This window comes from Peromyscus eremicus, chromosome 4 (assembly GCF_949786415.1).
Source record: "Peromyscus eremicus chromosome 4, PerEre_H2_v1, whole genome shotgun sequence".
Taxonomy (NCBI): Eukaryota; Metazoa; Chordata; class Mammalia; order Rodentia; family Cricetidae; genus Peromyscus; species Peromyscus eremicus.
In genome coordinates, this window is record NC_081419.1 from 60,619,932 (window position 1) to 60,764,110 (window position 144,179).

The 144,179-nt window shown below is 35.6% G+C and overlaps 1 protein-coding gene across 1 annotated transcript; it reads left to right on the plus strand.

The window, feature by feature from the left end:
- Positions 1-15,294: 15,294 nt before the first annotated feature.
- Positions 15,295-86,503, plus strand: Fsip2 (fibrous sheath interacting protein 2). Its single transcript, XM_059260797.1, has 23 exons — positions 15,295-15,594; positions 15,878-16,003; positions 18,438-18,599; positions 19,785-19,874; positions 20,969-21,108; positions 22,160-22,301; positions 22,890-23,000; positions 26,182-26,305; positions 29,004-29,090; positions 33,582-33,697; positions 34,531-34,572; positions 35,159-35,281; positions 37,123-37,186; positions 40,561-40,618; positions 43,970-44,003; positions 45,847-54,796; positions 55,584-64,891; positions 68,845-69,339; positions 78,433-78,524; positions 80,272-80,318; positions 83,516-83,559; positions 85,606-85,675; positions 86,307-86,503. Exons 1-23 carry the CDS (start codon positions 15,496-15,498, stop codon positions 86,441-86,443), a joined length of 20,661 nt encoding a protein of 6,886 aa, XP_059116780.1. The 5' UTR covers positions 15,295-15,495; the 3' UTR covers positions 86,444-86,503.
- The last annotated feature ends 57,676 nt before the right edge of the window (positions 86,504-144,179 follow it).

A 144,179-nucleotide genomic window follows, 5' to 3' on the forward strand; every position in this document is an offset into this window, starting at 1 on the left:
TTGGGTTTTTTGAGACTTTGGATTAAGAAAACAGTTGAACATTTTAAGTGGGGCTTAATGGTCAATATTAGTAGGAACTTAGAAGACAGTGGTGCTCAGAACAATGTAGATTACAACAGCCTGGCTCAAGAATTTTTAGAGGAGAAGAATATTAGTAAATGTCCTAGAGACTGTTCTTGTGATATTTTGGCTAAGAATGTGCCTGCCCTCTTTCCTTATCCAAAAAAATCTGCCTAAGGTTACAGTGAGACTTTTGGGTTAATGGCATTGGCATGAGGGATTTCAAGACAGCCTAGTATTGATGCTGTTGTGTGGTTATTAGTAGTCACTCTTATGCAGATCTAAAATAAAAAGGAGCAAGCTAAACATGGAGCACCAGGAAGTGCAATGAAGCTAAGTCCAATATGCAAGGATATAGAATATTTAAAGGAAAAAAGCCTGCTACTAAATAGAATAAAGAGAATGGTGTCCTCAGGGCAGCTAAGCTTCCAACTTCTGAAAAGGAATTAAAGAAAAGCTTAATAAGTGAATACAGCCATCAACAACAGAAAGCTGATGTGTTGTGATTGAATGAGGAGGGCCATGTTCCAACACCAAGAAGCAGCAAAATTTGGCAATGTCAGCCACATGATTCTGGCTTTAGAGTTAAGGATACAAGACAAAAGTTGTAGAATCTATCTCCTTGGCTAAGGAAAGCCACTAAGACCAAACATACACCAGTGATGTCCCTGCATGGATTCCCAGAGAAATCACTGCATGAAGCTATGAAGGTGAATTCTGGATTTCATTGGATACCCCAAGATTTTGGATGGGATAGAGTCATGGAATACATGCCAAGGAAAGCTGCAGACCTGGTGTGGAGACACCCCAAGTGACAGAAGTATGTTGCAGTCAAAAAAGCTGAAAGGTATTAGAGATCTGAAGAACTCTGATATCAGACACAGAGATACAGAATTTGGAATCTGCCCTGCTGGTTTTCAGTCTTACTTTGATCCAGTATTTCCTTGCTATTCAACCTTTCCTTCCTTTTGGAATGGCAATATATATCCCGTGCCATTGTATGTTGGAAGTATATGATCTGTTTTTTCATTTTGATTTTGTAGGGGGTTACAGTTATGAGATTGCTATGAATCTCAGAAGAGATTTTTGAACTTGGAAGTTTTAAACAGTGTTGAGACTGTAATAGAATATGGAGACTTTTGAGGTAGATGGAATGCATTTTTACATTATGATAATGTTTCAGACCTATGGGAGCCAGGCAGTAGAATGTGGTGGTTTAAATAAGAATGGCTCCCATAGGCTCATATATTTGAATGCTTAGTCATTGGCAAGTGGCACTACTTGAGAAGGATTAGGAGATATGGCCTTGTTGGAGGAAATGTGTCACTGCAGGTGGGCTAAGCTCTTATCTCAAAAGCTTGAGACATGCCCAGTATCTCACTCTCTTCCTGCTGGTTGCAGATCAGGATGTAGAAATCTCAGTTACCTCTCCAGTACCATGTCTGTCTGCATGCAGCCATGCTCTCCATCATGATGACAATGGGCTAATCTCCTCTGAAACTGTGAGAAAACTCCAAATGAATACTTTCTTTTATGAGAGTTGCCATGCATGGTCAAGGAGTCTCTTCACAGCAATAGAACACTAACTAAAAAAATAAACTGACAAAACTGTGTATAATCTTGTTAGTCTAAGTGTCCCAAGACTGTAGTCAGGTCCTGTAAACACTTTTTCTAGCTTGATCCCCCTGTGAAATATAAATTCATAAGTGTTGGCTATGTACCAGGGAAAATATGGCATGGTAGCCAGAAAGATCTTGGGCTGAAAGGGTATACACCACAGATGATACACTTGAGAAATAAACAAAAGTAGAAAGAAAATATAGAATTGAAGCAAAAGATAGAGAACATCTACAAAAAGGTCAAGTCGATGCTTTCATGTGTAGGCAGGCAAAGCTATTCTATTGATAGATACTACAGGTAATTGATGCAAATATTAATGTGAATTGGGTAAGGAAAGGGATAGTGAAGCCTGCTGGAAATAATTTATAGAGAAAAAACTCACAAAAGAAAACGGTTTTCCAAGGAAGGTGATAAATTTGAATCAGGGCTGTGAAATGACAGCTTGAGCTTCATAATTCTAGCTTTAGCAGTCCTCCCATTGAAACACTCTGCCATTCTTTATCATCATAATACTCTCTCTGCTACCAATGCACTGATGTTAAAGGTCATTCACAAAATGTAGGTTTTCAATGCTTGTCTAATTAGTCCATCAAATATAACTGTTTTGTAAAATTAAATTACTTAGTGTTTCAATAATATATGAAACAATTACATACAATTTTGTTGTATTTCCTATTGTCTTAAAAACATAGTAGTGAACTGTTCCCTGAGACAGAGTCCGCCAGCACCCAATTGAACTAAGAGGTGAGTCTTTATCCTCATACCTGAACACCCCAGCCCCTAGGCTTTGGGCCCAGGGGCACAAACCTGCACCCGAACACCACCACCCATTGCAGTTCCAGTTACAGGCCAGTTGGCAGGCAGTCCTCCTGCAGACAGGTCAGACTACCACCATCCCCCAAGAGACCTTGTAACCCACAAGCCTCACTTCCCCCAAATCCCACTGATCCTCTGAGACTGCAACTGTTCCCTAAGACAGAGCCTGCCAATGCCCGACTGGACTAAAAGACTGGACTAAAAGGTGAGTCTTTGTCTAGATGGGGCCGAAGGGCACAACCCTGAGCTCCCACACTCCACCCATTGCAGTCCCAGTCTCAAGCCAATAGGCAGGCCTCCTGCAGACAGGTCAAACTACCACCATCAGACCCTGTAACTCACAAGCCCCACCTCCCCCAAATCCCACCCACCCTCCAAGACTGCAAGTGTTCCTTGAGACAGAGCCTGCCAGTGCCAGAATGCACTAAGAGCTACTCCCTAAGACAGAGCCCATGAGTGCCAACTGGACTAAGAGCTGCTCCTTGAGACAGAGTCCACCAGCACCGATTAGACCAAGAGCTCCCACTGGACCAAGAGTATACATCAGAACAAGAGAGGCTCCCTCAGACACAGACACTGCTTCCACCAAGTGTAGAAAGAGATGGGTAGACGCCAGTGCAAAAGTACAGTCAACAACAAAAAAACCAGTATAGCTCCATCAGAACCTACTGCAGCAAGACCTGAACATCCTAACACTGAAAACAGAAGAAATCAACCTTTAAAATGACCTTAAGAAGATGATAGAGATCTTTAAAGAGGAAATGAAAAATTCCCTTAAAGAATTCGAGGAAAAGTCAAACAAAAAATGGGAAGAAATCAGTAAATCCCTTGAAAGCCAAGAGATAACCATTAAACAAGTGAGGAAAACAGTTCAAGATTTGAAAACTGAAATCAAGACAATAAAGAAGACACAAACTGAGGGAATGCTGGAAGTGGAAAATCTGAGTAAATGAACAGGAACTACAGATGCAAGCATAGCCAACAGAATGCAAGAGATAGAAGTGCAGATCTCTGGTGTTGAAGATACAATAGAGGAAGTAGATTCATCAGTCAAAGAAAACACTAAAGCCAACAAAGTCATGACCCAAAATGCCCAGGAAATATTGGACACCATGAAAAGATCAAACCAACAATTAATAGAGATAGAAGAAGGAGAAGAATACCAACTCAAAGGCACAGAAAATATACTCAACAAAATCATAGAAAACTTTCCCAACCTAAAGAAGGAAATGCCTATAAAGATATAAGAAGGTTACAGAACACCAAACAGACTGGATCCAAAAAAAGTCCCCTCGCCACATAATAATCAAACCACTAGACATACAGAATAAAGAAAAAATATTAAGAGACAGCCCGAACTGACCTACTCTGGTGATAGGATGGCCAAATACCCTAATTGACGTGCTAGAAACCCCATCCAATGACTGAGGGAATTGGATGCAGAGATCCACGGCTAGGCCCCGGGTGGAGCTCCGGGAGTCCAATTAGCGAGAAAGAGGAGGGTTTATATGAGCGAGAACTGTTGAGACCAAGGTTGGATAAAGCACAGGGACAAATAGCCAAATGAATGGAAACACATGAACTATGAACCAATGGCTGAGGGGCCCCCAACTGGATCAGGCCCTCTGAATAGGTGAGAGAGTTGATTGATTGGCTTGATCTGTTTGGGAGGCATCCAGGCAGTGGGACTGGGTCCTGTGCTCAGTGTATGAGTTGGCTGTTTGAAACCTGGGGCTTATCCAGGGACGTTTGGCTCAGCCTGGGAGGAGGGGACTGGACCTGCCTGGACTGAGTCTACCAGGTTGATCTCAATCCTTGGGGGAGTCTTTGCCCTGGAGGAGATGGGAATGGGGGGTAGCCTGGGGGGAAGGGGAGGGGGTGGGAGGGAGGAGAGCAAGAGAATCTGTGGCTGATATGTAGAATTAAATTATATTTTAAAATAAAAGAAAAAGAAAAAGAAAAAATATTAAGAGCTGCAAAGGAAAAAGGCCAAGTAACATATAAAGGCAGACCTAGAAAAATAACACCTGACTTCTCAATGGAGACTCTAAAAGCCAGAAGGTCCTGGACAGATGTTATGTAGACACTAAGAGAGCATGGATGCCAACCCAGACTATTATACCCAGCAAAACTTTCAATTAACATAGATGAAGTAAACAAAATATTCCATGATAAAGCAAGATTTAAACACTATCTTTCCACAAATCCAGCCCTACAGAAAGCACTAGAAGGAAAAACCCAACCTAAGGAAGTTAGATACACCCATGAAAACATAGGCAATATGTTCCACACCAACAAATATGAAAAAAGGGAAATATACAACACTACCACCAAAAAAATAACAGGAATTAACAATCACTAGTCATTAATACCCATTAATATCAATGGTCTCAATTCCCCTATAAAATGACACAGGCTAACAGAATGGATATGAAAACAAGATCCATCCTTCTGCTGCATACAAGAAACAAACCTCAACTTCAAAGCAGACACTACCTCAGATTAAAAGGCTTGGAAAAGACTTTTCAATCAAATGGATTTAAGAAGCAAGCTGGTGTAGCTATCTTAATACCTAATAAAATAGACTTCAAACTAAAATCAATCGAAAGAGATCAAGAAGGACATTACATATTTATCACAGGGAAAATCCGACAAGATGAAGTCTCAATTCTGAATATTTATGCCCCAAATACAAAGGCACTGACATTTGTAAAAGAAACATTACTAAAGCTTAAATCGCTCATCAAACCCCATACACTAGTAGTGGGAGACTGCAGCACCTCATTCTCACCAATGAACAGTTCTGCCAGACAGAAACTTAACAGAGAAATAAGGGAACTTACAGACATTATGACTCAAATGGACTTAATAGATATCTACAGAATATTCTACCCTAACACAAAAGAATATACCTTCTTTTCAGCATCCTATGGAACCTTCTCCAAAATCGACCACATGCTTGGTCACAAAACAAATGTCAACAGATACAAAACAATTGGAATAACCTCCCGTATATTATTGGACCACCATGGATTAAAGTTAGATTTCAACAACAAAAATTACAGAAAACCTACAATCTCATGGAAACTGAATAATGCCCAATTGAATCACCAATGGGTCAAGGAAGAAAGAAAGAAAGAAATTAAAGATCCCCTAGAATTCAATGAAAACAAATGCACAACATACCCAAACTTATGGGACACTATGAAAGCAGTGCCAAGAGGAAAACTCATAGCACTAAATGCCTACATAAAAAAGTTGGAGAAATCTCACACTAGTAACTTAACAGCAAACCTGAAAGCTCTAGAACAAGAAAAAGCAAACTCACCCAGGAGAAACAGATATCAGGAAATAATCACTTTGAGAGCTGAAATCAATCAAATAGAAACTGTAGCTAGAGTTTTCCTGCCTGGCCCACAGTCAGGACAAATCTCTCTCCCCCCACCAGTCCTGCAGCTGCTCAGACCCAACCAAGTAAACACAGAGACTTATACTGCTTACAAACTGTATGGCCGTGGCAGGCTTTTTTCTAACTGTTCTTATATCTTAAATTAATCCATTTCTATAAATCTATACCTTGCCACGTGGCTTGTGGCTTACCGGCATCTTCACATGCTGCTTGTCATGGTGGCGGCTGGCAGTGTCTCCTCCCACCTTCCTGTTATCTCCTTTCTTCTCTCTGTTAGTCTCGCCTATACTTCCTGCCTGGCCACTGGCCAATCAGTGTTTTATTTATTGACCAATCAGAGCAATTTGACATACAGACCATCCCACAGCAAGAAACAAAGAGAACAATACAAAGAATCAATGAAACAAGGAGTTTGTTCTTTGAGAAAATCAACAAGATAGACAAGCCCTTATCCAAACTAACCAAAAATCAGAGAGAGAGCATCCAAATTAACAAAATCAGAAATGAAAAGGGAGACATAACAATGAACAATGAGGAAATCCAGAGAATCATCAGGTCATATTTCAAAAACCTGTACTCCACAAAATTGGAAAATCTGAAAGAAATGGATGATTTTCTGGATAGGTAACCCATACCAAAGTTAAATCAAGACCAGATAAACTATTTAAATAGACCAATAACCCCTAAGGAAATAGAAATGGTCATTAAAACTCTCCCAACCAAAAAAAAAAAAAAACGAAAAACAAAAAAAGCGCAGGACCAGATGGTTTCAGCACAGAATTCTACCAGATTTTCAAAGAAGAGCTAATACCAATACTCTTCAAATTGATCCACACCACAGAAACAGAAGGAACATTACCAAATTATTTTTATGAGGCTACAGTTACCCTGATACCCAATTCACACAAAGATGCAACAAAGAAAGAGAATTACAGATCAGTCTCCCTCATAAACATTGATGCAAAAATGCTCAATAAAATACTAGCTAACTGAATCCAGGAACACATCAAAAAAAATTATCTACCATGACCAAGTAGGCTTCATCCCAGGGATGCAAGGATGGTTCAACATACAAAAGTATGTCAATGTAATACACCATATAAACAAACTGAAAGAAAAAAAAACACATGATCATCTCATTGAATGCTGAAAAAGCCTTTGACAAAATCCAACACCCCTTCATAATAAAGGTTCTAGAGAGATCAGGAATACAAGGAACATGCCTAAACATAATAAGGGAATTTACAGCAAGCTAACAGCCAACATCAAATTAAATGGAGAGAAACTCAAAACAATTCCACTAAAATCAGGAACAAGACAAGGCTGTCCACTCTCCCCATACTTATTCAATATAGTATTTGAAGTTCTAGCTAGAGCAATAAGACAACAAAAGGAGATCAAGGGGATACATATTGGAAAGGAAGAAGTCAAACTTTCATTATTTGCAGACAATATGATAGTATGCATAAGTGACCCCAAAAATTCTACCAGGGAACTCCTACAGCTGATAAACTCCTTCAGTAAGGTGGCAGAATACAAGATTATCTCAATATAAATATTGTTGTAATATTAATTTATTTTGTAATATTAGCATTTTTTCAATGTCAGAATGTTATCAGTTAGCAAAATTGTCCTTATTAATCATTGATTACATATAAAAAGTAGGAATTCAAACAGTTGTCTGGTGTCTGAATGTCGTCTCACAATCTATGATATTAAGTTTTCTCCAGAACAGTAACACAGCATTCCCAATAGAAATGAAAACATTCTCTTTCAAGTTATTTTGATAAAATTGGAGAAAACTCACAGGAAGTCTGATTTATATGAGTAGAGACTCAATAAAGAAAGTTAAGAGCATTCAGAAACTGAATATTCATTTGAATCTTTTGGTCAGAAAACATGTAATATATTCAATTTTACACCCTAAAGTTTGATTCCATAAGTAGAAGATAAAACACTAATGAGAGCGAGAAATAACATGTACTAAGGCACCTCTGTTAACAGTTGCACAGAACCTTCTCATATATTATTTCATTTTTAAATACTACAATGATTTTAAATAGATGTTGTAATTATTACCTTTCATAAATTGAGATTCTGGTGTTTACTGTCCATTCTGTTAAAAATTAACAGAGTCATAGGCTCTGAGGTTTGAATACTTGGTTCTTGGTTGTTGACCCTATTTTGTAGGTCTCCTTGTGAGAGAAACCCTGTGACTGGGGGAGTATTTTGAGAGTTTATAGACTGTAGCCTATTCTAGTTTGCTCTTTCTGCTTGCAGTTAAAGATGGGACCTCTAAGCTTGCTGCTCACTTGAAGCTTCCCTGTGATGGTGATGGACTCTCATCCCTCTAGAACTGTAAGATTAGATAAGTCAGCCCTTCCTTATATATGTGAGGTTCCTTGGATCGTTATCTTACACAAATGCACACTAGGTTTTGCTCTGTTTAAGTGCTTGTTTTTAGTGTATCAAGGAAAACTTGTACTTACCAAAATAACACACAAGAGCTCTAAAGCATGACAATTACTTTTTGAATCTGTAACATTGACCAACCTATTAAGTCTTGAGATAACTCAAAGGATTACATTTGCAAATAAGACATACATGATTCATGAAACTTATTTACTGTAAAAATTTACTATTAATTTCAAATATATACACAACTAATAAGATTTAGGGTTTATCCATGTCTACTTTAGTCCTTTAAGCTCAGATACTCACTAAAAAAATATTCAAGGTACCACAGAAATTAGAGAGTACTTACAGTATAAAAATCTTTTTGCCCAGGAAACTGTGTATATTGAGTGACATTGTCAAAGAATGCACAAAGTCCTAGGAAAAAATATTAAGTTGCATTTTTCTTTTGTTCTGTTAATTTTTTAAGCTTTATTTTCATTTTTATGTGTAGAGGTGTTTTGCCTGCATGTGTATCTGTGTGCCGTGTGGTGTAGTGCCCATGGTTGCCATGTGTACCATGCGGGTGTAGTGCCCATGATTGCCCTGTGTGTCCGTGTACCGTGTGGGTGCAGTGCCCATGGTTGTCATGTGTGTCTGTGTACCATGCGGGTATAGTGCCCATGGTTAGTTACCATGTGTGTCCGTGTACCATGCGGGTGTAGTGCTCATGGTTGCCTTAGAACTGGACTTGCAGATGGTGGTGAGCTGCCATGTAGATGTTGTCAATTGAACCCAAGCCCTCTGGAAGATCAGCCAGGATTCTTAATCACTGAGCCATCTTTCCCCAACACTAGGTTATTAGTGCACAATCCTAAACCAGATGTACCCTGTTCAAACATAAGAACTCATTCCAGGAAAATGCCATCAGTTTACCTGAAGGGAGGGCAATCATTTACTTTCATTTTATCTGGTAAGATTTTATGAATCACTTACCTTATTTTCCCTCAGAAACACTTACCACCTATCCTTTTAACTGGAAGAGAAATGGAAATAAACCTAGCTGCTTTATAAAGGCCCAATGAGATAATTCATGCAAAGAATTTTACCCAATACTTACCAAATTTAAAAATACAATTACGAATTTTGACCGTGCTAGTGTGATGCATGCCTGAAATTCCAGCCACTTGGGAAGCTGAGGTGTAAGGACTAATAAACACTACACAGTTTGCTTAGGTGGGAGTTAGTGAGCTCTGGGAAAGTATGTAAAATCAGTGAGATACTAGTTCAACATCAGAATTGCAGATAGCAATAATTATAACCATTATCAACCTTCCTATTTTCATTCATAGTTTACAAATGACTAGCCATAATGTACATAAAACTCGGTCATGTTTAATGTGGGAAAATATAAAATTGCTCTCATCTTTCAGTCACTTTTGGTTTAATCACTAAGCAGAAAATACCTTCTTAGCAAGCACGATTTTCTTTTAAAAAGATACTAACTGTAAATTATTGTCCCTAGTTCACAAAAAATGTTAAAAGGTTGAAATAGAGTAACAAGTGTATTACTTAATACTACTAACTTTAGGAAATGATAATTTATTATTAGGTCTCTGAAAAAGACCACCATAACACAAAGCAAAGTTTTCTGGCATATCTTTTGTAGCAGAGCCGATCATAGAATTGCTTTAAAATTTTTATAGAAAATTTAGTTTAAGTATCTGAGTCTTAAAAATCAAAGTTAGAAAAATCAGTTGCCTTATTATTTCTATTATAAAAGAAAGGAAAATACATTAAATCCAGTATTATAAATTGCCATAAGAAGTGCTTAATAAAGATATTGTTCCAAACAATGGTTTGGGGATTTGAAGGTTATCTAACCCATAACAAATTTGATTTTAAATAACTGCAAATCTAAAACAGGTGTAGAACATATCTGAAATGAAGCACCTATGTGTTCTGAACTTACAGGTATTTAGCCTTTAAATAACACATTTTCTCTGAGCTTTCTTTTCTTCTTTGCTTGAAGGAAGCATTTTACTTTTGTATCTATAAAATCACAGAAAAGAAAAACTTACAGATTGAATGGTCCTTTAATGGAAATCTCTGAATGATTTCTATCTTTAATAATATTTACTCCCTGGGCCAGGACAGAAAAGAATCATTAAGACCGATACAAAGATCATACCATGTGTGGCAGTGGGGCACATGCCTATAATCCCAATAGTCCAGAGGCTGCTGCAGGAGGATTGTGAATTCAAGACCAGCCTGGGCTACATAGTTAGATCCTTTCTTAAATGCACACACACATACAAAGCAGTATACCTATAGATGGATTTTTCTTGGATCACCAGCCCTCAAATCATGACACAGAAACATTATTAATTATGAAAGCTTGGCTTTAGCTTAGGCTTGGTTTTTTGTTTTTTGGTTTTTTTTGGTTTTTTTTTTTGGTTTGTTTGTTTGTTTTTCAAAACAAGGTTTCTCTGTGTACCTTTGGTGCCTGTCCTGGATCTTGCTCTGTAAACCAGGCTGGCCTCAAACTCACAAAGATCCAACTGGCTCTGCCTCCCAAGTGCTGGGATTAAAGGGATGTGCCACCACCACACGGCATAGTCTTGTTTCTAACCAGCCAAGTGGTTTGTGGCTTTTATTTCTGCTCCTACATGTCCTGCTTCCTCTGCATCTGGCTGGCAACTCCCCCTCAACTAGATTCATCTCTTCTTTTCTCTCTGCCCCGAAGTCCTGCCTAAGTTCTTCCTGCCTAGCTATTGGCCATTCAGCTCTTTATTAAACCAATCATAAGGTGGCTTGGAAAAGACACCTCTACACAGTGTACAAAAATATTATTCCACAACACATATCTTTATGAGTCAATACCTTAAAACTTTATTGTGGTATTTTTGTGTAAAACTTTCAAAAATGATAGCAGCATTAACTAAAATACTTTACGAGGAGAGTGAGAGAAAAAGAGATAAAGAACCAAAGATATAGTAAATACAGAGTGAAGCAACTTAAGGATGTATATAGTATCTTATTAAGTGAAAATGAGTGAATTTATAACATTTACAAAGATTCTTTCAAAGTGCATCATGAACCAAAATCCAACAATTCTCTGCCTGTAGGATGTCTTAGTTAGAATTTCCATAACTGTGATACACCATGACCTAAAGCAATTTAAAGAGGAAAGGTGTAATTTGTTTTACATATTCTGAGCCACAGTTCACTGAGGAAAGCCAAGACAGGAAGGCCAACAGGACAGGAACCTGGAGGCAGAAGCTGATGCAAAGACTGTGAGGAGTGCTGTTTACTGGCTTGCTCTCCAAGGCTTGCTCAGCCTAAATTTTTATACACCCAGGACCACTTGTGAAAGAGTGGCACCATCCACAGTGACATGTATCCTGTATTAATATCCATATTACATGTATGTAATATCCATATTAATTGCAAATTTTAAAAAATGTACCACAGGCTTGCCCATAGGCCAAAATAGTGGGTCATTTTCCCATTTGAAGGTTCCCTCTTCCCAAATAATTCTAGCCTGTGCCAAGCTGACATAAATCTAGTCAAAACCGAGGGACTATATCTAAAACAGCACAATTGAGAAAAAGTTTCAAGAAAGAGATTGGAAAGAGTGTGACAGATGTACACAAGTAGGAAGAGAACAGCGTGAGCAGCTGATACCTGACAAGGCATTTTCACATAGAGAAGCCTCAGCAAGGAAAAAGTGATAGAGAGGGGCTGTGTTATTTTATTTCTTACAGAATGTCTCCAAAGATGCACTTTATTCTCAACTTCATTATTTGTGAAGACACACTAAAGATAAAGCTTTTCTATGACTGTTCACTAATTAGGTGGAAATATTAGCAGCAACATAAAATCAAGCCCTAAGTGATAAGCAGCTACCTTAAATAGCACTGTGATCCCCTGCAATGTTAATATAAACAGCCAGCTGGCAGGAGATGATAAGGATGTAGTAATATTTTAATTGGTACTTGTTCTGCACACATACATTAGAATGGTTACAATACCAACTACATGAATCAGTGACAATTATTCCATGTTAACAAAAAAAACAAATTTCCTTTAACTCAGTATTATGAAGATTAAAAAGTAAGGAAATTACAAAACTGCAATTAGAGCCACTTTATTTAAATGCATTAAAATGAATGTTTATTCTCTGAAAATATTGAAAAGTACCACCTTATTTCTGTGGTAGTTGCATGTAATATGATGTGGTTTTGAAAAGACAAGAACAATAAAAACCCTGTGAACTCAATACTCAATTCAGTCTAATAAGAATAAATGTGAATTATTAGACAGTTTGCACGATAGTGTGCTCTGTGAAAATTTGATTTGGGTTACAACTTTAAACACTATTATAATTTTTTGTTTTTATTTTTTTCATATAATTTAAGTTGTTCAATATTCCTCTCTCCAGGTTCCTCTCAGGTTCTCCCCATCTTCCTATCCACCCAACTTTATGTTCTATCTCTAAAACTAATACAAAATACACAAAAACAAAAATCAAAACATTCAACAAACCAGTAAGAAAAAAAGAGCCAAAATAAAACAAACAAAAATCTTAAAAAGAAACTATAGAGTTCATTTTGAGTCGGTCATCTACTCCTGGGCATGAGGCCTCCCTGGAGTGTGGTTGATATACCCCTCTGTAGCTGGAGTTTTCTCCAGTCCTGCTCAGACCCAAGTAAACACACAGAGACTTATATTACTTATAAACTGTATGGCCATGGCAGGCTTTTTGCTAGCTAGAGCTTACATTTTAAATTAACCCTTTTCTATTAATCTATAAGTTGCCAAGTGACTTGTGGCTTACTGGTACTTTACATATTACTTCTCATGGCAGCAGTGGCGGCTGGCAGCATCTCCTGACTTAGCCTTCCACCTCCCAGAATTCTCCTCTCTCTTTGTCTTGTCTATACTTCCTGCCTGGCTACTGGCCAGTCAGCACTTTATTTATTAACCAATCAGAGCAATACATTTATAGCATACAGATATCCACAGCACCTCTCAGAGCCGAGACTCCATCTGGCTTAAACTTGTACAGGCCTTGTGCTTGCACAGTCTTTTTGAGTTCATATGTTTATCAGCTGTTGAGTATGGAAGACACTGTTTCTTGGGGTTATTCAAACCCTCTGGCTCTTACAAACTTTTCAACTCCTCTTCAGACAGATCCCTAAGCCTTTAGGGGAGAAGTTTGATGCACACATTCCATTTAGCACTGAGTGATCCAAAGTCTTTCACTCTCTGTACAGAGTCTACTTGTGGGTTTCTGTATTATCATCTACTGCAAGAATAAGCTTCTCTGATGAGTGTTAAGTAAGACACTGATCTGTGGGTTAGCAATATATCATTATGAATCATTTTACTGCTGTGTTCTTTTAGCAGAATAATAGCAGTAGGCTCTCTACTAAGGCCCATGACCTATCTAGCATCAGGTTTTGGGCCACTTTAGCAGTGTCAGGTATGGGTTCCATCACGTAGAGTAGGCCCTACAACCAATAAAAAAAAAAGTGGCTAATTACTCCTGTAACTTTCATGCCACTATTCCACCAGTATATTTGCAGTAATCTTGCAGACAGATTACTGTTATCGTAGCAGAGTGTGTAACTGAGTGTCATTTGTAATTATCTTTCCCCTCTAAGGGTGTGCAGAGTGCCTTCCAACGCCATAAAATCTGGTCAGAAGGATGAAGCTTATAGCTAGACACCAGATCTAGTTCTTCATGTTCAATGACATAAATGTTGTCAGCAGCAGTAGGGCCTTACGACCGGTTTGTAGAAAAAAAAAAAAAATAACCTTGACAACAGCCTGTGATGCTTTGGGATTTCCATGGGACCATTTTGTCCAACAATTCCACAAAATGTAATCCATTCCTGGCAGTAGAACTTTCACTTGTTGTCAGAAAATGTCTAGCTAGGGCATTGTCTCCCCCATTAGCTATTGTAATTCATAATTTTGAAAGTAATCCCATTTCACTCACTCTCTCTGCATCCTTATTTATAAAAATATTCAGTTAAATGATATCCAATAGTAATTTCTATACTCACATTTGGAGGGATGTCACTTTTCAGTTTATCACATCAATATTTGAAAATAAAAAGTAAGCTATTGACAAGATAGTTATAAATTTAAGGAGGTATTTAGTATACAGAGTTAATAGTTTTAAATGGTCCAGAAAGAGTGCCAATGGGTCAAGGAACCTTTGAAACAAAGTCCTAGTTATTGACCAGTCAGATGACCACCTAGCACCTACTTTGTCCATACAACTGCTCAAAGATAAGCACCATATTTTATACAGCTGTGTTCTACCCTGTCCAGTCATGACTGGCTCAAAGGAGCTGAGAATTTTACAAAATTCGGTTGGATGTTTGAGAACAAGAGAAAACAGGATAAAGTAGAGGACACAGAAAGAGCAGGAGAGATACTAAGAGAGAGAGAGAGAGAGAGAGAGAGAGAGAGAGAGAGAGAGAGAGAGAGAGAGAGAGAGAGAGAAAGGAAAGAAAGAAAGAAAGAAAAAAAGAAAGAAAGAAGGAAGGAAGGAAGGAAGGAAGGAAGAAAGAAAGAAAGAAAGAAAGAAAGAAAGAAAGAAAGAAAGAAAGAAAGAAAGAAAGAAAGAAAGAAAAAAAGAAAGAAAGAAAGAAGGAAAGAAAGAAAGAAGAAAAGAAAGAAAGAGAAAAAGAAAGAAAGAAAGGGAATACTAGAGGAGAATGAAGCAGGATCTTTTGTTGGATGTGGGTCTGATGTGGAAAGTTATGAGAGCTGGGTTACAATGTTTCCATTGCAGAAGATGGATACATAGCCAGGCCTTAGACACTAGGTGTGTGTGGAAGCGCTTGTAGTTTTTTTGGTGAAGAAACCAGCTGCCTGTTGGCTCTCTTCTCTCAGTCTCCCACCCAGCACAATTTTACGTTTTTTCGTTGGTTTGTTTGGATTGCCTGAGGGGTGATGGTTTCCAAGAGAACCAGACTTTCGATCGAGGTCGTCACAATCTGCTTCCCTGGGGCCGAATTTCCCAATCTGAGGCACTCGATCTCCTGCGTGGCTCCACAGTTCCACGTGGAACGTAAGCTCGTGGGGCCGCAGGGGGCTGGCACCGGTCATTCGGAACTGAGGGACCGCGGTGAAGGAAGCCAGGCAGCGTCAAGGGAGGACTTGAGGCTCAGGCTGTCATGGAGCAGTACCTCAGCGCCTGCTACAAGACCGCCAAACTGGCTGCCAACAAAGCAGCCTCCGGCAGCCTGACTGAGAGCAGTCAGCAATGCGGAGATGTAAGTGGAGTGGCCTCAGGCCAGTGTGGATGTCCTCTATCTCAGGCCTGGGAGTAGCCATTGTGGGCCTGGGCCTGGGAACGGAACGGGAATCGGCTCACCAGCTCCTGTCTGACTATAGCAGGGTGTCCTAGGCTGGCTAAAGAGAGGTACACTGTGAGGGTGTGCCCTTCAGACCTTACCCTTTGATTCTTGGATTTCTATCCTTGTTATGGGAGGAGATGGGCCAAAGCAAAAGACTGTTACCGAAAGAAAAGACCAATTATCTGATTCTATTTCACAGGGGGTACACAAAGCCCGAATTCCAGGGGTGGGAGCCGCTCAGCTACTAGATCTTCCTCTTGGAGTCAAGCTGCCCGTGATCCCAGGAACTGATACTGTATATTTTACGACGAATATCGGTGAAAAGGTAAGGCAACTTTCTATAATTACATGAATTGTCTTACATTACAATGCTGTACTCTCCTTGCTGTTAGACAATACAGAGTATATGAGGAGAACGTGTACTAACAGTCAGACATCGTACCACAGGCATTGTTTAGACTGTGAATAAAGCAATTTCATCTAACATGGCTTTATAGAATCATGATCAAAAGGATTTAGATCGTCAGCCCTATTTTAATTTATAGTACATAGCAACATACTAACATTTAATTATAAGCCCTTTATATGCCTATGTATTAGGTTTTTTCTTAGAAACATTTGATTTAAAGGCTATTATTATTTACTCTTAATTAGCACTAGGATTTTAATCAATACTAACTGATGCTAAACTCCCGATAAAAACATTTTTTTCTTTTGAATCAAACACTATCTCATGCAGTAAATTAAAAAATAGATTTGAAATTATTTTTCATGTTTGGTATTATAATTCTTGTAGATAGAAAAATGCCCTGCTTCTATGATGATGAAACCCCATGATCAGCTTGTCCCTGGTCCTTCCTTCATAGCTTCAGAATGAATTCTTTCAGGCAATATGTTTTAAGTCCATGCCAACAAACAACCATCACTCATTATTTTTATCCAATTTGTCTCCAAACTTACTCTCCTTTCTTCCTAATTTGTTACTTTGAGTCATTCTAGAGGATCACTAATATATTTTTGCTTAGAATTCACATTTCTTTAGGTTGAATAATTACACTTGTCATTTGTATTAAATTCTATGATACTGTCTACTTTCCTTAAAATGCTTAGATTTTTGTCCCATCCCTAACCGCCTCCAGTTCTTGACTAAATAACTCTGAAGAAGACTTATTATATTTTTGTTAAGTGGTTACTTTAATTAATATTGAAAAATGTGTTTGTCATTGCTAAAAGTCAACATCTAAAAGGAGCTGACAGTCAAATGTCATCTAAGAGAGACAACCAATTCCTTCCTTGACCTATATTTCCCGTAATGATGTGTACCTCTTATCTGGTCCAGTTCTCACTGAATTAAACTACAGGGGGACTCGTGTTCTCTGGGAAGCTTTGGTAGTCATTCAATCCACTTTTCTGATTAGATCTTTTGAAAGGTATTAAACTTGTGGCATTTTACGAAAAGGAAGAGCTACTCTGCTATCTTGTTCCCTTGGGCTTTCCTTTTTGCCTTCTGCCTTCTAGTTCTTTTTAGACCCCCTACTCTACCTGATTCTCCAGGATTCAAGAAATGAACAAAGATCACAAACTGGTACCTTCAGGACCCTCTTGATTGGTGCACAATATTATGTAGTATTGTAAATTGAATTAGAAGCCTACAAACAAAGGCACATGACCTCTGCTTTTCCAGCTCCCCCCACATACTTCAACATCATCACCTGTTTTCTGACTTGGCATTGTATTAGTAAGCATTAAAGCTGAAAGAATGCAAAGACAACATTAGCACATTTTTACACATTCTTTTTCAGTTACCTTTTCATCTTTAGAAGTCCTTGTACAAGCTATTATCATTATTCTCCCTTTGAAAAAGTAACTGAGAACTGACACCAAAACCTTACTCAGACAATGTTTTAGTTAATAAATGAGATTAAATAACTTAGGTGTTTCCTTCATAGTAAAAAATAATAGGGAATCACGAACATTAGTTGACTATCTTTCCATTCATTCTTTTACATGGGTAAGTTTATTATTCTATTTATATGATAATATTTATATTTATATGGTAAAATTATGTTTATATGTTAACATTTATTGTATGAGGTTGGGTTTGCTGTTAACACAGGACAAAAAACATTTTCTGTAAATATGCCTTAAAATTAATATTTCAATATGTGGAATTATATAACATAGATATTGATTTTCTTTATGACTATAATACTCAAAGTGCTTTGGGTTTGTTAAAAGTCCCAAGACACTATGATTCTTTATCCTTAGTATTTAGCATCTAAGTTCTACACTGTTTTCATGTATTATTTCCATTTAAACTTGGTAAAAGATTTTTCCATGATTTTTCTTCACTTTCAGATGATTGAAACAGAATAATTAATATTATCCTTTTTCTATTGTCTATAGTTTCTTGATATAAGGAGAGAAAGAAAAGACAGCGTCCAAGCATTAGCTTTATTTCTTAAGCAAATCATACACTATTCCCATTCTTTCCCTTCTCTCTGTTTCTCTTTCCCTTCTCTCGTGTTCATAAGGTGACACATCAATGAAAGAACTGATTGAGTGGGGCTGACTGTTTAAATTACTTCACATGGGTGAGGGGAAGAAGAGAAACTTACCTGAGTAAATCCTCCTGTTGCTTGCTTATTCCCAGTTCAAATTTAAACTGTATGTTTGATTTTTCAGTCATGTCAGCAGGTTAATTAATAGTGAAAATACATTAATTTATATTTGTAATATTTTAATATCTATGTATGCAGCTTTTTCGACCTTCCTATGATTTTAACCTGAGTGATCCTTACTGTCGACTTTTGGAAACCCAATATAAAAGTCTCCATGATCCACATTTAAGAACATACTATAAGCGCAAAGATATTCTGCGAAGGCTAAAGAAAGGTGGCTACATCACCAGCAATAACAAAGTGAGTTGAAGGTTGCTTTTTTTTTCTTAATCAATGAAAACTTAGACTATTTTGTGTTTGCTCCCCTACCCTAAGGGGAAGCCAGTCCCTTGATGAAAAAACATTGCTCTCACTTCTAACAGAATAAGAAATAATTTCTTCTAGAGTTGAAAATGAGTGACCATGGCTCTGGAACACAGATTTAGGTTACCCCAAATTCCATGATCTAATGTGGAAGTAACATCATAAAGTTTTATAAAACTAAACAAAGAAAATCATAAATCAAGAGACCTTTAAAATATGTTGGTGGAAACATCAGAGAAGTGGTTATAGCCAAGCAAAGCAGTCTCAGCTATGTGCGTTGGATGCTGTGTGAATAGCATTCTTAGCCCTTTGATGAGTAGAAAATAAGGTTTTGTTAATAGATTAAAAGGGGTTTTTAATCTGTTAGTTACAATTCAGGTGGGTAAAGAATGTCTCTCTACCTTAGGATCAATTATACTTAGGCTGTTGATCTGCAACACTCCATCCTCACCACATCCCTGACGTCCTAGTAGGTCAGCCTTGGCAGGTACAGCGTCTTTTCAGGAGTTGTCTTTCTGTCGTGGCACTATTAACATTATTGCAATAGGATACTTCTTGGTCAGTTTTATAGAATACTCAGAGATCAGAAATGAGTGCTTCCACGTGTGATTATTTCCATTACCCTTTATGTTTAACATAAAAAATATTGTCAACTATTTTGAATAGGCAAAGGTATATTAACGTTTCGAGCTGAATCATAGTTCTCTGTTTTCAGTCTGTAATGGTTCTGTTTTCTTGTATGATTTATATTTTAAAAACTTGAAATAGAAATGTAGGAAATGTAGTTTGTTAGCATCCTGAGATGATATTCTTATTGCATTTGAACATTATATTTACAATCATACTCTAATTATAATTAATTAGATTTATTATTTTAATAACTACAGCTATGCGTGAATAATTACTTCCTTATTATAATAAGAAGAAAATTTTATTTGTAGATGGAAATTCCTTGCTTACAAATATAGAGGTATCACCTATCAAATTGTTAATAATTTCTCACTCTTCACACCAACGTGTCATTAAAATTGTCATTGTTCTTTTTTTCCTTTAATAAATAACTGTTATGAATTTCAGTCTTCACACATTTAAAATATTTATACATTTTTGTTTCATTTTTAGATTGTATGTAGCTTGAGGGAACTGAATAAATACAGGCAATATCTTACAAGCTTAAAAATAGACTTTGAAAGAAACTATGTAAGAGAACAGGTAAGCTGTGCATTTAAAATCATTGGTTTAAATAGAATACAAAAGATTTTTTTCTCTCTGTGTGTGATATTGTCTTATATTTTGAAGTTTAGTTGCTGATACTCTATGTGAAATTTGGAGCAGAAATGAATAATATTTGGAAGTTGCAACATTTGCCCAATAAGAGAAAAGGGATTAGATTATATCATCAGTACACTAATATTTAGTATTATTATTTATATTTAGCTGTTAATTTAGTAAGCAATTCAGTAAACCAAAAATTTAGTAGTAAGTCAGATAAGCTACTTAGACCTTAGCTAGCACTAGAAGCTGTCTGTAGTACTAGACAAATTCCAAAGCTAAAACCCAAACAGTCTTAGGAACAGCTGATTTCCTTTGTTACATTTGTAATATCCTACATAATAAAGAAGAGCCAAATAGACTGTGTGTTTGTATCTATATACATAGTCTGTATTCATTCACAAAAATTCATAAAAATGAGATAGAATTCTTAGATTATGCTTGTTTCTTTTAGTCTTGAATCAAAGTTGTGTATACCATGCATCTCTTCTCTCTCTCTCTCTCTCTCTCTCTCTCTCTCACACACACACACACACACACACACACACACTCACATGTGTGTGATATGTATAACTGGATTCATATTTTTCTTAAGAGTCAACAAAGCTCAAAATGAGGCAAGTGTGCTCACAATTTTATATTACCAAGTGAGAATATTAGAGAAAAATTAAAATGACTAAGATCTGTACACACTTGAAATCCCAGCACTCTGCAAGCTGAAACAGAACTGTGAGTTAAAGACTAGCCTGGGTTATGTGTTGTGAGATCTTGTGTCATAAAAAACAAAAATAAATAGAAAAATAGGCAGACAGAAAATGTAGTATTGATGAAAAATTAAAACACTTATCTTTCATTTTTAGAGAGAGAAAGTCTTATTTTAGTTCTTTTTCTACATTTGAAATTGATTCAAAATAGAATTAAATGCAGTTAAACAATTTACCATCTTTAAAATATAGGAATTTTAATGATTGTGTTTCTGGGAAAAGTAAAAACATTATATATTTCTGGCATTCTTTTATAAAAAAAAAATATAGCAATTGATTACAAAACAGCTACATAAACTGCAAGAAACCAGCCAGTATCCTCACTGTTCTGACATCACACAGTTCCAGAACTGGTTGTTACAGGAAAACACACAGTCTATCAAGGACCAAGAACGTTTGTTAAGACACAGGTGAGCTTGAAGTTATAGCATAATGTGTGTGTGTGTGTGTGTGTGTGTGTGTGTGTGTGTGTGTGTGTGTGAAATGAATTATATTAAAAAGCATTGTAAGCAGGAATTTTATTTTCTTAAGTAGTAAATAATGTTTAACTCCCCTTCATTCCTGAGTGGAGAGAGAAAGGAAGGGAAATCAAAGAGGTAAAGAGATAAGGAATCTTGGTCCTACAGCTGTGAGTGGAAACTTCTTCCAGGGGAGTTGAGTTTTCTGGGAACCCAAGAGCTAATGAAGTGAGAGCTGGAGGAAGCACCACATCTCAGAGCCATTCTATAAGAGAAATTATTTTAGCAGTAGCTAAAAAGAAAAGCAACCTTTTATAATCACCCTTTAAAGACTGACAGCATTAAATTTGGAGAAATCAGTCCAAATAAAAACAAAGTTTTAGTATATCTGAAGAAAACAAACATTCTAAAATAACTGCAAATTTATTCAGCTATTTCTCATTCGTAATCATTAATTAGCATTACATTACCAATTTCATCTTCCTGAAAGCAAAACGATGTTCCACTCTTCCCTTTACTAAGAGTGAGCCTTTTATGTTACGTGACTCTGATATTGTGCAGTTTTGTTTCCCAGCAGTGCCATAAGACACACTGCTGTCCCCGCCTTCAGTGGGAGTTTGTGTTGCTACCAAGAGCCTAGTGCTCACTTCGTTCTGAAAACATTCTTTCAGTGAACGCATTTGAAGCCTTGCTTGTTTTCTGTTGTGTTTGTAAGTCCAGATTCTAAACCCACTGACTTACTGTTCACTGTGTAAAACACTGAATCAGTTTGTTCCCATTCTTTCTTTGACCTTGATAACAAATATGCATGGAAAAACGAAGAATTAAAAACGAGGCAGACATTGTGAGTACGTCTGATCTGAATGATGAATGGAACTGATAAAACAACATCAAAATACAAAACCTCTATGAAAATTCTCATGACAAGCCAGGCAGGGCTTGACTTGGAGTATGACGATAAAGCTCCCAGTTCATCTGCAATCATATGTTCGTTCTCACTCAGATATCTGGATATGATCAGTAGAGAATTAGAACAGCTTGACCGCACAGCAGAAGAGCAGCGCCTGCTCCGCATGGACAGAGAAGAGCGATGGCAACGGGAATACACAAGAAAAAAACTTAATCTTCGTAGAAAAATTGAAGAGGTAAGAGGTGAATTAAATGTTATGAGGAATAAAAATGTGTAGTTTTTCCATTTGTAAGTATTTTTTAACGGTAGAGGCATATATAACTGCATAATGAACAAATTTTTTGTTTTTAAAGATCATTGTAAAAAAGTTACAAAGCATGGCTTCACGTCTCATTAAACTTGAGTGTGCATGGGAAATAATTTTTTAAGTTTTCTTTAGTAAAATTTAACCATATCTAATTTTTATTTTTAACTAAAAATTATTAATTTATGTATGCACATCGCACAGTGCAGTGGGAGAAGTCCGGACAGCTTATGGGAGTCAGTTCTTTCCTCCGGCTACGAGGGTTCTGGCAATTGAACTCAAGTTGACTGGCTTGGCAGCATGCACCTCACCCCTGAAGCACCTCCCAGCCTCATGTCTGCTTTCTTAATACACGTGCCTGAAGAAAAGCCCATTCGAAATGCACTGATGACTTGCACATATCCGGCCCGTAACTGTTGGGCCCACGACTTGCTGGTTTTTTCTTGGTGGTGGAAACAAACGCATCTTCCGTGAAAACAAAACGCACTCTCACCTATATGGTACTTCTTTGGTCCCTAGGAATGGAAGACAAAGGAGATGCTGCTGCTCTCGAAGATTGGAGAAGATGTCAAGAGAGAGCAGAGAGTGGAGGAACAGAGGCGCAGAAGCCGGGAAGAGAGTGACAGAAAGGTAGTGGGAGCTCTAAGTTCTTTCTTGGGATGGTGGAAGAGAAGCTTGGTTTTTCAGAGTAAATATTTGAGTGACCAATTATTCAAAAAATATATATTCTGCAAAACTAAATGTTAAAAACTCAAGAAACAAAACCTGGCTATTGCTAAGTGCACGGCCTGTTTATGAACTCCTGGACAGGCTCCAAGAGACCTGAAGGCTTCAGCTTTCTGAGAGCAGACGGGCCTTGCACCCACTGCCAAAGCCACTATACCCAGATACGCACACTTTTACATCTCCTGTCTAATGCATTTTTATAATGTTAAAAAGCACTGCTCCATTATTTGATGTATAAATCCAAACCCCTTTTGGATTTATCTTCACAATACAACAGTAGCTTTAATTCCCATAAAAATCTTACTCATAAAAATGTTCTTTCAGAGAACGCTAAGTTTTTGGTAAATTCTTTTTTTCCTTCATTTTTTTAAAAGTTTTATTCCCTTTAAGTTTAATAATATGTTGTGCTTTGTGATTTAGAATGTAAAGCTGTATGAGGAGAAACAGTAGCTTATAGAATCCTTTTACGAGCTTACCAACTGCTAAGTACACACAGACACACACAATGTACAATCTTCTTATAAATATTTATTTACTCCTAAAGCAAGCACATTCTTTTACATCTTTTTAAAAAGACATTTATTATTAGTTTATGTCTATGAGTGTTTAACAGCATATATGTACTGTACATTGCATGTACAGAGGCCAGAAGAGGCAGTCAGGTCCCCTGGAACTTGAGTTACATATGGTTGTGTACCACCATGTAGGTGCTGGGAACCAAATTCAGGTTCTCTGCAAGTGCTCTTAACACACAAGCCCCCTCTCCTGGTTTTGTTTTTACATCTTATAGATTATTTTGTAGGTTGCTTCTTCATTTAATAAAACACACTAAATGATTTTTCATGTTAATAAAGTAGGTCTAAAATTCTAAATTTGGGGTAAATTATTCTTGACAAACTTGGGTATAAAATTTACAAAGTTTGATTTGTATTACAATATATCATTATACTTAAACTTCATAAAATATTGGAAATTGAAGTGTATATTTTATTTTCCTATAAAATATCATAAATTGAAGTTTGTGTTTTATTTTTCATTCTGCTTCTCACACGTGCATCTTAGTCTTGTTTGAAATTCACTGTTCCTATGAATAAGTAAGCTTGTGTCATTTAGTATAATCTGCATATCACCTGATGTTCAATGTTTCAACAGCTCCATAAACACCTACAGATAGCACATACACATATATACATACATATATAAAAATAGTTAAATACAGTAGGCTTTAATAATAGAATAGTAGTAGGCATATCAGCTTCCATTGATACACATCTCAAAAGTAAAACATTATCTTTTCTAGAATTAGCTATAAGGTTCTATGTCTTTCATAAATAAGTTTCGTCAGGTTTAGAAAATTCTATTACTAGATTGCCAAAAGTTTTATCAGGAAGGAATGTTGGTAGGTTGTTGAATATTTCTATTATGATTTTATTGAATTGATATTTATGGTTCTTGGGAAGTGTATAATATTTAAAATCAAATATTAAATGTTCAATAAATATGGAATTCATGGTCATTAAAACAATTCATTTGGTCAGATTGTACTGTAATTTATATGATATGTAGTTTGATACAAATAGCCAAAAGTTTGTGTAGAATTTTGCAGAAGGAATGTTAACATGGGTTTTTTATTGTCGTTGTTTTTGTTTTTTTGGTTTTTTGTCTGTTTGTTTGTTCTTGTGGAGTCACTGTCTAGATCTGGTATCAGTGTAGCGTGATCTCATTCAATTGTTTGTAATCCTGCTCGGATTTCTCCTGAACCTCTGAGTTCATTATTTGTAGCAACTCTGAAATTTTTTAGGTGGTATTTTTAAAATATTTCTGTTCTATCTCATATTCATTACTTTTCTCTCTGTAGTCAAATGTCTGACAAGAAGTGATTCAAGAAAGGGAGAGTTGATTGTGGCTTTCAGTCTGAGAGGATCCAGTCTTATCTGTATTTTAGGAAAACAAGAATGCAGGATCATGACAGCTGCTCCCATTACATCCACAGTCTGGAACTGTTTGTGCTCAGCTCGCCTTCCTTCATTTTATTAATTTATTCTGAGGTTCCAGCCCCTGGATTAGTACTGCCCACATTTTGGGTATGTCTTTTCTTTTCAGTAAACAACCTCGCAGACCCACCATGTGGTATATACCCATGGTTATTCTTACTCCCAATAAGTTTGCAATGTAGATCAACTGCACATGAACATCCATGCTTTCCTCTTCCCAGGACCTTCACTACATTAAATGGTCTCTATATCTGAGTCTTTTCCCTTTCAGTGCTTCCTTTAAGAGATGTTCTATCATTGAATCCATATAGAATGCAACTATGCTGGGTGCATTGATATTCTCAGCTTGAAGTCTAACTTCTCTGCCTTTCCTAGGATAATTATAATTGAATGATATATTTTTATAGGTCACATGGCCTTGTATCTTTACAGGACTAGAATCTTGAACTTCATGCCATATATTGACTTCATGTATTCAGTATTTTTATAACTTTGGAAACAATTTGATTAGTCAGATTTTTTATGATTTATTAGTTGAGGCCAGTGTTACCAGTTATCTGAACTAGTTATTCCCTATTATTGAAGCAAGGATCATTTCAGTATTCTAGCCAGTATGACTCACGAAGCCTTTATACCGGACCTTGTGAAAATACATGTAATTTTCATCTTTATGGAAATGCAAAGCTCTGTTCTCTCTTACCCCTCAGGATATTCCTTTATGCTATCTTGAGTGCTTCTCTATGTGTACTAATCCTTTTTCTTACAGAATGCTGAATAAAATGTCTAGGGCTCTCTCTATACATTTATCTCTCTTTTGCCATGTCCATGGTCAGTAGTATCCAAGAGATTCACAAAAAGTTACATTTCAAAAACTTTAATAATTCTACCAAAGTATTCAGTGAGGTAAATTGCACCTATGTGTTTGATCAGAAATAGAAATCGACTCCTTACTGCTCTCTAAATACTCTAAATTTAAAAGTCACAAAACAAGAATAAGTGTTTATTTCTACTATATTAGATTTTTAAATATTTGTTTTGGATTTATAAATGACAAATTAATACTAATCAGTATATTTTCTTTAATATTTTAGAAACAAGCAATGTTAGAGAAAAAAATGGCTTATCATTTACAAAAAATGCAGGATACTGGCATTAAAGATGACATGGGAAGAAATGCATTTGACTATAAAGGACAAAATGGAACTGCTTATGAATGTGAGAATATTATGGCACTAAGAAGGAAGCATTGATCTCTGTAATGTAATATCTTACATACTTGTACTTGCTACTCACTTTATCTGCGGTCCCAAACTAACCATTTCCACATTATTGTTCAAGTTGAAAAGATCACATGTGCAAACACAAACACACACACACACACACACACCTAAACTAAAATAATCTTATCAATTTTTTCAAGAGACAAATTTGATTGCCCTACAGTTTTTGCACCAATTTCCCTGTACTTAAGATAACACATAGTTTACTAACACATTAAAACTAATATGTAAAATAATTGTTTATATACATCAACATTGTATTTTGGTATGTTATCAAGTAGTAAAAATCGAAAGAACCTGGGAAATTAGAGAAATAAAGATGGAGAAAACGTGTAGAGAAAAGAAGGGCGAAATAAAATGGAAAAGAATGGAAGAAGGTTTAAAAGAAACAGCATGACTTGACCAAGTCCAATTCATATCAGCTACATTTTATGTGTAACATTAAGATATTACAGTGAAACTATCTATATTAGTTATTGGTTAACACAGAATTCTAAAAAAAGTTTTAGGAATGCATATTATTGAGGAAGAACACGGCCATCAGTCTTGTTTCTTCTCAATCCCACTTCAGTTCAGATCCTTCTTATGTGACTCAATTACCTTATTAACTGCTCTTAATTGGATTCTGCTTTTACCTTCCTCCACCCATATTGTGCATCTATTTAATTCTGATAATGTCTTCTGCTGACCCAAGCCATTTCCCACTAAATTCAGTTTAAACAGTGTATGCAAGCATCTATCACCACATGAATCCAGTCCTTATTTAAACTTCCAGATTTCATGTTGCACTGTATGCTTGAGGATGACAACTGTCCTCTACTGGTACAGTGTACAGGCTCTGGACCAGACTACTACTGTCCAACTCTTCCTCTAACTTCTCCTTTATAATTTTCAGTACCTGTTAATGGTTTTGGCAAGTTATTTAACATTTCACAGACACTTTTCCCCTCTAAAACTGAACATAATATACTAAACAACGTCTATGAAGACCTTCAAAATTTTGGCACATAGTAAGTCTTCATTGATAGCTCTGTTATATAGGAGTACTGACCATTATTAAACAGATTGTTTCCCTTTTGTTGCCTCTCTGTGTCCTTTTTCACCGCCTACTATCGCCTACTCACTTTTTCTTTCTAATCCTTCACACTCAATTTACATTCAGTCAGGTATTTTTTGATAACCTTAAGCTGCATGATACCTCTTCTTTGACTCACTGGAAGCTTGCAATACTCTATATAGCTACAGATTTCTAATAATTTCAACTGCTATATGACTAAACTTCTAATTTTGCATGTCATGAAATTTTGAGAAAAATAAATCTACTAAATAAGTTTGGTAGATGAATTAACTCAGTCTATCTACAGTCTTTAAAGGATTGGTGCAGCCCTGTGCTTCAGATTACAAATCACTTTAATAGCTTTGTACAACCCAGTATCTCTTTCTCATGTAATATGGAAATGATGTGAATTGTCAACTTTTCGAAACATTTACAAATTTTTTATTTTATGTGTATTTTATCCTGTATGCATGTATGCATACCATGTGCATACCTGGTATCTCTGGAGGTTAGAAGAGGGAAACAGACCCCTGGAACTGGTTGGTTGTGAGCCATCGTGTGAGCCTTGGGAACCAAACCCAGGTCTTCTACAAGAGTAACAAGTCCTCTTAACATCAGAACCATCTGCTCAGCTCCAGAAGTAGCACTCTTAAACATTGCTTCATCAGATATTCCTTAGAAAATTGTACACTAATAATATTTCCATAATATTGAAGTGACAAGGAATAAAGACATCAATTTCACAATTGTTAGCACTGTAGTAATGTCTTCTTCTACCAAGTAGAAAACATATGTATACATATATACACACCTATCTTTTTTGCTTTTACTCATCTCTAAGTCAAATTCAAGAATCTCATAATCATTGTGGTGTAGCTGGAGAGTTTTCTCTCCGGGTCCCACCAAGCCCTGGCAGTCTGACAGCCCACTTATAAAATAAACACACAGATGCTTGTATTATTTAAACTGTTTGGCCTAATGGCTCAGGCTTCTTAGCTATCTAGTTCTTACATCTTAAATTAATCCATTTCTATAAATCTATACCTTGCCACGTGGCACGTGGCTTACCGGCATCTTCACATGCCCCTTGTCATGGCAGTGGCTGGCAGTGTCTTCCTCCGCCTTCCTGTTCTCTCAATTCTCCTCTCTGTTAGTCCTGCCTATACTTCCTGCCTGGCCACTGGCCAATCAGTGTTTTATTTATTGACCAATCAGAGCAACACATTTGACATACAGACCATCCCACAGCATTGTTGGCTGGTAAATATTCATCAATGTCTTTATGCTGGTATGCGTTCCTCCAGAAAGGAAACTACATGCTCCAGTAGATTATAGTGCAGGTTTCCTTCTTTCAAAAATAAAAAATAGTCTCTCCAAGTATGTCTTTAAGTTAAAGGCATAATATTTCAAAAATAATTATCTCCTCCCATTTGACATTTCTCCAACTTCTCCTCTATGTCTTCTAAATTCCACATATAGATTAACAAAGACTTACTTCCTCTTGAGCACAAAAGGGTATTTGATCTTGGCTAATTCTAGTATCATTACTAATAATATGTCTTATTACATTTTTAAGCTTCTATAAAGAAGAAAAAGAAGCATTTTGATGATATAAAAATAGTTTATCCTGATGGTGACCAGGAATCATTAAAAGGAACATCAGGTAACTGAATATTTTAGTAAATATCAAATATTTAGAATAGTGATTTTGGGGAAAACTTAGTTGATGGTGATCTTCATTGAATGCACATGAAGCTTTAGTTTATTCTGATTTTTGAGGCTGCCTGTCATGTATTGCTTTCAGAATTTAATCTCTAGATAACTCATTTAGTGTTTTTGACTGGTCATTGAACTGTCACTGAAGAACAGTTTGATGCAGGATTTATTATTATTAATTATAGATACAAATTGGCTGATTGTAATTTATATTCTCAGAATAATTTTAGAAATCTCAGGAATATTTCAGAAGCTAAATTCATTGACTCCATGATAAAATGAACTTTTATTGAAGTATCATTTTCTATCATTATTAGGCTGTGTCACTTTTTGTTCTTCATTTAAGCTCAGCAGATTATACCATGAGCTCCCAAACAAGAAGGACTCTAATGATAAACATGAAAATGAAAAACATTGAAACTGAATACTATGACACTTCATTCATTAATAACTCTCAAGGTGCAGTTAATGTGTAAACTTGGAGTAACCTTGAAACATATCTTACTGATTAAAACCTAAAAAAAACAAAGTCCGTGTTTTTTGTTCTCTGTGTGTAATCTGTTTGCTTTTTACAAAATCCAGAAACCCGGGAAAAGGACAATGCTACTAATCTTTACCTGTCTAGTCTGTCACAGGACTCTCTGAATTTGAGCTTGTCCATCTCTGTGATGCCTTTAATGAGAATGACCTCCATAGGTTCATGTATTCAAATGCTTAGTCCTTAGTTATCACAACTGTTTGCAAAGGGTTAGTAGGTGTGGCCTTGTTGTAGAAGGGGTGTCACTGGGGGTGGGGCAGCATTTAGGTTGCAAAAGCCCACCCCACCTCCAGTTAGCTTTTCTCAACCTCCTATTAGAGTGGGCAACATACCATAGCACCTAAGGAAATCTTACTCTTCGTCTACCAACAGTTATCACAGCTAACTATGGCTATTTCAGTCATTAATTCTGTGAAAACACATTTGTTTTATTTTTAGCCTCTTTGTAAAAAATTAGTTGACTATCTGGTAGTGTGGGCTTATAGGGTCTTCTGTTTTATTCCGTTATTCTACATGTCCTTTTTGTAGCAGTGTCGTGTTGTTTTTGGTATTATGGTTATCTTAGGTTTCTACTGTTGTAATAAAAACCATGACCAAGAGCAACTTTGGGAAAAGGGGTGTATTTCACCTTACCATTGTAGTCCATTAGGAAGGGAAGTCAAGGCAGGAACTCAAGACAGGAGCCTGAGGGCAGGAACTGAAGCAGAAGCCATGGAGAAGTGCTGTTGATTGGGTTGTTCCTCATGGCTTGCTCAGTTTCCTTTTATATACACCCCAGGATCACCTGCACAAGGATTCACTTCCCACACTTGGCTGGGCTTTTCCACAGCAGTCACAAATCAAGGAAATGCCTCATAGGTTTTCATACAGGCTAAACTAGTGAGGATATTTTCTCAATTGAAGTTTCTTCATTACAGATTACTCTGGCTTGTGTTCATTGGACAAAAAACCAACCAGAACAATGGCTCTGTAGTATGACTTCAAATTCAGTATGGTGATACTTTCAGCACTGTTTTTGTTCAGGATTGTTTTGGATATTCAGAGTCTTTTGTGCTTACATTTGAATTTGGGGGATTATTTTATCTATTTCAAGAATTTCATAATAATTTTTCTAAGGATTACATTAAACTTGTAGATTGATATTGATGTATGGCCATTTCCACAATATTAATTATGGTGATCCATAATTTGAGAGGTCTTCCAATTTTCTTGAGTATTCAATTTCTTCAGTGTTTTAAAGTTGTCATTGTAGAGTTCTTTTGTTTTCTTGATTATGTTTACTCCCAGATATTTAATAAGCTTTTGTGATGGACTACAACGGTAAAATGAAATACACCCCTTTTCCCAAAGTTGCTCTTGGTCATGGTTTTTATTACAACAGTAGAAACCTAAGATAACCATAATACCAAAAACAACATGACACTGCTACAAAAAAGGACATGTAGAATAATGGAATAAAACAGAAGATCCTATAAGTCCACACTACCAGATAGCCAACTGACTTTTTAAAAAGAGGCTAAAAATATGAATTGGAGAAAATGATATTGTCTTCAGCAAATGGTTCTGGGAAAGCTGGATATCTACAAGTAGAAAAATAAACTAGATGTCTATTTTTTACCATATACAAAATTCAGTTCCAGATGTATCAAATAATGTAAAATATCTGAAACTGTTAGGTGAAAATTAGAGAATGTGCTTAAAGACATAGGCATAGACAAGGATTTAACAAGATTACCAAATTACCAAGTGTATTTGCACAGAATTAAATGACTTCACTCTCAAAAAATGTTTTTAGACAATAGAATGATGAAATGATGTACTGAATGGAATAAAGTATTTTCTAACTACACATCTAATCTGGATTAGCATTTGGAATATATATATATATATATATATATATATATATGCACACAAAACAGGAAGTTCACCAATACAACATGTAAATAAATTGATGCATAGGCACTTCTCAAAAGATGAAGCATAAATGGCCAACAAACTGATGAAATAAATGGTCAACATCATTAGAAAAATGTAAGCCAAAACACCTTGAGAAGTGCAAATCAAAACATTGACATTCTTTCCCACTCCACATGGAATTGAAATCATTAAAAAACAAATAACAAATGCTGATGAGGATGTGGATTAAAAATGAAAGAACGTCTGTCTATGCATGCTGGTGGGAATATAAATTAATCAAGTCACTGTAAAAATCTGTATGGATGTTTCTCAAAAGAATTAAATACAACTCTGCCATGTAAACCAGCTAAATCAATTCTGGATATTTACCCTAAAAACTCAAAACATATAGAGAAATTGCACATCAATGTTTATTTCAGTACTGCTCATAATAAATTATGAAATCAAGACAGGTGTCCTTCAACAAAAGAATAAAGAAAATATGGTATATATGTATAACAATTATATTTAGTCAAAAAGGGAACAACATTGTGTCATTTGCAAAAATATATATGCAATTGTAGAAAATTATATTAAGCAAATTAAATCAGACTCAGTGAAAATACTGCATGTTTTTGCCCATTTGTGGAGCCTAGATTTTATGCAGATACATAAAATTATATATTCCTATAAGACATGAATTTACAAGTGAAACAATGTAAGATTAAAGGTGACTAGTGGTAATGGTAAAGGAAAGAAAGGGAAAAGAAAGTGGAAATCTATTATATGCCTGTATAGAAATGTCTTTATGAAGCCCAGCACAGTATAAAGTGTACACGTCAATTAAAAACAAAGGGGTTGAGAAATGTTTGCACTTCAGTGTCTTGAAAGTTTGTGTAAATTAATTTCCTTTGGAAATTGGCTTCAGTTCTATGAAGTCACTTAAACGCAAGAAGTAATTTGTGTCTGGGATCATTTTGTAGGAAAAGTTTTTAGACTAGTATTATATTTATTTATTTATTAGACAACAATTTTCTCCTGTTTTTACTTATTCATAAGTAGGAGTGGATATGTGAGTTTTCAAGATCATTGTCTTTAATGTATATTTTCATATCATGCATTTTGTATTGTACTCTCCTTTCTTAACCATTTGGTGATTGTCTGTAGACTCTGCTGTGTTCATTTATGTCCTTTTCTTTCCCTGGTCAGTCTTGTTTTTCATTTTTACTGAATTTAGAGTTGCTGTTGGTATTATTACTTTTTTATTTTCTTAATATGTATGTAAATAAATGATTTTCTCTGCTAATTAAGTGTTGACAGGAATATGTGAAAGAAGAGAAATTATGATCCACTGGTGATTGATATTAAAATAAGATGATCACTTTGATAGTTTTTGAGGTTACTACTTAAAGTTATATTTACCATATGGTAAGGCATGTTTTATGATAAAGCTTTATTCAATTTAACTGAATTAGATTAGAGACAGATCAATACTTTTATAGATCAATATATATATTTATATTTGATATATGTATATATATATATGTGCATGAAAATTCACAGAAGTTCATGTAAGAAATGGCTGGAATTAAAAACAACTGAGATGTCTATGAACTCATCATAGACTACAAAATGTGGTGTACCCAAACAGCATTATGCTGCATAAAAAAATCATTTTACTTCCTCCAAAATAAAAATAAAGGAAAAGTATACACACTGTATAATTGCATTCATGTAAAATTTCAGAAAATACAAACTAACCTTAAGAGTTATGCATTAGTACTCTTGAGACTAGAAAGATGGATTGATTACAACCATCCAGGGGAGCACATATATGAATAATCCCAAAATATTGTTGATTGAATGATGCTTTCAGTTGCATTTCTTTTAGAAGTATTGTTACTCATGAATATTTTAATTTTAATAATTAGTTAAAGAAAATACAATTTGTTTCACTTAACAACATGTTCAAAGCCAAAGGTTTTCTTTCTCATTTACTCCTAGGACAAGTATCGGCTGTTGTTAATCATTCTCAGAGTAGTTCAAAGAACGTTACAAAAATATCAGGATCCTCAGTTGCGTATCAGACAGAGATACAGAACAGTAGCTCAGAACAAAAGGTAAAAATATTTCAAATTTTGTGCTTAGTATTACTTCATTTGCTTAAGTTTTATTCATATGTGTTACCTGTTTTACCAACCTGGTATTATTAGGGGAAATGAGTTCTTGCAAGAAAAAGTGATCCCATTCAGGGGCAAGAAAGATACACTTTAGCTTTATTATTCGTGTACTGTGACATTTAACAGAAACAAATCCAAAGCCCATTACCAATAGTGATGATAACATTGCTATTTACTAGTAATATAAGAAATCTATGCTCACATGTTAGCACTGGGATAAGCTAAACATGAGAAAGTAAGAAAATTGAGTCAACTGAATGCAAATCGAGTCAATTGAATGCAAAGGCTAGTGAGGCAACACCCATCTTGAGGACACATTGACTAATTAGGCATAAACATAGAAAATGTTACACTAATCTGGGGTGACTAATTTTTATTCTGGCTCTGGTGGAAGGAGTACTTTAAATAAGGGTTATAGTGTTGCCTGGGGTTTGAATTGTTAGAATTGTATTTCTCTGTATACAGTTGAATGACTAAGTTTGAGAACTATCCATCAAGTGGCTCACCATGCCTTTAAATAAAGGGCAGACAGAAGAGGAGTAAGACCTATATTGCTATAAATTGAGCTCAATATTGAACTAAATTTGAGATGGCGAAAGGTATCCTGGGAAGTTAAGTGTATTCACTGTGCTTGCTACACTTTTTATGACAAACTTTAGACATGAAGGGTAGAAAAACATCTAGATTCATTTGGTTTCCTGAGAGAAGGCAGAATGTCTTCCTGAAGTAATGTTACTAATGAATATTTTTCTCTTTAATATTTTGCCATATAGAGAAATGGAATAATGACAAAAATAAGTGATGAAAAAGGTAAGGTTATGAACAATACTAATTATTCTGTTATTAAGTACATAGTTGGACTCCATTACATGGTTTTGAAAGCTGTTTTTCCTAATTTTAAAAGGAATGATTAGTTTGACTTTTTCATTATTGAAGTACCCTTTCTCTAATCACTTCGTCCTCTTTTTAGTTCACCATAAATCTTGCTGTGAAAAAATCTTCTTAAAACAACTTTTCATCACTTCTATGCCTTTTGCATAAAATTAATTTAAAATACAGCTTTGTTTATTTCTTTGTATAAACAATAAGTTGTTGTTGCAGACTGAATACAATTAAAACAGTCCAGTTTGTCTGTGGGCCCTGTTACTTTCATGAGACTAAGCTGTTGTGGTCATCAAAAGATAAGGGTTTCAGATTTTTCACTGGATGCAATTGGGAAGAAGTGATATTTTTAAGCAGTAAACATCCAAATAGATTCTGTCTTTGAAGAAGTTTGTTTCGCTTAAATAGATTGCTGATTTTGATTATTCTAGTCAGTATAGCAGCTTAGTGGGGAAAATGCTAGAGCAAGCCTGCAAGTCATAATTCACCTTTGGCACTGTGGTACACTCATACTCAAAGCTCTCTCTTATCTTTCTAGTTCCTGTAAACACATCAGCTAGAAATTCAATTATTTCAGCTCAAAATTCACCCACAAAGACTAATAGATTTTCACGTGCATCTTTGTGTCTTCAAAAAGAAGAGGTATGTAACATTTAATTTACTCTAAATTCAATAAATGAGATATTTTATGGTCATCTTAATATATGAAAATGCCATTCTTTAACCTTACACTATAACTTCACTCCAGGAAAGTTATCGTACAATTGTAAAAATGTAATAACTCATGATCAGGGTATCTAAATATAATCCACAAGGTGTAATATTTACTGTATACATGGAACTCTCAGAGGAATCAGCTGAGCTTCTTTGGTGGGCTTCTTATAACACTGATTTAGCACTTTTTATCAGTAATCATGTATCTTCTCATGGAAAGTTATCAGTGGGTATCCAAGTGTATAGCCATTTCATATGAAATAAATATTATCTATAAATTGTCAACCTGTTATGTTAGGAATAAAATCAATACCCTTAGTTCCAATATTAGCATGGTAATAATTAATTCACTATGCTAAGGAGTTTACATGGTTTTCAAAAATTTTAATAGACATTTAATAGATTATCTCCAAATGAATTCTTCATATAAAAGTAGAAAATGATATCATTTTATGTGACTTATAATACATAACAATTTATATCAATAATGCAGAATAAAAAGTAATGCAGAATATCTAAACTGTATTATGCTTACCATGATGGTATATCTCTGTGACACATTTTATTATAAATAAATATTTGTTAACTGTAGTTTTGCATAGTTAGTTCACTAATCTGCTGTGTCACTAGCTCTGTTAAATATGCTAACAATCAGGAAAAATTTTTACTGTTGGAATAGTAACATCATTTACCATATTTTAAAGCCTCTAACATTTAAGAAATCAAGAAGGCCTGTTAAAACAATATCTTAAAACACACTGTAGCATACATCTTTGTTTGTTTTGTACATTTTCAAAACATTACAAGGAACAAGAGGCCAAAAAGCATGTGTCAAGTTTATTCATGGGATTGTAAAAAAAAACGGCATAATAATATACTCTGTAGGTTGATTATTGCAGTACTCAAGACTGCAAAATGAGAACATCACTGTGCTACATCCAGATAATGTTCAGTAACGAACAAGGAAACAGTTTATATCAGGACACAAAAATAGTATATGTAAACTGCATTACTGACCTTTCTGAGTATTACATGCTCTACTCACTTTCCATTTTACTCTCAAATGGGTAGCAGATGTTCACAGATACCAAATTTATGGTAAGAAATTTAATTGTTCTCTGGCACACTGTGCAAGGCCTAAAATTGTCATTTTTTTCATTGCTTGCTTTCACATTTCAAATATTGAAAAATTAAGATACTTATTGTTATGATTCTTTTTTCTACAATCAGGTTGAGTGCCCAGAAAAGTATAGAAACTCACAGTCACTCATAGAGGTGACATACTCTTTTTCAGTACCACTGAGCTGCTGTTTTCAAAAATATCATGCACTTCTAATTAAGTTGATTGACTTCTTTGCCTTTATGTAGTTAATTTAGGGTTACCAGAAAATGCTATATTTGTAGGAAAGAAGTATCATAGCAAGAACACAGAACCTTCCTCTTAAACATCTAAATCTTCATTTTTCACTCCTAATGCCAATTCCAACTATATGTAATTTCATTGAATTTCATTAAACTGTATAATGATACTGTATTTGTCATGAATACAACTACATGCTGAGTATCAAAGTTGGAAAATCATCATATGTGTATTGTAGACATTTTTGATAAATATATTAATTTTAATTGCATAAATAATAAATATGACATAAGCACAAAACATGAATATTTCTTACAAATGGAGATTTGTGAGAAATTTAACATTATTAATTTTTAAATAAACTTATAAATATAAGTTGGAGAAATCTCTCTTCTTCTTGTTTATGTAGCAGGATATGAAAGGTGATTGGAATGGAAGACCAAGCAAGAAATCAAGTTATGTTGGTGAACCAGGTAAACATCAGCAAGAAGTCATGCAGCTATTAAACATTCTTTCACCTGTCACTTATTCCCATTACAATGCTCTGCCAGTTAATGTATTAATGCAGTGATTTCTGCTAGGTCTTGTACAGAGTACTGAACATTGAAGGAAAACGTAGCCAGGATATTACCCAGAGCTTTTACCCTATAACAGAATAGTCTTGACAAACACACAAACAAAGTTTATAAATGCAATAAAGTGTGTGTGTATAAAAGCCATATACCGAGAATACCTAGAACTATGTTATTTGAGTCATGAAGAAAGAGAGTTTTATGATTCTTATTATTTCTTTTATTTTTTAGATTAGACTATAATTACATCATTTCCCTCTTCCTCTCCTCCCTCCAAAGTCTGCCATATACCCCTCCTTCCTCTCATTAAAATATACAGATATATTTCCAAGTACATAAGTACAACATGCTTATTCTGTATAATGTTTTTGTATGTATGTTTTCAGGGTTGAGCAATTGATATGCTCATCCCTGCGGAAGACTGTTTCTCCTGCTCTCAACATTCACCAGTTGCCCATAGTTTTTGTGTAGGGTTCAGGCCTCCTGGACTTCCCACACCCTCCCACTTTAGAATATTTATTATATTGTCCTTGTTCTGTTTATGTCTAGGTAGTCATGTCAGTGAGAGTTTATGGGTATAGCATCTGACATTCCTAGGAGACACAGGGGCACAGCACATTGCCTCTTCCTGTAGCTCCTAAAATTTTTCTGCCTTCTCTTTCTCAATGTCCCCTGGCCTTCGAAAGTTTTATGTTTTAATCTCATGCTATTTTTAATGAGATATCTCATATCAAAACTGAAATAACTTCCTATGGATGCTTATATTTTATGTCCTTTTTACTTGTCTATTAGCTTGTCTTCCAGACTTTGAGGCATAGTTTACAAATAAAATAGTATGAATTTAGTACAAACTACTTAGTAATTTGAGACATATCAAACTATTTATATACATACAAATATACAAATACTGTATAATAAGCCAGTTGACATATCTTTAACCTCACAGTTACACTTGTGCATGTAAGTTTGAATGTGTGCATGGTTAGAACACTGGAGGTTGTCTCTCCTAACAATTTTTAAGTACACAAAAAATACTGTTTACAATAGTTAAACTACATATTGGATCTGTAATATTTATTAATTTTACAAAAGACTAAACTGTGATAACTATCACTCCATATTTCTTTCCTTCAAGTCCATTATATTCCGTATTTCACAAGTAAGGAAGAACATGTGAGAGTTGCTTTTCTGCACTTTCGACTTATTTCATGTAACATAATGCTCCCCAGGGTTGTGCATGTTCCTTTTTCTTTTTCCTTCCAAGAATGCCCTTAAACTTTATATCCTCCTGCCTTCACCTGAAGATCCATCTTTCAATGTACAGCTAAGTGCCCATAACAATATATTTTGTATTAACAAATCCACAAAGCTGAGTAGTACACTGTTTATGTCAATGCTGGTTGCATCTATACTCAGTATGTGTATAATTATCCTGTTGTTATTCTGTAAACAATACAATACACTCTATACTGCTTATTTTGTATTAACTACTATAAATTATCTGGAGAATACAATGTGCAGGAGACATGGCTAGATTATGTGAAAATCCTATGCTATTTTGTGTGAAGCACCTTCAGATCCATGGACTTGATCCTCAAACCAATATCCTAAAGATACCAAGGGATAACTCTATACACCAATGTTGTTTATCCACTCATCCATCAACATATATTTCTTTGTATTAGTACATTTTTGTTCCTATAACAAACTACCCAACCTGAAACAGGACCCAGTGTCTTAATTTCAGCTCTTGGGCTTGAGAAATTGACTCAGTCAATCATTACTTGCTGCCCATTCAGAAAAGTGATTTGCTGCAATGATTAATGTTCATGAAAACTTTCATATTGCTTATTTGTGTGTGTGTGTGTGTGTGTGTGTGTGTGTGTGTGTGTGTGTATGTGTGTTGCATTATCTTTTTTATCAGGGATTCACACTGGCCTGGTATTTGAGAAACAGGCTAAGCAGACTCACCATAAAGTTCAAGGCATCTCCCTTAGTCCATCTCCCTAGCAAAGGGTTTATAAGCACATGCCAGCATGTATGACTTTTTTCTGTGCATTCTAATCTCAGTTTCTTCTCCAAAACCAAAGATATGAAAACATATCCACAAAAACCAAAAAAGTACAGAATTTAAATAGTTTACATATATATGATTGTTGTTCATTATTTGAGAAATTAATAGTTACTAATTAAATTGATTTTTAAATGACCTTAAATAAAAACACAAATTTTCTCTTGACAGTCCATTCTAAGACTTTTGTTTCCTGTTTATTTGTGTAATTAACATACATATATCTACACATCTTACCAGTAAAGCAGTGGAGATGCTCTGCAGAAAGGCCTTGTCTATGTCTTTATTAACCACAATCAGAGGCAGAATCTCACTATGTTATATCCTAAGTAAGTCAGACACTTCAATGGAATAAGATAAATAACAAATTGATGAACAAGTGCCAAGAAAGCATATACCAAATAATATATTCCACAAATAGGTATTGTTGAGAATATTGTGGTAAAGCTATTACATTTTTAAGATATATGAATAAACTTGTGATTATAGGAATGAGTTTTCTATTTTTTATTTTAATACATGTTTTATTTTTAAAAATTATTTGTGTGTATGTCTGTGTGTGCATGTGCACAAGTTCAGGTGTCTGAAGAAACTAGAGAATGGTATTGGATCTTTTAGAGCGGGCGTTTCAAGACTTTGTAAACTGTTTGACATGGCTTCCAGGAAATGAACTTGGGTTCTCTATAAGAGCAGTACATACTCTTATCCTATGATCCCTCTTTCCAGCCCCTTTTAAGTTTTTAATATAGGCGTTGTAGAGTGTTTTAGAAATTCTAAGGAAGGATATCTATTTGTTTATGTGAGTTTCAATGAAAGATTTCAAAAGATTTAACACAGACTTGGCAAAACCTTTAAAAATAAGAAGTATAAATACAAAGTTCTCCAAAGGAAATGGCCAAAGTAATAGTCCAGAGGCATAGAAAGCATGTTACAGTGGGACATTAAATTTTATTCTATATCTGTAGGCCCTATAATACATGCAGAAGACCTAGGCATCTAGAAGAATTGGAGAGGTAGATACAGAGTTCAGATTTTACAGTATATTGAACTGTGCACTAAGAACTTTGGAAGGTGCTATGAAAGTCCTGAAAAGCTTGGGAACAAGTCAGTTACAAGTGAGAATAGGTTATTTGACAATGATATTGCCATTTTGAAAATTACTGAGGATGAATATAAACTATAGTTTTCTTTTCCTGATACTTAGGATCTCAAGGTGGTGCTCCACCCCCGGGTATTTTTTCTTCTCCTGTTTACTCAAATATGTAAGTATCCAAATTATTAACATGGAATCATGTATTCATATTTTGATAATTGCTTAAGTACATGACTACGTGAAATCTTCCCATTTTTGTAGTTCTACTTAGATTTGCTGAAACATCATTGCTTAAAAACTTTCAAAACTGTTTGAATTGTAGACATAGTGAACGTCATCCTCCTTCCTTCTATCCAGTCCTTTGCTCTCTGTACCCATGATCTTTGCCCTTTTTTCCAAGGTTTCTTTGTATTTCTCTTTGAAATATTTACCTATGACTTTTGAGATTATTGGCTTCTAATGGATGATAAAATAATTAATCATACCATTTCAATGACTTGATCATCTTTCTCCTTCTTAAAAAAATTTGCAGTGTTGTCCAGAATAATACTCATGTTGGAAATTGAAACCTTTAGAGATGTTTAGAAGCAAAATTTTTTCAATTCTCAAACAAATATTGGGAAACAGATATTTTAGTATTTTTTCAACTTGAAAAGAACCAGCTACTGTTTTAGAACCATTGTGATCTTTTAAAGTATGTTTATATGGGGCTAGTATGTGTGTGTGCATGTGTGCACAGACAGAAGACAGAAGTCAACATTACTGGTTGTCTTTATCTTCTCTTTGATATTTTATTTTTATTAGGCAGAGTCTCTATCTGAACCTAATGCAGCCTTTACGTGTGTGATCAGGATTGGAATCCAGTTCTCATGTACAGCAAGCTATTTACAAAAGACTGTCTTCCCAGTGACCCAATGCTAAAACCTTAAAAGGAAACCATCAAAGCAAATGAAATACAAACCAAACTACACACTTGACAAACCTAGATTCCTGTGTAAATGGCTATATAAAAGAAGAGATCTATGATGACAAATAATTTTCATGTTCAGACTAAGTATTGTCCATGAAGAGTTTCAGTGTAAGGTTGATGGGTGTTAATAAGTAGAACTCAGTGAATGTTCACAGAATACATAGCATTGTGTTACAGCCAGAAAGAATGAGTCTTATCCAAACAAAATGAGGAGGAAAGATGCCTACCATGTGTAGATAATGATTACTTGTTTTTAATGGGATAAATAAGTGCTAAAGGAAGAACATTATAACCCCCTTTACTGTCTGGTCAGACCCTGCTCATCACATGTACCAATTTAACTATGTATCATGAAATACTTTACCATAGGGACCCTACATTTGTTCTAATGTCAACCACCTTTCACCTCCCTCAAATACTTATTTGTCCTTTTTAAAAGTATAAATGCAAAAGATTGCTAATGTAAAAATGAAAATTCATGACAGAGAATTGAGATAAATTGTTTTAGCAGTGGGAGGAGAATTGTAAAAACTAAGCATTAGACAATTAAGTTTGAAATCCTCTGCAATACAGATTATAGTTTAGAACCTGTACTAATAGTTTATTAGTCCAATAGTTTGGGACAATAGCATTGTGATCAAATTAGCATATAATTAATTACTTTGTTAGCAATACATCGTTAGAACTAAAGGCAAAGAACCATTCAATAATGGTCTTCATTTGAGATTGGATATAGGTAGGCACATCTTTAAAACCTACTTATCAAGCATATATTGAGAACACACTGTGTTTAAGGAACAATGCCAGATGTTAGGTAAATATCAAGGTTTACAGAATTAATTCCTAGTGATTATGATGAATTATTTTGAGGAAGCAGTATAGACCAATTTAAAACTCCCTACATTATATTCATATCTTTCTGAAATAAATATGTATGAAATAGTGCAAGCCTTCATTTTTTTTAAGAATTGTGGAATTACGTTCCTGACTGTTTTTAGTTAGTGTCCATTTCTTTAATGAAAAGAATGAATTTTTGGAGGTCTTTACACTTCCGTTATTTTTTATTCTTATGGCTGGCATTAAAAACCAATTGTTCCTTTGGAGGGTGCTGGGGATTTAGTGAAGTGCCTCCTCCATGCTAGGCAAGCACTGCAGCACTCACTGAGCTATGCTGGCAGCTAATAGAGTCAATACTTAAGACCAACTTTTCATCTATTTCTTTAGGTCTTTCATAGGTCTTTGCTGCCTGTTTGGACATATGGCAGACTGTCAGTGCAGAGAGTGGTAGGACTCTATTCTATGCCTTAAGACAGAAAAAAAAATAAAGTTAAGTTTAGACAATCCAAAGTAATAAATAAATAAAAGAAGTAAAGTGTGGAACTTTGAGTTGATTTAACAAACTAGATCTGAGAAAAGTTCTAGTCTGTAGACTATTGTTTCCTACCTCTCCCTTCCTCTCTCCCACTTCTTTACTCTCTTTTCAAGCCTCCCCCTCACCTCTTACTTCTTTCTCATTTTCCTCCTCTCTCTTCTCTTGTCATAGTCCCAGCCTAGCTCATGGTAGCTTATGAACTCAATCTTCTTACCTCAGCCTCCAGCTGAGAGCCCAGCCATAATGCCAGCTTCCCAAACCGAGTTCTGAGTTACAATTGAAGTGTTTTGTTTTGCTTCTGCACAATTAAGTTGCAATATTTAATTTTTTTTCAAAATTTTGTTTTAGATTTTTGTGAAAAAAATGATTTGAAATGTATAGGTTTAAGAAAATTAAAAAGAGTGCCAACTTGACTAAGGAAGTGGAAGAGCATAGGCATTTAAATAGTCTGTGTTTGGACAATCAGAACTCAATTTTCAGACTTATTTACCATAATTCTTAATTACTGAGTTCTTATACTGTTTTACAATTCATAAAACTACCCTTTGTTTCATTAGTATGTAATAGTAAATCTAATTACAACACATGAAAAGATGTGTCCATCACATTATTACACAAAGGTGATTGAAGTTAGCATTGAAAGTAGTCAGAAACCCAGGATTCTATCCAGTAGTTACTGAATAGAAATCCGCATGCTCTCTTTCTGCTGTGAGATGTAGCACAATGAGGTTGGGATCTTAAAATGCAGATAGAAGATTACCAGAGAGCTATGATCAGAAAACTTACTATTCCATCAGCTCTGTTAGCAGATAGAATAGATTAATCATCTGTTCCTTCCTTTCTTAACCTGTGTCACTCTCCAGAGAATCACAAAATGGACATGTCAAAGGTATATCAGAGTTCCAACCACCAGAATCATGCATTGTTTATGTGATATATTGCGTACTGTGATTCTACTCTCCTGAGTAAACAAAGCACAATTTTGAGTCTACAGGCCCTTATTTTAGCAGAACATTAAGTAGAACATTCAAGAAAACAAAATAAAGTTTAGGGTGTTTTGTTTTTATGTAGAAGACCTCTCATAAAAAAGAAACAATAAATAATATGAATTTTGAAAGTGTGTTCATAAATTATTTGTCCTAACTTAACTAAATCATGACTATTTCTTAACTTTACAGGCAGCAAAATCTCCAAAACTGCTTGCAAAATAAAGTATGTACCATAAAGTTAACTGATAAGACAGTATATTAATTACCATATGCCATTCTAGAAAAAAATGTAAATCAGATATCAATAATCATCTACTGATATTTGTTGTTCACATCCTATGCCTTTTATTGTAATGGAAGTTTACTTTTAGATAATTTCAATAGTTTCCTTATAGTCTAAAGTTGTTATCAAAAAAAAAATACTCTTGATACTTTAGGAAGGCCTCTTGGGTGTACCAATGGAGTAAACATTCAGGGACCTAGCTTTGATGAGCAGCATGAGGTAATGGAATCTCATCCCTCGTGAGATATTATTAATCAGTATTGCTTTGCAGATATTGATGGCTAACTCTGTAGAAAATGAGTTGAGATACCTGAATCTGTCTCCAGCAACTCTTGTGGGAAGAACCTGCTACCAAAGATCACAGGCAAAAGTACTTGCTCACCTGTGAGCTGAGACTTGAAGCAGGAAAAGAAAAGATGGCATAGTTTAAAAACATTTAACTCTGTCTACTCCTTGAGAAATATAACAGTAGTGGGCCTTCTTTCATTGACTCTTGCTCAGTTAATAAGGCATGAAGCACACACAAAGCTTCAATTTAAGGAATGTTTCTCTGTTTAATATCATAATTGAAAAAATTGAAAAACTAAGATTCCTTTAACTTCATTTTGTTATGTTCAAAACTTTAGGAGTTACCCTCTTTTTTATATTACAATTGGAAATGCTTTATCCTTCACCTAGTTTATGAACAGCAGTATGGTTTCATTGTTCATTATATCTTGTATTAAAAATATTTTGGATATTTCAATATGTACATTCGGTATTGTTCATTTAGAATAATTATCTCCTACTTTAAAATTTATGATTTATTATTAGAATTTTCAATTAAAGGTATATTTATATAAATAAGACTTTCATACTTACAGTGATTTCAATCTGTGCTTATCAAAGCACTAGCCGTCATCTATCATAGTAGTGAAAAACTATTTTTAAAAATTGGGTAAATTTTAATAGCCTGGTGGATTTTCATTAGGTGCTCCTTAAGAGCTTCAAAATGGATCAGCAGAGAGGGCGTTACACAGATCTTAGATTTTCTTGTAATGTTGACTTAAAACATGAGCAATTTCTGTTTACCAAAGGTATATTTTGAGTGGGAACAACCTGTCAGCCTTTCTGTCATGTCTTGTATTTTCATTCATCTATTTTATGCTTTCATAGATAGTTTGTTCTGATAAGTCATGTTAGCTACAAAGCCAATCTAAAATACACTAATTTTTGTATTCCATAAAAACAGATGGTGTGCTTACTGTTATAGCATGGAGTAGTCATGAAGATGATTTATTTTTCATCCCCATATAGAAGCTAGGCAAATGCTTCTGAAGACTCCGAAATACATTTATTATATCTGTTTAGAGAAATAATTTTAAATAATTTAATCAGTTTTCAAAATATATAGCAAGTTTATGAATACCACACTGGGTTTTTTCAAAACTTTTCATGAGATATGACTAAATAGCAATTTGATAACTGTAATTTTAAACTTATTGACCCAAATTATGAATGTTGGGAAATAATTTATATAGTTTCTTAAGGCATATAAACAAAATGAAATATAATGCTCAAAATATTTTTTCTCTAGTATGAAATAAACCAGCTAAAAACAGTCTGAAATTCTGAATAGATTCCTTCTTTCATTTTTTTTTATAAATCCTGCTGGTATTCTACTTATAATGTATAATTATTATATAATTGTTTAGTATAAAAAATTGAATGCTACTCCTATATCTCCCAAATATGGAATAAATATTTGTATGACTTAATTTTTATCTGCTTATCTTCTTTCTAGGTAACTTCTGAAGAACTAAATAGCATAATTCAAAATATAATGACGTGGGTTGTAGCTACAGTAACCAGTATATTATATCCAGCCATCACAAAATATGAAGAAAGAGTGCAGAGTAATACTTATCCAGTGTCTGATGACTCAGACCTTTCTTCAGATAGTTCAAGTTTCTGTAGCACATGCAGTGAGGGCTTCACATACAGAAGCTACATACCTAAAGCATTTCAGGCAGATCCATGTGTATTTCCCAGTGACAAGCCAGTGAAAAAACCACCCACACCTTTGAAACCTCCTTCTGCACATGTGGCAAGAACAGTTACTGGCACAAAATATCAAGTGAGAGGACAATCTATGTCTTCACAAGTCAATTACAACAAAACCAATTTGGAATATCCATTTCCTAAGATAGGAAGTAGTAAATCTGATAGTTACCTTTTAACTACATTAGAAACAAGCACCAAAAAATCTAAAGATGTTACCACAGAAACAGATAGTTTAGAGATTCCATTGCTATGTGACAAAAAAGCAAAGGCCATGGATCAGATGAAAAATTTAAAGAATGTTTTTGTAAACTTTAAATGTCACTTGAAAGGAGAAACACAAATTATTTTAGAAAGTATTTTTCAAGAAATAATGTCTGACTTAACCCAGGCCATTCCTTCTCTTTCTTCTGTGACTGCTGAAGTTTTTGTTGACCAATGTGATACAGAGAGAGAAGACTTGCTCTCAAATGTTGACATATGCTCAGTAGCTTCAGAGATTGTGGAAAATATACTGGAAAGACTGGAGTCCGCTGTTGAGAAACAATGTGTGCAGATGTTTTCACAAGAAGATTTGACAGTTGATATTAAAACAAGTTTCTCAGGTAGTACTGAATATTTCTCATCCTTAGATACAAAACCTTCAGAAGATACACTAACTTCTACCTGGGAGCCAATGTGTGATATTGCAGATGAGATGGTACATGCCATTTTAGATAAGTTGATGACTCTTGCATCTTATAAGAAAAGTGAGCTTCCTCTTGAAGACACAACTAAACATTTCCACCAGCAAATTAAGACAGAGCCAATTTTTGATAAATTTCTTCAAAAAACTGACCAAAAGAAATCTAGTCCTGAATCTGATGCTGATAATCTAATTGTGAAAGAAGAAATGCAAAACTTAATATCAAATATTTTTTCACAGTCCTCTCTAGTTGGTTATGTAGAAGAAGCAATAAGCACTATACTAGGCTATGTACAAACTGAACTTAATCATGAGAGACTAATTGCATCTGAAGAAACAGTAGTACTTCTTCAGCTACTGGATGATATCTTAACTCAACTTCACCAGGGGCCAGCAAAAGCAGGTGTTAAAAAACAGAGACAACCTCGAGTAAGAAATCTTCCTGATGCTGAAGAAAAGTATAGACTCACTAGCACTGGCTCATTTAATGGTCTTAGAACTAAAAGACCATTTCCTCCTGTTAATGTCCCAGGCATGGTTCTCTATTCTGAAGATGATGAGGAGGAAATAGATTACCTTGTGAGAAGTGTGCTTGATTCATCCTTCAGTGATGAAAAAATAAAACCGCAAGTGCAGATTCCTAATTATTGGCCTACAAGGACAGACACTTGTTTTGAATCCAAAAGGAGTAATAACCTACCAACAAAACCTACTCCTCAAAGCAAAGTTGGATCTCATGACGGCGGATTAAAGTTGAAGTTATCTCTTAGTAGTGAAGACATTATGAAAACAACACATTGCTTAACTAATGATGCTTCAGTTTTCAGCCAAGATCAAAAGCATCAAATACAAAAGGCTTCAGAAAACATAGTTCAACACATTTTAACAGAAATGCTCAAGGATATGTCTTCTGTTTCATCTCATCACCCAGGAAACAAAATTGGTGAAGAAACCTCTGCTTCCGTCTCAGAAAAATCTCAAGGATTATCAGATCAAGAATGGATGGAAGAGATGTTTTCTGTGAAAGAAATTTGTGCATTTGCACACGAAATAACTGATTCTGTGATAAATATACTTCACAAGGCCTCAAAGTGCATTCCTAATACCATTAAAAATTCCATTTCATCAGGTCATCAAACTTCTCTAGATCATTCTGAAACTCCCCAAACAACCACAGAAATACCAAGTAAAATGCCATTCAAAGTATGGTTTGACAGTGAAAAGAAAATGAAATATTTATCTTCACTTAACATAGAGCTTGAAAAAACTTCCATGTTAAGATCTCGAGAATGTGAACCTAAGTGTGTAAATGATATTACTGATGACATCATTAATACAATTTTTAAAAGTCTGAAGTTATTTGTTTGTCCAAAATTAAAGCCAGGCAAAAAATTTTCACTCATAGGGAAATCATTGCATTCTCATCTTAGTACTTACACAATGAAAATAGTCAACATTGTTTTAGATGCTATACAGAATGAACTAGAATTCACCAAGATAAACCCAGATCCTAGGGAGACAGATCATACCAAGTGTCATACAAGCAAAGGGTTGTTTGCTGATTCCAACAAAGCAGTAGACTCCCATGTCACCAGTGTCAATGATGTTATGGAAAGTCCATTACTGACATATATTTATGAAATGATATCAAGTACAAATGAAGATCAAACAAATACTTCAACCTCTACAGATAAAGCAGTTTCTACAGTGTTATGCGGGTCTGAAAATGCTAACAAACAAAACATTTTGTCAAGTAAACAGGATAAAAATTCTTTTCGACAATATTTAGCTACACCTTGTATTCACCACAGTGTCGCTAATGGAAAGAATTTGAAACAGAGTTCCAAGTTGAAGGTGTTAGATCGAATTGGAGAAACACTGTATGAAATGTTAAGCAAACTCACGGGTTTCCACCCTGATTCTCAGCCATCTTGTAGTCAGCAAAACACAGAGAAGTTATGTAAAGATCCTCCAACACTATCTAATGTTCAATTCATTTCCAAAGCAATTCTGGAATACGTCCTTGCAAAACTATGTGATATTGACATAGATACCAGCATTGTAGATTCTGGATTGAAAACTCTCTCAGAGTCACTTGCCATTGACAACCTATCATTTGCTTCAACTATGGAGGAAATGGCCAAATGCACCGACATCATCTCTAATATAATTTCTGAAATGATGATGGATAATAAAGAGAGTACCAAAAATAAAGCAAAAAGTGATCTCTCAGTGTCTTCCAAAACAGAGAACTCAAAAGAAATGTGCCCAAATAAACTGAAAACTATTGCTTCAGATATTCTTAACATGGTTTTTGCTAAACTGGAACTATTTGCCAGTGGAAATGTAGAAAATGTTGGTGCTCTTAATGATGAAAGTAAAACAGAGAATAAAATGGATTGGGACTGTGAAAGCAAAAATTCTCCCACAGATTCACATGATAAATCATTGCAGTCTACTTTATACACTCACGCAAAGAAGGCATCAAGTGCGATTTTGAAAGCCATTCAAACAGAATTAAATATTAACCCATCAGATTGTAAGAAAAATACAAAAAACTCACCACAAGAGACACAATTTCTTACAAATATAGTTGATTTAATTTTAGATGTAGTATCTTCAGATATGTTTGTTGAACCTGAATCTGAGCACAGAGACATTGAAAATTATCGATATCGACCAATTTATGGAAATTTTCTTCCTGGAGGAGCTGAATCAGGATCATTTCTAGATGATGACACACAAAATAAAGAATTCATTGGAGATAGAACATCACCCACAGAAGAAACTAGAACCTTTTCTACTGACCAGTGGGTTCTAGAAAGAACCTTGAACAAAATTGAAGTAAAACTCAAAGAACCACACAAATCTCCAATTGTTCCCATTATAAGAACTATTTTGAATGAAATTTTTCAAAGTGCTTTAATCAATCAACTAAATTTTTCTCTCTCACACCCTCATTTTAGTAGTATGCCTTATAATGTCCCTGTGTCAACTACTCTTATGTCTGCTCAATTTATAGATCCTTTGATGGGCCCTTTAGTGTCTGACACAGATGTAACTAAAGTGGTGAATGATGTTGTTAGGACTGTATTTCACAAACTGTATTCAGCTGCCACAACAGAAAAACATGAAAGTGAAAACAGATGTGAAACAATCATCTTTTCAACCAATGTATCTTTTCATGAGCATACCTATCCAGGAAACCAACCTGTAAGTGTCTTAAATGGAAATCCATGTGACATTCAGTCAAGCTGGAATGTTGACAGACAGACAAAAATAAATGTAGTTGAAGATATTGTGCAGGCAATATTAGAAAATTTAGAAACTTTTGCTGCGTCCAAAGTAGAATCTCTCTTTCTTCCCCATGTCAGCTTCAGAGTTCCAGAGACTTTGCCAGTACAGCAGGAAGGGGCAACATTAAGCAAAGCATTGTCAGGCAAAGACTCATATTCTGATAAGCAAATTTCCTGTTGTTCAATGGATTATAGCAACCCAGGAAAGATGGATCCGTGGTGCCAACTGTCTTTGTCCAAATTAAATATTTATGCAAAAGAAGTGGCTAGGAAAATTTTACAAGGCATTAAGCATGAGTTAGATAAAGAACAAGAGAGTCTGCCCCTGACAAATAACATTGTGGTTTCCGAGAATATTGCAAGTCAGGTTGTTAGCACAGTGCTCGATATTGTGTCAAGCAAAAGCAAGTGTGACAAAAACAGTTGTGACAAAGACAATTATTCAGAACAGCAAGATGGTATTATTGAAAGGCTAGTCAATAAGACAGAATATCGAAAAATACTTGAGTTTCAAATTCAAGATACCATTGAAGGGATCTTGTGTGCTATTTATGAAAATATTATGTATCAGAATAATCTCTCATTTGCCACACCCACTCTGCAATATAGTATACCTAGAAAACACTCAGAAGCAAATTTACAACCAGTTGTTATGGGTACGAATATTATCCCCAAAGTGTCAGTTCCTAAAACAGATGTCATTTTGGTGTCCAAAGATATAGTGGATATTGTGCTTCATAACCTTACTTCTTTGGTCATGCTTGCCATAAAGGCCAAAGATAATGCTTCCTCAAGATTGGCCTTCTATGATATGTCTCCAAAATCTCAGTGCCAACAGCCTCTTTTTATAACACAAAGAACTGAGGAACAACCAGGACATTTTTCACATTCAAAAAATATGAATTTAGCTTATGCTGATGTTTATCAGATCCCTGTGAAGAGAAATGAAGACACCAGGGAACCTGCACCTGACCTGTGCGAGGAAAATGCCAACTTCATTACTAAAACTATTTTCAATCGGTTACAGTCTTTTGCCACAGAAAGAATAAATTCATTAATGACTCCCACCTTTCAGTCTAATATAGAAAATGTATTTATTAGCCCAGAATTTAAAAATAGTAAACAAGATGACAGCATTATTCATGAATCGGGCCAAGCTGATTCTGATGTGAATGTCCTAAAATTATCGACAACCAAAACAGATCCTAGCCAAGGGCTTGCAAAACCCGTTTTTGCCAGTTGCAGAGAAAATCTTGGAACCACAGTCCATTTATCACAAACTAGCCTTAAGGACTATGCTGATTTCATTGCCAGTGCTATTTTGAAGCTTATTAAAAATGATTTAGACTTAGAAATACAAAGTGTGCACACATGTTCAAACAACATTTTATTTCAAAAAAATACTGTGAGTGAAATTGTTAATAGTATCTTAAATATTTTGCACAATAAAGGATCTGAAAAAGAATTTTTTTTATCCTCCCCAGAGAATCCTAGCTGTTCACAGTTAGCCATATCAAATGAAGTTTTGCTGGGATACAAAGAGAAGGAAAAAACTACCACATTATCACAGTTTACAAATGACCCTTTAGAAGAAAAGCAAACAACACTGGAAAAGGAAAGCCAGAGAGTTGTTTTGGAAGAAATATTTTTGAAGAAAGGAGGATCAAAACCAAGAGAAAAAAACGAAATATTCAGTGCAGTAGAAGAGGTTTTGAAGAAGCTGAATCAAAACATAATGGAAATCATAGGCCACTTGCTCCCATTTAATGAAATCCCCTACATTGTGTCTAAATCTAAGAGTAAAACATCAACTATAGCACAGAAGAAATTCTTTCAGTCTCATATTAACAACATATCAAATGATATACTTGAAAATATTTTGGGAGAAATGCACTCTGTGGTTGTGACATCATTGTACAAAAAAACTAAAAGCAGGAGAGAGGTGGAAATGTATGACAACAATGATAACTCATCAGTAAAACCACCATGCTTTAGAGAAAATAAGCCAGCAAGAAAAAGAAGTAATCCCCCTAGACTTGGGGTACCACAAATGCATCATAATGTTGACAGTTTAAATGCTCTTGTGTTAGAAAACACTTTTTTGCCTTATTCACCATTGCAAATTGGAAGATATTTAGTTCAAATAGTTCTTGATAAATTGTTAAATTTTGTTTCCCTTCATCTCGAAGAGAGATTTCCCCCTGAAGGTAGTTATGATGACATGTACCTTCTTAGACTACATAATTCTAAACTTAGCCCTAAGAACAGCCCTAGGCCAGGCTGTAAAACAAGTTTAAAAGCAAGATCAAAAATTACCTCTCTCTCTAAATTTAAAACAAAACCACATCTAGGCATTAGTGGTACTAAGTCCAAAAGCAAGAACAAGTTAGGTACTGGAGAGAAGATTCCAAGGGAGAACCGATCCAAAACTGCCATTGGGCTGCCACAAACTCCACCAAAAGAGGATGCCAAAACTCTACTGAAAACAAAACTGCCAGCTTCAGAATTAAGAATTTACGCCAAGAACATAATAACTGATATTTTAGAAATAATTGTGAAAGAACTTGAAAGAGTGGCACAAAATAGAGCCATGTTCAATACAAAAGCTTTACCATCTGATCAAATCCTGGAAGCAAGTAAAATTGTTAATTCGGTGTTGCAAGAATTGCATGCTACAAACAACCACAATTTGGCTTCTCCAATTAATGTCTCAAATCTGGGTGATCTTCACGTATCAAAGCAGAATCTGGGTGCAGGTTCCCCTACTGAGCAGCAGGCATGTTTTTACTTAGAGAATGTTTCCTCACAGCTAGAACAGATTTTTCCTAAAGAAGGTATGTTTAAAAAAATGTTTGACAAATGGCAAGCAGAAACAAGTGATACAGAAAATGAAAAGTCTAAACTTTTAACCGTAGCTGAAAGCATTTTGACTGAAATTTCAATTAAAGTGAAAGATTTGGAGTATTCTCTTTCACTTTTAAATCTACCACCACTTGAAGATTGTGGAAACAGATTCTATGATCGCTTTAAAGGTGGATCTACCAGAGCTGAGGATACAAAAGCACAAATCAATATGTTTGGACGAGAAATTGTTGAAATGCTATTTGAAAAATTGCAGCTGTGCTTCTTGTCTCAGATGCCTATTCAAGACAGTAAGGGAATGCTAACAAGTAGGAAAGAATATGTTGCTGCTAAAAGTAAGCACAGTGTTCCAAGCAAGCACATCCTCAGTGGTTTGCAGACCTGTAACATGAAGACAAAAGATCAAGTGTCTATGAGCCCTATCAACCAAATTGTGCAGGAGATCGTACAAAGAGTCTTAAACATGTTAGAGTCATTTGTGGACTTGAAGTTTAAGCATATCTCTAAATATGAGTTTTCTGAAATAGTGAAAATGCCCATAGACAATCTCTTTCAAGTGCAACAGAGACAATTAAGCAAAAAAATGTTGCCAAAGTTACAACCATTTAGAAAGTTTGGTGATGAACCCAAGTCAAGTACTAGTACATCCAAGGAAAACATACAGAACACACTCCTACAGGTTCAATCATTCCATTCAGAATTACTTGCATATTCTGTCACTACTGTCAGTGACATGCTTAGTATAATCAAGAATAAGCTAGACAAAGAAATAAGGCAAATGGAACCATATCCAGTTAGCATATTGAAAGAGAATATTGCTGCAAGTGAGATCATTGGTAGACTGATAGACCAATGTACTCATTTCAGGGAGTCTTTGATCGCAAAGCTTCCAAACAAAAATTATTTCAAAAGAACTGAGAATGTTTACATTATTAACAAGGTTGAATTTTCATCTCATGTGAAAATGCCTACATCAAAGATGAAAAACACTAGTGTGAGAACTAATACTCCACAGAGGAGTGTATCTGGCTTGACGTTTAATTCAGAGGATGATACAAAAGAAAATTATGGGATCACATCCAATTCACCCTCACACAACAGTTCCCGTGTCGAAAACAATATTACAAGCTCAGAGCCAATGGAAAGGCCCAATTCAAAAGCTGTGCCATCATGTTCTAGAAACAAAGCACAAGACCAGAGTCAAAGGAAACCAAACTTTGGACTTTTTGAGGAAGCCACAAAAGGTAACAGTTCTCTTCCTGAAGGCAGCATGTTACAAAAATTGTTTAAGAAAGCAAATGATTCCAAAGAAGAATCACTAAAACAAGTCATGTCATTCATAGAAATGGGGAAAGGTGAAAATCCAAGGGTTTTCCATTATGAGACCACCAAACCAATTGAGCCAAATGAAATTAAGACAAATGCTTCCCCACTCAAAATATGTTTAGCTGCAGATAATATTGTTAACACAGTACTGTCCTGCTATGGCTTTCCCCATCAGCCACACCCGGACAAAAGCCTGGAGACCATTAAACCATTTTTTATGCCAAGGCAAAATCCTTTGTCTGTGGTAGATGGAGAAAAGAATGAGAAAAATTTGCTCAGAATGTGGTGCAAACGAATGACCTGTATAAATGAAGAAAAAAGTGAAGATCTTGAAGCCTTCCAAGAAGATTTTTCTTTATTACACAAATGGAAAAATAAAAACTCCAAAATGACAGCAGACACTTTGGAGGAAACTGACACAATTGCCTTTGCTGATGATGAGCTGGGTCCAAATGAAATGCATTTGTTGGCAAGACACATTACTACATCTGTGATCACACATTTGAAGAATGCCATAGCTGCAGGTAAGCAAGAGATAAGTTAGTTTTTAAGTTGGAATAATTTTGGGAAAACAGTAAAAGGTATATTTAAAAGATCTCTTGTCCAAGAGTCTACAATTTGTTTTTTCTGAAAATAGCTTTAGAAATGTGAATAACTATTTGATTATTTTTAAACTTCCATGATGCATAAAAATGTTACTAAGTTAACTATTTATGTATTAAGTAAAAATATGTGGGTTTTTTTCCCCTCTAGACCTATAGATAAGGGGAAAATGAAAAAAAATTAAAGTAAGGAATTTTGGTTGAACATGAACTGTGAATCAAAAAGTTGCAGATACTTGTGCATGCCTCTGCTGCTGCAGTCTATCATTAACTTTCTGGAGCTGATACACTTGTGTTTTATTCAAGATGATAGAGTAACACAAATCTTTAAACTTACAAGTAAAATGCAGCATAGCATCAAATATATTGATTTAGTATAGTTTTAAATAATCATTTAACTGGAGCTATGGCAGGGATGTTTCACCAAACCTGAAAAATCTTGTCTCTTAGTGTCCATAACTATACAGTCAAGGCAGACATCAACCTATGACTTGTAGATTTGAATATGGAAGACTGTTTTCTCAACATATTGGCTAAGACTAAGAAGTGAAGTACTGAAGGAAAATCCTATTTCTTTTTTCATTAAGTTTTACCTTTTACTTTAGTAAGGAGCCTCACAGACAAAATACATTGCCAATATGTTAAATTTCCCAAATTTCCTCTAATCCAATCTAAAAATGTTTGTTTCTTTCTTACATTTTTCTTTTAGTTTCAACTGAGGAGTTGTCTCACGTTTCTTCACTCCCAGAGAAAAATTATGACTCAAAACAGCCTCTCAAAAGCATATATAGTAATTCTTCAGTGTATCAGTTTTGTGAACATCTCTCTGAATCAGTCATCTGCTACTTAATTTCAAACATTTCTGACAGCACCAAAGAGGGTAGCAAAGACAAAGCATGGGAAATCCAAAAAGTAATCTCTAACAAAAATATATCAATACATTCTCAAGTGTATAAGAGCAGGTCTATTTCCATTGGAGAACTTGCTTTAAGTATTTTTGAAGTTATTATTGAAATTCTTTCTAATGGTAACATTATATTTGCTGACAAGGCACATCAGACTCCCATAAAACCTAAGTACAGATTCTGTCCAAGCGTGACTTCTTCTGACTTTGATGATATCTTTCAAGATCTCTTAAAAGGAGTGATTTTTGTATTGTCGGAAGTACTAGGAATAAATCATTTTGAAAATAATGTAAGAAACAAATCATATTCTACATTTAGAAATAGTGTTCCCCTTTTCAACAAAGTCAATACCATGGAAAGTCAGATAGGCCCTAGGGACTGGGAATCATCTTCTCACCTAATTGATCCCCTTGCTCAAAGATATAAATTAAATTACCTAGCACATAGATTAAATGGTCTGGTTGGTAACTTAAAATCTCATGAATCCAAAGAAGTCATCAATGAAGTCTTTAATATTGTTTTAGATTTATTTTTACCAGATGACTTCCCAGATGGGGATATGTGTTCTGGTAAATCAGCAAGAACATTTTTCACCTCAAATAATCAACAAAGTAATAGAATACTTGCAAATAATCTAGGGCTTTCCCCTAAATCAATTTTTCTTCTCAATATTGTGTGTGAGAAACTTATTAGAACACTTCTAGAAAAATGCATGGGCACTGCATTTCTTGAGGATAGTTCTCTTTTTCGTGAAGTAGCAGAAGAATGTCAACATGTAAAATTACTTCGAAGTGTTCAAGGTGGAGATTTTGATTATTGTAAGGCACCAATGAACTGTGAACAATTTCAAGGAGATTACATGTCAGACCTTTCGGAAAATCTTGGAGACATGGATCAAGATTTATTATCATCAGACTGTATACTTGATGTTATGTCCCACAGCTTGGTTAAATCTTTGATGGATAAGCTATCTCATGGTTTTCAACAAGCTCCTTTTGAAAACAAATGCATGAACTACAGAACAAGAGAAATACAACCTTTTTCCCCAGAAGCAAAAAGGCGAGAATTAATAGAATTGGGACAAACTAATGCCCATGTAGGATTCATGAGCTATGACAATAATTATTTTACCAAGTCCTTGAATAATTCCAAAGCAACTAGCTTTAAAATGCAAACACCATTTGGCAAACAACATATAGTAAAACCTTTCTCTTTGCTACTTCCTGAAAGACAAGAAACAAAGGGAATGAACACAGTAGTCTTTCATAAGTTATGTCAAAGAGGTGCACATGGCGGTGTTTATTCAGCTACATTTTTGGAGGACATGATCTCAGAATTATTTTTTAAGCTGTCTATATCATTGTGGAGGAAAAATATAAACATCACTGAAACCTGGCTCAATGAGATAAATACAACACTTATCAACAATGTAGTGAATGACTTAAATAATGCTCAAATTACTGTTCTAAGGTATCCTGAAGAAAGGCTATATTTTCCATCAGCACATAAAGGATGTATTACTAAGATTGTTGATTCCATTTATTATGATGTTTTACAGAAGTATGAATTTAAAGTAACCTGCGGTGGTAATCTGCCATATGATAATACTTCAGTAGCTGAACAAATGTCTAATAGCTTATTGTTAGAGATTGTAGACTATCAGCTTCCATCTTGCTGCAAGGAAAAGCTCAGATCAAATTCATATCATACTCTCAATGCTGAAATCATACTGTATAAACTTCAAAACAATCTAAGAAAATTTATTTCTGAACCCATATCTTCAAAAGGTTATAGTACCATGTTACCACACTCATTTTTAGAATATGTCATCAAAAGACTTTTAGCTCAGCTTATGCCCCTGCCTATTAAGCCTTCATCTTTAGAAAAACAATGTTTAATGACTTCAGATTTTGATGAAATGTCCAACTGTATAACAAATAAGGTTATGTCCGCCATTTCAAAACATAAAATCTGGTTCACCATCTATGATAATCAATGTCTCCACACAGATAAAAACCTTCAAAAGATGGTAGATTCTGTTTACAGTAATATTATACATATGTCTGGTTCTCTTGATTTAATACAGAAGAATATAATCAACCGAAGTCCAATTATGATTGATCAAATAGCCAGTTTCATTATCCAAGAGATTATTGAAAACCACCTTCAACCATTTTTGTGTGGAGAGACTTTACCTCGCCCCAAAACTCCACTGGATGAGGTATCGTATATGGTCAAACAAGTTCTCAATGAAGTTGTAGAGTCTCACAAACTCCAGAAGCCATCACTTTTACACATTTACCCTGATAAATTTGTAGGAGAAATTGTTACCAAAGTTTTATCAAAGATTTTTAGCCCTAAGTCTAATACTAATGTTGAGCTGGAAAATATGATGCAAAAAATAATAAACTCAGTGAATAACCATTTAGACAAAACTAAGATTCCTATTCTTTGTGATAAGCAGTCATCCTTTCCATTTAGTGATGCAGATATTGTAGATGAACTTGTTACCTCAGTATATAGAAATGTTTTGAAGCAGCATGGGCTAGATCCTGACACTGACGAGTCTGAAAATGGTGAAGCTTTTGTGGAAAATATTGCCAAATTAATCATAGCAGCTATTTCAGACTACCTTCTTCACCCACTGTTTTCTGGTGATTTGTCAGCTGCTCCCTGTTCGAATTCAACAGCTGATATTGTTTATGATGTTCTTGGTAACATTGATAATTCTACTAAGTCAAAGCAGAGTTTATCTCCGTATAATACATTGCTACCATATACATTTTTAGAAGATATGATCAGAGTACTATTATCTAAATTTTTTCCTTCTCCTAAAATGGTTTTAAATATAACAGCTCCAAAAGATAAAGGAGTAAATTTTAATGAAATTGCTTCCAATCTGATCAGTGATATTAGGAGAAAAATTTCCCAACATGAAATTAGATTTTCAAAAGATGAAGATAAAGCCAAGTCTTTTTACTCAGAAGATGATGTTTGCCATCTTGTTGATTCTGTTTTCACAAATATTTTAGAAAACTCCAGTTCTCAAGAATCAGTGGAACAAAATATCACAAAAACTAATGATGTTTTCATTGATAAAATGGCAGGTTTTATTATTAAATATATCTGTGAGCAGCATCTTCAGCCATTTGTGGAAAAAAAGCAAATATCTACATCACCATGCAAATGTTTTGATGACAGACAGCCATTAATTTATGCTAGTGCTTATTCTTCAACTTTTTTGGAAGATGTGGTCTCTGGAGTAGTGAGCAAAATATTTCACAGGGTGATTGGCATTGTACAAGTGGAGTCAAGAAATTCAGAAGATGTTTTGTTTGATAAAGCTGAAAATCTCATATATTGGATAACAGAGGAATTTTCAAAAGCCCGGGTTACAACTATAGAGAATGCTGAGAATCGGTTGTGTTTTTCCCCAGTAGAGAGAGATGTACTCAAAAACATTATTGACACTGTGTATAGCAAAGTTTTAGAAGAATATGAAATGGGAACCATGCCTGATAAAGATTTTCTAAATGACACAAAGGCATTGGCTGGCCGGATAACCAAAATCATTCTGACTGAAATTTTTGATTTCCAAATTCCACCAGCTCTTGTAGCAAATCTGTCTTTAAGTTTACATTCCAAACTTAGTCAAAATGTTTTGGTAAATAGAGTCCATTATGAAATTAGCAAGTCAAGATTCCGAAGACAAGCATCAACAATATATACTACTATGCTCTCACATATTCATTTAGAAAAAATAGTCACTCAGCTTATGTCTCAGATAAGTCCATCGCATTCCAGTGTAGAACATTCTGATACTCCGCAATCAGACTTAAGTAACACAGTCATGAAACTGATAAATGAAATCATGTCAATAATTTCAAAACATGCAATATGTATTGTAAAACATGGAAATGAAAAACAAAGTATGATTTCAGAAAAAGACATACAGTCAATGGTTGACTCCATTTATGCTGATCTTTCTCATTCAAATCTATACCAGCATCTTACAAAGGATAAAAAAGGTATAAGTCGCATACCTGTTTCAAAAATTGCAAGTTTTATAATAAAGGAGATCTTCAATCATCATCTAGAGTCATTCTTATCAGGAGATAAAAGTTTTCTTTCTGCTTCAGTTGCTCAACCTTGCAAGCGGAAGGCAACAAACCCTAAGCAAAGAGAACTGTCTTTCATTATGAACTCAGCTATCTTTTTGGAGGAAGTAATTTCTGAGCTTTTATGCAAAATTCTTCAGACATTCATACAGGATTCCTTGGCTGCTGAAACCCCAGAGAAAGCAATAGCCCAGATAATGGATATCGTTACAACATTAGTAAAATCAATTGTTTTAGAGTTCACTACATCTGAGATTTTACTTGCAGAAAATTTGGATGAGAGTCTATGGTTTTCAGAGACATATAAAGAAATGGTTCAAAAAACAGTCAACTCAGTTTATGAAAACATATTAGATGAATATAAATCACTGACTCAACTACACAGGACTATACAAAATGACACTACTTGTTTTGGAAGAAAATTATATCATTTTCTACTGCAAGAAATTTATGATTATCAGGTACAGTCATTAGTTTCAGGTGAATTAATGCCTTCTTCCTATTCTTTCCCTCGAGCTGAAAATATCATCAAAAATGTTCTCAATGTCACCTTGAAGGATTCCAATGTCATGCCATCATGCATTACAGTGCTCCCCTGTTCTCTGATAGAAAATATGATTTACAAGCTTTTAGTAAATATCTTCCCTTCAGATGATACTACAGATAAACTAAAGGAAAAAGAGGTTGGGCCAGATGATGATGACGAGTTCATGGCTGCAGCTTCAAAGCTGACTGATGAAATTATAAAAGAAATTTCTGAACATGAGATCAGATTTGCCACTGCAGAGGAGAATGAAGATAGTATGCAATTAGGAACTACTGAGAATTTCATTGATTCTGTATGTAGTAATATTTTGAAAAACTCTGAATTCCAAGCAGAAGTACAGAAAGATGCACACAAAAAGGGAGGTTCATTTCTCAGTAAAATAGCTGGTTTCATTATTAAAGCAATCATGGATCATCATTTGCAACCATTTTTATATGGTGAAGACTCACCTTCTAGTAACTTACCTGAGTATGCCCATGCTTCTGTTGTTGCTAAGTCTGGGAAAGAAAAGGCACAGCCTTCTCTATTTTCAGCTGCATTTTTAGAAGATGTAATTGTTGACCTAGCTCACAAATTTTGTTCTTTTGCAACTCTTGCTGAAGATTCTAGGAAAAAGGATATGCCAGAGCCAGAAATTGTAAGCTTAGCTATCAACTTTGCAAACTCTCTCATACAGGAATTTAGGAAAAGTAAAATCAAAGTTTTACCACATGCTGAAGAAATATTTTCTTTACCACCAATTGGGAAGGAGACAGTTGATGAGATATCTAATTTTGTATATGATCAGTTCATAGGGAAATTTGGATCTGATGGTATTCAGAAAGATGACACTGGTAACATTGTTATAGAAATGGTTTCTTCTTTAGCCCAGAAGGCAATCGCCGCATTCAAGATTCAGCCACTATTTTCAGGAGACTGGTGTTCAACTTTCTTTTCATTTCTAGATCCAGAAAATATCACCCAAAGAGTTCAGCTGCTACCCCAGCAAACCTCCATGCAGATTAGTAGACTCTTAAAGCAGAGCCAGCTTGCTCTGTCTGAAGACACATCGATGAAAAAAGATGATATCCATCATCCAATAATTAACTCTATAGCTACCTTCATGAAAAGCAATATCATCAACCTGATGTCAGGATCAACTACAGGTGTCACAAATACAAAGAAAGATGATGAAAATAAACTGAAATCTGCCACCCTAAAATATGAGAGTGCCTCAAAGGCTACTTCTCCAGCTACCAGTGTGAAAAGTAAAGATCCTCAGGTTCAACATTTGAGTTACAAATGTAAAAATAATGAAACTGGGAAAGAAAACTTAGTTCTAATCAATGAGCAGGGACAGATGATTGAAATATACACCCATTTTGCAGTTGCTACTGCTAATAACAGTGCTGAGAAGGAGGTACTTGAATCAGATTTCATAACAGACGATGAAAAGAAAATTGACAATGCTAGCCAAAGTTTAGTGAAAATAGATAACAAGCCCAAGAGTGAGAGTAAAGAGAACATAACAAAAAAAACTTTAAAAATAGCCCAACAGCCAGTCAAGGAAGAGAGGACACAGTCTGTAGCTGAAACAGATATAGATGAGGAACTATACACAGAAACTGAACGTGTTGAAAATGTCATTGAAAATATTTATGACAATGTTTTAATAATATCTTCTCAAGAGCCATTGGATTTTTCTAGACCAATATACAGCAAAAGCCTCCCAAGTGATAAAGCTTTGATTAAACTTCAAGATTCTGCACAGCCTGTTACAACAAAGGATTCATCCCCAACAGTTAACAGAGACATCACTGCTAAAGAGAAAGCAAGTGAAGAAGCTGAAACTAAAAGAAAAGAAGAGAGTCAGATAAAAAGAGAGAAAAAGATTAAAAGTCAGCCTAGTAAGACAGACCATCCAGAGTCCTCATCAGATAGTAAACCTAGAATTATTCCTGCTAAGTTTCTAGAAGATGTGATCATTGAAATGGTGAACAAACTAATATTTACATCTTCACCAGAAGCAGAAACATGTGATAGAACTCCAGATGCAAGTGCTGACCAAAATCAAGGTGAACTTTATGACACAGCTATGAAACTAATCGATTCAATGTTGAAGGAGTTTTCAGATGCAGAAATCAAGGTATTTAGGACAGATAAGGGAAATGAGATTTCCTCACAAGAAATCAAAGATTCATCAGCTCATACAGTACCTTCTGGGCTTAAAGAAGCAACTACAGAAGAACCATCATCCAGCATGAATATTAAAAATGTGGATAAATTGCCACATGAGCATAAAACAGTTGAACAATCCTCTTCTGACAAGATGCCCTCCATAAATAGAATGCTATCAATTGAAAAATCAATTGTCAATAAAATTGTTCACTCTTGTGTTTGCGATATTTTAAAGGAATGTACATCTCAAGAGTCTGTTTGCAAGAACATCAACAAAAATGGTGAAAAACTAGCAAAAAGGCTAACTAGCACAGTGATAAATGAAATTTTTCAGCATCAGCTTAACTTGATATTTTCTGATGAGATACCAGCTTCAGGATGTGTGCCTCTGGAATCAAAAGATGTTGAGGAAAAGGTCCAAAAGGCAGTGCAAACAGCCAGTAAAGAAGGTAACACAGCCAGTAAAGAATGTCAAACTTCATCTCCATACACCATAAAGTTGCCTTTCAAATTTTTAGATGATGTGATTTCTGCTCTTTTAGCAAAAGTTTTTTCAAAACTATCCAATGTCAAAACAAAAATATCTCAACAAAATTTTTTGGCACAACGTGACTTCCTTAAAATGAAGCTAGTAAGCGCGGTTGCAGCAGAGATTGCCAAAAATGAAGATTTGAATGTACAGTATGTAGACTCTTTGCATCCAAATGATGACGAAATTATTCAGCTGGTGGTTCAGACAATTTATAATAATCTGTTGCCACAGTTTGGATCACAGGAAACCATACAAAATTGTGTAGTTAGTGGATGCAAATTCCTTTCAAAAACCATAGTTGATTTAGTTCTTCGAGAAGTGGCTGGCAATCAGTTGCAGAACTATTTTGGCGGTGAGTTGACTCCATATCAGTGTGCAGAAGTTGACAATGTTGTTGAAAATATCCTCACCAGTGTTGTCTTAACTACTCCATCACAGCCACCACGTCCTCGTAAACTATCACATAATATAATAGAAGCAACTGCTGTAAAATTCTTATCAAAACTTTTATCTGGGTTTCCAAAAGTGCATACAGGAAGAACTAAATCTCAAGAAACTGAAATGCAAAAAATAATCTCAAAAATAATAAAGTCAATCCAAGAATGCTTTTCCAAAAGTAAGATCAAAGTTGTACAACCTGCCAAGGAATCGGAACCTGTGCCTGTAGCTGACAATGCAACTATTGACAAAGTAGTTAATTCCGTTTATGCCAATCTTTTAAAACAATCTGGCTCTCCTACATCTGTATTAGAAGATTTAATGGGTAAGAGTAATGTCCTTTCTGACATAATAGGTTTGTCAATGGTGAAGGAGATTTCCAATGCTGAATTTCAACCTCAAGCAGAGGAAGAATTTTCAAGTTCAGAATTAGCTCTAGAAGCTGTTAAAATTATGGAAAAGGTGGTGAAAATTATTGATGAGCTAAAGTCCCAGGAAAAATCTTCACCCATAAAAGATTTAATGTTAGACTCCAGAGTTTTAGAGGAAGCATTGGCCTTATTCTTGGCTAAACTAGTAAAGAATCCTGGTGTTGCAAGCAAAGACATGGACAGTTTAACAAAGCCTGAGTTAAAGAAAATTGCATCTCAATTGACAAAATCTGTAACAGCTGAAATTTCCAGAAGTAATATAAATCTCGTGAATTCTAATCCTGAAGAACAATCTTTAGCTTCAGAAAACATTGAAATGATTTCTCAGGTTATTGAGTCTGTTTATGATAATATAATAAACCAATCTGGAACCCATAATGAGCCCTATGATATAAAAGGTACAAAGAAGGCCTTCCCTAAGAAAGTGGCTAGCTTAATTGTCGATGGCGTTTCAAATGTTCCATCATGTAGAGTTAGTGCAATGAGTTCTTATACTGCTGCTTTTGGAGATCTAGACACAAATCGAATCATTGAAAAGGCACAAAAGCATGCTGCACAAATGAACTCTGACTCTGATAAAGAGTTGGATGATGCATTAGAAGATGAACTTCCTGTTAGAATAATTCCACATGTCGGGAATAAACCACTGAAAATAGATCCAAATATCATCTCAGAACACTTAGCAGTTATTTCTATGAAGACTCAGCCTCTGGAGACACTTAAGATGGACTGTATAAAGAGAACTGGTTGTAGCATAGCAGAGCTCAGAAGAGCTTCCATAAGTGGAAAAGGTCACTCTTCCCCAGATGTGTCTGAATTAGGAACAAGACAGAAAGAAAGGCGCATCTCATTGGATAGGACAGGACGACTGGATGTGAAACCCTTAGAGGTAAGCATCGCGACAATGGAGAAAGGGGGGAAAGCAGTGAACCAGTTCTGTGATTTCCTTCCTTTCCTAGCTACATACGAACATATGTTTGCTATTTTGCCAGCTGGACAGGGAATTGGTTGCAATGGTTCATCTCCACAGTCAGAATTTTCAGGGACTTGCCACATCATTTCCATATTTCACACTAAAGGCCTAAGACTAGTTTTTATAAGATAATCCACTAAAACTACTTTTCTTTGAAGCAGGGAAATAAATTTGGATCCTGATTGACATCAGAATGACTGGAATATAATTTTATTTAGAAATTTATAGGAACATGTATTAAAAGCCATCTATTTAAGGCACTACAGTACTATTTTTCTCTTACTTTTATTTAAATTTTTTCATGTAATATATTTGAATCATATCCCTGCCCCAATTCATCTTATGTCCTCCCCACCTCCCTATGCACCCTACTTCATATTCTTTATTCCTCTCTCTTCTTTCTTAAAAAAAAAGAAAAATATCAAAACAAAGAAACAGAAAGGAAACCATAAGACAAAACATAGCAAAACAAAACAACGAAGGACATGCAAAAATACATGAAGTTCAGTTTTTGTAGGCCAATTACTCCTGGGTATGAGGCCTGCCCTGGAGTATGATTGATATACCTAGTGACATTATTTTAGAGAAAACTGATTTTCCCTTTCCCAGCATGTTATCAATTGCAAATAGTTTCTTTCTTAGGTGTGGTACTGTGCATCTACTTCCTCTTCTCACTGCTAGAATTTTGTTTGATTTGAACGTGTGCATGCTGTCACACTCTCTGTGAGTTCATATGTATAACAGACCTGCTGTGTTGTGTCTAGAAGATGCATTGCCTTGCAACCATCCACCACCTGTGGCTCTTAACAGTCTTTCCATCTCCTTTCTTCAGAGATACCTGGGCCTTAAGGTAGAGATTTGCTAAAGACATCCCTTTTAGGGCTGAGTGCTACAGAGTCTATTAGATTCTGCACATTTTCTGGTTGTGGATCTCTGTGTTAATTAGCAAGAAGATTATTCTCTGATGAGGGATGGATGAGGCACTGATTTATGGCTATAGCAATATGTCATGAGAAATCGTTTTGTTGTTGTATTCCTTTATCAGAATTTCTCAATTCTGAATTAACTATATTTCCCATAGACCAATGATCTATCTAGTCTCAGGTCATTAACCACGTAAGCAATGTCAGATACAGGTTCTATCTCATTTGATTGGGTTTACATCCAATCAAAAACTGGTTAATTACTGCCATAACCTTTGTCCACTACTGCAGCTGTATCTCTTGCAGTCAGTTCACTGTTGCAGTTTTCAGGGTTTGTAGCTGGATGACATTGATAACTCCTTTCCTCCTCTGGTAACATGCAAACTGGCTTCCTATACCATGAAAGTCACTGGGGTGAAGGTTCTAGTTAGGTACCAACTCTATTTCTCCATGTTTGAAGACATGAGTATATGATATCTAGAGTCATAGCATTTACTGTCAAGTTGCAGAGGGTAACCAATAGACTTATCAATAGCCTGTGGTATTTGAGGGGTTCTATAGAACCCCTTTGATCAGCTGTTCAATAAAATGTAACCCATTCCTGGTACACTGGGGTTCTATTCAAATTTCTCATATTGAATGTGTGCATTTTTATGGGATTTCTGTTTTTATGGAGGTACTCTGTGCCATAGCACTGACCCAAGTATAAAACTATATTCTCTGGAAAATAAATACTTCATTTTTTCCAGTATGACTCTGAAAATTACTGAATTAAGTCTTAAAGCTGATAATAAAATAAGTTAATTAGTTATTGATTGATTGTTGAGTTAGAGACTAGGTCACTGTTTAGCCCAGGACAACCTGGAACTTACTACAAAGGCTGATGATGTTTAGTTGTTTCTTCCAAAGTATAACATTCTCTTTAAGACAAAGACTTACTAAGACTCAAGACTAAAATACAACTTGCAAGTTTCAGGAAGCTCCTAAGGCATATAAGATTCACAAGACTCTACTCAAGGTCATTTCAATGGTAACAACTACTAGAAAGTGGAAAGCTGACAGGAAATTATACAGAAAGCTCAAGGGATGCAATTTTAGTGAGCTATTATTCATATTTGGTTAGGATTTTTACTGATAAAGCTACCTTTGAGTCATCTACCCTTCTAAAAGTAATCTCTCACTCATGTTCCTGTAAGTAACCTCAATAAACACACTGGCTTTAGTAAGACTAGTAAGATAGAGTTGGATAAAATTGTTTTTTGTTGTTGTTGGTGGTGGTGGTTGTTGTTGTTGTTTTTTGGTATATCCTTGAGTTCTGTCTGAGATGAACAGACATTTGTTCATGTATCCCCCAAAAAAGTTATCCCAGGCTCTCTCTAGCTCCTTCTGACTATGATGCCTCTGCCTCTTGGTGCTAGATTTGCAGATGCTTAATGTTTTCAAACTGAAATACTAAAATTATTGTGCATTTATACTCCTCTAATCTCTTTTATCCTTTTTTTAAGAACATATGATGGTCCTTGTCATCATAAAATTTCCTCCCTTTTCTAAGTTCCCATTGCTACATTAGCATATACTTTGTGTAGTATTCATTTATATATAAGCAATTCCCTGAGTGTAAAATGACTATGAACATCCTATAAAATAATATAACCAAAAAAATTTGGATTATCTATAGAACTCTCCATAACAAATTCTTTTCCTGGTTACCAACTTTATTTAGATCACAGTGAATTTTTAAACACAAATGCCATTTTCTTTTTAATGGGAGAAAAATTCATTTGATAATAATAATAATAGTAGTAAAAGTAGTAATAACAACAAAAATAACAATAAACAACCAGCAGCCATGTGGAATTCAAAGCACATAAATATTGCATGCCAATTTGATTGTGACTATGTCTTTTGTCAACAAAAGGACAGAAAAAAATCTACAGGTTAGGTCAAGTACTTTAGGCACTTGGCTTTGCTTTGTAGCTTAATATTATGCTTAGAAATGCCATACTTTTCACCTAATAAGAAATACTTAAATCACCTGCAGTAACAAATCCCCAAACTATATTGCATATATTTGGATTTTCTAACTTTACTAATTTTTTGCCTATAAGAGATTGCTTTGAATTTTTCAAGAGTTGCTTCTAAATAGTTTATTTCCACAGAAGAAATAAACTTCTGATCTTTGTAAGACATTGTCACTTGAAAATATAGTTTAGAAAGTTGCAAAGAAAGGCTGAGTTGAAGATCAATTATAAATTTATTTATAATTTCTGTGATATAGCAAAGGCTACAGGAATGGAGTGATTTGGTTCTGAATTACAATTACTCTTTATTGGATTCTTCTATATTAAAAAATAGTAATTGGGATTTGAGTGGAATATGAAAAAGAAATGAAAATTTACTTATTTTTGCAAAAAACAAAGGATGTGATTATGGAGTAAAAAAAAAATAAGCTGAAGATCACAATTCCAATATGGCATTGCTTTTATATGTAGAGTTTGTTAAAGTCTTGACTTTTCTTTAAAAATTAATGTCTAGATGTCTATAGGATCACTTACTAAGGACAAAAAAGTTAATTATGTAGTTCTACAACAATTTTTAAGAGAAATTACAAAAGTAGAAGACAATAAGTTTATTTTATAAGAAAATATAAAGCTTAAACTATTATGTTAGAATGGATATTATGTTAGAATAGATTATGTTAGAATAGAACAAATTATGACAGATTAATATTATCTAAATGTAAAAATAATGCTAGATAAAAACAAGTGTTACATGTGATTTTTATCTCTTTCTTTTAAAACAGTGAAAATATACCAGTAAGTGGAATTTGAAGATATTAGCTAGATTGAAGTTAGAAATCATAAAAAGTAGCTATGACACAAAGTAATACTGGAAAAGATATTGACATATATATATATTTAATATTTATTGTACTTTCAATTCCAGGCTGTTGGCAGGAATTCATTTCAAAATATAAGAAGACCTGATATCACCAGAGTAGAGCTTTTGAAAGATATTAATAACAAAAAAGATCTGATCATTCGATTAGTAGCTCATGATATTAGTCAAAAAGTTTCAGAAAGTATCTTCAGAGATGACGTGGTTTCTGATGAAGAGGAAATTGTTTTAGGAGAGGTTGATGGACATCCGTGCTTAGGAGAAATATCTGGAGGTCATGGTGAAGAAGTTGTGAAACCTTTAGGAACCAAGGTTGTTTCTCCAAAGACAACAACAAGCACAAGTAGCCTGAGAAAGTTCTTAGCACTAAGTAAATGCTGTCAGCCCACTTCTGGTGAAAATATTGAAAGTATTGAAGCATTTGGAAATCAGGCTATGAAACTTAACAAGACACATGTTAAAAGAGCTGTTGCTGAGCTTGACATGCCCTCTTCTAAAAGCTTAGCAGAAGGACTGTCTTCTAAGGACAAGTTACAGTATAAGGTAGGTGACAAACGTAATTCCCAGAAGCTTGGAAGTGTAGCTAACCTCAGACATTCTGTTCTGGGATGTACTTTGATTATCCAGCAAAGCATACTTGAGTGATTATCTGCATAAGCCTGTAGATATATAGCATAGGTTAAATAATTAACCAATCATGAAACTCAATTAAGTATTTAATACAAAAAAAACCTAGAACTACTAGCTGAAGGGAAAATGGAAAATAGACACTGCTTAAGGAAATTCAACCTTATTTGTTAAACAAGAGATTCCATTTTGTATTTGGGCTATAAATATTTGTTGGACATCTGTAGAGAACTTCATGTCAATAGGATGGATCCAGATACCTAGCTAAGTTATATGGAAGTTAAAAATGATCTGTAGAAAGTGAGATTGTTGCATAACTTGTGTTAAGACCTAAGTCCAATCCACAGCACTGAAAACAAACAACAAAAAATCATTATCTGGTCTGTGTTGTTTTTAATTAAATCTCAAATGTTCAATTTTAACAATACTCAGGGGCCAGATGAAAGCCTACTAACTCAGAGAGGCAGCGAAAGCACCTACCTGACCTTCCTCCTCCTCTGATATCCCAGGAAAAGACCTGTCTCCTACACCATCTCCAACAAAAACCTCAAACTCAGTGTCCCTCCCTTCTACTTCCTGTGCATTTCTCCATCCATCTTCCTGACTCCCTCTTACTCTCTATGGTTTAATCCTATCTTCACAACCTGGTTGTTTGCTCTGCCTCTTGACCTATGGTTGACTTTATTTACCATGTTTACAATATTCAAGCAAAAAGCTCTTGGATTAAAGGTGCTTGCTAGGCCTGAGCCACACAACTAGAAACAGGTTTTCCAATAAATAATGCAATCTTGGAGTTCACAGTGTGATCACATATCCTGCAAAATTTCCCTTTTTTTGTCTAAATAAATAGGAAAGGTTTTTTACTCTAACACATTAAAACTATTTGCAATAATGAAGCTATATCTGTCAAACTTGCCACAATGCCAGCTAGGTTGTATTTGGCAGACTTAGGATTAAACATTTTTGAGTACAAAGTTCTGTAAAATATTTGTGTCAGTATGATATGAACTCAGGAATTTGTTCTGAGCAGTTCATAGTCCAAAGCTGATCTTTGCGTCACACTCTGGGACTCTGAACTGGGATTTCAAGCCAGTCAGCTGGAAGTTGGTGATACCACTTGGCCAAATTTACTCTTTTTCTTGGGACATTTTCTCTTGATGATACATCCTTTTTCTTTAAATGTTTCACTTATCCAGTGGTCTCTGGATTCCTTAGTTGGATGCTTTTATTCTCCTAGAATGATAAAATCAAAACCCTACCCCAACTCAAATGCTGAGAGTACCTTTTTTTTTTTTCAGGTTCTATCTTTCCTAGGCCAAAATGATTTTGGCAACAGAAAAAGTATTACCTTTCAATTAAAATAATTATTTTGAAATTTTGAAACTAAATATACCTCAGTATGTGTGGATAAATATGCATGTATTTCCCCTTTTCTTTATATATAAATTCAATGTTTAAGTGTATTTAGTTTTAGATCACAAAGGACATTCACTTTGAATTTCAGCCTGCCTTTTGCAAGTGGCTTTTAAATTTAAATCTCTGTACTTCTTATATGCCTGCCTCTCCCTCCCAAGTGCTGGGATTAAAGGTGTGAGCCACCACCTGGCTATAGATTGCTTATAATAGTTACTGTCATAGGGTTGTCTTGTTTTAATTTGGTTCTCCATTTCTCCTATTATTTAGGGGTAAATTTTTAAGTTTTTCAAACATGTAATCTATCATTCTTGCTGATTTATTCTGAATTTGTTCCCTGGCAACTTTTAATATTCTAGTCTTAATTAAACATGATGCCAAATTGTTCGCTATTTCATTAATTTTAGATGTTTTGGCTATCTTGCCTGTATGAACGACATAAAATTTGATGCCTCCTATGACTGGATATCTTTGTCATTTATCTGAGAGTTAGTGGTTTTCCATTTTGATGACCATATAGCTATACCATTGCACATACACCATAAATTGGAGAAGATAGAGATTTTCCTTTTGCTTTCCTAGTTGTTTGTCTTATAGCCAATAGTGCTGCACTGATTTTGTGGTTCCTTCCTCAGTATTGGCCATTCCATACCTGGTCTATAGGCTGCCACTTTCCAATAGTTTTTGGTCCATCAGTGGTTGAAAACTATCAGTAAACCATGTGTTAGCCAAATGTGATCATTCTCTTGGTCCCCACAGTTCAATAGGTGCCTCTTTTGGGGGAGGAGTGATAGGTTTAAGGATGGGCATTATGGGCAACTGAGCTATTTCCTCAGTATGGGAAGACACAGACCCCTTTGCTACCATATTCTGGTCATAAAGGAATTCAGATAGGTACCAGTTCCACTGTAATACATTTACTTACATAGCAAAGCCTTTGAAGGTCTCTGGCTTTAAATGGACCCAATACATCATTGTAATGGCACCATTACGACCATAGGGTGGTTGGCAATGACTTAGTATAAGGTTCTCCATACCTCATAAAAATGTTCAGATTTGTCTCTCAAACAAGGTAACATTTATTCTCCTAGTATGGAAAATGTTTGTATTAGAAGCCAACAGGAAAATGTTGGTGGACTCATTTTTTCCTTTATGAAGAGTCTCCAGTTGCCAATTCAATAAATATGATATCCATAATTAGAATATCAATATTGGTCAGGGTTGCAGCATGGAGAAGAGCTTGCAGTTGCAAAAGCTGCTCTTTGTTCCTGTGTCCATTGTAAATTAGATGCCTTTCTAGAAACCTCATAGTTTTCATAATATTCTGGAAACATGGTATGTGATTTCCATAGTGTGCAAACATGTGCAAACATACCATGTTTTTGTCTATGAGTTTTTTCCCTGGGTGGTGAAATCAAAGGCATGTGTCACCATGACCTTTGTTCATTGTAGCTCTAGAATTTAGAAAACAAATAATTTGTAGAGATTCAATGGTCTATGCTGGGATTAAAGGCATGGGCTACCACTGCCTGACCTCTGTGTTTAATATAGTGGCTGGCTTGGTCCTCTGATCCCCAGGCAAGATTTATTTGTTACAGCACAAATAAAATATCACCACAGGCAGGTGTGCCTTTGGTAAATTACCACTTAAAACATTATTTTGTTTTATTTTTCATGCCTGAATAAATGATAGGTATTTGTTAGTCTTTATAAGTTAGTTTAGATTGAATGACCAAGCTGTCTGATGAACTAGCACCTCTCCTATTTGAGGAGGTCTCCCTGTTCAAATCTAATGTTTATCAATCTTGATGGCTTCCATTGCCTTTCTTCTCCTGTGGAAACAAAGGCAAAACCTCTTCCCCAATGTAACACATATCTCTGTTTCCATTCTGAGGTCTACACATCTTTAAAATATACAGACTGATTTAATTCCATAGTTTTGGTATTTTATTATTTCCACAGCTGTCATTGTTTTCTCATTAGCATTTGGAAAACTCAAAGTTAATAAAGCACTGTGTAATCTATCTCAGGGTGTCTTTATTGCCCCTTTTTGTTTATTAAGTATATCTTTTAAAGTACAATTATATCTTTCTATATGTGCTTGTCCCGTAGGATTGTGTAGTATACCTGTAATATGCTTTAAGTTTTAATATGCAAAAAAAAGTTTTATTTTACTAGAGACATATGCTGGAGCATTGTCAGTCTTAATTTGCACAGGTATCCCCATGATGGCCATAACTTCTAATAAATGTATAATTACAGAATCAACCTTATCAGAACTTAAAGCAATTACCCTTTGAAACCGTGAATATATATCTATGGTATGGTGCACATACTTTAATTTTCCAAACTCTGCAAAATGAAACACATATATTTGCCAAGTTTTACTTCTTTGGGTAACTTTTGGGTTACTTCCTGTAGATAATGGGGTTTGGCTTTAAAAAGAAGAAGTAGGACATTGCCTTTATAATTTCCTTAGCTTGTTGCCAAGTGATAGAAAAATCTTTCTTCAAACTTTTGCTATTAACATGGTGTTTCTTATGAAATTCTGAGGCTTCTAGCACATTTCCTATTAGTAACTGATCAATTTCATTATTACCTTGTGCTAGAGGGCCTGGTAGACCCATATGGGATTTGATATGTGTTATATACAATGGATGCTTTCTGTTTCTGATTATTTGTTGTAGTTGAATATTTAGTGAAGTTAATTCTGAATAATCTGGAATGAGTTGTAAAACAACTCTTTCTGCAAATTGAGAATCAGTAACTATATTAAGGGATCCAGGAATACCTGGAAAAAAAAAACATAAGAATGGCACATAGCTCTGAATTTTTAACTGAATCATAAGGGCTTTGAGCCACTTTACCTATTTTTCCTGAATTATAACCTGCCTTTCCTGATTTATTTGCATCAGTATAGAATATAGGGGATCTAGAAATTGGTGTCCCTTTTACTATATGAGAGTGAATCCAATTAGTTCTTTTTATAAACATGTCTTTTTCTTTTGGGGATATTTGTTGTTAATCTTTCCAAAAAAATTACTGCAAGCTCTGTGCAAATGTTCATTTCTGCCCATAATGAGGCAATTTCAGCATTAATAAAATGTACCACAATTTCTGCTGGGTCTATTTCTGCTAATTGACCAAATCTTGTTTTTCCTTTAAAAATCAATTCAGAAAAATTTTCTATATGGATCTTTAATTTTTTTACTCTGTTTGTGTGCTAAAATATCTATTCTAAGATATTATATTCTCTCTGCATAAGAATTCCTGTGTGAGAATGCATAGATGGTAAAATAACCAGAATACAATCAAGCTTTGGCTCCAAGCAATCCAATGTACATCCTGTAATTTCTTCTCTACCAGACCAAATTCTCTCTCAGCCTTAGCTGGTAATTTCTTGAACTGTTTAAGTCCTTATCACCTTATAAGGTTTGAAAGAAATTATTTAGCTCTTGAGTAATTAATCCAATTGTGGGCCTTAGCCAGTTCTCCCAGCAATTTTTGAAAATCATTAAGAGGTTGTAAATCTCCTGATTTCTACCTTCTGTGGTCGAATTTTCAATAAACCTACCTTATATCCTGGATAATTGATAGAATCTCCTCTTTGTATTTTTTCTGGTACAATTTGTATTCCCCAGCAAGGCAAAATTCTCTTTACTTCATCAAACACCTTTTTCTAAGGTATATGTCTCTGAATCAGCTAGTAAGATATCATCAGTATATTGACAAAATTTAGATTAAGGAAAATGTTTATGATTATTTCTAATGGCTGTTGTAAAAAATATTGACACAGGAGGGGCTGTTAACATTCCTTATGGAAGAACATTCCACTGATACCTTTTAACAGGTAGAGCATTACTATAAGTAGGCACTGTGAAGCACATTTTTCTTTATCCTGTTCTGGTACATGTATAGGAGAAAAAAGCAGTTTTTTCAAATCAATCACTATAATAGACCTTAGACCTCCCCTTAGGTAATAAAAAAGACAAGGAAATTCCAGGCTGTAAAGAGCCCTTTGACTAAATCACCTTATTTATGGCTCTTAAATCTATTGACATTTTCCATTTCCAGATTTCTTTGTAATGACAAATATAGGAGAATTCCAAGGACTAGTCGATTCTTCAATGTGTTGAGCACTTAGCTGCTCTTGTATCAGCTGTTCTAGTGCCTGTAATTTTTCTGATGTCAAAGTCCATTGTTCCACCCACACAGATTTGTCATTTAACCATTTTAAAGGTAGGGTAGTTGGTACTTTTAAAAGACCAACAGCTGTTGTGTCCTATTTATGTACAACCTGAACAGTCTGTGACTCTTCATTATAATACCTTTTAACATTTTTCTTGGAAGCATCTTTTATGGTTTGCTTATGAGATTGGAAGAATGTTCACCTGTGTTTTTCATTGCTGCAACAAATCACTTCCCCATAAATTAATTCATTGCGTTAGTCACATATGGCTTTAATTTTCCTATTTGTCCTTCTGTCCCCCCATCTTGCATTTAGTTTCACTTGAGGTAAAGTTTCAGTCCCTAAAGCTGAATATTTACCTCCTGAAGAGGCCAATTTGGATGTCAACATTTTGGTGAAATTATTTATATCTAACTCCTGTGTCTAGTAAATCTTCAATGTCAATGCCATTTATTTGTATTTTTAGGTTTGGTCTCTTATCACTTGCAGCAGTTTGCCAAAATACTTGTTTTCTTGTCTCTCCTGAATTTATTTACTGAAGCTGTTCTCTCCTTGATTACATCCAGATCAGTGTTGTATTTAACAACATATATTAACTCTTAATTGTTCTGTTTATGAGTTTCTCCAATGCTGACAAGGAATTATTAAACCAAATTGATATCAAGGCCTGTGGGAGGTCCCTTAGGGCATTTTGATGGCAAAGGGTTACCTTGCCTGTCCCTTGTTGATCTGAATTCATTAGTACAATACTAGCCTTTGTCATATTTTCTTCACACACCAGAGGCTAGGACCCGTTTGGATTATCTACAGAATAAGCATCATTTCTAGGAATCCCTTTTCAAATGACCTTACTTACCACAATTAAAACATCTGACATTTTGACTTTTCTTAAAACTTTTAGAAATTATTTCTCTTATAAGAGTAACATCATAAATATAAGATCCAATATCAGTCATATTTCTAATCCACTCATCTATTGGTGCTTATCTTGCCTTTAAAGGCCTTATCGTCCTTTTGCATTTTGAACAAAGATTCAATTTGTCTGACTTCTGGATCTGATACTATCCTATTTATAGCTGAAGCCAATCTTCACAAAAAACATCAATGAAGGCTTCTTTGGGGACTTGTATAATTTTAGTAAATGATTCAGGCCTCTTTCCTGATTCTTCAACCTTGTCCCAAGCATTTAAATTTGCTAAAAAGCATAACACCAAGGCCAAGGCATTATCATCAAATTCAAGCTGCCTTTGCAACTCAGCATATTGACCTTCACCTCAAAACTTATCTTGGGAAATATTAATACCCCAGCTCTATTTTGTTGTTCTATGGCCTTAGCTTCCTCTTTTCACCATGTTCACCATTGTAGCTGAGGACTAGATCCCAATATTGCTATTGCCAAACCTTTCCAGTCTTGGGGGATAATTCTTGTCTGAGTAGACCATGAATTTAATATCTACTTCACATAGAGTGAATACATACCATATGAAATAATCACGTCCTTAAATTTCCTCAAATCTAATATTTTTATGGGATTCCTTTTAACTTCTTGATAACCTTGGGGATAACTATCATCTACTGGTAGTTCTTATATAGTAACTGGGTAAGATAAGTTTGATTTTCTAACATCCTTGAGCTGCTGCTCTTCAGTTTCATCATATGGTAGTGCAGTAGGTTCTTGTATAAATTCCTCTGTGTCTAAGTATTTTTCTTATTTTCATTTATAAGTTTTTCTAAGACTTGTATGCTATCAATCCACTTCTCATATTTGGCACAAAAAATCAGTATGACTACTAGAATTACCAGATTGATAGTAATTATAATTGATATTATGTCAATCTCAGTTAAGTAATTCATCTTTTAATTTTCTGCTTCTGTTTTCAAGTCACCTAAAGTAGCATTATACAGGATCCTAATGTCCTCATATTATGATATTTCCCATCCTTAACATGGGAAATATTTTTCCTTTTAATATTACTTACCTCTCTCATTGAGGACTTCCAATTTGTCCTACCAAATATGTCTTCTCAGTTTGTTCATAGCTGGCATAATTTCTCTGTCCTTGTGGTCATGCCTCACATTGGGCACCAAATGTTGCTTTTCTAACTAAATCTCAAATGTTTGATTTTATCAATAAATATTCAGGAGCCATATGCTGGGGTGAAATCCTACTAGCTCAGAGAGGCAGAGAAAGCACCTGGTTGACCTTCCTCTTCCCCTGACATCCCAGGAAAAGACTTTTTTCCTATGCCATCTCAAGCAAAAATCCTCAAACTCAATGTCTTCCCTTCTGCTTCCTGTGCATATCTCTATCCATCCCCTGACTCCCTCTTACTCTCTCTGTTTTTTCTTTCTTAATAATCCTATGTTCACTTCCTGTCAACAAGTTGCTAGCTCTGCCACTTAACCTATGGTTGACTTTATTTAATCCTGTTCACAATATTCAAGCAGAAAGCACTTGGATTAAAGGTGTGGACTAGGCCTAAGCCACACCACAACTAGAAACAGGTTTTTCCAATAAATAATGCAATCTTGGGTTCACAGTGTAATCAAATATCCTGCAACAGGTCTGAATCCAGACTTTCTTGCACTTAATAAATGTTACCTTCATAAATTATATGGTGAATATTTTTATTACATAGTTTTTGACTCTTACCCAAATGTAACAAGTTATATCCAGTATTTTAAACATCACACATATATTTGTCCATTAAACTTCTTAATCGTGACGGGGTACAGTTCATGTTACTGTATCCCAACTATCCAATGGTGATAAGACACTCAATGACCCTTGTGGTTTTGCCCTGTCCAAAAGTCAATACTAATCATATTTTTGGAAATCATATGATGGGAGATTTCCTAGTGAGACAATTTCCTTAATTAAACATCCTACCACAGTTTTTGTACTTCTGTGTTTAGACTAACACCAAATCTATAGTAAACCTCAGAAAATAAACACATCCAATTTAAGTCAAATCGGAAACACAGGATTTCCCAACAAATAGATCAGAGTATGTGATAAATGTCTGATCATACAAGTTTAGGAGATGCTTAGAGTTGTATCGCTGCTCTTCTATTTAATTCAATAAACTATAATTAAAATATTTTAAAGTTTAAAATAGAATGTTACATTCTTCAGTATCTGTACTTTACATTTAAAATGTGTTCAAAATCTAGTGCCATAATTTAGAATATCTTTTCATAATCATTTCCAAGAAACTTACACTAGAAGAGATATTTTAATTAGAATTAAAGGGACTACCTCTATTTTTACCTTTTAAAATAGTATTTTAAGTAATCTATAAAACTTTCTTTTCATTAAAGTATTTGATGGGAATACAAAAATGACAATGGGGGAGGAAGTACATATCAAGTTCTGTGTGTGTAATACTTGATTTATAATTTTACAGAAAGAAGAAAGACTTGCTACTGAACCAACACATTACTTCATACACAGAATTATGAGTACTTCATCATACAACCAAGAAGACCTCCTTTCTGGGTACAGACAACTTAATGCAGAACAAATCTAGAAATCTGAGATGAAAGAATGGGTCTGTTAGCAAATCTGTAGTTGAGCAAGTGCCCAGTATCAAATCCTTCTTCACTTCTGATTCTTATCCCTTGACTCTGAGTCTTAAGTTCTCTTACCATACAATACTGTATTTCTAGTTACCTAGCCTCTACATATTTTCAGATACCGGTTCTCTCATGTAAATGTCATAGGATCAGATATTTGCTAATGTGTTGTTGCTTGTGGTTGTTATTATAACCCAAAGGATAGGCATAGAGTCAGCAGCAGAAAGTGTTCTGTCAACACAGAAAGACTCCTGCTCGGTTTTGTTAAGTAAGCTAAAAGTGTATAGTTCTGCCTTACAAGAGGAATCTGAAAAAGACATGGAAAAATGTTAAGTTGGAGTACTCAGAGATTAATTTTAAAAGCACAAACTAGTTGTAGTAATATAAAAACACAAATTAAACTGTAAATTATTAAGTAGAATAAGAAGTATACTATTTTGTGACAATGTGAGCAATATGACTTGAGAATGAAAAAAATCAATACTAGGAATGGAAAATATTTGCAGATCATACACATCACACACACACACATAAACACATGCAAACACACACATACATACACATATATGCAAGCACACACCACACACACACACACACACATACATATTTACATATACATAGGTCACTACCTAAACCACTCCATATACTTCAAAATAAAACAACAAAAACAATTTTAAAAATACAAATTATTTGAATAGAAAAATCCTCTAAAAGATTGTACAAAAAGCACGTGAAAGGTGCTCCACATCATTAATCCCTAAGGAAATGTGAATCAAAATCTCAGAAGATACCATTTGAAACCATGACAGTCACTGAAAGGAAAGGAGCAAGAAGAGAGAGCAAGGAAAGGAAAGAAAACAAGTATTAGGGATGGAGAGAAACTGGAACCGTTATGCACTGAGGGTAAATTATAAAATTGTGAAATCATTGTGAAAAATCAGTGTGGCACTTTCCTAAAGAATTTAACATGGAATTAGTGTGTGACCCAGCAATTCTGAATATATTCCTCAAAGAACTGAAAGCAGGTACTGCCATAGATAGTAGTGAACGTGTATCAATACCAACATGATTCAAAATAAACCAATGAGAAAGGCAACCTTTCATCATTGTTCATCAGTGGATTAAATCAGGAGAGAAAAACGTCTCATTCTTTTGAATATTATCTACTATTTAAAGAAAATCCTCACATACTAAAACATGCATGAATATGGATGACATTGAACTAATTAGAGTAAGTCACAAAGTGACAAATAAAGTTACGACTCTACTTATTTGGAGTATTCAAAATCCTAAAGATAAAAAGTAAAATAGTGATTTTTTTTCAGGAGGAAAATGGGTGTTAGTGTTTAAGCACAAAACATGTCTGAAAGTGGGAGATGGTGCTGTTTGCATAGCAATGAAAATATGCTTAACAACACAAAACCGTACAAGGCAACTTTCTAAAATTATCAATTTATATATATATATATATATATATATATATATATATATATATAAATTTAAAATTGGAGAAAAGTAAATCATAAATCATTCTCATTCAATTTTCAATTTTAGCAACATGCTATTCCAGGTTTGCTTCCATGTACAGAATGGCAGATTGTTGTTAACCAGTAGCTTCTTCATTTGTTAAATATACACATTAAAAATTATTCTCTTTTATTTTATTTTAGTGAAGCAGAAGAGTTTAAACCAGATCCAAAGGCTAATACACTAGAAGGTTGGATGTTTTTCTTAACTTTTAAAAACTGATGAAAAAGTAACTTTTTTGACTATTTTGGTAACTTAATTATTTCCTACTTGGAAAATGTTAATCATTAAACTTGAAAGTGATGCTAGTTTACTTTTCCATTAAGTATGTCAACTTTAATGAAGTGATTCATTACTATTTCATCCAGCTGTTAAAATAAGCCAAATGCTTATAGGAATTTAGTCTGATATTATAAATTTACATTGACCATCCTCCTGTAAATAAAGAAGCATGAAATTATTGTGCTAAATTATATCTGGACTTGAAGTGAAATTAATTAGCTCATTGAAAAGTTATGCTTTCCTTGTATTAGACCTTACCAGTACTTATATACAAAAGGCCTTTTAAACATAAAATTGAGTTGTTCACATCAAAATCTGGCTAGCATGAACTGTTTTGTTTTGTTTTTAAATATCAGCTTATATGAAGTGCTTACCACATTTTTATGATGTTTTATTTCAATATTTGTTCAGACCTCAGGAGATCAATCTGATTAAATAATAAACAATATATACATAAGGTATAGAGATCGTTTTTACTATAGCATGGCCTTGAATTCAAGCCCCAAGTTTATCCCAACTATTGCTCTGCAACCCACTCATGAAACAACTTCTCTCAACTTGGATATAGAAATAATTTTCACTGTTAGTAATAATTCTGTTTGAACAGCATCAACATATCATAATCTGTATGTATAATGGTAATCACCACTAAGATTCCTGAATTATAAATCATGGGTTGTAAGATCCAGCCAGGAACTACCTAATGTAATTGTTTAATTTCAATATTGAAGACAATCAAGCAGGAGGTGAGGACATTAGTGTCCAACATGTCCAATTCTTTGTTTAAGAGTCCACATGAGACAACATTCCCCGTGATTAAATTTTGTATATTATTTTGTTTTGTCTAACTTTGATTTTTGGATTATGCATATTTCTTATATTTTTCGCTGAATTTGTCACTGACCAAGTCATTTTATTCATTCATTCATCTGAAGATTCACCAAACAGTTCTTTTTTGTTGTTATAATATTCCATGTGTAAACAATACTGACAAAGTTTGTTCTTATGGAATTTACATGGTAACTTGAGTTGAAGAATCCAATGATCAGAATATAAGATAAATCTAGAGGTTGGTAAGTCCCTTCCAATTTTACTAATGACAGAATTTCAAGACATTGAAATGGTTACAAGACCCTCCATCATTAGCTCATACTGCCCCTTTTGTCTTTCTTAACTCTTCCTCTATTTTCCTTGTGGCTTCCTCTACTCCAGCAAACTCAGATTCTGACCTCTTTGCTGTCCTTCAATCCTACAAAGCCTTTTATTTGTCATGGAAAGTGAGTTTTCTGGAGTTTTCTTTCCCCTTACTCTGCCTTATTCTTCCCTCACCTGTAGACTTTTTCCACTTCACTTTCCAAGAGAGCTCTCTTATGATCACAGACCCTGAAATGGAAATTAATTGCCTTCTGTGATCTTACATAGGCCACATATTGGCTTTCTTTTTCTCTCCTGTAGTTTTCTAAAAGATGGTGTGTTTTAATAATTTGATCTTGACTGCTTTTTATCGAATGCAAGCTTGCTGAATTGATGTCCACTGGAGCCTAAAACAGCATATTGACATATAGATGCTAAAAATATTGAGTGATACAGGATATAGAAGAAGCTAAAGGAGTGGGGAGGAAGCATGTGAAAACAGTTTGGGTTATGAGAATAAGGTATCCATTAGATATTTAAGCTGAGATAACATGTGAGCCATTGGATATTTCAGTATAGATTTCAATGGAGGTCTGGCTGAACATACTTATTTCTAGTTTCATACAATATAAAACAAAACTTCAAGTAAGTGTGAATAGCTGAGCCACTTAAATAACTGGAATTTTTATATTCCTCTTAATCAAAACAGCTTTCTAGACAGTCCTGGAAGTACAAAGCCTATGCACTGTAGAAACATTAAAAAAAAAAACTTGGTGTTTACAGTTTTGGCTCTCATATTGAACTCAAATATTCTCAATAATTTCAAAGAAAAAGTAAGTGCAGTCATGTGCAATCTAAAGTAGAATGAGATCCTTTAGGAATACAATAAATTGATCATGAAGTTACTAGTTCTGTCAGATAGCTCTACCATTCTTATTTACTTGAAGTTTTTCCTTTACTAATTTTCCAGAATCTGTATTGCTCCCCGATGATAATTCAGAATACTCACTTGTGTTGGCTTTTGATGACTTCATATGTATAGAGTACATAGTACTCGAATGTGCTATATTTCCTCATGTCTTCTTATGATAGTGTCCAAGTAGATAGTCTCATTCCCATTTTATTTATGAAGATACTGAGTCAGAAAAGTTACATTTAATTTGTCACCCACCTCTAAGCAATGAAGCTAAGACTCAACAGAGATCCTCTGCCAGCAGATTAGTTGCCCCACTAAAAATGGGTCTCTGAGAAATGTTGCTTGTCAATGTATTTCTGCTTCCTTGTGTTTTGATGATGTGTTGATCTCCCTTGGAACCTCCAGCAGCTTTGTGATCTGAAATGGTTCCACTAGATTTTCCTTGAGTATTACAACAAAGATGCCCTGTTTTAAAACATTATCACTTTATTTATTTCTGTTATGTGTTTTGTTTTTGAGACAGAATTTTACTATGTAGTTCTAGCTGGACTGGAACTCATTATCGAGACTAGGCTGGCCTTGAACTCACAGAGATCAGACTGCCTCTGCTGAGATTAATAGAGAGTCCACCATATCTGACTCACTTACGTTTTTGTAGTTTGATAAAAAGATAAGGCATGTTAAAGTTGGAAAGGCACTTAGGGACTATCATTAAAGTAATCTCTCTTTTATAGATTAAAAAAATAGGCACAGGGATTGAGTGACTTTGCATAGATGTATAGCTACTGAAGCACAGAGTTTGCTTCTCCTGACACATCATACTCATCTTTTATAATTTCCATGTGGAAAACAAATACATCTTCTAACATTCTAGGGTTCTTATTTGTTTCAAATTTGTTCCAACTGTCTATTCATTAAAAATAATAACAACTATATATCTAAATTATATTAATTGAGGTAAAAATACTGGATTTGTATCAACAATATATGTATGTGTGTTTATGAATTATGAGTGTGTATATATAAGACAAAATATTTCTTCCTGGTTTTTCCAGAAAGTTCTCAGAAACCACAAGCAGGAAACTCAAACAGTCTTCAGGTAAATATTCTTCGATATCCTCTAGTTTCTGTACAATGGGGTTTAGTTGTAAAATAGCTCAATTTTCAAATTCTATCAGAGCCTGAGTAGCATTATTGAGGAACATCAGTAAACACTGCTTTATTCACAATCACTTCACACTCAGATCTCCCCATCTAAATGAGACCTGTCCTTAATATCTGAAAAAATCCCTTTAGGAAAGTATTTGATCCTTGGATTTTAATAAGAATTCATTTTTTGGGTGAGTAGAATAAGCCACTGATTCTCAACACCTAACTACAATTCCATTAATAGCTTGTTCTGATTCTGAAGAAAAGCCTAAAGGGGTGAGTTACTTGATTCTGCCTAGGGCTAAGGGTCCAGTGATGATGTGGTAGATGGAGACAGGACATTTACAGTAACTCCAAAGATGAGTCAAGAGGACTATGAATGCCTAGTTTCACCCATGTTTTCATGTTTCTACAGACTCACTCTTTACATACAGCTAACTACTACATGGTGTGGGCTGAGGAACGTTCCTCTTCCTGAACCCTTTTAATAGATCCTGATGTAATTCTCTTTGTTTCATTCTTTTTCACGGTGTCTTCCTGGCTTATTTTGATCCAATTTCATTATTTACAGTACATTCACTAATACAGACTTACAAACTCACCAGCAACTCAGCAACATTTCAATATTACAATATAGTGCAATTTTCAGACCCAATTCCATAAAATCCTGTATCACACTTAAAGAAATTTTTGCCAGTTTTCCAAAGAAACCAGTCACTTCTGCAGTCAACATAGTCTTTATTTATGAATGTAAGCATCTATTTACAATCTCTAACCTCATTTAATTCATACCTTGCAGAAAATAAAATTATATGTCAATAGAAGAGAGGCCTTGAAGTTCTAGTCTGAAAGTCATTAACATTCTTTGACTGACACTGAATTCCTAGCAAGTCTACACTCTTCCACTGTTGTACTTTCCTTGTTTGTTACCTTTTCCATACCCAAACTATTGTTAAAATTGTTACTCGGTGCATTTCTAAATAAAGTTGCATAAGCACCCTTCACTCACACATATCCACTAGTTGATTACAACTGAAACTGTGGACAATAGTGAGGATTTGAAAATAAATAATAGAAGTTCAGAATGGGAAATCAAATCTCAAAGAGCAGTCAATAACATTCCTTAAACATTCTTTAAATATTTCCTGGCACAATTCTGAAATTTCAAAGAAAGAAAAGATAGAGTGAAGTTTGCTTAGAAGGCCTTCATACTTATCTCATGGTGGTAGAGAGTGTGTTGTTTTTCCTGCTACCATGACAGTGTCAGTCATGAAAACAAGATGCCACCTAAAATTCTGAAAGAAAAGTATTCTTTCTTACCAGAGGACATAAAGCTTCCAGCAGATGAAAACTGTGGAGTGGACCTGGTGTTTTGTTTTTGTTCTTTGGAAGTGAATGCAATCCTAAGGAGCATGAAACAACACACAAGGAGACTAGAGCCCTAGGGCATTTTAACCAGCTGATTAAAGGGAGAGGATCTGTTAAGGGTCAAAGCTAAGGAGAATTATATATAGAAAGAGAGACTTAGGCAGGGCAGTACCTACATGTCTAACTGAAGTTTCTCTCGAACACTTGAAGTTATATATACAAAAGATTTTGAGAACTTGAGTCTTGCTAGTGGCCGCATCTTGTCTTTCAGGAACAGTTAATCTTCTTTATTCAGAGAAATGACACATTATCCAGTCTCAGAAACATGTTTGCAAGGTACTGCAGTGAATGCAGAAGAAGAGGTAGACATTTTCTAAGAGTCAACAGGGCTCAGCCTTTGATTGTCATGTGGTTATAGCCAAGGTCATCACTCATCACAAAGACAAATCCTCAATACTATAAATGGCGAAGTTCACCTACCTGAGTCTTAGAGAGGGCTTATTTGAAGCAGAAGAATACAGATATCACTTGCATGAAATTGTGTAATGATAGATATATATTTGGGTATTTCTTGGCATATGTAATCTTGACTCTCTAAAGATCTAACTATGCCAATTTGTCTTGGCAGTTTGTCACCATCTTTGAAGGATCAAAAAGAGTGACCAGCAGTACACGTCCCTCAAAGGAACACATTTCAGGTACAAAATGCAGTAACTTTTAAACACAAATGAGTTAATACTCTTATTAATGTTATTGTGAATGTAGACATTTTTATCATTGATCTTTCCAGTATGAGTGGCCCTTGTCTTGTACATTATTAATATGGGATTGATATAATGATACTATTTGCATAAAAATCTATACATTATTATATAATTGTCTTTAATGTTGGACACCAAGGGGTAACAGATGGTGTAACTAACATTTGTTAGGCTGCAATTATCCATATGTTACTAAAGAATGAAATGGGAATAATTGAGGAGAAAAACCATAATGTGTTCTCCAAAGTCACATAGTTGCTGAGCTACATAGAACCCCAGGATTTTTAGGGCCTATGGTCACTCAGAAGCAGCATGGTTCACAAGAAAGTATGTTCCTAGCTTAGACTCATTTTGTCTGTATGATCTCAAGTAAGGTCTTTGACCTCACCAAAGTTCATCATCCAAAAATGAGGACATTGCTCTGCATGATTCTTTAGGGGAGCAGAACAAGTCAAGAGAAAACACAGATCAATTTACAAATGCCAACTTCTGAATTCTAAATCATTGCTGTAATTTAACTACTTCAATTATCTCTCAGTTCGTTAATATCATCTTTTTTTTTCCACAGAAACATCCAGGAACACTATTTCCAAGCAAGGGTCTAAAGTGCTGGCAAAGGTATCTTCAACTCTGTCAAAGGTGTTCTCCCGATCCAGCGACAGTATTCCAAAGTCGTCCTCACCACCCCACCAGGATAAGCACTAGAGCTTCTCCACTTGATAAAATTGTGATTCCCTATAAAATAAAATGATATTTAAAGTAGAACATACTGTCCAATTATTATACTACTTCAACTTAAAATATATGCTTTAATTAAAGGTATAGTAAAGGCTTGCATTTTAATAAAATTATTTTTCCAATATTTTATTTTTTAGATTATAATCACATCATTGCCCCCTTCCCTTTTCTCCTTCTAAACCCTCCCATATTGTTACATACATATAGGTATAAATATATATTCATACATATAACCTGTCCTTTCTATACAATGTTACTTGTATAAATAATTTCAGGGCTGACCCCTTGATATTGAATAACCAATTAGTGTGCTCTTTCCTGAGGAAGTCTGTGTCTCCTGCTCTTAGCATTCCTTAGTCACCTGTGGTTCTTGGTGAAGGGTTGAAGCCTTGAATTCTTTCTCCCTTCCACGTTAGGATGTTTATTGTTGTTGTTCCTGTTCAGCTCAGGTTTGGGCAGTCATGTTAATGAAACTTCATAGCTATAACTTCTGAAATTACCAGGAGACACAGCCTCACAGCAAATTCCCTGTTTCTTTGGCTCCTTGTGGTGATGTTGTGTTCCCCAAAATATCGTGCACCCTAAAAAACTTATCTGGGGTCAGAGAACAGGACAGCCACTAGACAGACATAGAGGCCAGAAAATGGTGGCACTCAGACCTTTAATCCTAGCTTTCTGGAGGCAGAGATCCATCTGGATATCTGTGAGTTCAAGGCCACACAGGAAGCGGCCAGGAATGGTGACTCATGCCTTTAATCCCAGGAAGTGATGGCAGAAAGCAGAAAGTTATATAAGGAGTGAAAACCAGGAACTAGACTTGGTTAAGCTTTTAGGTTTTTGATCAGCAGTTCAGCTGAGATATATTTGGATGAGGACTCAGAGGCTTCCAGTCTAAGGAAACAGGATCAGCTGAGGAATTGGCAAGGTGAGATGGCTGCGGCTTGTTCTGTCTCTCTGATTGTTCAGCATTCACCCCAATACCTGGCTCTGGGTTTGATTTTATTAATAAGACTCTTTAAGATTCATGCTACAGCTCCTACAGTCTTTCTGCCCTCTTTTCAACAGTGTTCCTTGACCCTTAGGCGCAACAGTTGTTTTGTAGATGTTCTACTTGGGACTGATTTTAATTAGTACATAAAAGCATTAAAGTATATAAATTTATACAATGCAGCACCCTATGGGTTAATACACACACCTCTAGGTATATGTATGCATATACATAGTATTGTGTTTAAATTAGGGTAAAACTATTTGTCTCTTAAAGAAGTTATCATTTCTTTATTGTCAACTTAAAAAGCAATCTGAGCTATCTTTATAGCCATTTTATATATACACCATAAGTATCAATGATTCAACTTCTGGGTATAATAAGTATTTTCTATGAGAATTTCAAGAAGACTTTAAACTTAGTAATTAGCTCTATGCTATGACAGCAAGTGACTAAAATTTTAATTAATAAAACAAGCAACCCAAAGTACCTGATAGAACTGAATGTGAATTTTTTTCCTGTTAAATTTTTAGGAGATGTATCATTATGATGGTTATCAAGTAGATGACAAAGCCAATATGAGTTATACAACAAAATTATGAACCAGACTGTCCACTGTCTAAGGCACATTCAGACAGCTCATGTCTCAGCAGTTCATATAGTCTCATTACCTATGAAGTGTTATTTCTGAACTTTTATTTTTAATCACTGTAAAGTTAGAAAAGAAACTAAGATATTTCCATGGCTAGGCTTCTTTTGTTTTGATAAACATCATGACCAAGAACAACTTGGAAAGGAAAGTGTTTTTTATAGCTTGTAACTCTCAGGCTAACAATCTATCATAGAGAGAGACGTCAAGAGCAGGAACAAAGAAACAGGAACTATAACAGAATCTATGGAGGAATCTTTCTTACTGGCTTGCTCCTCAGGGTTTACTTAACCTACTTTCTTATACAACCCAGGACCACCTTGCCTGTGGGAGCCCATTTTCAGGTTCCTAGTGGCTTTACCAGCAGGTCTGCGTAGAGGGGATGACTGGCCTGAATGCAGGTGTCTGAAAATGGTGTGCACGTGGCTGTGCTGGCCTAGGGCAGAGACAGTCGGGCCCCATTGGAATAGGTTCCAAGCCCTCTCAAGGCTATCCTGTATTTTCTGTCTGTTTATCTCCACATTCTAAATCCTTCTATCTAGTATTTCCTGCTGCTCTCACTCAAGAAAACTATGGGGAACTGTGGGGTTGGTGGGTAAACATCCTGCAGAATGGCACCATGAACAGGGACTAAAGGAAAAGGAATAGGGACTAAAGACAAAGGAAAACAATAGTAATACTTAGTTTTACTACAGAGTTTTTGGTAAAAGTGAGAGTAAGGTCCCGCCAGAAGTGGCCAGTCCAGTGTTGAAGTGAAAGTACAGGAATTAATAAGGGCGGGGGGCTTTATCCTCGAGAGAAAAAGAAAAACGGACTGCAAGGATGTCTGATGCTACAGCACAAAAATCTCCTCTATCAAGACTTGTATCTTCTATCTCTTTCTTAATTTCTGTCTGTGAAGAACATGTATAAGGTATAGTGTAGTAATACAGTGTAGGAAAAACTTAGAAGTGTAAGATCATGTAGAAAAATTGAAGATAAGTAAGGCAACTAAGAAAAACTTCAATGTTTTAACTTTGGGGGCTATGAACGCAAATGGTGGGGGATCTTTCTTTGAGCTTTATGGGTAGTAAAAAAGCTCTTCTTTGAGCTTATAGGGCAGAAAAACGTTTTCTATGGAAGCCTTTGGCCTGAGGACAGCTGAAATGCTAAGTCCAAGCAGCAGGAGAAAGTGATTTCTCCCGGAGGCAAAAATGGGGTTATAAGAAGCCAAAAAGTTAAAAGTTCAGAAGTTTTGGGAAAAGTCGGTCTTACTCTCTCTTGGGAAAAAAAAAAATCTTTCTTTTAAACTAAAAAGCTTTTCTTGGAAAATTTGGGGAAAAAAAAACTCTCTAAAAATCCTTAATCTTTCTCAAACTAAAAGGTCTCTTAAAAAACTTAAAGCCTTTCAGAATTTTCCCAAAAGGACAAAAATTAGAGTCACCTGAAGATATTAGTATTGCAATCACCTGAGATTAGCTCTAAGGGAAAACAACAAACCTCTTAAGACAACAAAACCTCTCTAAATTCTTTCTTTCAAACCTTAAAAATCCTCCCTGCAATGCAGGAGGCAGGGACAAGTTCCTACAAACCTCTCCTCTAAGCTCTATCTCTTCCAGCTAGTAAAAGGCAGCAGGTTAGAATCCCCTGAGTGAAACGCTTGGGAGAATGTGGGGGAAGAGCCACAGAGAGCCCAATGGGGCAGGAAACTGTTTGCATGGGAAAAGCAAAAAAGCCAAGCTTTTCAGTTACAGCTGAGCTTGAGGCATCATGGGGGTTTGTTTCTGAGTGAACACTTGTCAGAATAAAAGGGTGCTCCTAACTGCCCTAAGGCAAAGATCCCCTTAAGCAATGAGCCGAAACTCTCTCTGTTAAGTGTTGTATCTTCACTTCTAACCAACAACCGAGAAGCGACTAGCCAGAATTCTCCTGCAGCTAAAACTTAGCCATAGACTTGGGAAAGTTGCAGACACAGAGCTGCAAAGAGCCAAAGAAGATGCTTCCCTGACAGGAGGGGCTGCTGGGTAAAGCAATAAAGCTGAACTGTGTCTGAAGTAGTTGGGCAGCCGAGTCAGGAATGCAGTCTGGGGAAAAAGCCCAGCCAGGGCAGAATGGAGAACTATGCAGGAGTAAAGCTTTCTTTTCTATCAGAGAAAGCACCTTTCTGAAAAAAGCTTTGTTTCAACTGACTCAGGTGAGGTGAGGGAGCGTTGCCTTAAGGGGTGATTGCCTCAGGCAATAGCTCTGTCTGAGAGTACTCAGACAAACAAAGCAATCTACTGGGGATTTGGGCCAGGTGAAAGCCTAATTAGGGAAGCACACCTGTCCTAATGAGAGCTTAGAGATGGCAAAAACCTCCCTTGTTAGAAAAGCAGAAACTTGAGGTTCAGTCTGTATGGAAACCACACAGACCCTGAAAATAGAGATGGACTAAAGCCTCTACCTTCAGAAACAGAAGAGCTGCCACTGTGGCATTGGGAAACTGTTTCTGGGGCAGAGGGGATAAACTTAGACCAAACTGGGAACTGTCAGGGATAGTGACTCAGAAGAAACTGAGAAGGGACAGATTCCTCTCCAGAAAGCTGCTAGAGTTTGAGGCAGATTCAGAAGGGGAAAAGCCTCTACCTCCAGAGGCAGCTAGCAGAGGGGCAGAGCAGCAGCCTGAGAGAACTGAAGCTCTGCATCTGGTCGGGGGGCGGGAGGGAGGGCGGGGGGACAAGCAAAAAGATAAAGATTATCAGTGGGAGAAAAATCTCTCTGAAGGAGCTAAGGAAAAGCTCGGTTGTAAATGCTTTTGTTTTTCACTGACTGACTAAGGCAAACACAAGCCCTGAGGGGAGCTGATTAAAGGAATGCCCACCTCAAAGGCATGCTAACAAGGCAGGTGTGGCTCTGATCTGGAGACACCTGTTGAGGCCAGCTCTGAGAGAACAGAAATTTCCCAATGTCCTATAATCGAAAACATAAAACGCTTGGTTCAAACCTGCTGGGTGAAAACTTTGAAAGCAAGCCCGGTAAAAGAGAACAGAAATCTCCTGATCTCTCGTAATTTAAAAACACAAAAAGCTTGGTTCAAACCTCCCAGGCAAGAACTTTGAAAGTAAGCCAGGTAAAAGAGAACTAGAAGTTCACTTTCAGACCGAAAAGAACTATGGGAAATGAAGTCCATAAGGTAGCTTGCAACAAAGGACTGAAAGAAGAGAAATGCATTCTGGGAAAGGTAGTTTTTCTACTAAAGATGGCGAAATTGCCCTGAAAGACTTTTGTCAGCTCAAAAACACGTTCATAGTAAACTTAAAATACAGCTTCTAAAAGAATAAGAAGGAGGAAAATTATCTAGAGTTTCTGGAATGTTAGTTCCAAGAAAAGACTGTAAGAATACGAAACTCAGAGCTTTGCTGCTTTTTGGCTTTACCAACTCCTTGAGAAAATGCCTTATTTACCCTAATAGCTGTGCAAAGTTTTTAACAGTAGTTAGATGACAAAAAGTTACCTTATAAGAGCAAACAAGCCACTTTAAAATCCTTAAGAAAGCAAGAGAAAGCTGTTTATACACTGAAAATTGTTTCAGATATGAAGAAACATGTGAAAATAGAAAAAGTTCTTTGCCCTTTGAACAAACAATGTGCAATGAATGATTCCTTTGCAATCTAATAAGGAGATAAGGAAACAGGCATTCAAAATGAAATGACTGCTTGATAGATGGGAAACAAACCAGAAAATCTAACTGTCTTAAAAAATATTTGCTTCATACTTAAAAGTTCCTTATAAGAAATCAATGCTAAATATCACAGTTGCTAACAATAACATCAGGGGTTAAAGCTAATGAAGTGAAAATACTAAAACCTGAAAATGCTTTTCCTCTGAGTAAGCTAATGAAGGATATGTTTCATGAAAGAACACCTATGTTATTGACTCCTTTGAATAGTAGCAGTTTTGGTGAAAACATTGGGCTAATAAAAATCTATCAGAAACATCAGCATTGACAAAGAACTCAAGGTAAATACAGCTTTAAAAAAATTAAGGGGGAAAATCGTATCAGAGTTCGAGTGTAAAAAGCAGCTAAAACAGCCAAGCGGTGGTGGCACATGCCTTTAATCTCAGCACTCGGGAGGCAGAGACAAGCGGATCTCTGGGAGTTCGAGGCCAGCCTAGTCTAGTCTACAGAGCGAGATCCAGGACAGGCACCAAAACTACACAGAGAAACCCTATCTCAAAAAAAAAAAAAAAAAAAAAGAAAAGAAAAGAAAAAAAAAAAAAACCTAGTTCATGGTACTGGATAAGCAAGACAGTGGTTTAGCTTGAACTATTTAGGGGGCCCCCAGGCAGTGGGAATGGGACCCATCCCTAGTGCATGTGCAGGCTTTTTGGAGCCTAGTGCCTATGGTGGGATACTTTGCTTCGCCTTGGTGTGGGGAGAAGGGGCTTGGACCTGCCTCAACTGAGTGTGCCAGGCTCTGCTGACTCCCCATGGGAGACCTTGCCTTGGAGGAGGTGGGAATGGAGGGTGGGTTGGGGGAAGGGCTGGGAGGTGGGAGGAGGGAGAACAGGGGAATCTGTGGTTGGTATGTAAAATGAATAGAAAATCTCTTTTTAAAAAAGCAGCTAAAACAAAACTCTTGATATTAAGGTTCCATCTTGCAGTCTGGGGATAGCAGGAGTATAAAGAGGCTTCCAGGCTGCTGAGGAGTTTAAAATGTTTCAGCAATGTTTTCAGACCTGCTAAATGCTTCAGGTCTAGAACCAGACTCCAATTTAGACAACTATTTTTTCCTGTTGGTAAACAGACTGAGTTGCCAGCTAAGCAATTCAGAAACAGAATGTTCCTTACACTGTTTTTCTTCTCTTTTTTTTTCTCTTTGGGTTTGCTGTAAACTGACATAGCTCTTAATAGACTTGTTATAAAACACCTGAAATGTTTAGCAACAGAACTGACTAAATCCCAGGGTTAAGAAAGCCATTAAAGAAATAGATTCTCCTTTCAAAAGAACTCTCACAACTATCAAAGCTGATTATAAGCTCTGAACTTTAGAAATGATTTGTGTACTTCCTCTCTAGTTAAGAAAATCTTTCAATAGAGATAGTGATAATAATTAAGAGTAAAAAGTAAAATTCTGTATTGTTAGAAAATTTTAACTCTCTTCTAAGTGTTAAGAAATCTTTAGGTGTTTGCTAAGTTAGATATATGCTAATGGTAGCCCTGTGGAGTTTGTAAAACAGATCTATAGAATTTCTTTAAGACATGTAGGAAATGGCCATGATGTAAGTTTTAAGAAGTATATAAGAAGTGTATTTGCTAAAGTAGTCTTATAGTTTCCTTAAGAAGTATAAATAAGTAGATGTTAATATGTTATGAGTTTGTAAAAAAGTGTAAATGTTGAGTGTGAGTTTATGTTTAAGTATGTTATATGTGAGTTTGTAAAAATAAAGTGTAAATGTTTAAATATGAGTCTAAATGCTTTGCAAGACATGTTGTATGTGTGTATATGTTGTAAGTCTATGCTTAATGTATATGGTGAAAAAACCTGAGACACAGAAATTAGTGTCCTAGCAGACTGCAAAGCAGGCAGTCTGAGTGGTTTCAAAAGCTCCAGAAGCCGCTAAGAAGCTAAGAATGGCAGACACCAGAACCACAACAAGGCATCCACAGTTGAGATCCATGGAAAATCAATGCAACACAGAAAAACCTGAGCTAACATAAAAAACGGTGCAGTTTAAAATATTACTGTAACTAAAAAGGTCTCTGGCTTGAGAATGAAAGTTGCAGAGATGCTTGTTTGAACTAAAATTGTTAACTGCAAAAAGTTTTGGTTGTAAAACATCTCTTCATATTTGGAAGTGAAAGTCTAATACGAGAATTTACTTTTTTTGAACTTTTTGAACTTACATGAGATAAAACTACAAAAAGGTCTTTGTTATAGATTTCTTCATATTTGGAAGGCTGGTACCAGAATTTATTATTTGAATTTTGGGATTTAAAAAATGAAATGAACAATAGTGATTTCATTGCTATGGGAAAGTTTTGAATTTACTTATAGTAATGACCTAGGAACTGTTTTCTGGAATTATTTATGTTAAAAATGGAGAAATGTTTAAATGTTTAAATGAAGAAATTTATTGTTTCTACCTAGATTCAAGATGCAGTTTTGTGTATGCATATATGCTGGTGGTTCATAAATTGTTTTGTGTTAAAAATGGAACTGTTTATGTAAAAATGGAATTACTTATGGAACTGGTTTTGTGTTACAAATTGGAACTGTTTAAATGGAAAAGTTTGGTTTTTCTAACTAGGCTTGAGATTTTGCTTAAAAAATTATAAAGAAAAGGGAGAGTTAATATTCCTTACTCTATTTAATTTAAAAAATTTCTTATTTGGGTGGATTAATGTTATGTTTTGTTAGTAAAAATGCAAATGGGTATACTAAGAGATTACTTTAAAGTGTGAAAGAGTTTAATTAAGAAACTGCTTTTGGATGTTTTGCTGAAAGTTTTCAAAATGTTAATGATTAGATTGAGAATATTGCTTTTCAATATACGTTTGTAGGAATTGTGTAAGTTTGGGGTTTTCTAACTAGGTTTGAGAATTTTGTTTAAAAAATTATAAAGAAAAGGAGGAGTTATGAGTGAATTAAGGTTGAATGTATGTTTGCAGAAATTACAGTGACCTATTGATATCAATGCACCCTGTTTTGAAGTTAAGGAAATATTTAAGTTTGATGTAAAAACAGAAGTTTTCTTTCTTTCAGATGTTTTTCCTGTGTTCTGTTAGCAAGAAAATTCAAATGGTTCTATTAAGACTTAAAAGATGTAAGACTGAGAAAATTGTTAACTACATATAGTACCATTTATGTTAATTCAAATGGTTCTGTCAAGAGTTTGCTTTAAGTTGTAAGATTGAGAGAATAGTAACTATGTATAGCAATATTTCTGTTAACCTGTTAATGGTAATGATGAAGCTAAGGGATTCTTTGAGTTTGCAATTCCATTAAGAGTTTTTGGTTTAGAAAGGGCTTGATGCAGCTAAAGACTTAATCCAAAAGAGAAATGCACTCTTTATCATCCTCTACTCCCATATGGAAGGTGTAACAGCTATGGAGATTGCTGTGAGCTCTTAATGAGTTATTTTTTATATATTAAGAAAGGGGGACCTGTGGGAACACATTTTCAGGTTCCTAGTGGCTTTACCCAGCAGGTCTGCATAGAGGGGATGATTGGACCATGGACCTGAGTGCAGGTGTCTGAGATGGTCTGCACTTGGCTGTGCTGGGGGGAGGTCTTTTGCTCCACCCCTTGACGTTTCTATAAATACTCTAGGGCAGAGACAGTCAGGGCCCTTTGGAATAGGTTCCAAGCCCTCTCGAGGCTATCCTGTATTTTCTATCTGTTTATCTCCACATTCTAAATCCTTCTATCTAATATTTCCTGCTGCTCTCACTCAAGAAAACTCAGGGAACTGTGGAGTTGGTGGGTAAACAACCCGCACTTGCCCAGCAGTGGCACTGTCCACAGTGATCTGGGTCCATCCATATCAATCAATAATCAAGACCTGCCTACAGACCTACAGAGACATTTTTTAAACTAACATTCCCTCATCCCAGATATGTCTGGGTTTATGTTGACAGAAATTTACTAACATAGATATTAAAAGTGTTAATTAGGATTTTAAAAATATTGATACTAAATGTATTAATAATAAGTAAAAGAAGAGATTTGGAGAAAGAAAATATAATGAGGAAACTATATGCAAGAATTGTATGAATTCTGGAATCAAAGGCAAATTGCTGGGCATTTCTGCGAGGGGTTTTCATGGTCAGATTATTTGGCAAGGAAGAGCCACTCTAAACTTTGGGCAGACCAGATAAAAGCTAGAAGGAAGATTTGCTTTTACTTGCTTGCCATTAATTACTCTGACTGGCAAGTTCATCTGTCCTATCCTGGCCATTGATACATTTGTTTTTTGACATTAGGGCTCTGCTTTGGGCTTCCAATATGGACCGAAAATCAGGAACTCTCTTCAACAATGACTGAGCCAAAGAAGAAATCAAAAATGCATTTTAAACATGTCTTGAGAAAAATGAAAATCAAAATTTAATAAATCAGACCTGATAGGACTCTGTAGCTAGAGTTTTTCTGCCTGGCCCACAGTCAGGACAAATCTCTCTCACCTGTCAGTCCCACAGCCGCTCAGACCCGACCAAGTAAACACAGAGACTTATATTGGTTGCAAACTGTATGGCCATGGCAAGCTTCTTGCTAACTGTTCTTACAGCTTAAATTAATCCATTTCCATTAATCTATACCTTGCCACATGGCTCATGGCTTACCGGTATCTTCCCATGCTGTTTGTCATCGTGGCGGTTGGCAGTGTCTCTCTGACTCAGCCTTCCACTTCCCAGCTTTATTCTCCTCCTTGTCCCGCCTACACTTCCTGCCTAGCCAATGGCCAATCAGTGTTTTATTTATTGACTAATTAGCAACACATTTGCCATACAGAACATCCCACAGCAGGACTCAAAGAAATAAAGGGGAATTTTACACAGCTAAATGTCACCATTAAAAAAGGAAGAAAAAGCTGAAAAAAACAATTTTTCTCTCAATTATTCAGAACAGTAAGAACAAATGAATCTAAAAATTATCATAAGAAATAAAATACATACATCAAACAAATAAGTAATATGACTAACCAAAAGAAAAAAAAGGTCAATGAAGTGATAAATGATTCCTAATGACACTCTGCTGTATACCACAGCCTAGCATAATCATCATCAGAGAGTCTTCATGCAGCAATTGAAGGAAACAGATGCAGAGACCCACAGCCAAACATTAGAAGGCATTTGTGGAATCCTATGGAAGATGGAAAGGAAGCACATAGTATCAGAGGGGTCAAAAACACCACAAATAAACCCACAGAATCAACTAATCAGGGGTCACAGAGGCTCACAAAGACTGATTCTACAATCAAGGGAGTCTGCATGGGTCTGACTTAGGCTCTCTGTATATACGCTATGGTTGTGTAGCTTGGTCTTCTTGTGAGACTCCTAACAGTGAGAGCAGAGGCTGTCTCTAACTCTTTTGCCAGCTTTTAGGACCCTATTCCTCCTACTGGGTTGCCTTGTCCAATCTTAATATTGGGGAAGGGGAGGTTGCATAGTATTATTGAAACTTGATAGGCCATGTTTGGTTGATATCCCTGGGAGGTCTGCCCTTCTCTGAAGGGAAATGGAAGAGTGGATTTGGGGGAGGGGTGATGAGAGTAGGAGGAGAGAAAAGAGGGGAAACTGCAGTCAAGTTCTAATATATGAGAGAAGAATAAAACATAAAAATAAATAAATAAATAAATAAATAAATAAATAAATAAATAAATAAATACTTCCAAACTCACTTTATGAGATTTGCATCACCCTGCTAACTAGAGTCAGACATGAGTCATCAGTTTTCTGGTTAAAAGTATTTCCGTGAAATAAACTATAGTGAATTAACTTTATGAAATATTTTTATGCTTATAATAATTTCAAGGCCTTTATTAGCAAACAACTGGTAGAAATATTACTGCATTTTACTTTAAATTGATCATATAAAGTTTGAGCATAAATTAACAGGTTTATCTTTCCCAATATCAAAAAGGAAAGCTCTGGTCTTCCCTGCACATTGCTATGTGATGGGGCCTACAAGAATGCTAGTTAACTGAAGCTTTCAAAGGGTGACGCACTTTTGTGAGGTGCATAGTTTAATGTTAGTATATAATGTATAATCTTTACTTTGATGGGATAAAACTCCCTAGCTGTACTTAACTGTATTGAATTTTTATTTTCAGTCAGGACCCAACTCAGGCTAACCTCAAAATCACTGTGCAACACACACTGACCCACAACTCACAACCCTCTTGTTTTTTTTAAGCCTCTCCAAATCTGGGGTTAGAGACACCAGCTACCACACTCAGCAGACATTTGAGATTTTTGAGAGAAATTTTGTTTCAAAACTCTTATAAAATTTCAGGAAAATGACAGCTGACAAGTAATTTGGGCAAAGAGGATACCAAAGAAATAAGACTCTCTAAACACAAGAGGACTGTCACACATGTGAATTCACAGAGACTGTGGCACCATGCACAGGGCCTTCACAGGCATGGGAAAGATGTCCTAGTGTTGAGAGGGTAAGTGGACACATGTCCCCGTCCCTAACCCAGAAGCTATCTCCAATTGATATCTACTCACAAATGAAAAATTAGTTCTTTCCAACAGTCTCACTGGGGATACAAACCACTCTTAAACATAGCCCCCATGCCCAGAAGATGGCCAACACAAAATGACCTCAATGGCATCTTTGGAGGTTCTTTGTCACATAAAGTTTTGTCACAGCTTTTTTTTTTTTTTTTTTTTTTTTAACCTTACAGATCCTTTGCATATGTTAGCATGGCTTCAGTTTTTGTGTTTTTATGGGATTCAGATCCTTTGCATATGTTAGAACGGCTTCAGTTTATGTGTTTTTATGGGATTTCTTTGTGCATAAATGTGTTTGTCTCCTTGTCTATATTTTTCCTCATGCTTTTTCTTTGGCACTTTTTCCTTCTGTTTGTTTATCTTATCCTAATTGGCTTTTTTTTTTTTTGCTTTACCTTACTTTATTCCTTTATTATTCTTTAGATGCCTGTTTGTTTGCTAACAAAAGACAGAAAAGGTATGGATTCTGATGGGAGGGAGGTGGTGAAGATCTTGGAAGCTCCTATAATCAGAATATAGTTTATTAAAAAGAATTTATTATCAATTTAAAAAAGAATGTTTGTAGCCTTCAGTGCAGTACAATAAGTAGTAACATGTATTAACTCATGATTACATTGTGATAAATAGACTGACTAATTTAAATTAAGAAGAGGAGGAGATAAAAAGCATATTTAAACTTACCAAATCACATAATCTTTAGATACCAAACCAGTTTTCTAGAAATTCTAACAATTAGTTCTTAAAAAATTAAAATAGAAACAAACATATATTTTATCATAATATCTTAATCTAAATCATAATATATATTGGTATACAGAATAAAATCTGGAAGACATAACAAAACATGTAATATGATCTTTATAAGTAGAAGTCTTATACTTAATGGGGGAAATCAAAACCATTGTATCATTTTAGGATATTCATTTAGCAATATTTTTTTAATTTAGAAAACTAAAATTCTGGAAGAATTCATGCATTCCTTTTAAAAATGGTATTATTATTGTTGATTTTTATGTTTATGGTGTTTTGACTGCATGTATGTCTGTGCACCATGTGTCTGCAGTGCCCACCAAGACCAAACGAAGGCATTGAATCCCCTGGAACTACTATTAAAGAAGGTATGAGCTGCCATGTGGGTGCTGGAAATCAAATAGAGTCCTCTGGAAAAACAGCAAATTTCTCTCTCCAGCCTCTGTTTCTTCCTTATTTGCCATTTATTATTATGGAAGTTTTCGACATTAAATTATCACTTTTCTTATAGTACAACAACAAAATTTGCCATCATTATTAGCCACAGATACACAGGCAAAAGTATAAATTTAATGATTAAAAAACTACTTAACAATATAAACCCACTTGCTACATTTGCTTCAGTACATCAAATACATTGGTTTAGGTAAATGTGAAATATAATTTAATTTATAATTTTCTAGCCTCATAGAAGCACTTCATTATTTTCAAAAGAGTGTCAGACAATCATGTGGGCATGAGAATGTTTCTTACTCTCCAGACTCAAAGTAAAGATTTTAAAACACATTTCCTAGAAAAATAAAGATCAGAAAAAGGAAATCACTTCTAATTCTATCACTAATACTTATTAAATAGTATATAAAGACATCATCAAATCATTTCAGATTGGATTGAATCCCTCTAGACATAATGCTTCTAGGTTATGTTTCAAATAACGTGGGAGTCCATGTTTAATTTTTAATAAAGTATATTAAGTGATAAGTGCATTGTCTTGATGCTTATTATAGTGCAATAGTCAATATGGTTAGCTTCTGTATATGAAGATAATTAAACTTTCATTACATTTCACTGGAAGTAAGATTATTAATATTTAAACAAAGTGACGTTTTTACATAAAAACAAAAGGATATTGTCAATAATTTATTTCATCTCAACTTCAGTTTTACAAGTATAAGCTATGATTTGAAAGCCTCTTCTAATGTTGTTTTGGTAAATAAGTATTCTGAAAACCTTTGACAAATAGAAGTCTAGTTCAATGTGAGATGTTATCAGCAACATACCCTCATTCCATTTGGTTAGTAAAAATTCTATGAGGCAAAAGCCAAATGATTGGAAGATAAAATCTGCTGATGTTAGCATATACTAGTTATTAAAATGTTTACTTGTGAAGACAATTTGTGTGTCAATTTGTAAATCTTTTACAGTTCTTTCTCCTCCCAATACTCTATAGTAAAATGTCAAAGTGTAAGCATCCACTACAGATAAAGTGTCAGGTGTTGTTGTTTTGTTCTTTGCTCTTTGACACTTTACTTTTGGGAGGGACCTGACAACCAACTCCCAGATAAATACACATCGAATCTTATTGTTACTTCAGAATGCCTAGCCTTAGCTTGGCTTGTTTCTTGCCAGCTTTTCTTAACTTTCAATTACCCCATCTACCTTTTGCTCTGGGCTTTTTCCTTTGCTTCCTTCTGTATATCTTACTTTCACTCTTCCTCCCTGGCTGGCTATGTGACTGAGTAGCTGGCCCCTAGCATCCCCCTTTCCTTGTTCTCTTGCTCTTTCTTCTTCTCCTCGCAGATTTCTCCTATTTATTCTCTCTGCCTGCCAGTCTCACCTAACCTCTCTTCTGCCTTGCTATTGGCTGTTCAGCTCTTTGTTAGACCATCAGTTGTTTAGACAGGCACAGTAACACAACGTCACAGAGTTAAACAAATGCAAAATAAAAGAATGCAACACATCTTTGCATCATTAAAGCAAATATTCCACAGCATAAACAAATGTAACACATCCTAAAATAATATTAGGCAGCAGTCAGGCTGTACCTTTGGGTGGAAAACTTATGCATAGTAGAGCAAGGGTTCCATTTGGACAGTTTGCATTAACATATGTGTGTCACACACCCAGTAAAAACTGTAGAAAATGCAGTTCAGTGTCTATTTAGAATAAATCTCATTTGGAAATAAATTCTTTCCACCACTGTTGAAATTACCTCTTTCTTCCCCATAGACATACATACATACATACATACATACATACACACACACACACACACACACACACACACACACACACACACACATGCACACACGCAGGCACACAGGCATGCATGTTAAAGATGTTTCATAAATAATCTTTGGAAATTCTGACCTTATCAAATGTTGCCATTTGGTAAGTCAAGAATAAATCATGTATATGTAGCATGATCTTAGACCACACAGCTAGGTAGAAGTAGTTTGGCTTTCTGACTCCTCACTATGCTTCAGAAAATGTATTAAATTGTTTCCACTGTTCTTTTAAAGGAAGAAAAGTGTGGTACTGAAGTGCTAAGTGCCAGCTTTAAATTATGTAGGTTGAGAATAACATCAACCCCCCCCCCTGAAATTTTTACTCAGCTCCCCATGTATATTGTTAACTGAACCCTATCTGCCAACATTGTCCAAAATTCTTGGTATCCAACAATTGGCAGGTAATTTAATTGTCCTGAATTGTAATCTGGAAGAACATGTGTCTGCCTCATATAATCCACTATTTTACCATACAGTGCTTAAAAATCATTAGTTGTTGCATAAGCAGGAAGATACCATTGGATATATTTTATTTTACTCAGGAACATAAGCCAATAGCTGTGAACTTGAGATCAATGAGCAGCCTACATCAAAATCCTTTTCCTAGATTCTGGAGTACAATCCAGTCAGCACTCTTACCACAACTACAAAATCAACAGACACAGAGGAAAGTGGGCTTGAGACAGTATTTTGCTATATAAACCCAGATGGATTTGATATCAGTGAAATCTTAGAAGATACAGACTCCTAAGTTTCCCACAGTAAAGGTAGAGACAACTTTATGAATGAGCTCTTAGGCACTTAAATGTCCACTTCATGTAGATTTCAAATGCAGGAAAGTTTGTCTTTCCAGCCAAGACCATGTCTCCATCAATATTCTTAGTTCTGTGTTACAAGTTAGTCATTTATCTTCCCGTTTTGGCCTGTATCCATCCATACTAAACTTATGTCAGCTCCTTATCACATAACTACAGAATGGAGATTATGAAGGGTTAATGATTTAGCACAGAATATTGAACAATGGAATCACATTCAGTTGTATACAACACAGTTGTACATTCAAAAAAGAAACCAGATATTGACCAAAATTGTTAGGGCATATTCTATTTAAGAAAACAATTCAAAACTTTCTAAGGCTTTATTTGATTTAATTATCTGTCATACATGCACAAAATATGTTAGGAGTTATAACTAATTTTTCAGTGATCATTCAGGAATATGATTAAAGGAAACACATGGTTTCAGAATTGTTGTGGAAAAGGGAAAAGAGACATGATAAATTATTTTAGCATATTTTCTAAAATAGTATATAGGAAGTCTTTCACTGTCCCACCAGCCAGCTCCCAAATAATTACATGGAGACTTATTATTAATTATGAAATCTTGGTCTATAGCTTAGGCTTGTTCCCAACTAGCTCGTATGACTTAAAGTAAACCATTTATATTAATCTATGTTCTATCATGTGGTGTTGCCTCTCTTCCACCTTGCACCTCCTGTTTCCTCTCTGTGTCTCCTGGCTTCTCCTGTCCCTTGATTCTTCATCCCCTTTTTTCCCCTCCTCAGAAATCCCACCTATACCTCCTGCCTAGCTATTGGCCATTCAGCCCTTTATTAAACAACAATATATCTTCACACAATGTACAAATATCCCACACCATTTCCCCCTTTTTGTCTAAAGAAAAAGGAAGAGGTTAGCTTTAATACACTAAAATTATATACAACAAGAACAATTATCAGGTAAAAAATACATTCACAATGTATAGTCCATACGTATTTAGCAAATTTGGAGAAAGTACTATATTATCTATCCTATCTTAAGGAGTTCAAAGTTTTATACCTAAACCATTTTCTATCAAAACTTGTATTACCATACTGAAAATATCTTTTTAGATTTTAAAACATCTTAAATGAACAACTTAAGCTTTTATGTTTCTTAACCTTTATTAACTTTACAACTCTTTTTAAGGGTTTTTTTTTTTTATTTGGTGACAAGGAATGCTGTAACTATAACTATATTGTCTTCACTCCCATCAGAGACCTAAGAAGGATATAATATTACCTGAGTAAACAGGAAGTACAGAGCAAGCAAATTCCAAAACTATAGAAATGACAGAAACAACAGGCTGCCTAGACCGTCACCCTCATGCCTCTGTAATGTCTGAGCATTCATGTTCAACCTATAAGCCTAGAATATCTGGCAGACATTTTTGTGAAGCATGAATTTTGAAGAACTGTCCTATGTAGTGGGTAGCTGTTCCAGCTTTGACCTGGAAGTACCACCCCCATTAAGGCTTCGGTAACTGTCACGTCTACATGGCAGGCTGAGACAGGAGCCCTTAAGACCCAAGATCCAGATATGCCAGTGCTCTGGGTTCCTGGAGGTAGACTGAGCAGATTTTTCCAGAGAACACCACTGGATTGCGCTACACCTTTCCTGGACCCTGTAACCTATCCCTTTACTTGTAAGTTACCCCACAAAGTAAACCTCCCTTTTAACTACGTGGAGTTGCCTCAGTACTACAACCAATAGTCCTACCTTGTCTTGGCAAAGTTTAACAGTGACATTTTTTGTATCCTGTTTGTAAATTTGGATGCCATACTGTCAGCAATCAAGGCAATGGCAGTTTCTTGCCCATATGACTAGCTTTGCCACATAGAAAGCAAACTTCACATGGAGGTTCTTCAATGCCCATCATCCTTTTTTGATATAAATTGGTGCAACCAGGAGCAGATGTGTCTCATTGTCATGAAAAGCCTTATGTTATTAAAACATCTTAAATGCCATATCTGTCAGTCTCTGAAGTGTTTGAAGACCATCTGTCTATCTAAAATATATCTCTGTTTGACCTTGAAATCATACCTAACATGACCACAAATTTGATTGTTATAGATAACTAACTACTAAACAACAATTCTTAGTTATAGTAAATAGTTTATAATAATAGACTTTAAGGATAAGAATTTTACATTTTAAGATGAGCTGTATAGGTACAATACCTTAAACAATAGTAGAAACATATATACAGTATGTTAAAACAAAAATAACCTTAAATTTGTATCAATATACATAAATATCCTAAACAAGAGTAGAAGCATATATACAGTATAACAAAAATAACCTTAAATATGTAAAATATTTAAGGCTAGTAGTTGTTTTAGTTTAAAAGTAGATCCAATAATCTACCTGTAGTGGGTAGCTGTTCTAGCTTTGACCTAGAAGTACTACCCCCATTGAGGCTTCCAGTAACTGTGATGCCTACCTATAGCCTGCCCGTGAGTTGGAGCCAAGACAGGAGCCCTTAAGACCCAAGATCTGATGTGCTGGCTCTCTTGGTTCCTGGTGATCCTGGATGCGGGATGTAGACTGAGCAGAGTTCTCCAGAGAGCACTGCTGGACTGCACGTCACTTCTCCTGGATCCTGTAATCTACCCCTTTACTTTTTGGAAGTAAAACCCCCAAATAAACCTCCATTTTTAACTATGTAGAATTGCCTTAATAATTCCACCAATATCTACCCTTTTCCTATCATTTCTATATCATATCCCCCCCTTTTCCTTCAGAAAGAGATCTCTGAATCTAATCTCCTTTGCTCAGCTTTCTCCCTGACCATGACTAATAATAACTTGCAATCAATCCCTTAACTGATGATAAGTATCCATAATCCTTTGAATGACCAAAAATCACCTACTCCACCTCTTGGGAATGTTGACCTCATATTCTCTAGACTGCTTCCTGTTGTTTGAGGGTGATCCACCTCTAGGGGACCCTGAGAAAGTTGAGATAATGGTCGTCCTGGGAGAGCTGGCTGTATCATTCATTGTCCAGTCCCTGTGTAATGGGAAATTGCAGGGCTTATCTGAACTCCTGACTGGAGTGCATGAGGCTGGACCATCTCAGCTAACAGCTTTGAAATTGTTCTGAATTCAGAATTTTGAGGAAACTGCAACAAAGGCATTTTGAGGCTGGATCACCTGGATTACTTGTTTTCATTGGAGTCTGGACCTTTTTATCTAAAAACACATAAATTTTTAAAGGTAACATATATATCTGCATTAATGCAAGCATGGAATGCATGGCATGTATAGGTCAGCTAAAGATCTTTTGTTCTATGTTTGAGCAAGTAAAAGGCATCTGTCAGCTTTGTAAGTCCATTTGGACTGCATAACCAGACTGTAATATAAATTTCTGTCCTTTCATATGAAAAGTGGCATGTCATGTCATGAGGACTTCGTAGCAAATAAGATTTATCGTGTCTCATCCAGTATCAGAGCGGTTCCCATGTCGAAGGATCACCATATGCATCACCTGTCTTTCTTGGCTTCTTCCCTAATGTCTATGGTAAAGATCCTCAGGAGGTCTCCCCTGATCAAATCTGATCTTTATTAATTTTGAAGCGATCCATAACTTTTTTGTTTTCAGTGGAAATAAAGACATAACCTTTCCACCAAATACAACATATTTCCTGACTTCCATTCTGAAGTTAAGACATCTTTAAAATGTATAGGCTAGTTCAATTAAGCAATATCTTTCCACAATCCAATATCTCTCAGCAGCTGCCATTTTTTTGTTCACTAGCATTTAAAAAATTCAAAGTCGACAAAGCACCGTACAGGATCCAGACACCCTGTGTATTTCTCATATTTATGTGGCTTATTCTTTTTATATTACTTTACTCTTTCTTTAAAGACTTTATTATTTTTAAACTATTTATTTTTATGGCTGTCTATACCCATTTTCTTTTCTTTTTTCCAGCATCTAAGCACATTTTAAGCATACTATATCTGTTCAGAGGTCTTGGTCTGGACCTGATTTTTGTGCATCTGCAGTGTTTTCTGACCATGGGAGCCAACTCTTAAACAGCCACATCAGGCACTGTGCAACTTAGCTTAGCACATGTACCAGCAGCCTACAGGTAGCCCCTCCTCTGTACACTTCAGAGCACTGGCCTGCCTGAGAGACTATAGAACTAGGAAGCCACATCTGGCTCTTTGCCCAGAACTTTTCTTAGCTTTGTCAGGCCCTGTGTTTGGATATTTGAGCCATCATGTTGAATAGCCTATGGAATGAGTCTTTCTCTTTACCACCAGTCAGTTCCCAAATACTGACATGGAGACTTTTTATTAATTATGAAAGCTTGGCCTATAGCTTTAGGCTTGTTCCTAACTATCTCTTATTAAATTAAATTAACCCATTTATACTAGTCTATGTACTATCACATGTCTTTAACTCTTTTCCATCTTGCACCTCCTTTATCCTCTCTGTGTCTCCTGGCTTCTGCTACCCCTCAATTCCTCCTCTTTTTCCTTTCTCTCTCTGGAAATGCTGCCTATACCTTCGGCCTAGCTATTGGCTGTTCAGCTCTCTATTAAACCAATCATAGCAATACACCTTCACATAGAGTACAAATATCCCGCAACAGTATACCAAAAATGCTAAAAGAAATTTTTTGTTCACATTCTTTTGACCAAAGCTAACCATGTGTATATATATATATGTGAAAAGTCTAAAAGAATCATAGCACCCTTTTGTCAGATGGTAAAATACATTTATAAATAGTCTTAGTGATGAAAAAGGTACATATATTTTCATAATTTTAATGTTTTATTAGCAGTGATGGTCAAGATGCATTTATTTAGGATGGTTAACTTCTATTGCTATATTTTTTAAACTGCACATTTTGTTCACAAGTGATATTTACTCCAACTTATTTTTAGTTTAATTTTTGCAAAGATTTATTTTCTAGTATTTTTTAATTAAAATAGAATTGTATCACTTTTCCTTCTCTCTTTCTTCCCTCAAGTCCCTCCCACGACCTTCCACACTTAACTTGATAGCCTCTTTTTCTTTGATTATTATTGTTACCTATATTAACTTAATAAATACAACTTGCTGAGTTATAGGCATGGCTTCAGGGCTGTTCACTCTGTGTTGAACATCCTCAGTATATAAACTGACATTAAGACCTGCCAAATATATATTATAAGAGAAAATAAAATATTAAAAACAATGAATCATGAATAATTCTCTAGAAAATTATGATAGCACAGCTGGTAGAATGGCTTCAAATATGAAAATATTACTCAGATCCAGTCTTTATAACACTAAAATCACTGCAGTTATACCAACTTTTTGCTAAGAGAGTCTACACTCATAAGAACATCTTCATTACATATGAAAGAGACTTCCTCTATTCCCAACAAACACAAAATAAAATGTCTTTGAGAACTTTTTCAGTTCTCAAAGAAAATTCACCATCCAGGTATGTCCACTTCTGGATGTGCTAAAGAACATTTCAAAAGAAGATACAGGAAATGCGTCCAAAGCCTGATTTTATTTCCGTCAGGTATACACCGTCAAATAAGTCAAATCAAATTTTTAGAACTGCAAAAAAAAAAAGATACCAGATTTGTAAACTATTGAAATAGAAACAAATGAAGTGTTCTAGAATTGACAAATGTTTCAATAAGTGAGATATTTATTTTTCTTCTTTGGGCAGTTATCAAAATCGTGAATGTAATAATAGTACCATATAGTGTGATTTGTTTGTATGAGTAAATTTAAGGAAAAAAAACATAAACACAATGAAGTTTCTTCTATTTCAAGCAACATAAAGACCAGAGGCTGCTATCTAATGTGACAATATCTTTTGCTTACCAGAGCTCTTAAATCTCTCAGTTTTTGTATTAAATATAAAGAAAAGTGTTGGTTATTAGTTGCATCTTTGGCTTTTGCTTGTTTTCTAGATAATGGTTGCAATAATTACATATTATTTGCAAATGTATGCTAAGTAATTTGCAATTCCACGTTTTCATTCTGTCTGTTACCTTATTTATTTCATAAAATTGAGTTCTGGATACATCAAGTCACAAAACACATGATTAACGTTTGGCTTTGACATGCCTGTTATCCTTTAACTCTTTCAGAAAATAAGTATGTAATATTCTGTTTAGATTCTCATGTCAATTTCTTCTGTGTGTAGATTCAAATGTCCTTTATTGGTGTTTTCCTGGTATCTGAAAAACAGCCTTTAAATTTTCTCTAAGTATAGATCTTCAGGTGGTGATTTTTTTTCAGCTTTTGTTTTTTGAAAAGTATTTATTTGATTTTCATTTCCCCCCACCAAAAAAAAAGTGTTTTATGAATGTAGAATTTTACCTTGAACCCTTTTTTGATAACTTTGTTATTTTAATTGTTTTCAAAACAGGGTTTTCTTTCAATTAATCCTTCTTTATGTGACCTTACTCCAGGTCTTCTTTGTTTTACTTTTGCTTCTGTTGTCAGAGACATGAGCTCAGCATGTAGAGGCCCTGATCTTCCTTTGAGCCTAGACTAGCCTTCAACTCAGGCTCCTCCTGCCACACACTATCAAACACTACAGTCATGATGTGCACAGGTATGCCCAGCTTACTCTGCTTCTTCCTCTAGACTTCATTTTTCTGCTTGCTTAAGAATTGAATTAGAATTTGACTTTTTTGACTGACTGAGTGTATTACTTGTACAGGGGTTTATTACTTTGAACAACAGTGGGACATGATCTTTTTTTAAAAAAAATTATCTTTTCCCTCCTTAGGGAGTGCCATTTATACACTGATAAACCATTTAATATAGTTCATCAACCCAGGACACTGGTTCACCACAATCATTTAGTAATGTCTATTTGTGCTTTAGTCAAATAGTTTCTATTGCTGTATTACAGGGGTCATTAAAATCCTTTACAACAATGCATTTTTATCTCTAGAATACCTCCTGGCTTTCTCTAACCATGATAATTAATGATTATTTCTAGTGCCTTAAACCTACTAATCATATTTTTAAAACATACACGTGTGTGTGTGTGTGTGTGTGTGTGTGTGTGTGTGTGTGTAAGCGCCTGTGTGTCATGACACAAGCATGGACATCTGAGGACAACTTCCAGAAGTCAGATCTCTCTTTTCCATTATTTGGGTCCTGGAGATCAAATTCAGGTCATAAAGCTTGGAAGCAGGTGTCTTTGTCCACTGTACTTTCTAGTTTCTTTCAATCCATTATTTTTTTTCTCTTGACCACATACTATATTTTCCTGTTTCTTTGTCTGGCAAGTTTTGATAAGACAGCAGATATTGTGACCTGTAGATCAGTGTTATCAAAATTGTATTTTATTATTTTAAGTGGTATAGAACCTAGTTTAGTTGGTATTTATAATCACCTTTCTCCATTTAGACTTCTTGTTAAATTTTGATAGTGAAGCTTCTTGCAATTATAGTACAGGACAAAACAGTCCTTTACAAAGCAATGACTTTCTGAGGAGTCTGCTAATTATTTTGTACACTATAAAATCTATATGCTAGATGGCTTTTTTGTATGAAGTTTGTAAATGACTTATATTCCTGTTTCCTGGTAGGTCTTTTCCTGGTCTTCTTTCCTTTTCTCTCATGGATCCAGAGACCTGCACAAATCAGAACCTAATTGGAGTTTCTAGAGTACAAGGGTCTCTCTGCACATCTTCAGATTCTGTTCTCTCTCTCTACATCCAGTGTTCAGATGTTTTCCTTGTCAGACTCCAGCCTCTGTTTTCTGAGCTCAGCTGTGGGTTGTGGCCATCTTGTTTGGTCTGTTTCTTATGCTGAAATTAGGAAGTGTTTTTCCCCCTGGGAATAGTGGTCTATACCTTTAATCCCAGCACTGTGGAGGCAGAACCAGGTGGATCCCAGTGAGTTCAAAACCAGCCTAGTCTATAGAACAAGATCCAGGACAAGCACCAAAACAACACAGAGAAACTCTGTCTCAAAAAAAAAAAAAAAAAAAAAACAGAGAGAGAGAAAGAGAGAGAAAGAGAGAGAAGTAAGGCTGAGCAGATCATTGGGGTGCCTATGGAACTTCTCTTAATTTTCTTTTCTCAAAGTATTACTGCCTTAAACTATATTTGTTCAGTGTCTGAGAAGAATTATTTCATATAAATTTGTCTATCTGTTGGTTGTCACATAAGGAGGTGGGACATACCTGGCCTATTTTTCTGCTGTATATGGAGAAGGAAGAAATTAGATACAGTCCTTAATGTGCTCATGAACTCTACATGAGCTTGAACACAACGAACATAATTGTGCTGGACCTTTGAAAACAGCCAAGAGGACATTCAAGTACACACACAAAGCAAAGCACAGCATATGAGCTTAAGTTTTTACTGATGAAAATAATAGTTTAGACAAGGAATTTTATTGTTCTCCTAAGCAGCTTATTACATCATCAGAAATTATTATGCTCTATGTTTTCCAGACAAGTCTCATATGATCATTTCTTACAAATGACTACATAAGGGATTCTAAAGTTCACAAGTTCAGTTTCCCTTGAAACCTAAATAAAAACATGTTTTGTTTGTCTTTTACTGAAAAACAAATTTCAAATTTTATTGCAACACGATTAGAACAATTGATCATTATTAGTATATCTCAGTTTAAACTGTATGTTCCTTTTCTGAGAATCATACATTTCTAACTTGCAGAAATCCAATCTAAATACTGAATAAACTATTTTACTTTATACTTCATTTTTCTACAATTTATCTTATTTGCAGTGTAAGGAACAAGAAAGCAGCTGTATTTTTTTCAGCTGTGGCAAAGTGCTTTAGTCAAGGAGACAAGAAATACTAGTATTAAATAAAGCAATGTATTTGTGCCTCAAAATGACTATCTCTATTTTAAGATAAAACTAGCTACCAGTAGAGCCCAGCAGCTGCTAAGGCTAAACTGAATATTTACAAAGAAATTAGGCTGCTACTGTATCAGCGATATTCTGAGAAAAGAACATTTAATTACTGTAGAAACATTAAAAAAAACTTTTCCTTTTAATTCACTACTAAAAGTGAAAAATAAAAAAAAATCTCACTTCATTTCGGTCAGTGATACCATTTGAGTGACAGACTATGTCCATTTCTGTTGTAAGTAGTCAACTTCTACTCCCCTTTGTAGCCAGAGTTTCAAGCATGGCCTTTAATAATAGATGGGAAGAAATGTAGTGAATCCATGAGTGGCATAGAAAGTTGAGATGATCTTGCATCTCTAGAGACGGCTGTCTCTAAGAGTAATGGAAATGGAGTACATTCCAATACAAAGATTGACTGTAATACAGTGCTTTCATACACACACTTCTGGTTGTCAACTATCACAAGTTGCAGTTTTATAGCAAATTTAAACTTCCAAACATGTCTGGAAGACTGTTATTTCTAGCAATCAGTAATACCATTAGGATATACAACTAAACATAATTCCTTCTACAGTAGAAAATCCATAAACTTACCCAATAGGCATGAATCAAATCCCAACCTAGAATTGTGTTAATGCACTCAAATTAGGATATTACAGGTAAAGTCACTCATCTATAGATCCATAAATGTGCCTGTAACTTACACATTCTCACCTCTAAAAATTAGTATCATTTTCATATTTCTCTGAAAAAATTGTAGTTTATGCTTTCATGCCTATTGTTTTTAAACAGGACATATTAATGACCATGCAAGATAGGAGATAAACTACTGTCCTATTTGAGATGTCAATAATTTTAGAAGAGTTAATGATAATCTAAACCTATATATCTAGTTGCTTGCAATTTGTGTGTTTGCTAGACAGTGAAAAGGGGAAAACACAAAATAGCTGTGAGAATAAGATCTTCAGGTTTTGTGCTGAGTGATATTCTCTAAGTCCTGGTTTCAGGAAGCTTGTGCTCATCTCTGACTTCAGTGATTTTCTGCATTAGTTTTTAATTCAATTTCACCTATTTCTATTCTTTGTATTCCCTTCCTTCTGTTTGATTTAGATTCTTCTCATTTCTTGAAATGGAGACTGGATTATCTGTTTGTCCTCCAGAGCAAGAGTAAGTGAGACAGCAAGAACAGAAGACAGAGAATACAGCTGGCACTGGGCACGAGGCAGACAAACAACATGTAACTCAAGGGGACACAATGGTCTCTTAACTGAAGAGTTTGAAAAATAGTCTTGTACTTTATAAGACCCAGGTGCCTACCATGTCAGTGTGAAGAAAAATATCTTCATCAAAGATCTTAATAAGGAAGTTTTAGCAGAGCCATTTTAAAGGTTGTCACACAAAATGAGGAGCCTTAATTGAGACCCCTTGGGCTTGGTAGGCAAATAAACGTGGTTTTCCCAAGGATTCATTGATGGGAGGTTTTCTTTTCTTGACATTCCTCTCTGTCTACATCCAGGGGAGTTTTTGACAATGGTTGATTGTCTGCTGTGAGAGAAGAAGACAATGTCTTCTTTTTTCCTTTTTTTAGACTAGTAAATCCATTTATTTAACTTCAGACACATGGAACACCTCAACTGTGTTTGAAATAAGAGTACTAGTTACCTCTGGGAAGCAGAGAACATAAGGTGTAGCTTAAGTTTTCCTGCCTGGCCCACGGTCAGGGCAAATCTCTCTCCCACCAGTCCCACAGCCACTCAGACCCGACCAAGTAAACACAGAGACTTATATTGCTTACAAACTCTATGGCCGTGGCAGGCTTCTTGCTAACTGTTCTTACAGCTTAAATTAATCCATTTCTATTCATCTATACCTTGCCACGTGGCTTGTGGCTTACCGGTACTTTACATCTTCCCTGTCCTGATGGCGGCTGGCAGTGTCTCTGTGCCTCAGCTTTCCTGTTCTCTCAATTCTCCTCTCTGTTAGTCCCACCTATACTTCCTGCCTGGCCACTGACCAATCAGTGATTTATTTATTGACCAATCAACAACACATTTGACATACAGACCATCCCACAGCAATAAGGGGCTTGGGGGTGGCAGTATTCTACTTCTGAAATGTGGCTGTTAGAGACAAGATGTTAGTTTGTGAAAATAAATTGACTTATGCCTTTATTGTTTATGCATTTTCCTCTGTGTGTTAGAGGTCAATACATAAAATTTGTAGCTACTGTTACTCATCTCCAATGGGTAGCTCCACATCCTTGTCCATGGGATGGCTCTAGTTAGATATAATAAGTCAAAAGCAAAACAAAATTACAAGAAGTAGTATGAACACTTAAGAGAAGAAGAGAGCTTGGAAATGGTGTAGGAGAATAAGAGAGGGAGACAAGTGTGACCAGAATATATTAAATAAATGTATAGAATTGTCAAAGGATTGATTACTTAGAATTAATGATAACAACGAATGGATTTTATAAATTTAAATTCAACCCAACTATATCTTATTAAGTATGTATAACACCAACTAAATAAAAAGTATCAGCCCAGTAATAAAGGATTTGTGAGATTAAACATATTTCACCTAAATGAGAACACAAAAGCAATGAGCATTTATTCCATTTTTCATGTAGCTATAGAGAAAGCCACGACCTGTTCTTTTAGGAAAGTTTTGAAGGGAAATGATGAGTGGAGTAATTTTGTATAGGAGAATAGGAAAACTTTCTGTGTCTTCAGTGGCGTTAATGTGAAACAGGGACTTCTAGAAGACTGGCTATGAAAATATATTTGACTCAGATTGATTAACCCTAAATCTTTTCAGTGATTGGCAAGGTTCTAACCCTCTGTGCCCAGTAGTTGTTGGGGTTTCTGGAGGGAGAATGAATTCTGCATTAGAGATGGTCTGACGATCATCTTATTTTACTTTCAGTCACTCTCAAATAAAACAGAGAGTATTAGCTCATAATTTTATGATCAAATTAGGCCATCAATTACTGTTAAAAACTGACTAATATACATTGTTTATATTATTCCACAGATTATACGTGAAAAATAACAGAAACAGGTCATATGTTATTAAAATTAAAATTATATTGCTAAATAGAAGTGCTTCAAAAGCAACAAATTATGTTTAAGAGAATCAATGTGGTATAAAATTTGAAAAGAAATCTCAATGTCTGGAATAGTCCAGAGGCTATGTGATGATGTAATAACTGTAACAAAAGATTAAGTAGATTGGAGGTCCAGACAATAGATTATAAAGTTTTAATTCATCATATTTTCAATACCAAAAAGATGTAAGAGAGTAATAGCATGTCAGAGAAGATATCTACCCTAAAAAGCAAAGCCTGAAGAAAACAACAAAATGAAGTAAAAAATGCAAGTCCTTTACCCTTGCTCTCTTCATCTGAAATAATGAAGAATATGAAACCTCAGAGAAAATAAGTAATTTTTTAAAAATTTGCTCACATGTATTTATTGTGTGTGTTGGGGGTAGGGAGTTGAGTATGTGCACATTGCAGCATACATGTATAAATCAAAGAATGGCTTGCAGGAGTTGGTTCTCTCCTTCCACTATGTGGCTCCTGGGGACCAAATTCAGGTAGTCAGGCTTAATGTAAAATGCCTTTCCCCACTGAGCCATCTCACCAGACAAGTGATTTATTTAAATACTAAAGTCATTTTTCATTCTGTAGTTTGAAATGATATGCAATCATTTGGTCTCTAAAATCAGTCTTCCCTCTATTACTTCTATGTAGTTGGAAGTTTTCCTGTGTCCTGCTCAGTCCTGCAGCTGCTCAGACCCAAATAAACACACAGAAGCTTATAGTATTTTCAGACTATATGGCCTAATGACTCAGGCTTCTTGCTAGCTAGCTCTTACATCTTAAATTAACCCATTTCTATAAATCATGCTATGCTACATGGCTTGTGGCTTACCAGTACTTTACATCTTGCTTCTCCTGGTGGTGGCTAGCAGCGTCTGCCCCACTCTCCTTTCTTCTATCACTATCTCTCTTGGATTTTCCCGTCTAGCTCTGTTCTGCCCTGTCATAAGCCAATGCAGCTTTATTTATCAACCAATCAAAGCAACACATATTCACAGCATACAGAAAGACATACCACAGCACTTCTATGCTGGCAGTTTCCCTCCCTGATATGGAGTTCCTCTCAGGATTATGTATCACACATTTAAAGTACTTAATATAAAGCCTAGTACTTAGAATTGCTAGTGTTTCTTCAAAGTTTGCTACAAATGTGCTGTTAATGTAAGAAATGCACATTCATACCTACTCTTTTACAGTTATTAGTTATAATACTTGCAGTGGAATACTAAACCAAGTGGACAGTTCCCAGTTTTATAGAGATAGCATTGTAGAGCAATAGAAATGCTATAAAGAGGATTAAGACAAAGAAAGGCCTGCAGATTGATAGTGCAGAGGTTTGTTATAAATAGAAGGTCTGTGAAGAACTGTTCAATAAATAACCTGGAGCCAAGGGGAAAATCCCACAGAGAGGCAGATAGCCCTATAAATTAAGTATGATTTGTTGTCACTCAAATTCACGTTGAGTCTTGGTCCCCATTGTGTTGAGATATGGCACCTAATGAGAGGAGTCTATGTCATGAGGGCAGAGCCCTTATGAACAGTGTAATGTCTTTCTCATATGAATGAGTTTCTGTTCTCCCCAGAGCTCTCCTGAGAGTGGACTCCATGAAGCAAGTCACTGTGTCATCTCTCTTTTGTGACCAATTTGTGTTTTTTTACTATTTCCCAACACCAGAAATACTTACTTCCTAATGTAGCCAGCTTCTTAATATGTATAAAACACTTTACATCTGTTAGTCTGGTTAACTAATAGATGTTAGAAAAAACTTTAACTGTTTTTTTAATCCAATAAGCACAACAGTTATAAAACTTATATGTATACAATTTAAATAATTTAAGCAAAGCATTGCTTAGTATTTTGATTAAAAATGCACATTGAAAATCTCTCATAATTACACATAAATCCATATGGAAAACAGTAACAGCTAAACTGCTTTATTCCATTCTATAATGTAAAATATTCACATTAAGAACTTTTGTGATAATAGATAATGATAAAGCTATATCTATTCCGTTTTTTCTAAACTACTTTGGGGAACCAAATCTTGAAGAAATTAAACAGCAATACTCAAACTCTGCACAGTGAAGATGGAACATGCTTCATACACCCTTATAATATTTTTAAATTTACATATTTTAATGAGGATGTCAGCACTTAAATTGTAACCTTTGAATAAATGGATTGCTTTTGTAGATTTGAAAAATATAGCTGGGAGTAATTATTGCCAAGCAGCCTGAGTTGATAATCAACAATAATGGGATTTTCAAAATAAAGCAAAAATCTAACTCTTTCTGTTAATAGAATTCAATTTTGAAACAGAAAGAGATTTTATGCAGCAAATAATCATCTCTCAGAAAGAAAGCCTCCAGCTAACTACCTTTTGAATAAAATGTATTTTTCATCATTCTAAAACATGTAAACATAACATTTTAATGCTTTATAGTTCAAGTGTATTTCATAAATTAATATTAGAGTATCATATTTAAATACCAGGTAATATTAACAGTGAAATATGGTATAATTTATTCGTGAATTATATTTTGTTTCTATTACAATTCATAATTAGGCCAACTACAGTTGTAGTATATGTTAGCATTGAAAAGTGAGTATTTCATGTAATTGAATCATAAATTTTACCCATTATACCTGGACTTTACATCTTTATTCCTCATAAGAGTTCCAACATCCTTAATTGCATCCTGTGTTGCTTTTTATAAAATGCTCTGTTTTGTAGATTTATTACACAATTATTTCAGAACAATATGAGCACATAGAGATATCACATTCACTTCATACATACATTTTTCTTCCCATTTTGTTTTATGGTCCAGTAGGGAACTGTTATTCTATATTTCAAGTGTTATTTGAATATTGGGTAGTACATTAATTTAATTGAATTTTAAAAATGAAAAATAAAACCCAGTTCTTACAAAACTCCATAGTTAAGAAACTTTATTTCAGCCTTTTTGGTAGATGTGGAAACATACTGCCAGATAACCCACATCAAGAAAGGCCTTGCTGTGTTCACCCAAAATCTCCCTTACAGGCTTTTATTGAGCTAGAATTACACTTTTGAGTCTTCTTCTACACAAATCAAATTCCAGCAGTATTAATATTCACTAAGGCTTTTTAAACTATATAAATTCTTAAACTTGTCATAATTAGATTAGATATTCAGAAATTTCTGCTTTAGCATATCCAGATGCTGATAGACACTGAAGTTTGAGAAGCACCAATTACTCCACTGCATTCTTCTCCCACTGCCTTCCCACTATAGATGGGAAGTTAGTGCAGTAGTTAGTGCAGACTTAGTCCTCAGCACCCTCACAGAGATAACCAATATGTAAGAACTTTGTTGTACCAGTACCTGTTTGAACCAAGTCTATTAAACATCAACCTAAAATAATTATGTGTGACATTTTAAGAGCCCCACAAACTTACTCTGTGGTCAAGTTTTAGTAACTAACAAGCATTAAAATATTCTCCTGTGAGGAACACTTGACCACCTTTTAGCTCTTAGCCAATTCAGTGTCAATGGCGACCAACTTCTCATGATAGTTACTATGGAAGATAAATAGACTCTAGAGTATAGCAACTTCCATTTACACTGTCTGTTACCTTTCTGTGCTTAAGACAGCCTCATTCAAAATCTAGTTCCTTTCCACATACCTAGAATATAAATTGTATGTTATTTTCTCTGAGATAAAAAACCCCAGACATGTTTGGGATTTGGAATATCAGAAGTACTAAGTCACCTGGTTCTTTCCTCTGAATGCTGAGCACAATGAAAAATAGTTTCAGAATTCTATACAGTATGGTCAGACATGCTCTTCTCTGGGTTCAGGTCATGCTCTTTTTCCTTAGATTCCCCACCAAAGGGTAGTAAAAGCCTTGTGCACCTATGATTCTCTAGTTCAAACACTGCTCCTTCTCTCATCTTTTTCACTTACCTTATGCAAACAGGTTCTTCTATTAAAGTTCTCTTTATTTTTAATAGACTCTGAATGATATAATATGTTTTCTTTCAACTGAGTCTAGTTTTTTATACATCAAGAGCCTTTAGTGTAAGAACTTAAATATTGTGAATATATAATGTAAAAACATACGGAACAATGAAAGTTCATTATAAATTTTATAGAAATTTCTATACAGGAAAGTAAATAAGAAAGCCAATCATAAAATTATTACAATGTTTTAAGAAACTGACTTGTTTAAGAGTCAACATTTACCAAAAAAATATTAGTACTATTTTTAAAATGGTAAGTTCACTAACATCTACAAAGTTTGTGTGGCTGGGTTGGTGTCCCAATCCCTCTACTGGAAATCTTGCCTGATCACAGAAGATGGCCAGTTCAGGCTAAGTATTCACTACTTCTAGGACTCTTACTCTCTGTATCTATTCAATATCATACTTGAAGTTCTAGCAAGAGTAATAAGACAACAAAAGGAGATCAAGAGGATATAAATTGGAAAACAAGTCAAAGTATCACTGTTTCCAGATGACATGATAGTATACATAAGCAACCAAAACAAAATCCACCAGCGAATGTCTACAGCTATTAAACACCTTTATTGAAGTGGCTGAATACATGATTAACTCAAAAAATCAGTAGCCCTCTTATATACAAATGATAAAAGGGCTGAGAAAGAAATTATGGAAACAGCACCCTTCACAAATAGCCACCATCCCAGAGAACCACTAAGGTAAGACAATGTATGGCTAATAAAATCTCTGCAGAGAGGCCGTAAGAGATCACTTCATGAAGCTATCAAGGTGAGGTCCAAGTTGTAATATAGACCCCAGAAAGTGGAGAGGCTGGAAACATGGGACTCAAGCCCAGAAAAAGCTGCAGGCATAAAGTGGAGCTGACCCAAGAAAGACGCTCTGTGTCGTGTGTTGCTACACTGAAGTAGTGAGTATACAGAGTCTTTGGAGGCAGAAAATTCCATTATGAGATACAGATCCTGGACATGGAACTGAATCTGGCATGTCACATAATGAATGTTATTTTTATTTTTCCTATAGCTAAATTTCGTCTGATGGGACTATCAGTTGATAAAAGTATGTCAAAATGAACACCTATTTATGTTGATTCATACTCTCCATGTAACTGTACCAATTATTATTTGTATATCTGGGGGCTATGTCACAAGATGAATAAATAAAACAATCCCAATAATAACACTAAATAAACCAATAACAAGTAAGGTGGTTTATCAAAGTTAAAGGCTCATGGAAATTAAGTTTTTCTCTATGTAATTAATTTACTAAACATTAATTGAAATAACATTATGGTATGCCACCAATAGCAAGTATAATTTTTAAAAGATACCATGCATTGTAACACTGTCTAATAAATCAACCTAGCAAAGAAATAAAGCAATATACTATCCATTAAAACAGAAACCATATGGTAATTATATTACTTTTAAACTAAGAAAATTAATGTAATTCTGATAAAATGCAAGAAAATATTTTCGCCTTCTCAGTTTTTGAAGTTATCATCTATAGGCAATAAAATGCATTGATTAAAATATGTTTAATGTAAGTTAACAATGAAATATGATCTATATCCATGATCTAATCTTGATGCAAAATGTCATCCTTAGGGACCACTCTTCTATTGGCTGGCCTCAACAAATATTAGTTATAGAAACATTTCTATTTTCCTCTTCTTCTGTTTGTGAAATCATAAAATACACCATATGTTTGTGTTGCATTCTTTTACCTAACATGTATTTTTGAAAATTACTTCTTTTATATCTATAATTTTTCTTCCACAAAATTCCATCCTATCTACTCATCAAATGGATTTAACTATTGCAAAAAATACTGTGCAAACTCATATAAATGACTTTGAGGAATATATATTTTCATAACTCATTCAAATTACCTAGGGATGAAATTATTATATAGTATAATTTTACATTTATCTTTAATAGAAAATATTTACAATATTTTCCAAAATGTCTGAATACTTTGAAATTTCTACCATGTAAGTTAGTCTTATGACAGCTATGGCAACACACCTGGCCAAAACCATATGAGGAGTATTCATTTTGGCTTCTGGTTCCAGAAATTTTTATTCTGTAGTTCTTGGTACTATCTCTGGAGAGGCAGAACATCATGGTAAGAGAAACATGTGCAGAAAAAGACTACTCATCTCCTGATGGACAGAAAGCAGAGGGCCATTAATCAGAAAAGTCCAAGACAAGCCATATCCCTCAAGGACACACATCCACTGACCCAGTTCTCTGACTAGGCCCCACTTTCCACAGTCTCACCACCCTCTAATAATGCATTTGTACTTACCAATAATACAGGAATTCCCCTTACTCCAATCCTCACCACTATTGATATAGACAGTCCTTATGAATTTTAATTACTCTCAAAAGTTTCAAGTGATATGTTATTATGTTTTAACTGGATAGGTACTACTGACATTGAATATCCTTTCATTCACTTGTTTATAGTTCACTTAACTTTGGCTAAAGAAAAGATCAAAACATTTCTTCACTTTCTTATTGACTAATATTCTTCTAATGGAGGTGTCAGTGTGTTCTTTATATTTGCATACAAGTATTCTTATAACAAAGGTTTTTACATTTTTATTCCATCCTGAAACTTGTCTTTATATTTCCTTATAGTGTCTGTTGAAAAGCACAATTATTTGAATCATGACAGTCTCATTTATCATTTTTCATGTTTTATGGCTTATGTCTTTTAGGTACAATCTTAAACATCTTTACCTAACCCAAAGATACAAGGCTTTTTTATTATTTTCTTCTGCAAACTTCATAGCTTTATTTTTTTAGAATTAATTTTCAATCGTGAATGAAATTTAATAAATGGTACAAATGAAGATTTTTATATTTAGTGTTTACCTCATATGTTTAACTTTCCCATAATGTTTTCATAAACAAATACTGTCATTTTACCCTGAATTTTCTCAATGCTATTATCAGTTCTGTAAGGACAACAGCAGTATCTGAATTCTTCATTTTCTGTCATCGATCGGCATGTCTGAATTGAAGTAACATGACATTGTCTTGATGATAAATCTTGACATCAAATAGTACACGTTCTTCGGTTTTAAATGGTTTTGACAATTCTAGGCCTATTGTATGTCATTCCCAATGTCCAAACCAACTTTTCAATTTTGAGAAAATTCACACTGAAGTCTTGATAATAAGCTATTGTTTATTATTTTTGTGTATTGTTATCTCTAAAATGTCATTGAAACAGAAGAAAAATAATTTTCCTTCAAATTGCTCACCCCAGGGAAAGCTAATTTACTATATACAAATATAGAGAAATACATTAGCAAGTGTTTTTTTTACCAACTTACAGTTTTCTTGGGGGTGGAGAGACGGTTCAGTGGTTCAGAGTTTGGTTGCCAGCACCCACATCAGGAAGCCCACAACTGCCTGTGATTCCAGCTCTAGAGGATCTGATACTCTCCTCTGACCTTCAAGGACACATGTACACAAGTGTCATACATACAAACAGGCATACATACATATGCATAATTAAAAATAAAATTAATAATTAAAAATTTTTCATGCAAACATAAATTCAGCAATAATTATTACTAAATATAACAATCTTTTTCTAATTCTTTTTCAGTTTGTAACTCACTTTCTATAATTATCTAAACTGATAACATAAAAATGTCTTCTTCAGTAGATTATAGGTGAAAATTAAAAGTTTGGTGCAAATTAACAAAACTTGTTATAAGAGGTATAGCATAAGTGCTTCTTAAAGTTCTTAATATCCTTTAATGTGACATCAACACATTTTTATTTACATATAATTTCTCATTATAAATACAATTAACATTCATTTGCCTCACATGCACCTAATACCATCAGAAAACACAGATATTTACATTGCAATTCATAATGGTAGCAAAATTACTGTTATGAAGTAGTGATGAAATAATTTTACAGTTGGGGTCATCACAACATGAGGAACTGTATTAAAGGGTCATAGTATGAGGAAAGTTGAGAATCATTGCTCTAGAACCCCAGCCTAGCCACATGGATGTGGTGTGTCTGAATTGGTCCACCTGTGTGAAATTCCAAACTCTTCTTATGATATCCACTGCAACTGACCTTTATCAGTATCATTTCTCAGATAGTTCATCGTAGCAGATTTATAACCAGTTTCTCCTTGCATTCATGTGGTCCATTTTCAACTCAAAACCACTGTATGCTTTTTTGCCAGAAGCCAAAGTCCTTTCAACAGCTTACAAAGACCCTCCAAAATCTGAGATCCTCAATAAAGTTGTACCTACTTTTAAAATGTCCACTTTACACTTTAAAGACCAATTTGTTTCCTTTACATTGTGTCATTATACTAACTGATCTTTTTTAAGTTTCTTTTAAGTCCATATTTAAATCCATAAGAATAATCCAACACAACTTGGGTATCCAGCATTGTTGTATTTAGCTCTTCAAATGTCTCATACTATAGACATCAAAATGTCATTGAGTAGCCAACTGCTTTACTGCCAAACAGAATTTCCAAGTTCCTAATGATTTATAGTACATTAGAACATATCAGATTTGGAAGACCATAATTCCAAGCATTAGAACAGGTTATAGGATACTATTAAGGATAAAGAAGAGCAATTATCTTAAACTACCCTAAAGAGAATAATGTATATCAAATTATGTGATTTGAACCTAGATATTCTCTTTTTCATCATAACTTTTCTTTTTAATGTGTGGAGCTCCTTTCCTAAGTCCACCTATGTTCTTCCACCACTCACACAGCTAAGGGGATATAACATCATATTCCCATAGTTTAACACATTCACAGAGGCGTATCCCCCAAGCACCGATGAAACCTTTTAAAGTAAATTATACAAAGATTATCTCATTAGTATTGTTGGGATCTTATGACCAATTTTCTTGACAAACACTGTGGGAGACAAAAAGAGAAACCACAGTTGATTTGATATAGGTGAAGGTTGTACCCAATACCTCTGGATTCTCAGAGTGATTCATGCCCATGCTGCAATGTGTAAGATGATTCTCTAGAGAATTCCTGCAAGCTGGAGATAGGTGTGCCTGACAAGAGAAAAACGTCCTGTTTTGTTTGTTTTCTTGCTTTTTCTGTTACAGAATGTATCTAAACTGTGGTAAGATATTGAACCCAGTACTATTTACCATTAGGCCAGTTCTACATCTTTATTTATAAAAGGGTTTCTATGCTAGAAGATGACAACATTTTTACAGAAGAAGTTAACAGGAAGCTCTCAATGGAAGCCTTATTCTCAAGAAATGATGTGTATAACACATCGGTGAGAAGTCCCAAGGAAACTCCACTCTCTATGCAGGCATAACTTGACTTAAAGTTGCACACAGATTAGATCAAAATGTTTACATTCCTTTGTGCAAATGGAAAAAAAAACTGAAGTAACTTCAATGAACGAGGAAATGTTTTGAATTTAACATGTTTATAAATTAGTATCTTAATAGAATAATCAATCATAATATAATAGCGAAATCATATGTATCTACCTAACAAAAATATGTAAGAATTTCACACATCATTTTAAAACTCTACTGTAAAAGAGAGAAAAAGGTGTATACACAAATAAAGATATATTACCCTAAAGAGCATAAATGAATAGCTATTTCAATGCAGCTATATGCAATCAGTGATACAACCACCAGTGTTGCAAACATGATGTCATTTTGTGTCAATTAGTTTATCAATTTAAATCTATAAAAACCTAAATATAGAATTATATAAAGGGTCTTAAATTTTACATGAGGAAATAGATGCTCATGATGAGCTAAAGAAGTTTTAAAATATCCATAAAAGTAACTAAAGGAAGTTTACACAAATGATGACATCCTCCTCCTTGAATATACTTTTTTATTCATTCTTTTCATTTGATCCCTATCACAAATCTCTGCTAGGTGGTCTCTTGAACATGCCTTCCTTATATAACCAAAAAAGGCTGGAACTTCCAAACAGCAGGCCTTTCTTCTTCTTCTTCTTCTTCTTCTTCTTCTTCTTCTTCTTCTTCTTCTTCTTCTTCTTCTTCTTTCTCCTCCTCCTCCTCCTCCTCCTCCTCCTCCTTCTCCTTCTTCTTCTTGAAAGCATTTAATTACGGTTTGCTTAAAGTTTCAGAGGGTTACTTCATTATAATTATGGTGGGAGCATGTCCGGAGCATGGTAGCACTCTTGGCACTGGAGCAGTAGCTAAGAATAAAGTCCTGATCCACAGGAGTGTGGGGTATGGGGGGTGGTCATTGATTCATGGCTTAGAAGACATGAATCCAAATCACAGAAAAGAATTTTCAACCTCCAAAGTACAAGGTAGAGAAGTAAGACAAACACAAGTATTTCAGTTTTGCCTATCAAACTCTTACATTATAGATAAACGAGAGTCTTCCTGAAACTGCAATAGAACAGAACATTAAAGCATCAGCCATACTCGAAATAAAAACCATCCATCCACATGAGCTCATCACATGCTTAGTAATCAGTTCTTGTTTGGCTGTCTTGAATCTGGCTGCCTCGAAAGCCCATCTGCTTCTTAACTAGAATTCTGGAATTTATGACTCAGGGAACTGGTGTGGTTTCAAATTTGTTTCTGTGATGCCAGAGGAGAAGCTGGAACCTCTAAGTACCTGGCATGGTCCTTTCCATAGAACTCTCAGGCAGCTCTGTTTTAAGGCAAAGTGCCAGAGACTGCAGATGCTAGGAATCTTTGTTAGGGATGCATTAATGTAAAAATTAAAAGCTGCTAGTAAGTGACAGATTTAAATTACTGTGTTAACCTAATAGTGATTTTTTTAGTTGAAATCTCTGACAAGCATATACAGGCATAATAATATAAATGCTTAAAACCGGTGGTCTTGGTGGGATGGAAAATAAGACAGCAAAGGCAATCTGGAAGCACTTTAGATGAACTATGTGTGTTGGCCATGTGTTAACAAGCACAGTGACCAATCCTATTTTTAAGAGAGAGCAAAGATCACACTCAATCTGTAAACATGCATGAGTTGTATCATTACAGAAAAACTCTTCAGACATAAATTATAAAATCTCTGAAACATACTACACCATGAATGTCCCAAGGATATAGCTAGAGAATGTCAAGAATCTATCAAGTTGACAAAGATTTTCTAAATCTACAGTAAGTTCTAAGTATATATCATGAAGCTAAAGAAGGTGTGGAATGCGAGTCACAGGTTTTTGTGACCTGTGCCTCCAGGTTGAAAATTACAAATAAGGACTGAGATCTCTGAGAGTCAGAGCACACCAATTGGTTGTCCAGTGCTAAACGGCCAGCCTTGAAAACATACATACAAGTAACATCACATGACTAAACAGGTTTCATTAAGGAATACATGTGTATATGCGAAGATAAGTGTGCCCGCACAATTGGTAAGAAAGGAGGCCATGAATTAAGGGGAGAAGAGAAGGGTGGGTTTGGTGGGAGAAAAGGGAAAGGAGAAATGATGTAATTAAATAAATATCTCAAAAATAAACAAAAAAGTAAATGTGCCCAGTGATTATCTAAACTGATGCAGGAAGAAATGAAACTTGAAGCCAAGGAAAGAAATGACACGTTGTTCTTGATATTCACCTTCTTTTAACCTTTAAAGGAAAATGCAAAGTATCTTGGACTTACTTTCTCTGTTTCTGAAATACCTATTTTAGATATTTTATTTATTTATTTATTTATTGGTTTTGCCTCACTTGGTAGACCAGACTGTCCTTGAACTTAGGATCCTCCTGTCTCAATCTAGTATTAGTGTTCCTTGTTTTATTTAGTAAGTTTTTAAACATGATGAAACAAAACACAGTGCATTGTCACATGCCATAGACACTTACTGTACAACTGCAGGCATGGGTTAGTGCTATGATTTGGATGTGAGGTGGAAGGCTTAGTCAGAAGCGCAGCATGATCAGAGGTGGAGCTTAGGGGAAGTGGTTGGATTAGGAAAGCACTAACTTCATAAATCATTAATTGATTGATGGGTGGATAATTTGATGGCTTTATTGGTGGATGGTAGAAAGTAAAACATAGGCTTTGTTAGAGGAAATATATCATTAGGCATTTTTCCTGGAAAGCTGTGCCATGTGCCCTGGCCCTTTCCTGTTTCTCTACTTTCCGTCCATCAAAACACTCTCCCTCACCATGGCTGAAAACCAATGGAGCTAGCTCACCATGGACCATGGTAAGAGCTTCTGAGATCAGGAGCCCCAATAAATCTTTGCTCCCTTTAAACAGTTTCTCTTAGGTATTTGTCATAGTGATGAAAAATGGACCACAGGAACCATAGATTCAATTTCAATCTAAAATTGAGTCATATAAAAAAAAGGTAATAGGCAGAAAATAAATTTATCATGATGACTAGTTCAGGATGACAAGACGTATTATTTTAGTGAAGAAAGCAGGCTCAGGAAACTACCATTTTGCTTACAAATTTGTATCTTTTTATCTCAAATACTCTGGGGACTGCATTGTTTGAGATGGGTAGGAGCTTGAGTTAAGGAGGAGATCACATACATGTCAGTTATTTAGTTGCCATAGTTAAAGATTCAGAAACATTGAAGGAAAATTAAGGACAGCATTTGTTGGGGTTGATGCCACTTTTTCTTGGTCCTTTTGCCTGCTAGATACAGCAGCTAGCAATGCTTTCAAAATATAATAGGGTCCAACATGATTTAAGTCAGAAACTATGGATTATGTCTTTGATAATTCAAGATTCCATCCCTGCAGAAAAGGAGAGATTGAAGAGATTAAATGAGTAATTACATTTAAAGGATCAAGAGATAATATTGGCTGTATTTCTCATTTAGAGGCAAGAAAAGACTCCACAGGTATGCTAAGAGGTACTGTGGTCTCTAATCTATCCATTGCCTCAGAAATCACTGTGTGTGTGTGTGTGCCCCCACATACACTTGTGCACACACAACACTATACAGGTATAAAAATAGAATTATTAATATGTTGAAATTAATAGAAATTAACTTTCTCTAGAAAGTTGAAAATTCTTGTGGGTTTTTTTTCAAAAGAGGGGATATATGCTTACATTACTGCCATCACTTGGGTAAGTATTCCCCAAAGGCCTGTGTGTTAAACGCTTGATCCAGCCTGTGGTCACTAGAGGAAGAAGCCTTTAGGAATGAACTCTGGTGGGAAATCTTAGTGTCATTGAAGGCATGCCCTCAACGGATATTATGGTAGTCTGGCTCCTTTCACACCTCTCTTCTGCAGCTGAGCTATGATGTGAGCAGTTCTCTTCATCACACCTCTCTATGAGTGTCTCCCTCAAAACCACAGGGCCAATTGGTCATGAACTTAAATCGCTAGAACTCTGAGACAAAATAACCATTTTCTCTTTTAAATATCCCCAGTGTTTATATAGTAAAAGTAAAATGGAAGTGGATTAGTAAAATGGAAATGGATTAGTATATACAAATATATATATATATATATATATATATATATATATATATATATATGTGGTGAGGATGTGGAAGAGCTTTTGATATGGGTTTGTAAGAGAAATCTGGAATTGTTTGGAGGAGGTAACATAATCCTAGCATGCTCTAATAAGCCTTAACAAGAAGTTCAGTTGGAGATGCGGAATGCCAGGATGCTGTGGGACCATGGGCATAGATGCCATCCTGATGAAGTTTAAGGCAGAGATGAGGGTTCTGCCAAAAACGGAGCTGGGGGCTACCTGTGTCAAGCTGTGGCTGCATTTTCTCCTTCCTTGAGCCTTTATGGAAAACTGAGCTTGAAGGTGGCAGACTAGTTTACTTAGGGGAAGAAATTTCAAGAAGGCCCAGCATCCAGCACAGCCTGTGTCAATGGCTGCATTTAGCCAGAGATTACAGAGAAGCACGGGGTAAAGTTTTAAAACTTTGGAACTTATCTAGAACAAAGAGCATATATAAAGATATGGCCAAGGACGGTGGGGGAATTCGGGCTCATTAAAAAACAAAGCCAACTGTTTGCACTAGGGAAGAAAGAGAGATACTGGGAAAGGCATCTCTAGAGTCATGGAAACAACAATTTGTTTCAAAGATATCTCAAGTGAATTTCCTAATATAAGTCCGCCAAACTTCCTTGATTTCTCCGAAATGTTGAAGGCAACCAGGCAGGCTTTCAGGAGTTCTGCAACTACTGCACGAACAGTCCCAGATATAGCTTCCGCAGAGGGCTGATCTCAACAGAGCCCACTTGAGGCTGGTATTCTGTACACACAGAATGAAGAGTTGGGAGTTCATGGAAGTTTCATTTGAGATTTCAGAGGAATATCTTGGTTAGTCAGTGAGCTGCAGGAACGAAGCCCCTGCACACATCCTCCTGTGAAGACAATGAATGGAGCTATGAGAGTGCAAGCAAAGCACCAGAGATCCCAGAAATGTGGCAACACCAGTAGCCAGCAATGTCAGCTAAGGAAAGATGCCGGCAGTGAGGAAGGCAGGCAAAACGCTGAGCCAAGTGAAATGTTTCCCTTTGTCAGTTGGTTGTCAAGCACCTGCAAGTGCTCGCAGAGATGGAAAGCTCACACACAGTTTGGGAATAAAACAGAATTTGAATGGCACTTGTCTGTAGTAGTATTGTGTTTCCCAAAATATTGTGTACCCTAATAAACTTATCTGGGGTCAGAGAACAGAAAAGCCACTAGATACTTAGGATAGGCAGTGGTAGCACACGCCTTTAATCCTAGCATTCCAGAGGCAGAAATCCATTTGTTCAAGGATATAGCCAAGCATGGTGACTCACACCTTTAATCCCAGAAAGCGAGCCTTTAATCCCAGGGAGTGATGGTAGAAAGCAGAAAGATAGATAAGGCACGAAGACCAGAAACTAGAAGCATTTGGCTGATTAAACTTTTAGGTTTTGAGCAGCACAGTTCAGCTAAGAGCCATTCGGATATGAGGACACAGAAGCTTCCAGTCTGAGGAAACAAGATCAGCTGAGAAGTTGGCCAGGTGAGGTTAGCTGTGGCTTGTTCCATCTCTCTGATCTTCCAGTGTTCATGCCAATAATTGGCCTCAGGTTTGACTTTATTAATAAGACCATCTAAGATTTCTGCTACACTTGTCTGAGCCATTTTAGGGCTATTTTTAAAGGGTTTAAACAATACTAAATGATTCTAACATGTAAAGTAGATTTCATAATCACTCTTTGAGAATTTGTCTATCAAACCCTTAATTTCAGATGTGAAGCAACAGAAATCCACTGTTATCTGAAAGGTGAAAGGTTATACAGACACAAACAAAAACCAGTAAGGACAGAAGTTCAGTTCTCATACTTTTAAGAAAGTTTTTTTTTCCTCCCTTCTAAGATAGTATACTCCCTATTTCAATAAATTAACCTGTTTCAGCACCCATTTCCAATGGGTATGGATTTCCAATCACAAATGTTTGAGCATCTATAGCCACAGGGCCAGAAAATAATATTGATGGTAAAATATATTTTTTTCCTGCCTTCATGATAGTAACTTGTTCCATCTTAGCAGAGATACTTAGAATAAAATAGAGAGCTAAGACTTGCTAATGAGCTGCTGGGTAGTACATATCAAGGGGTATTCAGTGTTAGCAACACTCTTTAGAGCAGAACCATGGTATTTATACTCTACACTGAAAAAAGAACACATTGTTTGTTGAATAGTAACACAAGTATGGAAAATTGACAGTTTGGTGAAAAGAAATCTTATGTTGTATTGTGTTGTGTTGTTTGAGACAGGTTTCTCCATGAATACCAGGCTGTCCTGGAACTCACTTTGTAGACCAGGCTATCTTGAAAATCAGTGATTCACCTGTCTCTGCCTCCCAAGTGCTGAGATTAAAGGGTGTGCACTACCATGCCCGGTGAAGAAAAACAATCTTATGCTGCTATAAACATTAAAATGGTATGACATATTTATCTTAGTAATTTAGTTCCCCAAAGCACCATTACCTGGTGAGAATCTTCTCATGCTATCATCACACGGGAGAAGGCAAAAAGATAAGGAGACTGAATTCAAACTTGTACAATACTGATAACTTCATACCAAACTCAGTCCCTTATGGGCCAGTCATTTCTTAAAGAACTCACTTTATATATGTGTGTGTGTGTGTGTGTGTGTGTGTGTGTGTGTGTGTAATTAACTTAATTTCACATATCAGATCCTCCCTCCTCCTACCCCCCAGCCCTTCCTCCCAATCCACCTCCCATTCCCACCTCCTCTAAGGCAAGACTTCCCCTGGGGAGTCAGACCAGCCTGGTAGACTCAGCCAAGGCAGGTCCAGTCCCCTCCTCCCTACAACAAGTCTGAGCAAAGTATCCCAGCATAGGCCCTAGATTCCAAAAAGCCAGCCCATGCACCAAGGACTGGTCCCGGCTCCACTGCCTGGGGGCCTCCCAAACAGTTCAAGCTAATCAACTGTCTCACTTATCCAGAGGGCCTGGTCCAGTTCCATGGGGGCTCCTCAGCCATTGGTTCACAGTTCATGTGCTTCCACTAGTTTGGCTATTTGTCTCTGTGCTTTTTCCAATCATGGTCTCAATATCTCTCGCTCATACAATCCCTTCTGTCTCTCACCGATTGGGCTCCCGGAGCTCCACCTGGGGTTTGGCCTTGGATCTCTGCATCCACTTCCATCAGACACTAGATGAGAGTTCTATCATGACAGCCAGGGTGTTCGGCCTCCAATTACCAGAGTAGGTCATCTCAGGCACTCTCTCGACCATTGCCAGTAGTCTACAGTGGAGGTATCTTTGTGGATTTCTGGGGGCCTCTCTAGCACTCTGCTTCATGCTCAACTATGTTCATAGCAGCATTATTTGTAATAGCCAGAACCTGGAAACAACCTAGATGCCCATCAATTGAAGAATGGATGAATAAAATGTGGTACATATACACAATGGAGTACTACTCAGCAGAGAAAAACAATGACATCATGAGGTTTGCAGGCAAAAGGATGGAACTAGAAAATGTCATCCTGAGTGAGGTAACCCAGACCCAGAAAAACAAACATGGTATGTACTCACTCATAGGAGGATACTAGATGTAAAACAAAGGATGACTAGGCTGCTACTCACAACTCCAGGGAGGCTACCTAGTAAAGAGGACCCTGATAAAGACACAGGGATCGCCAACAACAGAGAAATGGATGAGATCTACATGAGCAAACTGGGGGCAGAGGTGGGGTAATGGAGGGCAAGGGTCAGGGGAAAGAGAACTTAGGGGAGAAGGAGGTACCAGCTGGATCAGGAGCAGAGTGGGAGAATGGGGAGGGAGATACCATGATGAATGAAGACCCCAGGGAATAGGAAGAAGCAGAGTGCTAGAACTCACTTTTTTTTGTTGTTGTTTTGTTTTGTTTTTTGTTTTTTGTTTTTCGAGACAGGGTTTCTCTGTGTAGCTTTGCGCCTTTCCTGGAACTCACTTGGTAGCCCAGGCTGGCCTCGAACTCACGGAGATCCGCCTGGCTCTGCCTCCCGAGTGCTGGGATTAAAGGCGTGCGCCACCACCGCCCGGCAGAACTCACTTTTTAATAACATTACAATAGCACTTACACTCCAACCTAAGTTTTAGTAGTAAAATTCAAACCATACCAAACCCAACAGCAGGAAAAGTGTATATTTACAAGAAAAAAAAAAAACCTTTCAAAATAGTTTACAGCAGGTTTATTCATAATGATTTACTAGTGGAAACTGTGAAGTGCTGATTGACAGGAGAGTAAATGTTGTTTGATAGGGTCTTGTTACACTGCTAGCACTCATGGTAAAAATACTGATCCTGACATCAAGAAAACATAAAATTTGTCATAGATAAAATTTCTAAACGTCAAAAAATCATCAAAGAAAAGAAGTCAAATGGAGAATGTCCCATGATTCAATTTATATGCAACGTAACAGGGAAAAACAAAGCTGTAGTAATAAAAATCAAAACAATGTCTAGCTGGAGGCTTGGGCCCGTGGTTGGTTTATCAACCACCTTTCAGTATTTCAACATGTAGGAACTACCTACTTATAGACAGAGCGAGAAAAACTTTGGGTGATTATAAAAGTATTTTTAAATTAATTGAGATTGTTGTACCAACTTTCAGTATGGTATGCTGGTGCACAACTGTAGACCAAGAACTTGGGATGCTGAGATGAGAGGATCTTGAGCTGGAGATAAGCCTGTTCTATAAAGCAAAACAGAGAAAGGAGGGAGGGAGGGAGGGAGGGAGAGAGAGAGAAGATGTCATTCCTAACCTGTATAGATTTTAAATTTATCAAAACTTACCAAATTATTTCTTTAAATATTTCTTAATTTATATAAACTATAAACTCAGTTCAGTATATTTTAATCAAATTTTAAGTATATTCATACAATGGAGTAACTCTCAGATATAAAATACAATGACTACTGATTCATGTGACATTACTAAGTTTGAATATTGTTGAGTTAGATCACATTCAATGATCAAGTATTATATTAATTTCTTCATTAAACAAAGGCAAGCTAAGGTGCTTAAGTCTGAAGAGAAAGGTCTCATCAGTGTTTTTGATCTTAGCCATTTTGACAGGTGTAAGATGGTATCTGAGTCATTTTGATTTGCATTTCCCTGATGACTAGGGATGTTGAGTAATTCCTTAAATGTCTTTCAGCCATTTGAGATTCTTCTGTTGAGAACACTCTGTTTAGATATGTACCCTATTTTTAAAATTGGATTATTTGGTTTTTTGCTGTCTAGTTTCTTGAGTTTTTATATATTTTGCAGATCAGCCCTCCATCAGATGTGGGGTTGGTGAAGATGTTTTCCCATTCTGTAGGCTACCATTTTGTCTTATTGACAAAATGTTTTTTTCATTGTTTTCCTTACAGAAGTTTTTCAGTTTCAGGAGGTTCCATTTATTAATTGTTGCTCTCAGTGTCTGTGCTACTGATGTTATAATTAGAAAGTAGTTTCCTGTGCCAATTTATTCAAGGCTATGTCTCACTTTCTCTTCTACCAGGTTTGGTATAACTATATTTATGTTGAGGTCTTTGATCCACTTGGAGATTTGTGCAAGACAATATATACAGATTTATTTGCATTCTCCTACATGCTGACATCCAGTTATGCCAGCACCATTTGTTGAAGATGCTTACTATTTTGGAGAGGATGTGGAGAGAACATTCCTCCACTGCTGGTGGGAGTACAAACTTATACAGCCACTTTGGAAATCAATATGGCAGTTTCTCAGAAAAAAAGTGAGACTCAATCTACCAATTGATATATACCAATATTGGCATATACTCAAAGGATGCTCAAGCATACCACAAGGACAGTTGCTTAACCATGTTCATAGCAGCATTATTCATAATAGCCAGAACCTGGAAACAACCTAGATGCCCATCAACCAAAGATGGATAAGGAAAATGTGGTACATTTACACAATGGAATATTACTCAGCTCTAAAAAGCAATGACATCATGAAATTTGTAGGCAAATGGATGGAACTAGAAAATATCATCCTGAGTGAGGTAACCCAGACCCAGAAAGACAAACATGGTAGTACTCACTCATAATTGGATATTAGGAGTAAAGTACAGGAGAAACAACTTAAAATTCACAGCCCCAGAAATGCTAGGTAATAAAGAGGGCCCAAAGAGGGATGCATGAATATCCCTGGAAAGGGGAAAAAGAAGAGATCTCCTGGGGATGGGAGTGTGGGGAGGTGGGGACGGGAACTTGAGGGAGCAGGTTGGGCAGATTGGGTGCCAGAGATAGGTTGGGGGCAGGATGGGGGGAGAGAATAAAGAAAGAGAAGACTTGATGGGGGGCATTTCAGAGTAGGGAGAAATCTGGTGCCAGGGAAACCTTCAGGAATCCACCAGGATGACCTCAGCTAAGACTCCTAACAATAGTGGAGAGTGTGCCTGAACTGGCCTTCTGTAATCAGATTGGCGACTACCCTAATTGTTATCAGAGAGCCTTTATGCAGTAACTGATGGAAGCTGATACAAAGATCCACAGCCAAGCATTGGGCTGAGCTCTAGAAGTCCTCCTAAAGAAAGGGAGAAGGGATTGTATGAGCCAGGGGTCAAGGTCGTGATAGGGGAACTCACAGAGGCAGCTGACCTGAGCTCATGGAGAACATGGACTCTGAACCAACAGTTAGGGAGCCTGCACGGGACACACCTTAGCCCTCTACATATGTCTGACAGTTGTATAAATTAGTCTGTTTTTAAGGCTCCTAGCAGTGAGATCAGGACCTGTCCCTGGTGCTTAGCTGGCTTTTGGGAACCTGTTTCCCATGCTGAATTACCTAACCCAGCCTTGATGCAGGGGAAGGAGCTTGGTTATACCTCAACTTGATGTGCCATGCTTTGTTCAAGCCCATGGGAGGCTTTCTGTATGGGAAAGGAGAAGGAGTGGATAGGGGGGGATAGATGGGAGTTGACGGGAGGGCATGGGAGAAGAGGAAGGAGGGAAAACTGTGGTCGGTATGTAAAATAAATGAAAAAAGAGTTAATTAAATAAAATAAAATTTAAATAAAGAGAGAGAGAAAGGAAGAAAGAAAGAAAGAAGAAAAAAGAAAGAAAGGAAGAAAGAAAGAAAGAAAGAAAGAAAGAAAGAAAGAAAGAAAGAAAGAAAGAAAGAAAGAAAGGCATAAATTTCTAAGATGATCAGAATATGGCCAAACTCATATAATCAAAATTTATAATTTTCTCCATGTTACTTACAGTTCACTACCAAAACAGAATTGTGGGATTCTATGGTTTTCTTTTTGAATATTATTGTTCTTTGTTGCTGTTTTATTTGGTAATTGTATTCTAAAGCTTTAGATCTCATCAAATAACTACTGTACACAGAGAAACACATAAAATATTAAAAACAAACTGTTTTTGCTAGTCTGAATGTGCAACTATCACATAAACCAACTTACATTTTAACACAAAATACGTGTTTTTTGAAACAAATTTAAAATTAAGACGAGCAAGGAAAAGAATGTCTACACGGTTCTAATTTTTAGGTGGAGAACAAGCTAGCAATATGAAGATAGGGCAGCCTGTTTCCCTGGTAACTGAATAGACTTGCTACTGTCTTGTAGAAATGGAAAGACAGCAAAATATCAGTGCACAGCATTTTCTTGATGAGTTCAGATTCATCTTGAGACAGACAAGCGGCTGCCATATGTATCAAGATCTAATCATGCAGCTCAATGGCCTGCATCTACACATCTACCACTGGAGAGTGAAATTTGCCCATAACTATAACTAAAGGATAAATTGAAGCTCAAGTCGATCCATCATCTGTTTAAACTTTTTTCACTCATAGTGACATAAAAATTATTGGGCAGATAATGTCCAACTCCTCTAAGACTCCTACACTATGGGAGTCTTATCATTTTATTTAGTGATAAAAACTTGTTCATACATCAATCATTCCCCTGCATCCTACAACTTTGTGTTTGTATTTTTTTAATATTCAGATAATATTCACATTTAAGGGAGCCAGGGGGAAATAAATTCAAATCTGATTTGGAAACGTCTTGCTTACCTCCCAGAGGAGAATGCACCAGACTAAAGGCTTTTTATTCCTGTCTCTCAAGTGTCCTTTATGAATCTGACCCCACAATTTTAGATTGGTTTCTCAGCAACCTTTTGCTACTCTAATGTGTCACACTATCTGCTTACAGATCAGTGTTGCTATAACCTAGGGGACCCAGAACTTTACATTGTCTGACTATAGTGAACACACCTTAGCAACGATGGTGTCTGTAAATTATTGCTTTTAATCATGTTGGAGCTCAAGGCTGCTTTGTGACAAGAGTGGGAATTATCTTTCTTGAGGAAGTCTAGATTTACACACATTTATAAGTGTGTATACATTATACATATGTGTATATACAAGCTATCTAATTTTATTAGTTAATAATAAATGATATATATTACTAACAAGTTCAATCTTCAGTAGATTCTTGTAGATTTTTCAGAACACCACATTGAGACAGTTTCCTTCAAGCTGGATTCTATATTTGGTTTTTACTGAATCCAATGACTAATGATGTAAAGGATTCATGTGCCTCTAGAGTAGCTAAAATAAACTATTATATCAAGTTTGATGAAATTGGTAAGGTTTATTAACAGTACAGACACTTAAGAATCAAGACCTACAAAATTAATGCTATATTTATGCTTATGCTCTAGGCATAAGAACACCAGAGGTCTTTTGGAGGTATGTATTCAGTCATCCTCATGCACAAGTTCAGGATTCTGGGCATTTATCATGAGGACCTGGGTCTTCTTGATCAAGGGTACCACCATGATCTGATCTTGCAAAATATCATAAATTTCTTACTGTGGCTGATTTGGATTGGAAAAGATTATAAGTTGCATTTGGAGTTGAGAGTAGGAAAATTACAGTAGCCTAAGGAAGTGTTACTGATGCCTTCTTGGCTCCACCTTTTGAGTGAGCTCTGATGGGTAACAGAACTTGCCATGGAGCAGGACTGTAGAGTGGTCAATCCTTATGGACAAGTTCTCTAGCTTGATTGTGTGATCTTGTATGAGTTGTGCTGTTACAACCAAAGTTCATACTCTAGGGACTTTTTAAAGGACCAAGTTTATTTCTTATAACTTTGGAAGTAGAAAGGTTCTAGAATAGGGCACTCCCTTGCCTGGTTTGCTGATGGAGTCCTTCTTGCTGCATTTTAAGGTGGTGGAAGGCAGGACAACAGACTAACAGAGGTGCAGTTTTTGGAAGTGACTCAATCTCATTCAACATAGAGGACTCTTCATGGCATAATCACCTCAAAAAGTGCTTACTTATAAATACTACCACATTAGGGTCATAATTCAAGAAGGATAGAGTCAAACTACAGAGTTCTACCCTTGTTGATCCAATATTCAAGGACATGAACTTGGTTTTAGAAATAGCTTAGAATAATGTTTCATTGTTCAAATTTGCCTTTTGCTCTGTTTACTTGGTGATGAAATCCAGTTTTTATATTTATGTTGATGCAATCCTATTTGTCTATTTTCACTTTAGCTTCCATTAGCTTTGGATGTGGCAAGTAAAAAATCTTTCTACTTTTTATTACTCTCTTTTTATTATTTAAAACAATTTTCAAATTTAGATATACTTTGATCATATTCTTTCCCTCCCCCAACTCCCTCCAGATCCTCTCCACCCACTCAACTACTTTAAGTACTTTCTCAAAAATTAATCAAAAAATCCAATACTACAAGGAAGTACCTCTAAACCCAGAAAATAGGACACAACAACACCCAACAAGAAAAAAATGTAACCAAATAAAAATATATAAAAATATTGTGGAGTCTGTCATATGTTGATCAACCACTCCTGAATACAAGATTAGCCATGGGGTGGCTGACATACTCAGTGTCATTCTATTGGGGGAAAAAACAATCCTCCATCTCCCAGCAAGTATAAACTACAGCTTGACTCTTCACCCTTACCCTAGCAGCTAGTCCCTCATTCATTCATTCATTCATTCATTCATTTTAAAATATAACAAAATAAAATATAATAAAACAAAACAAAAACCATCACATCAAAGTTGGACAAGACAAATCAACAGAAGAAAAAAAAGTCCAATAGAAGGCACAAGAGTCAGAGACCCATTCATTCATAATCTCAGGAATCCCATAGAAACACTGAACTGAAAGCCATAATGTAAAGGCAGAGGACCTGGTGTAAACTTGTTCAGGCCCAGTGCATGCTGCTTCAATCTCTGTGAGTTCATATGGGCTTTGCTCATGCTGATTTAGAGGGCCTGTTTTCTTGGTGTCCTTCATCTCCTCTCCTTCTTATACTCTTTCTGACTTTTCTTCTACAGGGTTCCCTGAACTCTGAGGAGAGGAATTTGATGGAGACTTCCCATTTATCAATAACTGTTCCAAGGGCTCTCATTCTCTGCATAATGTCTGGATGTGGGTCTCTATATTTGTTCCCTTCTGATACAGAAAGAAGCTTCTCTGATGATGGTTGAACAAGGCACTGATCTATAAATATAGCTGAATATCATTAGAAGTCGTTTTATTACTGCATTGTTTTTTAAGACCATTCTTATTTGGTTTTGCACTAGGTCTCTGACCTATCTAGTCTCAGGTTCTTGGTCACCCAAACAGTGTCCAATATGAGTTCCATCTTGTGGAGTTAAGTCAAATCAGTTACTGGCTGGTTAATCCCACAGCATTGTGCCACCATTGCCCTAACATACCTTGCAGATGATGGGTTTGTGACTAGCTTGGTGTTTACATTTCTCTTTTGAGAGCATTCAGAGTACCTTCTTGTACCAAAGACACTGGAGCATAGAGCTGAAGTTTCTATGTAGGCACCCAGCTTGACATGTTCAACGAGTTATGTCCGTGTTGTCTTCAGCAATGGGGCTTTGCTGTCAGTTTGTGGAGAGCAGCCTAGTATCAGCAAACAGCCTGGGTTGTCTGGGGATGGTCTTAGGACCCCTTTGGTCAACAACTCAATTAGATGTACCCCAAATCTGGTACTGCAAGTTTCATTTGGTGACAAGAGACGGCCGTTTGAAACTCTGTAAAAAATTTCTTAGGCTGGGCGGTGGTGACGCACGCCTTTAATCCCAGCACTCGGGAGGCAGAGCCAGGCGGATCTTTGTGAGTTCAAGGCCAGCCTGGTCTACAGAGTAAGATCCAGGATAAGCACCAAAACTACACAGAGAAACCCTGTCTCAGAAAAAAAAAATCTTAACTACATCAATGCCATATTGGTTTGCCCCTATAATTTTTTCTTGGCAGTTTTATAGTTTTAAACTATATATTTGAGTCTCTAGTCCATTTATAGTTGATATTTGTTCTGGTATGAGACAAGAAACACCTAATTCTTTTCTTGGTTGTATTTTACATCAAATTTATTTAGCTCAGCACTGTTATTCTGGTTTTATTCTTAATTTTTGGTATAATAAACACTAATGTAGTTTATAGAACTGATATTGGTAGGCACTTATCACAGTCCATTCACCATGGCTAGTTTCAGAGCTCATCTATTCTAAAAGACTGGCCACTCAATTTGATAGATCAGTTCCATTACAGTACTTGCTACAAACATTTTTATGTGCTGAACTTATCTATATGATAAATTTCTAAGAGTGAAATTACTGGTTAAATCTTTTCTTATAACAGAAACTTTAAATTAGCTTTAATGCTTAGTAGAAATAGCAATTCCTTACTGTATTTTATATAATTTCACTTAAATCTTTGTCTATGTTAATATTAATTTAGAATCAGTTTTCTAGTTATAAATTTATACTACCATATCATGAGAAATCTGTCAAAATTATAAATAAAACTTGGCATACATAGTGCTTTGTGATTTTGAATCATTTCAAAATCATAGCATGAGTGTAATTTTATAGGATGCCTTAAAATTCCTTAATTTTTATGCAAATTTGAATATTTCTTATTAAGTTTAATTTGTACTTTTAATTTTAAGTTTAATATTTTGTGGCATTTGGTAATTAAATGCATTCTGCTACACTGTCTAATTATAGTAATCAACTGTAAAATCATTAATTTGTGTATTTTGAAGACTTTTTCTATAAGATATGACAACTTACAGTTTTTTCCTAAATTTGCAGACACTCCTGCTAGCCACATCTCTAGCACATGCATGACCACGTATACACACATGCTACATGGATATATGGGATTAAATTCTGACAAAAAACTGTGAGTAGAAGGATGTGAAGCATTTTCAGGATTTACCTGAGAAAGTTGCCTGCATAATCCTGCGTATTCTTTCTGTCCAAGCAGTCCCTATCTGACAGCCTTGTGTGGAAGCTAACAAGAAGTCAAACCCCAACAGACTGTCAGTACTCTACTGGAGAGAAGACTAGTCCCCAGAAACCATGGGGAAAGTTATAGAGAAGGATAGAAGACCAAAGACTGGGTGCTGAACAGAGTGGAACAATATAGTCCATCACTGCTTATCCTGTAACAGTGAATTTGGGGAAGAATAAATTTTCTTAGTATGTAGAAATGTGTTTTCCAAGCTAATCTTCCACTAATCTGTGAATAAAAATGTTATTTACTTTACCAGTAATTACTAATCTTTTTTATTTAATTGTATTAGATAGTAGTTCACAATTATCATAGAAAAGATGAAAGACAGGTAGATGTAGCTGAAGTTTTCTCTAGTCCTTCCCAGGCCCATGGACCCTGCAGCCACATAAAATAATCACTCAAAAGCTTATATTAATTATAACTGCATGGCCATTAGCTCAGGCCTACCACTGACTAGCTCTTACATTTAAACTTAGCCCATTTCTGTTAATTTATATATTGCCACGTGTTCCGTGGCTTTACCTGTGTGCCATTACATGCTGCTCCTTGGACAGCAGGCTGGGATCTACTGTCTCAGCCTTCCTCTACCCTGAATTCTCCTTGTCTCTTATCAGCGTTTTATTTATCAACCAATCAGAGCAACACATTCACAGCATACAGAACATCCACAACAGGTAGAAGATAAATAGATCATATATGTACAACCATGACTTTGATGTTACAGCCATTTAATTCTTATAATTTTATGTGATTTCCAGACTGCAGACTATATATATATATATATATATATATATATATATATATATATATATATATATATATATGAAAAAATGTTACTTCAGATGAGATGTGTTTTGTGGTCCCATAATTTTTGTAACATAAAAAATAACAAGAATTTTAGATATTTAGTTACCTAGTTCTCTGTTGATTGTTATATTACACAATGTTCTCTAGTTTGCAGACATAAAATTTACCAGTTTAAGCTCAATTTGAGTTTTGTATTTTGTTCCCCAAATCGCATTTCTTTCTTTCATTTTATGACAGGTTCTCTTATTTTGTGATTGCTGAAACTGCCTTCATTATGTGACTTTTTAAATATCATTTGGTATACAAACATCTGACTGTACTTGTGCTTTTCATGAGATAATAGAGCAACTTCAATCAGCCATGGGGTTCTGACAGAATGGTTAGGGTGGTTGGTGAAGTTTATTAGTTCATATAGCCCAGTGCCTCCAATGTCTCCTAAAACAATGATCCTCCCCACTTGACTTTCTATGGTCAGTCTCCTCTATATGTTCATACTCTTTTAATTAATATTTCTATCTAGCCCATCATAAAAATGCAAGCATCTGTATTACTTGTAAATGTTGACCTTAATTAGTTTCTAGACATACTTACTATTTATTTCTTTTCTTAATATAATAGTATTTTGTGTGTAAATTTATCCTAGAATATTAATATGGAAAGGGCTGAATGTAAATTTTCATTTTGTTTACTTACTTTCCTTTGAATTTTTCTATTTATTAAAGAAAATGTCAAGAAAAGTTATTTTCCACTCCCTTACTTAGCAGCAATTAAAAGATGGCACTGGCAGTGAAGGTACCTGAACTGGCCTACCCTGGTAATCAGATTGGTGAATACCCAACTGCCATCACAGAGCCTTCATCCAATAACTGATGGAAGCAAATGCAGAGATCCACAACTATGCACCAGGCCAATCTCTGGGAGTCCAGTCAAAGAGAGGGAAGAGGGATTATATGAGCAAGGGGGGTCAAGATCATGATGGGGAAATCTACAGAGACAACTGAACCAAGCTCAAAGGAACTCACCAACTTTAGACCGACAGCTGTGGAACCTGCATGGTACTGGACTGGACCCTCTGCATATGGGATAGTTGTGTAGCTGGGTCTGTTTGAGGGGCCCCTGGCAGTGTGATCAGGATCTATCCCTGGTGCATGAGCCAGCTTTCTGGATCCTATTACCTACAGTCAGACACCTTGCTCACTCCTGATAAAGCAGGGAGGGATATGGTCCTGCCTCAACTGAATGTATCAGGCTTTTAGCTGTCCCCCACCATGAGACAACTTACTCTGTTGGAGGAGGGGATAAAAGATGGGGAGGGAGGGGAGAAGGGGGATCAGGAGGAGGGATGAGAAAGGGATCTGTGTTTGGTATGTAAAATGAATTTTTTCAAAAAGAAAAAGTTTAAAAGTGGATTTCATAGAAGATAATAAAAGCTAACATGAACTTCAAAAAAAAAGATGGCACTGGTTATTTTCTACATAGAACTAAAGGATTTTTCAAGAGTCACTGAATATGGACTGGGAACAAGTCATATGGTGAGTACTAAAGCAAATCATGAACATTTTTATTTTCTTTTATCCTGAAATACAGCAGGATTCTTGCATCTCAGAAAAACCTCAGATTTCTTTATAATCAAGCCACTAATAAATTCAGGATATTTATTCATCGCAGTACATTCTTTTCTGCAGTGAAGATGGCTGTGTTCATAAAAGAGGAGGAGACGAAGGAAGGAGGTTTGCCTATGGCTCTGCCTATTTGTTTCCTTCACAGTTTTATTACCTCACAATCATAAAATACAGCCCTCAGTGTTTATGATTTATGAGCATTTCAGAGTCTGTCTAAGATAAAATCATTTTAAAATATTTAATTCTTATATAACTTCAAAGAAGCGATAAAAGCAGACACAGACAGCATTATAGAGCTATTTGGGGGTTTAACTGTGCCAGCACAAAGGAAAAAAATCACAGATTGAACATTTGTATTTCTAGAAAGAAAAATGAGCATAAACTAATTAAACACTCAATTCAAGGAAGCAGAAGTAAGGATTGGGAATGCAGTTGACAGGTACAAACAAGTCCCGTGGGTTGATACACACACACGCTCATTCACACATGCACAGGCACACACACACACACACACACACACTCATGCACACATGCACAGGCACACACACACACACACACACACACACATACACACACACACACACACACACACACACAGATCATAAATAAAACAATTGGGATGAGCCCGTGAAAATTTGATGAAAGAAATAAAATGCAAATGACGCACTTAAAACGTTTACAACCGGTAGAAAGAGCCAAGTGTCAGTAGTTTGCTGCCAAAACCTACTGTAAAATAGATAAGCCATTAGTTCATCTAATTAAGAGAAAAGCCGAAAGCACAAACACACAAATGGAAAGGAGGAACACGGAAATCCATAAAGAAACTTAAGTGTCTCAACAGTTCGTTCAGGATGAGTCGGAGAGGACTTTGGTGAGGTTACCGCCAAGAAGGAAATGGTGACCTGAACCGCACTCTAAATGGCAGCATTCTCTAACTCTGCAAACACCAAGTGACAGAAAATGTGTGCCGCGCCTAGTTCTGACTTAGGCCTCACAAGCTCGGGATTGCTGTATTTTCAGCTCTAAAGCCAAACAGAGAAAAGGTGCGGGGCTACAAACTGCTGAAGTCAAAGCATTCATATTCCTAAATGTGCAGGAGACACGGGATTCAACCAGAGGAAATTAAAAGCAAACACGGAATTGATCTTGGGCGACGCCAACCTCTTCACACTGTCTATAGATCGGATGCCCTTTGATGTGCTAAGTTGCCTTAAAAAGAGAAACTCTCTTAGTTTCATGGAAAATAGAGCTTGGAGCAGGCAACTAAAGGCACGCTTCAAACTGACTTCCTTCGACGTGTCCTCCAGCCGCAGGCTAGTCTCAGAAGTAAACTGGTGGTGGTGTCTGTGCCTCAGTGGACAGGTTTCTGCATACACTGCAGCAAAAAAAAAAAAAAAAAAATACTCCCAAACCAAGTTTCTAGCCAGCGAGAGGTCCATAAAAATACTTAGAATCTCCTTTTAAAAGTTTATAGTTTTGTTTTAAAAATAAATGTTAGCATGTAGGCATCTGTACTGGCCTGCCCTTAGGGTCCCGACAGGATATATCCTCAGCTGCAGCCACTAAGAGCACCCCCTGTGCGCACTCGCAACATTTCCTTATAAAAGGTGGACTTTGGCAATCTCCTGCCCCTTTCTCTTTCTCTTCCTTCACTCTTTCCCCCTTCTCTGCCCCTTCACTCCCTTTCCCTCAATAAACCTCCCACATAGACACCGTTGTATGGTTTGACTCCTTCGCTCCACTTCTAAAATACAGCAATAAATAGGAAACGCACTCTCTCAGTTTTCACACGGAATTGTTTTAACGTTGAGAACAATAGACTTT

Coding starts and splice junctions, on each gene's coding strand:
- Fsip2 (XM_059260797.1), top strand. CDS start 15,496: ATGGAGCAGTACCTCAGCGCCTGCTACAAGACCGCCAAACTGGCTGCC. Junction 15,595..15,877: donor GCAGTCAGCAATGCGGAGAT/GTAAGTGGAGTG, acceptor TCTATTTCACAG/GGGGTACACAAAGCCCGAAT. Junction 21,109..22,159: donor GAACGTTTGTTAAGACACAG/GTGAGCTTGAAG, acceptor GTTCTCACTCAG/ATATCTGGATATGATCAGTA.